The 144,179-nt window shown below is 38.0% G+C and overlaps 1 protein-coding gene and 1 pseudogene across 6 annotated transcripts; both read left to right on the top strand.

Annotated features, from left to right (window-relative positions):
- The first annotated feature begins 45,215 nt into the window (after positions 1-45,215).
- On the top strand, positions 45,216-135,955 carry HORMAD2 (HORMA domain containing 2). 6 transcript variants are annotated; one of them, XM_042961465.1, is made up of 12 exons: positions 45,216-45,680; positions 54,441-54,528; positions 60,264-60,405; positions 63,522-63,585; positions 64,297-64,333; positions 68,883-68,903; positions 69,622-69,648; positions 81,300-81,367; positions 84,980-85,131; positions 85,720-85,760; positions 85,902-85,973; positions 89,895-90,582. In XM_042961465.1, the coding sequence occupies exons 2-12, from the start codon at positions 54,478-54,480 to the stop codon at positions 90,093-90,095; spliced, it is 876 nt and encodes a 291-aa protein (XP_042817399.1). In that variant the 5' UTR covers positions 45,216-45,680; positions 54,441-54,477; the 3' UTR covers positions 90,096-90,582. The 6 variants fall into 6 exon arrangements, with proteins under 6 accessions (XP_042817399.1, XP_042817398.1, XP_042817397.1 ...); XM_042961463.1 differs by having other exon boundaries at positions 45,222-45,680; positions 84,983-85,131; positions 85,720-85,973; positions 89,895-90,580; XM_042961461.1 differs by having other exon boundaries at positions 45,227-45,680; positions 85,720-85,973; positions 89,895-90,578.
- On the top strand, positions 95,495-96,103 carry LOC107179659 (annotated as a pseudogene).
- Positions 135,956-144,179: the final 8,224 nt, after the last annotated feature.

Genomic DNA, 144,179 nt, shown 5'->3' with positions numbered 1-144,179 from the left:
GGTTGGAAGGAAATCACTATGTGCAGGAAGTTATGGTCTGTCTCACTGAGAGCGAAGTATCTACACAGAGTTCTGCAAAGGGGATTTGTCCAGTCTCCTCCATTTATACAATCATTGATTACTATCAGTATTGACTCACAGATCTTTACTTACACTTTGGGTTATATTCCTTTAGGGCTGACATAAGGTTTACTATTTCAAAAAAAATTTTTTTAACGTTTATTTATTATTGAGAGACAGAGAGACACAGAGCATGAGCAGGGAGAGATGGAAAAACACAGAATCTGAAGCAGGCTCCAGGCTCTGAGCTGTCAGCACAGAGCTGGACGTGGGGCTCGAAGTCACAAACTGTGAGATCATGACCTGAGCTGAAGTCGGACGCTTAATCGACTGAGCCACCCAGGCGCCCCTGACATAAAGTTTATTCACCTGCTTGGGTACTATTAGGCTTCTGCACTGATGGATCATAATATTTCTGCATGTGACAATCTCTACAGTCTCTTTGACATTCTATGGTGTAGTAATAAACTTTTCTAATCCTGATGGCAAATTTAATTCCCTCCTTTATTTATGTTGTTTCAATTGTTCCAGTTTTGGCCACTGGGAGCTTTTTCAGTTGTCTCCTGTGCCCTTTGACATATGCCATCTTTATTGTTTTTCTTTTTCTTTTCTTTCTTTTCTTTTTTTTTTTTTTTTTGGTCTGATGAGCACTTCCTTACTTTCTTCCTTACAAAAGGCTCATCTTGTGTATTTCCTACCTCAGTCTTAAAATCAGCCATTTCTCCAAGGTGCCCTGGTTTCTTTTATTAGAGAACAGAATTAGAAACCAAAATCTAGGGGCGCCTGGCTGGCTCAGTCAGGACAGCATGCAACTCTTGATCTTGTGGTCATGAGTTCAAGTCCCATGTTGGCCACAGAGCTTAAAAGAAAAAAAGTCGGGTATCTGGGTGGCTCAGTCGGTTAAGCATTCGACTCTTGATTTTGGCTCAGGTCATGATCTCACGTTTGGTGGGATGGAGCCCTATGTCAGGCTCTGTACTGACAGCATGGAGCCTGCTTGGGATTCGATTCTTTCTCTCTCTTTTCCTCTGTCCCTCCCCTACTCGTTGTTACTTGCTCTCAAAATAAATAAAACATTAAAAAAAAAAAGGAAACCAAGATCTGGGCATTAGATGTACTCAATGCTACTGGAGTGTCACTGCTGTTTGGTACTCTCAGCAGCAGAGCTAGGAAATACATATGTGTATACTAACCCATGTATATATGTCTATATATAAATATTTCTATATCCAACAATTTCTACTGTCTCTTAATATTCCCTTGGTGTAGTATGTCATAATCTGTTAGCAAATTTAGTTCCCTAAGTGATCATAGTTTTTTTCTGAGACAAAGTGTACATTATCATCCATCACGGTGAAAGCCTAGCAGTATCCAAACATGCAATTACCTCTTATGTCAGCCCTAAAGGTACAGTATGTGGTTTGACTTTGTGGAAGTAAAGGCTTCCCTATTTCATAAGACCCCTATATTTCTTCCCTTTTCTACCCTGAAAGAGAGCCACTTAGCACAAGTCATAGGAGTATGTGCTGGGGAAAAAAAAAGGGGGGGAGGGGGGTGGATGCCTAGGTGGCTCAGTCGGTAAAGTGTCTGACTCCTGATCTCAGCTCAGGTCTTGATCTCAGGGTCATGAGTTCAAGCCCCACGTTGGGCTCTGAGCTGAGTGTGAAGACTACTCTAAAAAAAAAAAAAAAAAAAAAAAAGATGGAGGAGGAGGAGGAACAAGAGGAGGAGGAGAAGAGGAAGAGGAAGAGGAAGAAGAAGAAATATGTGCTGGGAGCTATCAGAAACCTTAAGAGAAATGTTTCTTGGTCTGGTACATGCTCTACTTTGAAGAACTAAGGGCTTGGGACTGTGTCTACAGTCCACAGTGGAACCAGAAACCCAGGTTGGGGTGGGCTGGCAGTGGGGCAGACTTGGGCAGAGAAAGGGGAGGTCAACCTGGAAGAGAAAGGAGTATCCAGGAATCCTTTGAAGGTGACTCTAGAGAGAGACTAAAAAGTAATCAAATGAGGAAGTGAAGAAACAGTTTTACCTCTAGCTGGGATCCATGAATGCTGGAGACTGGCTCTAAGAAGGCGCTTTTCTCTCTGGAGATGAACAGTTTCTTCTAGATGTGACAGGGCAACATGTCAGGGTTACAATTCCATTCTGCAACGTCTTGGATAATGAACCTCTACTGGTGTCTGAAAGTAGGATTTTGACATAAAAAACAGTTTCTTCAGTTTTCAGAGTTTTTATCTGGGTTTCTTTCAGATACTTTTAGCATTTATGTCTATCCTCTAGAAAAGACAAAGCCCACTCACTAACTGCCAGTATAAAGATTTCAGTGGGGGTGATTGAAGGCAAACTGTACTGGTTTGGGAATAAAACGCTTCTTTCCACAACTATATGCTAACCTGGGAGTGCCTTTAACCACTTTGGTAATTTTATTCCTTTAATAACCTTTAATTTTTTTTTTTTTTTTTTGCTACAGAAACAATGTTTACCATCATTTTAAAATTCAGACAATACCAACAAACAAAATGAAGAAAATAAAAATCATTCATAATTCTAAGATCCAGAAATAATCACTATTTATATTTTTGAATAGTCTTTTTTTCTCCTATGGACATATACATAAATGTAATTCATAAAAATTGAATCATGTTTTATATAATGTTTAGTATAAAACCTGCTCTTTTACATCTAACACCATATTATGCACACCTATGCTCACTTGGACTTGCCATTCTCCAGTGTTCAGAAGCTGGATCTAAACATGGAAGATACACGGACTGAATCCTCACTTTTAATAGGCATTGCCAAATCATGCTCCAAGAGGTTGTGCTGTGTTACATTTCCACCAATAACGTTTACATATTCCCCCTAACTAATATCAGGTGATGATTTTAAATCTCTTCCATTTGGAGAGATGGAAAAAAGGTAATTTCACTGGTGTTTTAATCTAGATTTGTTATTACTTGCACCTTACAACTTTCTAAGACCATTATCCCTTCTTTGCTTAGTTTTACTTTCTTCCACATACTGAACTGACTGTCTCCAGGAAAATTTCTACTTACTTTTTTATCCTTCTTCCTTTGACAGATTTAAGTATTTTGCATCTATATTCATAAGGGATGTTGGTCTATAACTGTGTTTTTCTGTAAGTTCTCATCAGGTCTTTTTACACAGGTAATACTGGCCTCATCAAATGAACTCAGAAGTGTTACCTTCTTCTCCATTCTCTGATAAAATTTGTGTAAGATTGGTGTTACTTCTTCCTCAAAATTTTGCTAGGAATTATCAGTAATAACTCCTTTTTATTTCTGATATTCTGTAATGGATGTTTTCTTCCTTTTTTCCTTCCTTGGTCCATCAAGCTAGAGCTTAACAATCTGGCTGCTCTTTTTACAAAGAACAAGAACCAACTATTAGCTTTGGTGATTTTCTCTCTGGTTTGTTTTCTCTATATTAATTTGTTATTTTCTTCTTTCTGATTATCTTGGGTTTCTGTTTATCCTCTTTAATTTCTTAGGTGATAACAAACCTTTCTTCTTTTTTAACGTAAGTATTTATTTCCCAGCTTTAGTGAGATATACTTGACATACAACGTTGTGTAGGTTTAAGGTATACAACATGTTGACTTGATACACTTAACATATTGTGAAATGATTACCACTGCTCTCTTAGCAACTTTTAAGTTTATATATGGTATTAATTATAAGTATCATGCTGTATATTAGATCCCCAAACTTATTCATCTTATAACTGAAAGTCTAACTTTTGACCATATCTCCCCATTTCCCCCAAACCCTACTCCTTGGTAACCACCATTATACTCTTCTGTTTTTAGAAGTTTGGCTTAAAAAAATTTTTTTTAAATGTTTATTTATTTTTGAGAGAAAGAGAGAGACAGAGTGCAAACAGGGGAGGGGCAGAGAGGGAGACACAGAATCTGAAGCAGGCTCCAGGCTCTGAGCTGTCAGTACAGAGCCAGATGCAGGGCTTGAACTCATGAACCGCGAGATCATGACCTAAGCTGAAGTCGGCCACTTAACCAACTGAGCCACCCAGGTGTCCCTTAACTTTATTTTTTTAATGGCATCTTCATTAGTTACTAAGCTATTGTTTAAGCCCATCCTTCTACATTCTGCTCTGCAACACTGGAAATGAAATTCTGCAAAACCATAGGTCTCCTTACCCAGCTGTCTTCCTGACAAATCCCACCAACAGGGGAGCACTAGAGACAGACAAGAATACAGGAGAAGAGAGAAGAGAGTTGCTCCTTCCTGTTTTGCTTGCTGCTACCTACTGTCAGTGTTTGCTCTAGGATTGGTTCTTTACCATTAAGGCAATATTCTGTTCCAGTTTCCAGGCTCTTATAGCATTCCCAGAATGAGACTTATTACACCTTCTGGAGGTACCAGCCAGGAAGTACTCTGTGATAGACAGTATAATATCAAAGATATCCACGTCCTAATTGCTGGAACCTACTGAATATGGTATTTTACAGTGCAAACAGGAATTTGCAGATACAGTTAAGAATGCTGAAATGGGAGATTATTCTCCATAATCTAGGTGGGTGGCCCCAATGTAATCACAAATGTCCTTAAAAGTGGAAGCAGGAGGCAGAAAGGTCAATGTCAGAGTGGTGCAATGTGTGAAGGACATAGCTGGCCATTGCTGGCTTTGGAGATGAAGGAAAGAGTCAGAAACCAATATGGGAACCCTCCAGAAGCTGGCAAAAGCAAGGAAATGTTTTCCCAAGAGCCTCCAGAAGGAACACAGCCCTACTGGCACCTTGATTTTTTTGCTTAGTGAGATCTGTGTCAAACTTCTAACCTGTACAACTATAAAATAACCTGTTTTAAGCTACTAAATTTGTAGTTTGTTACAATAGAAATAGGAATAGAAAACTAATATATACCCCAACATCAGAGGCCTGGGTTCCAGCTCTTGTCAGGACCCTCTTCCAAGCTTCTAGGTATCCATTACTCCAAATTCTCCCCTTGTTTTCCCAGCCCTATGGGTGGAAACTGTTTCCTGTGGGTACTATTTACATGGTACCTCAGGGTTCCCCTCTGTCTTTTGAGTCTTCTATACCTCTTTAATGAACCCCTGGAATAAGTTCTTCCCACTAAAATAACTAGGGTGGTTGGTTCCCTTTTTCCTAATTCAGTATCTGACACAAAACTTTGCTACTTTTATTATAGTCACATCTCTTAGCATTTTCCCCCTTTATGGCTTTTTGGTTTTGTGATTTATATAAGAATTTCTCTATTCCAAGATCTTTTTTAATCAATTTTTTCTAGTTATATATAGCTTTACATTTCATACAGTTTTTTTTTTTAAAGTAGGCTCCACACCCAGTGCAGAGCCCAATGCAGCTTGAACACATGACCCTGAGAGGAAGACCTGAGCTGATATCAAGAGTTGCTTAACCGGGGCACCTGGGTGGCTCAGTCGGTTAAGCCTCCGACTTCGGCTCAGGTCACGATCTTGCGTCCGTGAGTTCGAGCCCCGCGTCGGGCTCTGGGCTGATGGCTCAGAGCCTGGAGCCTGCTTCCGATTCTGTGTCTCCCTCTCTCTCTGCCCCTCCCCCGTTCATGCTCTGTCTCTCTCTGTCTCAAAAATAAATAAACGTTAAAAAAAAAAATTTAAAAAAAAAAAAAAGAAAAAAAAAAAAGAAAAAGAGTTGCTTAACCTACTGAGCCACCCAGGCACCCCATATTTTATGCAGATTTATATTTTAAATTTAGTTTTTAATCCATCTGGAATTTATCTTTGCACTTAGTAGTAAATTATGATTTAATGTGATCATTTCCCCAAGTGACTACCTCATCTTCCAACATCATCTAGTCTACACTTTCCCCACAGATGTGAAAGCTGTCCTAGTCATACACTGAATTACCATATATGTGTGGCTCTGCTTTTGGATCTCTCTTCTATTCCATTGATTTGCTTGTTCTTGACCTATAATACACTATTTTAATTTTTATAGCTTTATACAACATCTTCATGTTTAAAAGGATAGGTCTTGTACCAAGCAGGATTTATACCTGGGATGCAGGGCTGTTCAATATCTGCAAAACAATTAACGTGATTCATCACATCAATAAAAGTAAGGACAAGAACCATATGATCCTCTCAATAGATGCAGAGAAAGCATTTGACAAAATACAGCATCCTTTCTTGATAAAAACCTTCAAGAAAGTAGGGATAGAAGGAGCATACCTCGAGATCATAAAAGCCATATATGAACAACCCAATGCTAATATCATCCTCAATGGGGAAAAACTGAGAGCTTTCCCCCTAAGGTCACGAACAAGACAGGAATGTCCGGGGTGCCTGGGTGGCTCATTCGGTTGAGTGTCTGACTTCGGCTCAGGTCCTGATCTCGCAGTGAGTTCGAGCCCTGTGTTGGGCCCTGTGCTAACAGCTCAGAGCCTGGAGCCTGCTTCAGATTCTGTGTCCCCCTCTCTCTCTGCCCCTCCCCCTCTCATGCTCTGTCTCTCTCTGTCAAAAATAAATAAACATTAAAAAAAAAAATTTTAAAAAAAGATACGGATATCCACTCTCACCACTGTTATTCAACATAGTATTAGAAGTCTCAGCCTCTGCAATCAGACAACACAAAGAAATAAAAGGCATCCAAATCGGCCAGGAGGTCAAACTTTCACTCTTCACAGATGACATGATACTCTATGTGGAAAATCCAAAAGATTCCACCAAAAAACTGCTAGAATTGACTCATGAATTCAGCAAAGTTGCAGGATATAAAATCAGTGCACAGAAATGAGTTGCATTCCTATACACCAACAATGAAGCGACAGAAAGAGAAATCAAAGAATTGATACCATTTACAGTTGCACAAAAAACCATAAAATACCTAGGAATAAATCTAACCAAAGAGGTAAAAAATCTATACACTGAAAACTACAGAAAGCTTATGAAAGAAACTGAAGAAGACACAAAAAAATGGAAAAAGATTCCATGCTCCTGGATAAGAAGAACAAATATTGTTAAAATGTCAATACTACCCAAAGCAATCTACATACTCAATGCAATACCTATCAAAGTAACACCAGCATTCTTCACAGAGCTATAAAAAATAATCCTAAAATTTGTATGGAACCAGAAAAGACCCCAAATAGCCAAAGCGATCTGGAAAAAGAAAACCAAAGCCGGAGGCATCACAATACTGGACTTCAAGCTGTATTACAAAGCTGTGATCATCAAGACAGTATGTTACCGGCACAAGAACAGACACTCAGATCAATGGAACAGAAGAGAGAACCCAGAAATGGACCCACAAACGTATGGCCAACTAATCTTTGACAAAGCAGGAAAGAATATCCAATGGAATAAAGACAGTCTCTTCAGCAAGTGGTGCTGGGAAAACTGGACAGCGACATGCACAAGAATGACCCTGGACCACTTTCTTACACCATACACAAAAATAAACTCAAAATGGATGAAAGACCTCAATGTATGACAGGAAGCCATCAAAATCCTTGAGGAGAAAGCAGGCAAAAACCTCTTTGATCTTGGCTACAGCAACTTCTTATTCAACACGTCTCTGGAGGCAAGGGAAACAAAAGCAAAAATGAACTACTGGGACCTCATCAAAATAAAAAGCTTCTACACAAGGAAGGAGACAATCAGCAAAACTAAAAGGCAACCGACGGAATGGGAGAAGATATTTGCAAACGACATATCAGATAAAGGGTTAGTATCCAAAATCTATAGAGAACTTATCAAACTCAACACCCAAAAAACAAATAACCCAGTGAAGAAATGGGCAAAAGACATGAATAGACACTTCTCCAAGGAAGACATCCAGATGGCCAACTAACACATGAAGAAATGCTCAACATCACTCATCATCAGGGAAATAAAAATCAAAACCACGATGAAATACCACTCTACACCTGTCAGAATGGCTAAGATGAACAACTCAGGCAACAACAGATGTTGGCAAGGATGCGGAGAAAGAGGATCTCTTTTGCATTGTTGGTGGGAATGCATGCTGGTGCAGCCACTCTGGAACAGTATGGAGGTTCCTCAAAAATCTAAAAATAGAACTACCCTCAACCCAGCAATTGCACTACTAGGCATTTATCCACGGGATACAGGTGTGCTGTTTTGAAGGGACACGTGCACTCCTATGTTTATAGCAGCACTATCAACAATAGCCAAAGTATGTAAAGAGCCCAAATGTCCATCGACAGATGAATGAATAAAGAAGATGTAGCATATATACAATGGAGTATTACTCATCAATCAAAAAGAATGAAATCTTACCATTTGCAACTACATGGATGGAACTGGAGGGTATTATGCTAAGTGAAATTTGTCAATCAGAGAAAGACAAAAATCATATGACTTCACTCATATGAGGACTTTTAAGAGACAAAACAGATGAACATAAGGGAAGGGAAACAAAAATAATATAAAAACGGGGAGGCGGACAAAACAGAAGAGACTTATAAATATGGAGAACAAACTGAGGGTTCCTGGAGGGGTTGTGGGAGTGGGGATGTGCTAAATGGGTAAGGGGCATTAAGGAATCTACTCCTGAAATTATTGTTGCACTATATGCTAACTAATTTGGATGTAAATTTTAAAAAATAAAATAAAAAAAAAAAGAATGTTAAAAATAAATAAATAAATAAAATAAATAAAAGGATAGGTCTTCCACACCTCCATTATCCTTCCTCAGAATTTCCTTCTTTTCATGTGTTGTTATTCTTCCAGATAAACTTTAGAACTTAATTGTCAACTCCCAATTTTATTTTAAAATAAAATGGACTTCTTATGAGAACTGCATTCAGTTTATAGTTTAAGGAAGAAGTAATAGCTTTACAAGATCAAGTTTACTATCCAGGGGCACCTGGCTGGCTCAGTCAGTAGAGCGTGAAACTCTTGATTTCAGAGGTTGTGAGTTTGAGCCCCATGTTGGGTGTAGAAATTACTTAAAAAATTTTAAGTGGTATATTTGGGGCACCTGACTGGCCCAGTTGGTGGGTAATGCAACCTCAAGGTTGTAAATTCGAGTGCCATGTTGTGTGTGAAGACTACTTAAAATCTTAACAAAAAAAAAAAAATAAGTAAAGTTTTACTGTCCAGGAATGTATTTCAGTAAGCATTAAAAAGTTGATTATTCTTTTAAAATGTGTTCCTATATATTTTAGTTTTTAGTGATACTGTGAATGAGATTTTCTTCCTGTTATATTTATAACTGGTTGTTGCTAATACATAGGAAAACTATATTTATCGTATTTCTAACTTCTTGCTAAATCTTACTAGTTTTTTTTTTTTAATGTTTCTATTATTTATTTTTGAGAGAGAGAGAGAGAGCAAGTGGGAAAGGGGCAGAGAGAGAAGGAGACACAGAATCTGAAGCAGGCTCCAGGCTCTGAGTTGTCAGCACAGAGTTCATCATGGGGCTCGAACTCACACACTACAAGATCATGACCTGAGCCGAAGTTGGACACTTAACTGACTGAACCACCTAGGTGCCCCTAAATCTTATTAGTTCTAAAGATTGTTTTTACTCAGTTTCCTTGGACTCCTATTTAGATAACTGTCACCTGCAAATATTATGGTCTTTTCTAATATTTAGACCTCATTTCCTTTTCTCATCCCCAGATCCTAGAATCTAAAACAATGTTAAAAGAACAGCACTAGCAAGCACCTTTATCTCATTATTGACTAATCTGATTAAAAGTCCCTTTATTGTTTTCTGTAAGATTTGCTAATGATTTATGAAAAATATTTTTTTATCAATTTGTGAAGTTTCTATTCTCAGGATGCTATATACATACATACTCACACACACATGTATACATATACACACTTACATTCATTTATTTATACATACATACATACATACATACATACCAAGAATGGCCGTTGAAGTGCCTCAGGAGAGGAGTATTCTGTAAAGGCACTGAGCTCCAGTATGGTTGTACCATTAATCACTGGCTTTGAGGATGACATGGCCTCTACTAGGCCTCAGTTTCCTCATCCACTATGCCAGGCACCATTGTCTCACAAAACAAAGTGGTGTTGATATTTATCATCACTGAAGGGCATTAGGTAGAGGAATTCAATAATTAGATTTGTGCTTCAGAAAAATCATTCAGACTGCAGTATGAAAAATGGTTGGCTCTTTCTTCTCATCCATTTTTGTCAAAAATCTTACCAATCTTTCAAGGCCTGTTTCAAATTTTCCTTCTTCCACGAGTCCCCTCTCCATCATTCCCAATCCTCGTAGTCAGAATTCTTTTCTGATTCACCCCATAAAGCCCAGAACTACTTAGTGGAAGTGCCAAAGGGCAGGCCACCTCAAGGTGGGCCACTTTGGCATGAAGGTTATTTCGAGTTAAAAAGCAAGCAAAACCCAGCAGATTCTGGAAAAACTCTTTATCTCTCCCCTCAACAGCCTAGAAAGAATTTAGATAGAGGACTTGCTCCAGGAAGAGCGTTATTACCATAGACAACTACATTATGATATGAACCAGGTATGGCAGACAGGAAGGAATGCAGCAAAGGCCTATTTGATCAAAGTCGTCTGTGTCCTATTGTTTCCCACTGGCCCAGAAAACATTTGTTTACCAAACATTTACTCTTTTTCATCTTCCTGTGAGTTACATTCCTTCATTTGAAGTCCCAGGCCCCTACCCCTTTATCTTTAGTTCAGAATGTCATATATACCTCATTTTGCCTAATTGTCTCTGGAATTTTATATCTGTGTGGATTCCCAGTACATGTGCAATTAAATTTGATTTTCTCCTGTTAATCTGTCTCATATCAATTTGATTTTTAGTCCAGCTATAAGGACCGGAAATTCTTCCTCTCTGACAACTGCAAACCCCTTGAAACTGGGAATTCTATTTTCATCCTCACATGCTTCACAGGGATAGGTTTATAGGAGGACTTAATAAATAAGTGTTCACACAATTATCCATGCACTACAAAACCATTTTATTTTTTTTTCAAAAAAAAATTTTTTTTTTTTAACGTTTATTTATTTTTGAGACAGAGAGAGAGCATGAACGGGGGAGGGTCAGAGAGAGGGAGACAGAATCTGAAACAGGCTCCAGGCTCTGAGCTGTCAGCACAGATCCTGACTCGGGGCTTGAACTCACGGACCGCGACATCATGACCTAAGCTGAAGTGGGCCGCTTAACCGACTGAGCCACCCAGGCGCCCCTACAAAACCATTTTAGTGGGACAAAGGAAGGAATAAGTGAGAGCCACTCAATACTTCTTTGGGATTCAAGCCTTCTTTTGATACGGAGTTTATCCTCAAACCTCAAGACATGTATAATTAAGCACTGCAGGAAGTATTTTCCACTAGCTGTGAAAGGTTCCAACCTGCCTGGAGTGCTGATGTCCAGGAAACAGGCCCTGGGGCCAGTCTGGTTTATTGTCACAGGGCTTTAATAGTATCTTGCAACTCTGAAGCCTGAGAGCTTCCTTTTCACCATGCACGATACATTGAAAGCTTCACTTTCAATGGACTATTGATATATGGGAATGAGTGATTGTGACCTGTTTAATTTTCTTTTGAAAGTTTTACCATTAAATTTACTTTTCCCAAGATCTATGCAATTCAGTATTATGGAAATAAAATATTTGAATTGAACACCTTTTGCAGCTTGAAGATCAGTTCTCTGTTCCATAATTTAAAATGACTTTTAGGAAAAAAGAGTCACATACACAAAGTATCTATTATCATCTAAGTTAAGACTGGAAATTTTCTGTAACTTTTATAGAGCCTGTAACCAAGTACAATGGGCCTAAATAATCCAGAGATTTCCCAAAAAAGAAATTTCCCAAAAATATTAAAAAAAAAAATTTTTTTTAACGTTTATTTATTATTGAGAGACAGAGAGACTCAGAGCATGAGCAAGAGAGGGGTAGAGAGAGCAGAGACACAGAAGGTAAAGCAGGCTCCAGGCTCTGAGCTGTCAGCACAGAGCCCGACGCGGGGCTCGAACTCACAAACTGTGAGATCATGACCTGAGCCAAAGTGGGTCGCCCAACCAACTGAGCCACCCAGGTGCCCCTCCCAAAAATATTTTAAAAATTATTTTGAAAACAGGTTGCTGCCTCTGGGAGTGTGGTAGGGACAAGACTGACTGAGTAGGGCCATGAAATAACTCTCGGGGGTGATAGTAATATTTTAATGATTCAATATAGGATATCTATGTGAATACAATTCACAAAATGGTGTCAAAATTCACCAAATGGTGCAGTTATGATTTGTCCACTTCACTGGACATGATTTTTTTTTAAATTAATGAACAGTAGTCCTTGTCTTCTATAGTGCTCATTCTCTTGACTTGACTAATTTTTTTAAAGACTTAATTTTTTTTAGAGTAATTTTAGGTTCACAGCAAAACTGAAAGAAAGGTACAGAGATTTCCTATATATCCCTTGTACCTACACATGCACAGCCTCCCCTATTATTAGTATCAGTCACCAGAATTCTACATTTGTTATCTACATTGACACATCATAAACACCCGAAGTCTGTGGTTTGCATTAGGGTTCACTATTGTTTTTTTACATTCTATGGGTTTGGATAAATGTACAACATGTATTCACCATTATAGTATCATGCAGAATATTTTCACTACTCTAAAACTCTTCTGTGTTCCACCTATTCACCATCCCACTTCCACCCCACCCCCATACTTGCCCCTCTGGCAAACTTTTGACTGTCTTCATGGTTTTTGCCTTTTCCAGCATGCCATAGAGCTGAACTCATACAGTGTGAAGCTTTTATGCGTTTAAGTTTCCTCCATGTCTTTTCATGGCTTGATAACTCATTTCCTTTTAGTGTTGAATAATATTCCATTGTCTGGATGTACTACAGTTCATTTACCCAGTCACCTACTAAAGGGCAAAGGGCATCTTGGTTGCTTCCAAGTTTTTGGCAATTATGAATAAAGCTGCTGTAAACATCTGTGTGCAGGTTTTTGTGTGAACATAAGTTTTCAAGTCTTTGGATAAACTGTATGTGAATTTTACTTTACAAAAAAAAAAAAAAACCCTAGGGCGCCTGGGTGGCTCAGTCAGTTGAGCATCCGACTTTGGCTCAGGTCATGATCTCACAGTCCGTGAGTTCGAGCCTCACCTCGGGCTCTGTGCGGTCAGTGCGGAGCCTGCTTCCGATCCTCTGTCTCCCTCTCTCCCTGCCCCTCCCCTGCTTGTACTCTTGCTCTCTCTCTCTCAAAAAGTAAATAAACATTAAAAAAAAATTAAAAAAAAATAAAAAATTAAAAAAAGCCCTATAAACAAATGTTAAGCTCTAGCTAAATATATGCATGAATTGTTGAGGGGTGAAGTGTATTTATGTCTGTAACTTACTTTGAAATGCATAAAATACAAGATGATTTGTGGAATGGATAGAGGGATTGATAAGTAGATACATATATGTAATAAAGCAACAATAGGAAAATACAAATTGTAAAATCTAGATAGTACATGAGTATATGCTATAAAATTCTTTCAACTTTCTTGTATGTTTGCAATTTTTCATAATAAAATATTAAAAAAAATTATTCTGAAGTATATGTCCCATTCTCTCACATAAGATACATTTCAGAAAGCCAGCCAGTATCTTTCTAACAGTCATATGGCTGCAGCTCTAAACTGTAACTAAAAACACACTAAGAAAGCAAGGGCATGCCAAGTCAAAGACCTTACAGCAGCACTGACTCTGGAAAGGACATGATGTGAACTGGTATGAGACAAGCTGAGGTTACCCAGTCACTGCCTAGGGTGCTTCCCATTTGGTTCCAGGGGTGACCTTTTAGTTCAAAGATAAAACAAAGTCTTATTCTAGAAGCAAATTATGATAATTAAGCTAAGAGGGTGGAGTGATCAAGGTCACCTTGAAATGGAGCTCAGCTCCTGCCATGCTCATGTGTCCTAGTGCTTTCATCTCCCTGCCTGCTGGACTATGGCCTCCATTGGAGAAGGGCAGGGTGAGAGGAAAAAGTTTCCATAGCTACTGAACCTAGAAGATGTAAGGGAGGTAGGGAACAGAACTGTGAAAAATGAGAAAGATACTAATAATAAATAGTAGCTAACGTGAAACCCATTCTAAACTTGGGTATTTCACTTCTCTTCTCACAACATGCTAAAGAGGCAGCATAGGTGTACAGGTCAGAGCAGTGGCTCCCAATATGTAGTGATGGGGCACTCTGGGGGCTCAGTCTCTTTTGGGGGATCATAAGGTCAAAACTGTTATCATAAGCTGTTATTTGTCTTTTTACTCATTTTCTCCAATATGTGTACAGAAGAGTTTCCAAAAGGCTGCATGACATGGTATTTTAACCAATTAGTTGCAGAACCAGTTTTGAGAATCTAGCTGTCTTCTTTAAACCAGACATTAAAGAAATTTGCAAACATGTAAAATGATGCCACTTCTATAATTTTTTAGAAAATAGTCATTTCTTATAAATTTCTTATAAATATATTAATATGTAATGACTTATTTAAAATGAGTTAGTAGTATTTAAAATTTCATTTCAATTTCGAATATGGTAAGATTTCATAGATATAACTCACATAACGGTTCTCTGGGGGTCCTCAGTAATTTTTTTTATTTAAAATTATTTTTTTACTAAGGCATAATTTACATACAGAAAGCACACAAACTAAACATGCAGCTTAATTTTCATATACATATATAAACCTCTACCCAGTTCAAGATATTGGCCATTTCCATCACCCTGGAAGGATTCCTTGTGCCTTATTTAATCACTACCTAAATCCACAGAGGTAACCATTATTCTGATTTCTATCATCATAGATTAAGGTTTTTTAAAAATGTTTATTTTATATTTTTGAGAGACAGTGGAGAGAGGAGCAGAGACAGAAGGGGACAAGGTTTGAAGTGGGCTCTGTGCTGACATCAGAGAGCCCTATGTGGTGCTCAAACCCACAAACTGTGAGATCATGACCTGAGCTGAAGTCAAACATTTAACTGACTGAGCCACCCAGGCACCCCAATCATCATAGATTAGTTTTGCTTGTTCCTAAACCTCATATGAATGGAATCATATAGTATGTATTCTTTTGTGACTGGCTTTTTTCTCTCAACACAGTGTTTTTGAGATTCATACATGTCATTCTGTGTACTTACAGACTTTTCATTTTTATTAATGCTGGTAGTATGCCAGCAATATTCCAGCAGTATTCAGTGGATATATGAACTACTTTTTCTTCAGCATATGCCAGGATGTAGAATTACTGGGTCCCACAGTAGGTGTATGTTTGGGTTTATTAGAAACTGCCAAATAATAATGTATGAGAGTTCCAGTTACTTCATATCCTCAGCAACATTTGGTAATTGCAGTTTAACATGTTTTTATCCATTCTGCTGAATGTGTTACTATGGTTTTAATTTGTATTTCTTTGATGTTATTCTGATTACCTTTAAATATGTTAATTGGCTACCTGAATGTCTTCTTTCATGAAATGCTTGTTCAAATCTTGATCATTTTAAAACTGAACATCTTTTGTTTATTGATTTGTAGTTCTTCATATATTCTGTGTATGAGTTCTTCAGTCTACAGCTTGCTTATTTACTTTCTTAATGATGTCTCTTTATGATCAGATGTTCTTAACTTTAAGTCCAATGTATCAATTTCCCTTTTTTAGTTTAGTTCATTTTGTAACCAGATTAAGAAATCTTTATCTACCCCAATCAGGAAAATATTCTCCTATGCTTTTATTTGGAAGTTGGATTGTTTGGGGGAGGTGGGGGGTGCTAGGCTGGCTCAGTCAGTAGAGCATGTGACTCCTGATCTCAGGTCATGAGTCCAAGCCCCATATTGGGCATGGAGCTTACTTAAAAAAATAAATAAAATAAAATTTGGAAGGTAAATTGTTTTACCTTTTGAATTTAATCTATGATATACTTATATAAGAAATTTTGTATATAGAAAGTCAGGCCTCATTTTTCCTCAAATATATCCAGTTGTTCCAACATCATTCCCCTATGTAATTACAGTGGCACTTCTGATGTAAATCAAGAAAGCATATATCTGTGGGTCTATTTATAGACTATTCTATTCCAGTGGTGTATCTGACCCTGCCTCTTCCAAAAGCACTCTGTATTCATTACTGTAGCTTTATAGTGAATCTTGAAACACACTGGTTAAATCCTCCAACTTTGAAAATCAGTGATTTTTTAGTTTAAAAATGTTTTTCTTGGGGTGCTTGTGTGGATAGTTGGTTAAGCATCTGATTCTTGACTTCAGCTCAGGTCATGATCTCACAGTCTGTGAGTCTGAGCCCCGAGTTGGGCTCTGTGTCAACAGTGTGGAGCCTGCTTGGGATTCTCTCTCTCTCCCCCTCTCTTAGCCCCTCCCATGTGCATGCATGCATGCTCTCTCTCTCTCTCTCTCTCTCTCTCTCAAAATAAACAAAACAAACTTAAAATTTTTTCTTTATCAAGATTTCTTGGGTATTCTAGGTCCTTTGTACGTCCAGATACATTTTGGCTCAGTCATTTTTCAGAATAAAGGGGTCCTGACACCAAAAAGGTTGAGAGCTACTAAAGTGTGGGCTCAAACATATAGAAGAAAACAAGAAAAAGATTTCTTATTCTGTGTTAGGCAAAGTCTTCTTAGGAGACAAAACCACAAACCATTAAAAAAAAATTGATAAACTATCTCTACAAACTAGAGAGCATTCATCAAAAGATGAAGATATGAAGATACGAAAATGAAAAGACAAGATACAGACTGGGAAATAATAACTGTAAAACATATTTAGGATAGAGGACTTGTATCCAGAACATATAAAGAACTCTTATAATTCCATAAAAAAATGAACAGCCCAATTAAAAATGGATAAAAGATTTGAACTACACCAAAGAAGATATTAAAATGACAAATAAGCATAAGATGTTCAACATTATCAGTTATTAGGGAAATATGAACTAAAATCACAGTGAGTTATTACTACACACCTAGTAAATGGCTGAAATTTTAAAAGCTGACAATGCTAAGTAGTGGTGAGAATAAATAACAACTGGAAATCGTATACTTTGGTGGAAATGCAAAACTGGCAAAGCCATTTGGAAAAACATTAGGCAATTTTCTATAAACATGCTCTTACCATGTGATACAGCAATCCTGTTTTTAAGTATTTACTCAAAAGAAACAAAGGGGCGCCTGGGTGGCTCAGTTGGTTAAGTGTCCGACTTTGGCTCAGGTCATGATCTCGCGGTCCATGAGTTCGAGCCCTGCGTGGGGCTCTGTGCTGACAGCTCAGAGCCTGGAGCCTGCTTCAGATTCTGTGTCTCCCTCTCACTGCCCCTCCCCCACTCATGCTCTGTCTCTCTGTCAAAAATAAATGAACATTAAAAAAAATTAAAAAAAAAAAGAAACAAAAACGTATGTCCACACAAACACCTGAATGCAAATGTTCAAGCAGCTTAATTCACATAATAGCCTCAAACTTGAAACAATCCAAATGTCCAACAACTGGTGAATGGAAAAACAAACTGTGGTGCCTCCATGCAATGGAATATTACTAGGTAATAAAAAGGAACAAACTACTGACACATGCAACAATATGGAATAATCACAAAAGCACTGTGATAGGTTAAAAAAAAAATCCTACACAAAAGAATACATACCATATAATTCCATTTACACGATATTTTGGAAAAGGCAAGATTATAGGAACAGAAAACAAATCAGCGGCTGCTAGGAACATGGGAGGGGGAGAGTGAGGAGACTTTCCTAAAAGGGAGCATGAGGAACTTTACAGGGTAATGGAAATGTTTTATATCTTGATGTGGTAAACGTCTGTCTAAACTCACAGAACTATATACTTATGGAGAGTGAATTTTATTGCATATAAATTACATTTCGACAAATCTTTTAAAAATAAATTAATTTCAAGAATTAAAATGAAACACACAAAAAGATTCCCTATATGGGTGCCTGGCTGGCTCAGTCAGTAGAGCAAGTGACTCTTGACCTTGGGGTCGTAAGTTTGAGCCCCATGTTGGGTGTGGAGATTACTTAAAAATAAAATCTTAGGGGCACCTGGGTGGCTCAGTTGGTTGAGTGTCCGACTTCGGCTCAGGTCATGATCTCACTGTCCGTGAGTTCGAGCCCCACATTGGGCTCTGTGCTGTCAGTTCAGAGCCTGGAGCCTGCTTCGGATTCTGTGTCTCCCTCTCTCTCTGCCCCTCCCCCACTCATGCTCTGTCTCTCTCTGTCAAAACTAAACATTAAAAATATTTTTTTAATAAATAAATAAATAAAATAAAATCTTAAAAAAAATTATTCTCTTTAAGTATAGCCTGATACAGAATGCAAAGAATAAGATATAGAACGACATATTGGGTGAAATAAATCGGAAGCAATAAGAAAGAAAATAATGTCTCCCATGTAAATGATTTCTATCACTTAGATTTAGAAGGCTGGAGAGGGCCAAGGTTGAAGCCCAAGGCACAATCTTATTTATCTATGAGCTTTTATACTTTCCTAGCACTTAGACATGTGGCCTTATTGCAGCAGTGGGTATAACAGATTGTCTAGTTCAATATGAATTTCCCCAAGACTACTCTCACTTTCAATAATGCACTGGAAGGACGCATTGAACTCAGAAAAACAGTGACACTCATAGTTATGGTTTATTACAGTGAAAGGATACAGATTAGAATCAACAAAAGGAAAAGGCACATAGGGCCAAGTTCAGGATAAACCAGGGGCAGGTCTCCAGTTGTACCCTGCCAGTCTCACACACAGCACTTAATTCTCCCAACAATGATGTGTGACAACACTTGCAAAGGGTTGCCACCCTGTGTGTGTGTGTGTGTGTGTGTGTGTGTGTGTGTGTGTGTGTGTGTCTTGAATTTTTATTTGTTAGTCACATAGGCATGTTTTGCCTAACCTTACCTAACAGTCTCCAGGCCACATAGGTCAAACTGATATAGTGTGACCCAGGGTCTTAGGTGTACAGAAACAAGTGTTCACCATAAGTCACACTGTTCGCAGATCTATCTGGTCAAACTGATACAATGTGGCTCAAGGTTTCAGGTGTATAAAAACACTCTTATCAGGCAAGACATTCCAAAGGCTGAGAGATTATGTACCAGCAGCTGGTCAAGGGTCAGTCCTTTCTTTGGAATGTGTAGGACTAGAGTAATACATGCCTGCTGAGTTTACACTCAAGGAATGGACTATACCAAGATTTTTTTTTCAATGTTCATTTCTTTCTGAGAGAGAGACAGAGTGTGAGCAGGGGAGGAGCAGAGATAGAGGGGGATGCAGAATCCAAAGCAGGCTGCAGGCTCAGAGCTGTCAGCACAGAGCCCGACGCGGGGCTTAAACTCCTGAGTTCCGAGATTATGACCTGAGCCGAAGTCGGACACTCAACCGACTGAGCCACCCAGGTGCCCCAATATACCAAGATTTTAAAATCAGAGTCCATGGATAGGACTTATGAGTATACATACAACTCTCCCAAAATTCATATTTTGTATTTTATGTATGTATGTATGTATGTATGTATGTACATAAGTACATATTTTTTCCCAGAAAGAAGTTTGTTTTTATCAAATTACCAAAGAACCCACAACTCAAAATATTTAAGAATCTGGAGTGATATCAGCAAGAAGGTGGAACAGGATGCTCCAGATCTTGTTCCCCAACAGAGACACGGACTTAAAAATAATGCATAGTCCAGAAAGCCTTTTTGAAAACTCCAGAAACTGGTTAAAAAGTCACAGTACCCCAAGTAAGCACAAAGCCAAGGACAGCTGAACTGAAATGGGTAAGAAAAAGTCATTACATTTCACCAGTAATAGCCCTTACTCCAAGCCAACATAGCTTGGTGTGATCAGGAGAAAATATTCAACTTGAAGCTTTTTCTCTGGGAGGGAAAGGGATGAGTGGAACATGTGTTCAACATTCTGGCTTTTGAGGGTTTGCCTGCAGGACTGGTTCCTTTCTTGCCAGACTCAGAATCCAGACAGGGCTCCGGCATACTTTGGATGCCTGGGGCCCACTGAGAACAAAGCAGAACTCAGTGACCTGTAGCACCAGAGAACCTGCAGTACCACAGAGAGACACCAGAGAGAGCAAGGAATTATAAACTGTTGAAAAAGAAACCAGGAAACCTCTCTAACTGGGAAATTACATGCACAAGCTCAGAGAAGATGCATCCCCAGAAAAGGATTGTAAAGCCCCTAGAATCTCTACTTGAGCTGATTGGTGAAGGTCCTCCCCTATATAAAACCAGTCCATAAGACTGGAAGAGGTAGTTATTTTTTTCAAATGCTCAAATTCTAGCAAAAAAATTTACAAGACATACAAAGAAACAGGGAAGTGTGGCCTAATCAGAGGAAAACAATGTCTCCAGAGCCAACCTTAAAGAATTAGAGATCCATTAATTACTTGATAATTCAAAATAAGAATCTTAAGGAGCTCAGTGGATTACAAGAGAACACAGATAACTAAATGAAATCAGAAAAATGATAAACAAAATGAGAACCAAGAAATACAAACTATGAAAAAAACCAAGCAAATTCTAGAGCAAAAGAGTAACTGAAATAAAAAGTTCACTAGAGGAGTTCAACAGCACACATGATCAAGCAGAAGAATCAGTGAATTTGAAATTACTGAGTTAGAGGAATAATTTTTTTTTTTCAATGAAAGAGGAAAAGAAAGTAAAAAAAGACCTAAGGGATTCATGGAACACCAACAAGCAGGGTAATGTATGCATTATGGGAGTCCCCAAAGAAGAAGAGAGAGAAAGGGGGAGAGAGTTTATTTAAAGAAATAATGTCTGGGTGGCTCAGTCGGTTGAGCAACCGGCTTCGGCTCAGGTCATGATCTCACGGTTTCTGAGTTCGAGCTCCACGTTGGGCTCTGTGCTGACAGCTCAGAGCCTGGAGCCTGCTTCAGATTCTGTGTCTCCCTCTCTCTGCCCCTCCCCCACTCATGCTCTGTCTCAGAAATAAACATTAAAAAAAAAATTTAAAAATTAAATAAATAAATAAAGCCTGGAAACTTCCTGAATCTGAGTAAGGAAATGTACATCCAAATTTATGAAGCTCAAAGGACTCCAACAAAGAACCCACAGAGGTCCACACAAAGAAATATGATAATGAAACAGTCCAAAGTCAAAGGCAAGGAGAAAATCTTGAATGCGGCAAGAGAAAATCACAAACAAGGACGCTCCCTTAGGAGTATCAGCAGATTTCTCAGGATAAGACTTGCAGGCCAGAAGGGTGTGGAAAGATATATTCACAGTATTGAAAGAAAACAACTGCCAACTTAGAATACTATATCTGACAAAACTCTCCTTCAAAAGTGTAGGAGAAATAGATATCTTCCCTGATAAATAAGAACAAAAATGTACAAAATGTAAAATACAAAGCTCTCTGGTAAAGATAAACATATAGGCAAATACAGAATCCTGTAATGCCGTAATGATGGCACATAACTCACTTTTAATTCTGGGACATAGTTTAAAAGATAAATGTATAAAATATAACTATAACTATAAAACTATGTTAATGAGTATAAAATAAAAAAAATGTAATTGATGACACGTGTCAAAAACAGAGTGGCGAGGGAGATGTAAAGGAATAGAACTTTTGTACATGACTGTAGTTAAGTTGCTATCAGTTTATAATTTTCTTAATGTTTATTTTTGAGAGAGAGAGAGACAGAGACAGGGCACGAGTGGGGGAGGGGTAGAGAGAGAGGGCCACACATAATCTGAAGCAGTCTCCAGGCTCTGAGCTGTCAGCACAGAGCCTGACACGGGGCTTGAACTCATGAGCCATGAGATCATGACCTGAGCCAAAGTCAGATGCTTAACCGTCTGAGCCACCCAGGTGCCTCAAGTTGTTATTTGTTTAAAACAAAGTGTTATAAGATGATTTTTAAAATCCCCAGGTCACCACAAAGAAAATACCTACAGAAGATACACAAAAAAATGAGAAAGGAATCAAAGCATATCACTGTAAAAAAATTAGTGAAACACAATGGAAGGCAGCAAGAGAAGAGGGACAAATAATTACAAGGCATATAGAAGACAATTAAATGACAATAAGTCCTTCCCTATTACTTCAAATTACTTCAAATATAAATGGAAGACAAAGTGTAACTGAATGGATAAATTAAAGACAAAACAAAACAAAAAATAAGATCCAACACAAGATTCACTTGAAATATAAGGACACATAGACTTAAAGTGAAAGCATGGAAAAATATATTTCATGTAAATGGTGACCAAGAGAGCAGGGGTGGCTATGCTTACATCAGACAAAAGAGATGATAAGTCAAAAACTCTCATGAGAGATAAAGAAGGACATTATATAATGATAAAGGAGCAATTCATCAGGAAAATATGACAACTATAAATATATATGCACCTAACACCAAGCAAATATACGGAGCAAACATTGATTAAATTGATGGGAAAAATAGACAGTAACAGAATAGTAGTAAATTTCAACATCCCACTTTCAATACTGGATGGAATGACCAGATAGGGTATCAACAGATCAACAAAGAAAGATGGACTTGAATGACACTATGGACTAACTGGGCCTAAGAGACATAAAGAAAACTTCATCCAAAAACAGCAGCTACACCTTCTTTTGAAGGGCATATGGAACATATTCCAGGATAGATCACAAATCAAGGCCACAAAATAAGTCTTAAGAAATGTAAGAAGATTGAAATCAGACCAAGTACCATTTTTTTAAATTTAAAGATTGTATTAAAAAAAATTTTTTTTTAAATGTTTATCTTTATTTTTGAGACAGAGAGAGACAGAGCATGAGCAGGGGAGAGGCAGAGAGAGAGGGGGACACAGAATCAGAAGCAGCTCCAGGCTCTGAGCTGTCAGCACAGAGCCCGATGCGGGGCTTGAGCTCGTCAACTGTGAGATCATGACCGGAGCCAAAGTTGGACGCTCAACCGACTGAGCTACCCAGGTGCCCCTAAAGATCTTATTTTTAAGTGATCTCTACACCCAACATGGAGCTCAAACTCATGACCCCAAAATCAAGAGTCGAATGCTCTTCTGAGACAGCCAGGCACCCTACCAAGTATCATTTCTAAGCACAATGGAATGAAACTAAAAATCAATAGCAGAAGGAAAACTGGAAAATTCACAAATATGTGGAAATTAAACAATACATTTGAATAACCGATGGGCCAAAGAAAAATCACAAGGGAAATCAGAAAATATCTTGAGACAAATGAAAACAATAAAGGGTTAAGAATTTGGCAAATGAGGGGCGCCTGGGTGGCTCAGTCGGTTAAGCATCTCACTTAGACTCAGGTCATGATCTGGTGGTTTGTGAATTCAAGCCGTGCACTAGGCTCTGTGCTGACAGCTCAGAGCCTGGAGCCTGCTTCGGATTCTGTGTCTCCCTCTCTCTCTGCCCCTCCCCTGCTCACACCCTATCTCTCTGTCTCTCTCTCTCAAAAAATAAAGAAATGTTAAAAAAAAAAAAATTTGGCAAATGATTCCAAGGATGATCAAAGTTAGTAGAAAGAATATGAGATTTATGATGTGTTTACCTAGGTTTCAATCTCCAACTTTACCCCTTACCAGCTGCGTGACCTTAAGATAAACATTTTAAGTTCTCAGCAATTCCATTTCCTAAACTGCTTAAAATGGGATATTCATGGGGTACATGGCTGGTTCAGTTGGTAGAGTGTGTGACTCTTGGTTTTTGAGTTGTGAGTTCGAGCCCGCATGTTGGGCGTAAAGATTAATTAAAATCTTAAAAAAGTAAATAAATAAAATGGAGTAATCATAATTTCTTCATAAAACTGTTGTAGGATCAAATAAAATATTAGGTAGGACCCTTTAAACTGGAAGCCTGGATGTCACTATTCTTTGCCCTCTGCTCTGCCTTCATTGGCACTCACTCTTACCCTATTTATTGCACTGCTCAGGTGCTCCACGTCATATGTTTCAGCTTGAAAACAGCTTTTCTGACCCACATGGCCTGTTTTCATATAGTTGTTAATGTACATATTATAAAAAGCAGAACTTAGAGCATTAAGCCTAGATTATAAAATGTGATTAATTCCTGGTTTCACATTCACTATGTATGCAGTCTGGTCAGGTACATGAACTTTTAGCTAAGTCTTTCCTAATTAGTGAAATGGCAGAATCAATTAATGCCTTGCCTGTCACTGTTGGTGGTTGTGCTGTCTGAGAACATATATGGGAAAGCATATTTAAAACATGATTATCATTATTATTAGCTCATCTGTCTGGCATGTGATAGAAAAGTTTGTAAAGACTATATAAGAAATACACCTAGTCCACAAGGAGTAACCTTAAGTAGATATCTTCAAAGAGGATACAAGTTGGTTTTTTCAATAAAGACCAGTGTCACTAAGAACTCCTAGCACACAGTGACAGTATTACTCAGAATGTTTCATAAGACAAAAAAAAAAAAAAAAAAAAAAGAATGTTTCATAAGACTAGGCTCTTAATACGATTTTACATTTCTCAACTGAGAAATCCTAATTTCTTACCCATTATTGTTCTAAAACTTTAGTTTCTCTCACACTCCTGGAACACACTTAACTCTCTCACTGTAAGCAAACAAACTTTAAAAAAAGGAAAGAAAATCTTCATTCTCTCTCTTACCTGCCTTCTATCACTGCACTATATCTATACATCCCTAGCACCTTCAATCCTGTCTCAGAGGATAAAGACCCTGTCTCTGTTCCCATGCCAGATATTCCTTTTTTAAAATTTCCTTTTAAGTTTTAAATTTATTTATTTATTTTAGAGAGAACAAGTGAGTGGGGGAGGGGAAAAGAGAAAAGAAGAGAGAGAATCCCAAGCAGGCTCTGCACTGTCAGCACACATCTGGATGCAGGGCTCAAACCTATGAACCATGAGATCATGACCTGAGCCGAAACCAAGAGTTAGACACTTCACCAACTGAGCCACCCAGGCACCGCCAGATATTTCCTCTTCATCTAGGGCTTTATGCCATAAGTCACTCCCTATATTATCTTATCTGTAGTCGCTCTTTTGCCACAAGATTCTTCCATTTTACAAACACGCCTGTGTCTTCTCAAACATAATTGTCCTTGCATTTTTTTTGGAAAAATTTTAGTTGGTTAGGGAAAAGATAATGATTAAACCATATTTAGAGGGGCACCTGGGTAGCTCAGTCAGTTAAGCATCTGACTTTGGTTCATGATCTCACAGCTCATGAGTTTGAACCCTGCATCAGGCTCCGTGCTGGCAGTGCAGAGCCTGTTTGGGATTCTCTATCTTGCCCTCTCTGCCCCTTTCCTGTGTGTTCTCTCTCTCTCTCTCTCTCTCTCTCTCTCTCTCTCTCTCTCTCTCTCAAAATAGGTAAACTTAAAAAAACAAACATATTTAGAAAGAAAACCAGTAGTGGGGTAGTTTAAATAAGAAAGAGGGTGAGCTAGAAATTAATTGTTCAGGTGCACCTGGGCAGCTCAGTCAGTAGAGCATGCAACTCTTTTTTTAAATGTCTATTTACTTTTGAGAAAGAGAAAGAGAAAGAGAGAGAGAGAGAGAGAGGCAGAGTGCGAGTGGGGGGAGGGGCAGAGACAGAAGGAGACACAGAATATGAAGCAGGCTCCAGACTCTGAGCTATCAGCACAGAGCCTGACACAGGGCTCAAACCCACGAACCGTGAGATCATGACCTGAGCCAAAATCAGACGCTCAACTGACTGAGGCACTCAGGTGCCCCTAGAGCATGCAACTCTTGATCTTGAGGTTGTGAGTTTGAGCCCTACATTGGGTGTAGAGATTATTTTTTTAAAAAAAGAAAGAAATGTTGTTGTTCAGTTTGGGTGTTTCTATAGTAATCAAGACAAGAAGTAGCTGGGACCTGAGCTAGAGTGGTGCCATGAGGATGAAAGGGGTGAATAATAAAAAAAAATTATGTAATTAGGGCTCAGTCAAGCAATCAAATTCAGCTCAGGTCATGATCTTGCGATTCATGAGTTTGAGCCCCATGTTGGGCTCTTTGCTGACAGCTCAGAGCCTGGAGCTTGCTTCAGATTCTGTGTCTCCCTCTCTCTCTGTTCCTCCTCTGCTGTCTCTCTCTTTCAAAAATAAATAAACATTTAAAAAATTATATAATTAAAACTGATCAACCTTGGCAAGTGAATGAATGTGAGACAGAGGGATGGAACAATAAAATAGAATAGTTTTCAAGCAGAGACTTCTATAGCCATACATAACAAAGAATACAGACTTTATAGAATTAGTTCAGGAAAGTCACGAAATAAATAGTGAGCTCTGGTGGGGAGGGCTGATTTTCAGAGTTGCCACATTATATTAAATTGTCCACTTTTCACCAAAAATTACAAGATATGCAAAGAAAGAAGAATTAACCGCCCCCCAACACACACACAAAGCAGTCAAGAAAAACTGTCCCTGAGCAAGCCCAGACATTGTACTAGACAAAGACTTTAAATCAGTTCATAAAAATGTCTAAGTAACTAAAGAAAACCATGGACTAAAGAACTAAAATGAAGTATGAGAATGATGTCTTACCAAATGGAGAATATTGATGAAGGAATAGAAATTTTATACACATACACAATGTGTCTCTCTCTCACTCACTCTCTCTCTCTCTCTCTCTCTCTCTCACACACACACACACACACACACACACACACACACACACACTTAGAATTCTGGAGTTAAAAAGTAAATAGCCATGGGGTGCCTAGATGGCTCAATCAGTTGAGTGTCCAACTTCAGCTCAGGTCATAATCTCATGGTTAGTGAGTTTGAGCCCCATATTGGACTCACTGCTGTCAGCAAAGAGCCTGCTTTGGATCCTCTGTCACCCTCTCTCTCTGCCCCTTCCCTGCTCATTTTCTCTCTCTCTCTCTCAAAAATAAATAAATATTAAAAAAAGTAAATAGCTGACATAAAAAATTCACTAGAAGGCTCAACAGCAGACTTGAGCTGCAAGAAGAATCAGTGAACATAAAAACAGATCACTTGAGGTTGTCTGGCCTGATCACCAAAAAAATAAATCAACAGACAGAACCTCAGAGGACTGTGGCACACTTTAAAAGTACCAATATATGCATAATGGGAGTCCCAAAGGGGAAGGAAAAAAGAAAAAAAATATTCAAAGAAATAATGGCTGAAAACATCTCAAATTTAATGAAAAACATTAATCTACACATCCCAGCAGCTCAACAAACTCCAAATTGGATAATATGAAAGCGATCTACACTTAGACACATCATAATCAAACTTCTGGTAGTCAAAGACAAAGAGAGAATCTTGAAAGCAATGAAAGGGAAACAAATCATCACATAGAAGGTATCCTGAATAAGGGAAATGAATGATTTTTCATCAGAAACCGTGTTGACCAAAAGGCCATGGGATGGCATATTCAAGGTGCTAGACCATCAAGCTAGACCATTCAAAGACCATCAAGCTAGAATTTATATCCAGAAAAACTATCCTTCAAAAACAAAGGAGAAATTAAGACATTTCTAGATCAACAGCTGGAGAGAGAATCACTCACTATCAAATCTGCTCTACAATAGGGGCACCTGGTGGCTCAGTCAGTTAAGCATCCGACTCTGATTTCAGCTCAGGTCTTGATCTCACAGTTGGTGAGTTTGAGCCCCATGAAGGGCTCTGTGCTCACAGCATGGAGCTTGCTTAGGATTCTCTCCCCCTCTCTCTGCCCCTCCCCTGCTTGCATGTGCGTGCTCTCTCTCAAAATAAATAAACTTAAAAAAAAAAAGAATAAAAAAAAAATCTGCTCTAAAATAGAAGGAATCCTTCAGGCTGAAATGAGAGGACACCAGACAGTACCTTAAATTCATATGGAGAAATAGAAACCACTTTGGTAAAGTAATACACAGACAATTATAAAGAGAACATAAATGTATTTTCTGTTTGTAAGTTGTTTCTCCTATCTGATTTAAAAGACAACTGCAGTAATTATAAAGCTGTGTTGCAGACTTACAACGTTTATGTATAACGTATATGTGTGATGATAACAGCATGAAAGGAGGGAGAGGAAAGGGAGCTACAAATAAGCAAAGCTTTTATAAACTATTGAAATGAACTTGCATTAATCTGAACTAGATTGCTATAAATTAAGATATTAATTGTAATCCCCAGGAAACCACTAAGGTAATAACTCAAAAAATTGTCAAAGAAATGACAATAGCCAAAACAATCTTGAAAAAGTTGGAAAACTCACACTATTGTGATCTCAAAAGTTACCACAAAGAGGTGTGCCTGGGTGGTTCAGTCGGTTAAGCATCCGACTTCAGCTCAGGTCATGATCTTACAGTTTATGAGTTCAAGCCCCATGTTGGGCTCTATGCTGACAGCTCAGAGCCTGGAGCCTGCTTCAGATTCTGTATTTCCCTCTCTCTCTGCCCTCCCGCCTCCCCAACTCTCTCTCTCTCAAAAATAAATAAACATTAAAAAAATATTTTTTAAGTTACTACAGTCAAAAATATTTTTTAAGTCCTATATACTGTTAAGACAGTATGGTTGTGGCATAAGAGCAGACATATGTATCAACGGAATAAAAGCTTAAGTACAGATATAAACCCTCACAGTTATGGTCAATTCTTGACAAAAATGAAAAGATAATTCAACAGAGAAATAATAGTCTTTTCAACAAATTATGCTTAGATAAGTGGATATTCACATACCAAAAAAATGAAGTTGGATCCCTACCTCACATTATATACGAAAATTAACTCAAAATGGGCCGAGGACTTAAATGTAAGTACACTTAAATGTAAGTATAAAATTCTTGGTAAAAAGCACTGGCATAAATGTTTGTAATCTTGGATTGGCAATGGTTTCTTATATATGATACCAAAAGCACAAGCAACAGAAAACAGATAAACTAAAACCTTTTGGGTATTGAAGGACACCATCAAGAAACTGAAGACAACTCATAGAAAAAAATATTTCAAAATCATGTATCTGAGGAGGCACTTATATCCAGAATATATAAAGAACATTTACAACTCTGCAATAAAAAGACAAATAGCCCAGTTTTAAAGTTGGCATAGGATTAGAATAGACTTTTTTCCAAATAAGAAATACAAATGGCCAAAAGGCACATGAAAAGATGCTCACCACAGTCATTAAGGAAATACAAATCAAAACCACAATGACATATCATTTCATACCCACTTGGATAGCTATTAAAAAAAAAAAAGTTGTGGGGGGGGGAATGGAAATGACAAGGCAAGGATGTGAAGAAATCAGAACCCTCATACATTGTTGATGGGAATGTAAAATAATGCAGCTGTTTTGTTAACAGTTTGGCAGTTCCTCAAAAAGTTAAAACCAGAGTTACCATATGATCCAGCAATTCCACTCCTAGGTGTACACCCAAGAGACATGAAAACATATACCCAATCAAAAACTTGTACTCTGGGGCACCTGGGTGGCTCAGTCAGTTAAGCGTCCAACTCTTGATTTTGGCTCAGGTCATGATCTCACAGTTTGTGAGTTTGAGCTCCACGTCAGGCTCTACGCTGACAGTGCAGAACCTGTTTGGGATTCCCTCTCTCTGCGCCTTCCCCATTCATGCTCTTTCTCTCTCTCTGAATAAATAAACTTAAAAAAGAAAAAATTTCTACACAAATGTTCATAGCAAGATTATTCTTATTTACTTATTTCAAATTGAAGTATAGTTGACATATAACATTATATTTAGTTTCAGGTATACAATATAGTGATTCAACATTTAGATACATTACAAAATGCTCACTATGGTAAGTGTAATACCATTTGTCACCAAAGTTATATTATTGACTATACTCCCTATGCTGTACTTCGCCATCACTATTACATATTTATTAATGGAAGTTTGTACCTCTTAATCCCATTTACCTATTTCGCTTTGCCCATTCCCCAACCCCCTCCCCTCTGGCAACCACCAATTTGTTCTCTGTATTTATGTGTCTGCTTCTGTTTTGCTTTATTGGCTCATTTTTGTTTTTTAGATTCTACATATAAATGCAATTACACAGTATTTGCCTTTCTCTGGTTTATTTCACTCAGCATAATACCCTCTAGATCCATACATGTTGTTGCAAATGGCAAGATTTTCCTCTTTTGATAGATGAGAGGGGAAGATGGTGGCAGAGCAGGAGGACCCTCGGCTTCCCGCATCCCCAAAATTAGATAACTATGAAATATCCAAAATACTCCAGAAATTTATCTGAAGACTGGCAGAACAAACTCCATAACTAAAGGCAGAGAAGAGGACACATCAAAGAAAGAAAGTACAGGGATGTGGCTGGGGAAAGAAATGGATTGTGGCCACTGCAGTGGAGAGGGAGCAGTGGTGAATGAGAAGAGACAGACTAGCACACAGGGAAGTGCTCAGGGAAAACAAATCCCTGTAGCAATTGGCTTGGAAGGCAAGAGGACTCAAATTTCATGAGGTCTTGCAATCAGCAGGGCTTAAAGCCTGGAGTAGTTGTTGTTGTTGTTGTTTTTTAATGTTTATTCATTTTTGAGCTGGGGAGGGACAGAGAGAGAGAGACACAGATTCTGAAGCAGGCGCCAGGCTCCGAGCTGTCAGCACACAGCCTGACACAGGGCTTGAACTCATGAACTGCGAGATGATGACTTGAGCTGAAATTAGACACTCAACCGGCTTAGCCACCCAGGTGCCCCCAAAGCCTGGAGTTTTAAAGGTCAGTGCACTTGACTCTGGGAGAGCTTGGAAGACACTGGCACTGCTCTTGGAGAAAAGCCAGGGCAAATAGCCCTTCAGTGATCTGAAAAGCACCTAGGGCACAGAGTAGGGAAGTTAGTTGCCCTCAGAGCATGTCCCAGACAGGCAGCATTCACAAAGAGACCCATCCAGGAACAAAGGAACTGGCTGGTGCCATTTCCCTTCCCCACCCCTCAGCATAAGCACAGGGCCACTTGCAGGAACCAGCACAGCATAGACATGTCCTGCCTAACTTGTTTAGATCAAACCCTTCATTCCCCATGCTCCAGAAGAACCACCATTCCCAGTCACACTTGCCTCAGTCCCAGTGCAGCAGGTTCCTTGTCCAAGAAGACCAGCCCAAACCCCTACCATCATGTCTCCCCACTGAGTTTTGGGAGGCCTTGGTTCCAGTGGCGGCAGTGACAGGTCTCATTTCACAAGCAGACCACAGCACATCTAGTAAAAAATGCACCACATTCAGGCCAGGGACCAAACACTACCTACAACAGGCAAAGAGAGCTTCTGCAGATGATGGACTGAAGGATAAAGCAGATAGAACACAACAGCAGAGTGCATGCAACACACATTGCAGACACTTCCAGAAATGCCAAGTGCTGGGGAACAGGGGGCACTACACTGCAGGATCTCTTCTTCATAAAGTCATTACTCTCAAGAACAGGAAATGTAACTGACTTTCCTAACACACAGAAACAGGCACAAAGACTTAGACAAAATGAGAAGACAGAAGAATTTGTTCCAAATGGAACAGGACAAGGCCATGCCTAGAGATCTAAGTGAAACAGATGAAAGTAACATGACTGACGGAAAATTTAAAGCAATGATCATAAGGATACTCACTGGACTGGAGAAAAGAATAAAGGCTATCAGTGAGATTATTAACACAGAGATAAGGAATAATATAGCAAAGATAAAGGGCTCAATAAACAAAATGAGAAACATGCTTAATTGAATGAACAACTGACTGGAATAAGCAGTGGAACAAATTAATGACCTAGAAGACACAGTAATGTAAAGTAATCAAGCTGAACAAAAGAGAGAAAAAAAATTATACAAAAACAAGAATAGACTTAGGAAACTCAGTGACTCCATCAAACATAGTAACATTCAAATGATAGGAGTCCCAGAAGAAGAATAAAGAGAACAGGGGGTAGGAAATTTGAGGAAATAATAACTGAAAACTTCCCTAATCTAGGGAAGGAAACAGATATCCAGATCCAAGGGGCACAGAGAACCACCAACAAAATCAACAAAAGAAGATCCACCCCAAGACATAATGTAATTAAAATGGCAAAATATAGTGATAAAACAAAAATGTTAAAAGAACAAGACCAAAGAAGACAGTTATGTACACAGGAAACCGCATAAAGTTATCAGCAGATTTTTCAACAGAAAGTTTCCAAGGCAGAAAGGAGTGGCAAGATATATTCAAAGTGCTGAATGGAAAAAACCTATCCAAAGAGGCTATCATTCAGAATAGAGAGATAAGAGAGATAACAAAAACTAAAGGAGTCCATGACCATTAAACCAGCCCTGTAAAAAATATTAAAGGGGACTCTTCAACGGGCACCTTGGTGGCTCAATCAGTTAAGAGTTCAACTCCTGATTTCAGCTCGGGTCACGATCCCAGGGTTGTGGAATTGAGCCCTGCATTGGGCTCTGCACTAAGCGTGAAGCCTGCTTAAGATTCTCTCTTTCTCCCTCTACCCCTGTTTCCCTCCCTCTCTCTCTCAAAAATAAAAATTTTTAAAAGTTTTAAAAAAGGGGGACTCTTTGAGCAGAAAGGTCAAAAGACAATATGAAGGTAGGAAACACAAAAGCAATAAAAATAAATATTTCTGCAAAAATATTGCAGAAAAATATTGCAGAAAATATTGGTTTTCTGCAAAAAAAAAAAAAAAAATCACTCAAGGAAACCATAAAATAAAAAGATGTAAGGGATGCCTGAGTGGCTTAGTCAGTCAAGCATCTGACTTCAGCTCAGGTCATGATCTCATGGTTCGTGAGTTAGAGCCCCGCATCAGGCTCTGTGCTGACAGGTCAGAGCCTGGAGCCTGCTTCAGATTCTGTGTCTCCCTCTCTCTGCCCCTCCCCTGCTTATGCTCTGTCTCTGTCTCTCTCTCTCAAAAATAAATAAACATTAAAAAAAATTGTTTTAATTTAAAAAAAAGATGTAAAATATGACACGATATATCTAAAGTGTGGAAAGGACAGGACTGAAGAATAGGTTCAAACTTAAAAGGACCATCAACTTAATATAAATTGCTATATGCAGAAGATATTATATACAAACCTAACAATAACTGCAAATCAAAAAACGTTAATAAATATGCAAAGAATGAAAGAGAAAAAAATCCAATTATAGTGATATAAAGAACACAGAAACAATGGCTTTGAATGACACACTGGAGCAGATTGATTAACAGCTAAATTCACAACATTCCATCCTAAAACAGCAAAATACACATTCTTTTCAAGTGCACACAAAACATTCTCCAGAAGAAATAACAAGTTAGGCCATAAAACAGGCCCCAACAAATTCAAAAAGATTGAAGTCATAACATTAATTTTTTCTGACCACAATACTATGAAAGTAGAAGTCAACCACAAGGAAAAATTTGGAAAGGCCACAAATACATGGAGGTTAAATAAGATGCTACAAACAAAGAATGGGTTACCCAGGAAATAAGAGAAGAAATAAAAAGTACATGGAAACAAATGAAAATGAAAACACAATGGTTCAAAACCTTTGTGATGCAATAAAACTGATCTAAGAGGGAAGTTTATAGCAATACAGGCTTAACTCAAGAAGCAAGAAAAATCCCAAACAAATAACCTAACCTTACACCTAAAAGAGCTAGAAGAAGAACAAACAAAACTTAAAAACAAAAGAAGGAAGGAAAAAATAAAGATTAGAGCAGAAAGAAATGATATAGGGAAAAAAAACAAAAAACAAAGCAAAACCCAATAGAACAGATCAAAGAAACCAAGAGCTGGGCCTCTGGGGGAAAAAAAAATCAAAACTGGTAAACGTTTAACCAGACTTATCAAGAAAAAAAGAGAAAGAATCCAAATAATAAAATCACAAATGAGAGACAAGAAATAACAACCAACACCACAGAAATTCAAACAAGTACAACAGAATATTATTTTTAAAAGTATATGCCAATAAACTGGACAACCTAAAAGAAATAAATTGCTAGAAATCTATAAGCTACCAAAACTGAAACAATAAGAAATAGAAAATTTGAACATACTGATTACCAGCAAAGAAATTGAGTCAGTAATCAAAAAGTTCCCAACCAACAGAAGTCCAGGACCAGATGGCTTCAAAGGTGAATTCTACCAAATATTTAAGGAAGAGTTAATACCTATTCTTCCTAAATTATTCCAAAAAATAGAAAATGAAGGAAAACTTCCAAATTTATTGTATGAGGCCAGCATTACCCTGATACCAAAATCAGATAAACACACCACAAAAAAAAGAGAACTACAGACCAGTATCTCTGACGAATACAGATGCAAAAATCCTCAACAAAATACTAGCAACCGAATCCAGCAATATATTAAAAAAATTATTCACCACAATCAAGTGGGATTTATTCTTGGGTTGCAAGGTGGTTCAATAATTGCAAATCAATGTGATATATCACATCAAAAAGAGAAAGGATAAGAACCATATGACCATTTTAAGAGATGCAGAAAAAGCATTTAACAAAGTACAAGATCCATTCATCATAAAAACCTTCAACGAAGTAGGTTTAGAGGGAATATACCTCAACATAATAATGACCATATATGAAAACCCCACAGCTAACATCATCTTCAATAGGGAAAAACAGAGAACCTTTCCCGTAAGGTGAGGAATAAGGCAAGGATGTCTACTCTCACCACCCTCATTCAACATAGTGTTGGAAGTACTATGCAATCAGACAACAACAACAAAAATAAAAGGCATCTAAATCAGTAACAGAGAAATAAAACTTTCACTATTTGTAGATGACAGGATATTCTACACAGAAAACCCTATGGGGCACCTGGTTGGCTCAGTCAGTTAAGTGTCCAACTCTTGATTTCAGCTCAGGTCATGATCTCACAATTTGTGAGATCAAGCCCTGCATCAGACTCTGAGCTGACAGTGCGGATCCTGCTTGGGATTCTGTCTCTTCCTCTCTCTCTGCCCCTCCCCCACTCATGCAAACCACTCTCTCTCTCAAAATAAATAAATAAACATTAAAAAAAAAAAGAAAAACCCTAAAGACTCCAACAAAAAACTACTAGAACTGATAAATGAATTCAGTTAAAACCACAGGATAAAAAATCAACGTACAGAAACTTATCGTATTTCTATTCACCAATAATGAAGCAGCAGAAAGAGAATTTAAGGAATCAATTTCATTTACAATTGCACCAAAAATAATAAGATGCCTAGGAATAAACCTAACCAAAGTGGTGAAAGATCTGTACTCTAAAAACGATAAAACACTGATGAAAGAGATTGAAACAACACAAAGAAATGGAAAGATATTCCATGCTCATGGATTGGAAGAACAAATAGTGTTAAAATGTCTATACTACCCAAAGCGATCTACACATTTAATGCAATCCCTATCAAAATACCAACACCATTTTTCACAGAACTAGAATAAACAATCTTCAAATTTGTATGGAATCACAAAAGACCCCAAATAGCCAAAACAATCTTTAAAAACAAAAGTAAAGCATCACAATTGTAGACTTCATGTTATATTACAAAGCTGTATAGTCAAAACAGTATGGTACTGGCATAGAAACAGACACACAAGTCAATGGAACAGAATAGAAAATCCAGAAATAAACCCACAATTATATGGTCAATTAATCTTCAACAAAGCAGGAAAGAATATCCAACGGGAAAAAGTCTCTTCAACAAATGGTGTTGGGAAAACTAGACAGCAACATGCAAATGAATAAAACTGGACCACTTTCTTACATTATCCACAAAAATAAATTTAAAATGGATTAAAGGCCTAAATGTGAGACCTGAAATCATAAAAATCCTAGAAAAGAGTAAAGGCAATAATTTCTGTGACATCAACTGTAGCAACTTTTTTTCTACATAGGTCCCCTGAAACAAGGGAAACAAAAGCAAAGAAGTATTCGAACTACATCAAAATAAAAAGTTTCGGGGCGCCTGGGTGGCTCAGTCGGTTGAGCGGCCGACTTCGGCTCAGGTCACGATCTCGCGGTCCGTGAGTTCGAGCCCCGCGTCGGGCTCTGTGCTGACAGCTCGGAGCCTGGAGCCTGTTTCGGATTCTGTGTCTTCCTCTCTCTGCCCCTCCCCCGTTCATGCTCTGTCTCTCTCTGTCTCAAAAATAAATAAACGTTAAAAAAAAAAAATTAAAAAAAAAAAAAAGCTTCTACACAAGAAACAATCAACAAAACCAAAAGACAACCTACAGTATGGGAGAATCTATTTGCAAATGACATATCCGATAAAGGGTTAGAATCCAAAATATATAAAGAACTTAATAAAACTCAATACCCCAAAACCAAATAATCCAAATAAAAAATGGGCAGAGGACATGAACAAACATTTAGCCAAAGAAGACATCCAGTTAGCCAACAGACATATGAAAAGATGTTATCATCACTTGCCATCAGGGAAATGCAAATCAAAACTACAATGAGATATCACCTCACACCTGTCAGAATGGCTAAAATCAACAACACAAGTTGGCAAGGATATGGAGAAAAGGGAACCGTTTTGCACTCTTGGTGGGAATGCAAACTAGTGCAGCCACTATGGAAAACAGTATGGATGTTTCTCAAAAAGTTAAAAATAGGGGCACCTGGCTGGCTCCATGCATAAAGCATGCAAGTCTTGCTCTCAGGGTTGTAAGCTCAAGCCCCATATTGGATATAGAGATTACTTAAAAATAAAATCTTAAAAAAAAAGTTAAAAATAGAACTACCCTATGATCCAGCAACCACATTACTATTTACCCAAAGAATACAAAAACACTAACTCAAAGGGATACATACATGCACTCCTGTGTTTACTGTAGCATTATTTACAATAGACAAACTAGGGAAGCAGCCCGTATCCATTGATAGATGAACAGATTAGGAAGATGTGGTGTATATGTGTATATACATATATACGCATGCGCACACCCAATGGAATATTATTCAGTCATAAAAAAGAATGACATCTTGCCATTTGCAAACAACATGGATGGAGCTAGAGAGTATAAAGCTAAGTGAAATAAGTCAGTTAGAGAAAGATGAATACCATGATTTCACTCATATGTGGAATTTAAGAAACAAAACAAACGAGCAAAAGGGGGGAAAAAGAGAGACAAGTCAAAAAACAGACTCTTAACTATAGAGAACAAACTGATAGTTACAGAAGGGAGGTGGGGGGGAGAGATGGGTGAAATAGGTGATGGGGATTAAGAAGTGCACTTGTCATGAGGAGCACCAGGTGATTAAAATAAAGACTTAAAAAAATTTGGGGGGGTGCCCACGGAGAGCACAGCAGGGGAGAGGCAGAGAGAAGGGGACAGAGGATCTAAAGCAGGCTCTGTGCTGACAGACAGACAGACAACAGTGAGCCTGATGTAGGGCTCCAACTCACAAATCACGAGATCATGACCTGAGCCAAAGTTGGACACTCAACCAACTGAGCCACCCAGGTGCCCCGATTAAAAAAAAAACTTAAAAAAATGTTTTTATTCTTTTTTCCACATGCTCACCAGCACTTGTTATTTGTCTTTTTGATACTAGCCATTCCAACCCATGTGAAGGTGATATCTTATTGTGGTTTTGATTTGCATTTCCCTGATGACTGGAGTTGTTGAGCATTTTTTCATGTGTCTCTTGGCCACCTGTATATTTTTTTTGGAAAATGTATATTCAGGAGGATTTTTTTTTAATTTTTACTTTAGGTAGGCTCCATGCCCAATGTGAGGCTCTAACTCATGACCCTGAACTCAAGAATCACATGTTCTAGAGGTGTCTGGGTGGCTCAGTCAGCTAAGCATCCGACTTTAGCTGAGGTCATGATCTTGTGATTTGTCAGTTTGAGCCCTGTGTCAGGCTCTGTGCTGACAGCTTGGAGCCTGGAGCCTGTTTCAGATTCTGTGTGTGTGTGTCTTTCTCTCTGCTCCTCCCCAACCTGCACTCTGTCTCTCTCAAAAATAAATAAACATTAAACACAACAAAACAGAGTCACACAGTCTACTGACAGAGCCAGCCAGGCACCCCAGGAGGATTATTCTTAATAGCCAAAAAGTGGAAACAAGCCAAATGTCCATCAACTGATGAACAGATAAACAAAATGTGGTATATCCACCAACGGAATATTGTTCAGCCATAAAAAGAAATGAAGTGTTGATATGATACATGCTACAACATGAATATCACACTTTAATTTTTATACTAAATGAAAGAAACCAGACACAAAAGACTATATATTGTATGATTCCATTTATGTGAAATATCCAGAACAGTCAAATCCATAGAGGCAAAAAGTAGATTAATGGTTTATAGGGGCTAGGGGAGAAAGAAATGAGGAGTCATTGCTGAGCATGGGGTTTCTTTTTGGGGTGATAAAAATGTTCTGGAATTAGTGGTGATTATACCACTCTATATAAATATGATAAAAAACACTGATTACACTTTAAAGTGGTGAATTTTATGTATATGTAAATAAAAGGTAAATTTCATTATTTTTTGTTTCTTTTTAATTTTTTTAATGTTTATTTATTTTTGAGAGAGAGACAGACAAAGTGTGAGCAGGGGAGGGGCAGAGAGAGAAGGGGCAGAGAGAGACCCACGAGCTGTGAGATCATGACCTGAGCCAAAGTCGGACACCTGACTGACTGAGCCACCCAGGTGCCCCCCCCTTTTTTTAAATTTACTTTTTGAGAAAGATATAAAGAGTGAGGAGAGGAGAAGCAGAGAGAGAAGGTGACAGAATCCCAAGTAGGCTCCATGCTATCAGCACAGAGCCCGATGTGGGGCTCAAATTCACGAACTGTGAGATCATGACGTGAGCTGAAACCAAAAGTCAGATGCTTAACCGACTGAGCCACCCAGGTGCCCCAATGAAAGGTACATTTTAAAGAGAGGATGGTTTTCTGTACATACGCTATACTTGAAAAAAAGGTAACAAAAAAAGATAATGATTTCAAATTAGGATAAATGGAAAAATAATACTAACAACAAAAACAGGAAATTTGCAATGCAACCTTTTCAAAGATCAACTCCATTAGGCATAATTTGAACACATCCAGTTCATCACTGGGATATTTGGGGTTCTTCAACATCTATGCATTCATTCAATGTGTGTTTATTATGTCTTATGTCTAGGCACTCTTCAAAAAATAAAGGGAGAGGAATGTCCACAGAGGATTGATAAGGTGATATTTTGAATTCTTCCAATGCCTCTTACTACAGTAAATCTTTCTGCTCTGTGCACTAATGTGACCAAGATTAACATAGCCCCAAACTCCTGGCATATTTGAAAATATGACTTTCACAGGAATCTGGCTTTCTGGGAGTTTTGTTAGGTGTGAGTCACAGTAAATCTCTAAATGAGGTCTTCTTGAAATTCTTTCTCCCTTCCATTTTTTTTAATTTTTTTTTTTTTACATTTATTTATTTTTGAGAGACAGAGTGAGACAAAGTGAGAATGGGGGAGAGGCAGAGAGAGAGGAAGACACAGGATCGGAAGCAGGCTCCAGGCTCTGAGCTGTCAGCACAGAGCCCGATGCGGGGCTCAAACCTACAGACCGTGAGATCATGACCTGGGTCGAAGTTGGACGCTCAACCAACTGAGCCACCCAGGCGCCCCCTCCCTTCCATTTTTAAAAGCTATGTACGGGGGCGCCTGGGTGGCTCAGTCGGTTAGGCGTCCGACTTCGGCTCAGGTCATGATCTCACAGTCCTTGAGTTCGAGCCCCGCATCGGGCTCTGTGCTGACAGCTCAGAGCCTGGAGCCTGCTTCGGATTCTGTGTCTCCCTCTCTCTCTGCCCCTCCCCTGTTCATGCTCTGTCTCTCTCTGTCTCAAAAATAAATAAACATTAAAAAAAAATTTAAAAAAGAAAAAAAAAAGCTATGTACGTACGTGATTTTCCTGTTAATGTCTTACTCACTTTCCACTTGTTAAATCTTTCTCTTGGCAGAAAGAAATTGCTTTTTGTTTGTTTGTTTGTTTTTTGAGAAGAGATAGAAAAGCCTGCATTGGGGGCACCTGGCTGGCTCAGTCAGTAGCACATGTGACTCCTGATCTGTGTGTCACGAGTTCAAACCCCATGCTGGATGTAGAGATTACTTAAAAAAAAAAAAAGAAAGAAAGAAAAAGAAAGAAAGAAAGAAAGAGAGAAAGAAAGAAAAAGAAAGGAAAATAAAGGGGCAATAATTTAAATAAAAAGAGAAATAAAGAACATCTTGCCTCAAATGTCTTATATTTGCATTCAATTTGTGCTAAGATTAAGATCATAAGTATTCTGAATCTTAAATTAATAACCTTCTCAACCAGAGGTCATTAATACACATTTATCACTGAGTTAGTATAAACTAAAGGAAGAAAAAAAGCCTCTCAAAGGGCTGAGGCTGCACTATGGTCTCACAGGAGTTCTAAACCTTTTTTGTGGTAACTGTCACGTTCCAAGCATCAAAATGTGTAGAAATAAAGGGTTTCAAAATATAGGCTGTCAGTACTGTGGTAAATTTTGAACATCACCTCATCTCAGATCTCTATGAAGATGTACCAAGTAGCAGTTACGAAAAACCAGTTTAAAATCTATTTCATTTGAAATCTTTCCTATTAAATGATAAACATTAGGAAGTATAACATCATTTTACATGTCACCAAAACTCCTTAGTCAGCAGAAAAGAGAAACAAGTAGCCAAATAGAACATTTCTATAATGTTTCAGAATTATTACCTGCCCTGACATCATTTCTTAGGGCATTCAAGCAGGCAGCAACATGTCCCTTATAGCCACTGTCATTTCCTATTCCAATTCATTAAACACTAAGTTTTCCTCAGAAACATACAACCCACATGAAGATTCTTCTGCCAGTCAGAAAAGATCAATTCAAAGGATGTAGAAATCAATATGCAACTCTGAATGGCCATGAAGGCCGTGATAAATTGTCACCTACACATGGAATTGTATTTTGTAAGTAGCCAGGGTATGGGCAGAAGCAGCAGAAGCTTATAATAAAACCTTATAGTTGGACTTATTTCATTTTGAAAGGCCTATTTCATACTGACTGGCTTCTCTTTGGCTGCCAAAGAATGGATCAAGTTCAAAAGTTAAAGCCACGTTGGTAATCCTTTCTATTTGTCTTTCTCTCTAAAAATTACCCTAAATAAGTTAGGCAATATAGCTAGCTTACACATAGAGGCTTGATTCAAAATTTTAGTTCTTGGGTGCCTGGGTGGCTCAGTCAGTTAAGCATCTGACTTCAGCTCAGGTCATGATCTCATGGTTCATGAGTTCGAGGACTGCGTCAGGCTCAGAGCCTGGAGTCTACTTCAGATTCTGTGTCTCCCTCTCCCTGCCCCTCCCCTGCTCTTGCTATCTCTCTCTCAAAAATAAAATAAAAACATTAAAAAAAAAAAAACACTTCAGTTCTCTAAATCATTTTGTTTCTCTTCTCAGTGACACTTAAAATTCTGGGACTCCAGAGTCACATTCATAAAAACATTTATAAACACCACTGACAATAATTAATTAATTAAAAATCTCATGGCTACTATATGCCCCAATGGAGACCAGAATAAAATAACAACATAATGTGGAAATAAGGGCTTGAAATAATGCAGCTGGCACTCTCCTCTTAACTATGAATGAGGCATTTGGGATTGTTAAGGTAACATCCAGCTTTCAGAAGCATGCTGCTACCAGGAATGGAAAAAAAGAATCTTACACCTCCTTTTCTTTCCTAGTTCTAAAGTGGTGGGCAAAATGTCTGCTTTTACCGGTTTGAAATTATCTAACCATTGCCAAAGAATGAGCAAAGGAAATTATATATACATGTTCTCCTCCTAAAATGTTACCTTCTTTGTGAAGCTGTCTTGATTCATTATTTAGAATGCATAGCTTCCTTTTCTACATTCCATCTTATAATTTATACTTCCATTAATATAGCATTAATATTTTCTATGTGAGTAATGTGTTTACAGGTATTCTTACTAAACTGTGAACTTCCACAGCTCAGAGACCAAATTATTATCTCTCTGGTCCCCACAATGCCAAGCGAAGTGCTTTACAAATGGCAGGTATAAAATAAATGCTTGATGAATGAATGCATATGGTGGTGTTAGCTTTATGAAGATTGTAAGTTATGATTTTAAGAGTTCTAATAAAAGTTGAAAGTAAAGAGGATAAAGAAACCACACTTTACTCTTAATTTCTCCCTCCACCCCAATTTCTTTTCTCTGTATTTGGTATCACGATTGTGTACACTGAAAAGGGAAATGCATCTAGAGATGTCCTCTTGAAAATATATTTTATATTCAATATGTCTATTTTTGACAACCTTCATGTAAACCATCTTTCGGAGAAGACTTCCAAGCTTAAACTGAACTTGATGGGGAAAGTTCCAATCTGTCAGACATTTATCTATTCCCTGTGACTAAAAGTGCTGTCAGATGCCTCAGGAAAAAAAATATCCAAAATCCTAACAGCTGAGAGGATGCCACAAGACTCTACTAACCAGGTGCTGCCTAGTTAAAATAATCAAGAAGGTAAAAGAAGGAACCCTGAATTTAACTGAGAAGGAAAAATGGTCTTTAGCTCTCAAAAAACAAAGGTCTAACCAGAGACTGATTAATGAGGAGTGACAACTGTTTCAGGAACACAGAGTAAAAGGAAACATACATGTCTAAAGAGTGATAGGCAAGGAAAGTCATCTCAAATAAGATTCCCCTTCCCCACCTTATTTTAATTTGTTTCACATGTTATTTTTCTACTGGATACAGGGTTTGGCCAAACTTTAACTGGTTATTTGGAAATTTATACACAACGATCAATTTCTCCCACAATGTACATTTTTCCTTCCAAAACAAACAAGGTACTTTGCTCTGACAGGGACAATTTCCAATCTCTAATCACTGAAAGGTACAAGAGAAGATGGGTAATCGTTTGAATATCATACACTTTTGAGCTCATTAGGCCATTATCCCCAGGGTAGATTTAATCAAAAGATGAAGGATACAAGCTCAAAAGCTTTTAGTTGACAAGAAGCAGGTCTTTGGCTTGGGATTTTCATGTTTGAGCTCTAAGTCATGTTCACAGAAAAGGAATAAGAAACTAGGTTGGCTGGAGATTAGAAAAGAGACCTGAAAGAAAGGTGTGAGAGTTGTGACTTGGTGTCTTAACAAGCTTGAGGACTTTGCACAAATTACTTAAGCTCTCATCCCTAAAGTACCTTCCTCCCTTCCCCTTCCCCTTCCCTTCCCTTCCTCTCTCTCTCTCTCTCTCTCTCTCTCTCTCTCTCTCTCTCTCTCTCTCACTTGTGATGGGGGGGCGGGGAGTGGAGAGGGAGAATCTCTGTGCTGAGCGTTGAGCCTGAGACAGAGTTCCATCCCACAATCCTGGGATCACAAAAAAGTTGAAATAAAAAGTCAAGGCTCAACCGACTGAGCCACCCAGGTGTCACTAAATTGATAATTTCTAAAGCCCCCAGTGTTCCTATCAATTTTTAATTGTCTAATATTGTTCCTTAAAGTCATAGATTGGTTCATTCAACTATATGAATACCTTCAGTGAACTTTATAAAGGACAGTTTCTGCCCTCAAGGAGTGGATAAGTCAGTGGGAAGAGTGAAGAATTTAGTCACAGCTTCTAGGCGTTCATTCTTCCATTCAAGTTCTAAACAAAGGTCACAAGGAGCCCAGCAGGGAATGAGAACGGAAAGGAGTAGGAGAAACTCCACAGACGTACTTAGGAGGAAGAGAGGGTCATATATTTCCATCCTCCAATGTTTATTGAGTGATCACTGTGTACCAGGCACTGGGATGGTCACTAGACATCCAGGAGTGACCCAGACGGATGAGAACTCTACTACGGCTTACTGTATTCTAGGTGGTAAAGAAAAACAGATTAACAAATAAATGAAATCCAGATTGTGATACGTTTGAGGAAGGAAAAGTAGTAATGAGAGGTAGTAACTGCATTTGCGAGCAGGGTGGAGAGAGAGAAACTTTCATTAGCACAGGGAAGAGGGGGAAGGCTCTTTGCATAGTTACCAAAGCTGAGACTTGAGGGCAGATGAGAAGGAGAACAGCTACCACGGAGGGACTAGTGGTCCCCCCAGATGGAAGCTGGTAAATACTGACGATGGAAAGGGCTGGAGCAGAGAGACCATCTGCCAGGCTGGAGCTTAAAGACAATTACTTCTGGAAAGTTTGGGATTAAATCAGTTGATCTCAACCAAGGGCGATTTTGCATTTGACCACATCTGGAGACATTTTGGGCTATCACAATTTGGCAGGGAGAGGATGAGAAAACCTGCACTTGGGGCACCTGTGTGGCTCAGTCGGTTGAAGCCCAGACTCTTGATTTTGCTTCAGGTCATGTTCTCACGGTCGTGGGGTCCAACCCTGGGTCCAGTTCTGCCCTGAACGGGAAGCCTGCTTGGGATTCTCTCACTCCCTCTCTCTCTCTCTCTCTCTGCCCCTCCCCTGCTCGCACAGGCTCTTTCTCTCAAAATAAATAAATAAACATTAAAAAAAAAAAAAAAACTACGCTAAAGAACAATTTTAGCCCAAATTATGGCTTAGTCATTATGTTATAAACTCATGTTTTTACCAACTGGTATCTTTTTTTCCTTCACTGCAGAAACAAAGTAAAACTAGGTTTCAAGTGACCCCATGCTTCCTTTACCCATTTTCTAATAAATCGCATTGCAGAGGTTCAAAGGACTTCACGAACCTTAGAAAAGCTCCACAAGGCACTGAGTATGTCCCTGAACGCGTGAGAAAGGATCTGAGGAGACCAACACCCGACTGCTTACGGGGATCACCTCGCTGAGGTTTCATTTGCGTAATTACAAATCAACGTTCGAAATAACGCAAAGTTGGGTCTATGCTAGGAAAGAAGTGAGATACCCTCAAGGATGAAAACGTCTGTCTCTAGACCTGTAGCTCCCGCTTCCAGGTTGACAGCCGTCCCCAAAAGCTCTAGATGCTTCTCCCTCATCCCACTCTGCAGTGGCCTCAGGCCTCTCTGTCCGCCTCATCGCCCCCCCCCCCTCCCCCGGCCTTCAGTCCCGGTCCCAGGCACGCAATAAAAAGCTGTCCTCCGGGCTTTAACCCAGCACCGCCCGCGTCGGCCTCCCCGCCGCCGCCTCACCTGGGCCGGCAGGCGTCTCCTCAGCAAGCCCCGCGGCGGGCTGTCCTCGACGTGCCGGCTGCGCAAGCCGAGTGGTCCTGAACGGAAGGGCCCGTCGGGGTTCGCGTGCGGCGCCGCGAGCCAGGCACGGGTTCCTCAGGCCCGGGAGCGCGTGGCCAGCCTTCGGAAGGGCGAGAAGGCGGCAGAAGAGACGCGGCGCCGGCGACCGGGGGGCATGTGGCGGGGAACCCAGAGCGAAGGAGGCCAGGCGCGGACGACGCCGGCGCCGAGGGGGCAGGGATCTCCAGGGGGCCGTTAGCAGCCTCTGGCAGCTTTTTGCATATTCATGAAGCCGAACAAGGCGGGCCGCCCGGGCTTGACTTGGAGAGGTTATGAATTATTCATGAGTAAGAGTCTCTCGCCCCACCCAGAAAGGCGTCGTTGACTATTCATGAGCCCGAAAGGGTTTGGGCTCGAAAAGGCCGTTGGGCATCCTTCTGAGAGATCTGAGAGAGACCTCGAGGAGCTGAGGTGAGGGCTGTGCAGAGGCAAGGTGCCCGGAGAAAGAGGGCGCTTGAGCATTGTTACTTCCGTGTTCTTAGGTTAATTTTTTTTTTTCCTTTCCTTTTACTTGAGGCTTTAAGTTTGATTTGAAAGTATTTCGCTGAGCCCCGAAGTACCCTGAGGAGAAGCGGGAAGGCGGGGGGGGGGGGGGGGGGGGGGGGGGGGGGGGTGAGGAAAAAAACAAAGAGAAGCTTCTAGATAACACCCTCCCCACCCACGCCCGCCGCCCTCAGGGCTCGATTTCGAAAATTTTCGCATATACCAGGAAAAAAAAAAAAAAAAAAGAGTGGCAATAATTGTAGTGTGAACACCAAAGTAGCTATTGAATTCAGATTTCGGTGGAAAAGGAGGATTGAGTCTTGGGGAGGAAGCTGCAAGGGTAATCAGCGGCCAGTCAGGATGGGGCGGGGTGGGGGAGTGCGTTGGGTGTGGAGCTTTGGGGGTGAATTTAGCTAGGTCAGGTTTTCTCCAGACATGGAGGTGTTCTGCCAGAATCAGTCCTTGCCAGAATCATCAGGAGATGACAGAGCTGGGGATGGGTCCGCACGGAATGACCTTGACTCCTTTTCCACCTTAACCGGGACGTGCCTTTAATCTCCGTGGACTTTAGTTCCCCAAACAGTACAGGGGAGAAAGTGTCTTGAAACGCGAGATTAGCCAATCACCGACGTGTGTTCGGATGTGCAGAGCATGGGAGGGGGTGTGCGGTACATCATGTACTCGCTGGTGAAAATGAAGATAAAGCTGGGTGCTTGCCCCTAAAGGAATTTTCTTTCTTTCTTTTTCTTAATATCTATTTTGAGAGAAAGCGAAAGAAAGCGAGTAGGGGAGGGGCAGAGAGAAAAGGGGAGCGAGAATCCCAAGCAGGCTCTGCGCAGTGAGCACAAAGCCCAACGGTTCTCATGACCTGGGCAGAAATGATGAGTCCCTCTCTTAATGAAGTGAACCACCCAGGCGCCTGCCCCTATAGGAATTTTTTATTTAATTAGGCTGAGAGTCTAATGTCTCCCCCATTAGAGCATCATCAATCTCTTGCCATGTGAACAGTATTATTTTACATCACTGTAATCCTAGATGATGACTGGCACATTGTGGTCACCCAGTAAATGTTGAATGAATGAATAATTGAAATAGCCTGAAGAAGATATTAAAAAACCAAAATAGCATGTACAAATACCCAGTTAATATAGTGGAAACCATTTGTTCTGAGTGAGCTGGGAGAAGAAATTACCAGAGCCAAATGGGATTTATTAAAATGGTGAATGATAATTTGTGGAAGCAAATTCTGTGAAACCTCTGAGTGACTGGGTGACCTTTGACAAACCAAGTTCTTAAAAAAAATTTTTTTTTAAATGTTTATTTATTTCTGAGAGAGGGAGAATGCAAGTATGTGAGCAAGGGAGGGCAGAGAGACAGAGAGGGAGATAGAACCCGAAGCAGGCTCTGCACTGTGGGGCTTGAACTCACCAACCATGAAAGAGATCAAGACCTGAGCTGCAGTTGGACACTCAACCGACTGAGCCACCCAGGTGCCTCAATAAACCAAGTTCTTTTGTTGAACTTCGTTTTCCTCTTCTCTATTGTCAAAATCCATGACCCATTTTGTTTTAATTTTTTTTTAACATTTTATTTATTTTTGAGACAGAGAGAGAGAGAGCATGAACAGGGGAGGGTCAGAGAAAGAGGGAGACACAGAATCCGAAACAGGCTCCAGGCTCTGAGCTGTCAGCACAGAGCCTGACGCGGGGCTCGAACTCATGGACCGCGAGATCATGACCTGAGCCGAAGTCGGACGCTCAACCGACTGAGCCACCCAGGCGCCCCTCCATGACCCATTTTGAATTAATATTTGTATACAGTGTGAAATTTAGGTTGAGGGTTTGTTTTGTTCTTTTTTTTGGGAGGGGGGGGGTTGTTCAGCCTATGCATGTCCTATTGTTCCAGTACTATTTGTTAAAAAGACTATCTTTCCTCCACTAAATTGACTTTCCTTTTCTTTAAAGTGAAGAGATTGGATTATCTGTAGAGGATGTGTCCTTTCCCTTCCAATTCTATGTTGCTGAGCCCATTTAGGTCAAAATGTACTTCCTTTCAGTAAAGCCATCCTTCCAATCAGGCAAGAAAGATCATCTAGTTGCATTTATTAGAATCCAGCTATTCGATATTACTCATTTGAGAGAAAGGGGATTTGTTGGGAAAAAATGGTTTTGGAAGATTGAGAAAGATGGGTGGGGAGTGTTAGGAAATCAACTATTATTGTCTTTGGGCAAACATAATAAAACTGGTTTTTGCTTCACTCACAATGGCCAAAGAAGGAAAAAAGTGGCTTAGGCTTTAATGCGCTGAACAGTAGCTGGTTAATCTTTATCTGAATCTTGGATTCACACATAAAAGGGTAAAACAGTAAGCAATTGTGTCACCATTTTAAATAGGGCAGTTGAGATGTAGGTCAAGAGGTAAGCCTAGCATGAGTCTTTATCTGAGAAAGCACAGAAATCTTTTCTCTTTCTCAAGATCATAATTCTTGTCACAGAGTAGACAAGCATAAAAATGAAAGATATTGATGCCCTGTGAAGTTTCAGATGTTTGTGGGTCAAATATGCAAGCAAATATATAAGTGAAAGACATTTGAAAGTTAGAGTTCTGTTCTTCAAATCCATAGTTATGAAATCTCTCCTAGGTTTTTAGATAATGAGTTAGAACAAGGTGATAAAAAAACAATCAGAGTTATTCTCTAAGAGTGCATTATGTGTAGTGTCATACCTCCTGGGGCTGTTAGCTTGTGAGCTTTCAAAATTAAGCAGAGTTTGTACTTGAATAGGAGACTTCCACAAAACACCTGCTCAAAGGGAAAACAACAGTAACAACAGAATAGTTAGAGGTTGAAAAGAGCCTCGCTATTAAAAAAAAAAAAAAATTAGATACATTTTGCCTTCCTAAAGCGAACTCATTCTAGAAAAACAGAAAAAAGACACAAAGACACTACTGTATTTAGAAATAAGCAAGCGAGCCCAACAACTAGGAAGGCACTGGTAGTGCATAATTTTATTTATTTACCTATATTTATTTATTTTGAGAGAGAGAGAGAGAGCATGCATGAAATGTGGGGGAGGGGCAGAGGGAAGAGAGAGAGAGAATCTTAAACAGACTCCGTGCCCAGAGCAGAGCTTGACGTGGGGCTCCATCTCATGACTATGAGATCACAGTCTGAGCTGAAATCAAGAGTTGAACACTTAATGGATTGAGCCACCTAGCTTCCTGGGTAGTGCATTATTTTAGGTGGGATGAAAGCAAAAAGGGATTTTATTTTGGGGAGTCATTGTAGAAAAACCCCTAAATTGTGAGTCAGAGTTTCTTGAGTTTTATTCTCAGTTCTACCACTAAATGTTTGATTGACCCTAAGTCAGTTGACTTCTCTGGACCTTGATTTCCTCATCTAGAAAATTAGATGTTTGGAGTAGATGACATTCAAAGTTCCTTCTACCTATTAATATTAATATTCTGTAATTCTTTTCTAGATGCTTAATTCTTCCTTGTTCTTGTATTATCTCTATTGATTCAGGAGATACTTATTGAGCATCTATTTTGTTTCAATACTGTAATCGTGCTGAGGATTCAAGAATGAAGTAAAGCAGGGGCGCCTGAGTGGCTCAGTCGGTTGAGTGTTCGACTTCAGCTCAGGTCACGATCTCGCAGTTTGTGAGTTCGAGCCCTGCGTGCTCTGTGCTGATGGCTCAGAGCCTGGAGCCTGCTTTGGATTCCGTGTCTCCCTGTCTTTCTGCCCCTCCCACGCTCATTCTCTGTCTCTCTCCGTCTTTCAACAATAAACATTAAAAAAAAAAAATTTTTTAAAGAATGAAGTAAAGCAGACACAAAAGGTCACATATTACATGGTTTCATTATATGAAATGTCCAGAATAGGCAAATCCATAGAGATGAAACATGGATTAGTGGTTGCAAGGTGTCGGGGAGGAGAGAGTGGGGAGTGATTGGTAATGGGGACAGAGTTTCTTTTTGGGGAACAAAAATCTTCTAGAATTAATAGTGACAGTTGCAAAACCCTGAATATACCAAGATCCACTAAATTGTACCTTTAAAAAACTTTGAAAAATAAATGAGCTAGACAGACACAACTTTACTCTCATGTTAGCTCACAGTAGGGTGGGATGGATACATAAATACAACCATGATACAGTATATATTACAATGGGCACATAACCCAACTTGCTCGTTGTAGTGAATCAGGAAATTTTCCTTGAGAACATTATACTAAACCATGTCCAGGAGATAAGTAAGAATTGAGAATGGAGGAGAATGTTTCAGGCAGAAGGAATATTGCAAAAGCCTGAAAGCTGTAGAGAATATGGTCCTTTAGGGTAATCCAAGTAGATAAGAATAGCTGATTCATAAAAGTGTAAGGGAAAATGGTTAAAGATGTGGCTAAGAAGGCATGAGCCAGATCTTGAAGCTATGGTAAGGAGTTTGGATTTTATCCTGAGCAAAGTGGGAAACCATTGAAGAATTTCAGTCTAAGAAGTTACATAATCAAGTTCACAATTTAGAAAGAAAACTTTGGCTACGGTACAAAAAACAGCCCGGAGAAGGGCAGGATCAATGACAGGCAGACTAGACTGGTGGTTGTAGCAGTCCAGACAAAAGATGAGGCTAATTTGATCTAAAGCAGAGATAACAGCATGTATAAAGTGAGTAATGGACATATTTGATAAATGTTAAGGAGACTGGATGTGGAAATGAGAGAGGGAACAGAGTTGAGTCATAGTTTTTAGGCTTGAACAGTTAGGTATTTGATGATGTCATTTACTGAGCTAGGGAACAGAAATAGGTTTTGGGGGGAAAGAACTGACATTTAGATGTGTTGGGAACATCAAAGTGGAACTGTCTCATAGACTGAGGTATAGATTTCTAACTCCTCAGAGAGACCTGGGCTCCTTATATCCAATCATGTGAATAGATACAGTAATTGAAACAATGGGAATGTGTTTGTTCATCCAGGGAGTGTGTTTAGAAGTAAGAAAAAAAAAAAAAAAAAAAAAAAAGAGCTCCTAGTACAGAACCCTGAACACAAATGCTAAAAAAATGGGCGGGGAAAAAAGTCTGAAGTAGACAATGAGAAGGAACAACTGGAAGGCCGGAAGAAAACTAGGAGTTCAAATACTAACATAAGATTTTAAAAAATAAACATGCTTTATTACTTATAATGAAATATTTGTCAGTGTTCTAAGTGCCCTCTATATACTGACTCATTTAGTCCTCCCACAACCCTGTGAAGCTGGTACTATTACTATCCTTGTTTTAAGATGGGGAAACTGAGGCACACAATCTGCCCAAGATGATATGGCAAGTTAATTGTAGACTGAAATTTGATCCTAGATAATGTGACTCCAGAAGAGTGCGAGTACTTAACCATTATGCTAGATATGCTCTCTGGATGTACACATCCCCATATTAAACATTGTAAGAGCCCTGAGAAGTTGGATTTATTGTCTCTGTTTTACAAAAAAGGAAACTGAGGCCCAGGGTGATTGCGTGATATGGCCAAGTTACAAAGCTACTAGATAGTTGAACAGAATTTGAACCTAGGTTTCTTAACTCCAAAGCTGCTTTCTACTACATTATACTGCTGTTTATTTCTCTCTTCACACACACATATATGTGTAAATAAAATTTAACTTTACTTATTTTAGAAATGTTAATTCCTCAGGTATTTACCAAATGCTAATAGTAACCAACTTTGAATCCTTTCTCAAAAACAAGTGCCCTGATTTGTCTCAGAGTTTTCAGTGATAGTATCAGTTTAATCCAGGTTTCTGTACATTCCTATATAGATATAATGTCCTAGCCATTATGTCCTAATTGAATGATGCTTTTTTCAGTGCTTGATTCTCTAGAAATGCCATCAGAATGTCTTATGATCATAGAAAATTTTTTTTAAGTTTATGTATTTAAGTAATCTCTACACCCAATGTAGGGCTCAAACTCACAATCCCCGGGATTATGCTCTACTGACTGAGTCGGCCAGGCACTCCCATAGAGAGATTTTTGTTTTTAAATCAATGAAGAAATATATTTAAAAATTCTTCTCATTATTATTTATTATTTTTTAATGTTTATTTATTTATTTATTTATTTATTTATTTATTTAGAGAGGCAAAAAAAGAATCCCAAGCAGGCTCAGCACTGTTAGCACAGAACCTAATGTGGGGTTCCATCCCATGAACTGTGAGATCATGACCTGAGCTGAAATCAAGAGTTGGAGGCTTAACCAATGGAGCCACCCAGGTGCCCCTATTCTTCTTATGTATTGTCTCTAAGACTAATAACTACCCCAGGAGGGGGTCATTTACATGGCTTAATGGACCAGAACTAGGGCTTAAACTTCTGTAGTTCCTTATTTTGCTCATTTTATTTCTTGAAGTTTTAAGGGAAACAATTGATGTGTTGAGTCAGATTTGAAGGTTATACACAGAAATGAAAGCTATATTTTGAAGTCAACAAAAGACACCTGGCAATGTTTAAGGACTAAAGGACTATTAGGTGGTTTTCAGTGTCCTACAGGATATTGTAAAAGAGTGTCCCCTAGTGCTGATCTGAAGAAGTAATTTGAGAGAAATTAAATATTACTTGTTTATAATCTCTATCACCATCTTGTGGCCGTGTCCTCAAATAATTCTGCCTTTTATTTGCAAAATCATCCAGAATCTTGCATTGTTCAAGATACAAAAGAAGGTCGGTCACAGGCTATCCTGGGTGATCCAGAATGGAATTACTTTAAATAGGTTATTTGGTCAGAACTCCATAACTTGAAAAGCAGCCCCGATACAAATTAAATTAAGATCGGTGGCACCTGGGTGGCTCAGTTGGTTGAGCGTCCGACTTTGGCTCAGGTCATGATCTCACAGCTCGTGAGTTCGAGCCCCACGTCGGGCTCTGTCCTGACAGCTCGGAGCCTAGAGCCTGCTTTGGATTCTGTGTCTCCCTCTCTCTCTGCCCCTAACCCACTCACATTCTGTCTCTGTCTCTCTCAAAAATAAACATTAAAAAAAATTTTTTTTTAAATAAATAAATATCTTTGAAAAGAAAAAGGGAATTTGCTTCTTTGTTTATGCCAGTGAAGCAATAGAAGTGCAAACCAGATGTATTTCTTTCTCTTTTTTTTTTATAACTTAAAGTCCCTCTGTTTTATTTATTTTTTTTTTAGTATACTCTACCCCCAATGTAGGGCTCAAACCCATGACTCCAAGATCAAGTCACATGTTCTACTGATTGAGCCAGCCAGGCACCTCAAAACTAGATGTATTTTCAACTTTCATTTTTTAAATTATATTAAAATATGCATAATATAAAATTCACCACCTCAACCATTCTCAAGTATACAATGCAGTGGCGACTAAGTGCATCATGGTGTTGTGCAAACAACACTGCTGTCCGTCCTAGAAAATTTTCATCAGCCTGAACAGGAACTGTATGCCCTTTAAACATCACATTCCTTCTATCCTTCAGCCTTTGTAACCTCTATTCTACTTTGTCTCTATGAAGTTGACTACTATGGGCACCTCTACCTTATGTAAGTGAAATCATGCAATATTTGTCCTTTTGTGTCTGGCTTATTTCACTTAGCATAATGTTTTCAAGGTTCATCCATGTTGTACCATGTATCAGAATTTCATTCCTTTTTAAGACTTGTATATACCATTGTATATACCACATTAAAAAAATCCATTCAACTATTGATGGACATTTGGGTTGTTTCCATCTTTTGGGTATTGTAAATAATACTGCTATGAACATTGGTATACAAGTATTTGACTCTCTGCTTTCGGTTCTTTTGGGTATACCTAGAAGTGGAATTGCTGAATAATATGGTAATTCTGTTTAACTTTTTGAGGAACTGCCAAAATGTTTTTTACAGTAGCTGTATGATTCCCACCAGCAATGCACAAGGGTTCCAAGTTTTCCACATCCTCACCAACACTTGCTATTTTCCATTTTTTTAGAAAAGCCATCCTAATGGGTGTGAAGTGTGAACTTTAACTTTTGAGTTACCTTTGAAAGCCAATTACACATGAAGTTAAATCAAGAAATCTTTTTAAGTTTATTGAGAGAGAGAGAGAGAATGTGCATGTGCGCGAATATATATATATAGCCACACACACACAGAACACAGTTGCCCTCTAAGGGAATAAAAAGGATGAGTAAAATATATTCTTGAGCGGTGACTGGGTGGCTCAGTCAGTCTGACTTTTGCTCAGGTCATGATCTCACAGCTAGGCTGGTGACTTCAAGCTCTGCATTGGGCTCTGTGCTGACAGCTGAAAGCCTGGAGCCTGCTTCGGATTCTGTTTCTCCCTCTCTCTCTCTCTCTCCCTCACTCATTCACTCTGTGTCTCTCTCTCTCAAAAATGAATAAAAATTAAAAATTTTTTTAAAATATATATTGTTGAATCTTTAGGTAATTTACAATGTATTTTTCTCCTTCAAATGTATTTGGGAACAAGCAGATCAACTTAAATTCTCACTGGGTGGTTGGAAATACTAGTCTAGAGATCGTAAGCCAAATTTATAGAAAACTGGTAGTGGAGATAAAAATGGTTATTAAATTAATTTTCCAAAGAATATAGTCAATGCTAATTATATAGTCCTTCTTTTGGAAAAGTCACAAAAAAGGTTATTTTGGCAAAGTCTCTAATTTTTTTTTCACCCCCACAGGTTTGACTTGTTAAAAGAATCTTGATACATTACTACAATGGCCACTGCTCAGCTCTCTCACTCTATCAAAATTCACAAAGCATCTAAGGTATTTACTAAGAACTAAACGAAAATCAATGACTATTTAGTGAGTTCAGAATCATGACTTTAATCTTTGGTGTTTTTTTAAATAGCAGTTTTATCAGTTAATTGGCACATAATATTCTGGCAGAGTATGTCTACATTTTAACTGCCTAATGGGCTGAGGATGTTCAAGAAATTAGAATAGATTCCTACAAAGTAACTGACTGGGTGCTTGTTTCATGCTCATATGTTTAGATTTTCTAGAGTAAAAGAAATCAGGAACAAAAAAGATGTTTAAAGAGAACAGTTCTCTGTTAGATCCTCATTTCCTGAAGCAATTAGGAAATTTTTGATATGCACCATGATGTAATTTTAAGGACTGAAGGAAAGAGCACTGAGAAGAACTTGGAGGCTGGGCCCCTGGGGGAGCATGCCAGAGTCAGGCATCCTTCCTGAGTTCACAAGGGCAGGTCTGTCTTGTCCCATGACATTCATTAATGAATCATTCATTTATTAATTAAGAGCTTGATATTATATAATACATATTATAAATAAATCTTTATCTCCCAGAAGTTTAGAATCTGGTAAAGGAAATAAGATTTAAAGGAGTCAAGCCAATATGGAAAGCAGTATATACATTATATATGTGAAAAAGAGTAAAACAATACAAATTATAGGAAGTTAGAGATTTTGTATAGACTGGAATAGTTTGTATATTACTCATGAAGGAAATGTGATGTAAGGTAGACTTTGAATAATAAAAAGGATTTGAGTAGAGGAGAGAGAAGAGAATTCTATCAGGAAAACCTACCAACATGCTTTGGCTCAAAATGAGAAATGAACATTTTAGAGAATAATGAAGAACGTATCCTTAGTGGAGTGGAGAGACATCATGTTGGTCAGAAAAAGGAAATAAAACCGAATGGGAACTTTGGGAACAAATTAATATGGATCTTAAAAGCCAAGCTAAGGAATTTATGCTTTATTCTTTACTTTTTTTTTTTAAGGTTTTTAAAAAATTTATTTAATCTCTACACCCAGTGTGGGGCTCAAACTCACAACCTCAAGATCAAGAGTTGCATGCTCCTCCTACTGAGCCAGCCAGGCGCCCCTGCTTTATTCTTCAGTCAGGAGAGTGAATAAAATTGGGGTACCTGGGTGGCTCAGTTGGTTAACATCCAACTCTTGATTTCAGCTCAGGTCATGATCTCACAGGTTCGTGGGATTGAGCCCTGTTTTGGGCTCTGGGCTGACAGCAGGGAGCCTGCTTGGGATTCTCTCTCTCCCTCTCTCCCACTCACACTTGCTCTCTCTCCCAAAATAAATAAATAAATATTTATTTAAAAAAGAGAGTGAATAAAATAATTGTTTTAGGAATATTAAGCTGCAGCAAACAAAGGCAAGGTTCCAGCTGAAGGAGAATTAGGGCAGAGAGAAAGTAGTCATCCTTCTGGCTTGAATTCAATATACTCACTGGATTCCTGATCTCATTTGGTTTCCTAAGTGTGCTTCCTTCCTGGGGGGAAATGCTGAGCTGGGTATATATATATGAATTACAGTCAGCTTGGGAGTTATTTTCTCTCTGTAAATTAACAAATTGATGTTTTAATATAAACAGATCTTTGTAGTTTGGACTGAATGAACTATTCCCAGTAAGTTTTAAGTGACTGTATGATTTTGTTACTTAATACTTAAAACAACAATAATAACAATTCTAGAAGCTAACATTTATTCAGCATTTACCATGTACTGGGCACTGTGCCAAGGGCTTTATATTATTGTTTCAATTAAACCTCACAATAAGGTGGAAACTGAAGCTCAGAGAAGTAAAGTAATTGTCTTAGGTCATGTAATTGGACAGCTGAGCTGTCAAACATCATGTATGTCATTAGCACACTGTCTTGTTAAAATAGCTTGACATAGTGTTTTTTATTGTCAAGTCAGTATTTTCATGTATTTGACATTTATGAAAACATCAATGATGACCCTTAAGGTATTAGATCAGTTGAGCTAAGAAAAATAAGAACAGTTGAGCTAAGAAAAATAATCCCTAGGATATAGAAAAATAACAGAACTTTAGAGGGCTTTTCTAACTATTGATCTTCATTACTGCAAGTGGCCTTTTAGATTCTATATTTAAAGTAAATGTCTTTATACTTTCAGGTTTTTAATTTTACAAATGGTTATTACTCAAGTGTTACCTTTAAGTTTTGGCAAGTTTTCAGTAAGGTGCCTTATATAGATGCCATGCCAACTATTACCCACTTACTCAAAAAGACCTTAATTTCTGAAGCTCTGTCAGTACAAAAAGCAGTTTTCTGTAAAATTTACATGCACACACATGCACACCACATACATACCTAATTCTCCTTCAGCTTTAAGTTTTCCTACTTCTGCTATAGCTTAATATTCCTAAAACAATTCTTTTACTCACTTTCCTGATCAAATCCACTGATTTCCCATTGATTATAAAATAAACCATAAATTCCTTAGCCTGGCTTTTAAGATCCATACTGATTTGTCCCCAAAGTTCCTATCATACATGCAAGAGTATTATAATTTTATATTATTTTATTATATATTTTTATTTATTTATTTTATTGTATACTTATTATGTTATTTTATTATATACATTTTAACAACTGAATATAATATAATTTGATAATTCATTGCCAGTGTGCCAAAGAAGAACGAAGTTTATATAGCAAAATCATGACTAGAATGTCTTTTGGATATAGCTATAGAAAAGCTTTTTGTGAGTTCTTCTTCAACAAAGGCCTATTTGCGGGTAGTACCTGCCTCTAAGTAACAGAATTATTCAAACTTCAACAGTTGAAACTGTGTAGTATAGTAAAAAGACCTCTGAATTTGATTAAGATCATCAGAGACTTAACCATCCTAACAGCATGGAAGTAGTTTCACTTACTTTGTATTTTATATCGATGAAGTCATACAGTAGCGCTCATTTGTATGTGGTCTCTTTTGCTCAGATTTGTCTGTGAGAGTTATCATATTGTTAAATATGTTATTAAATTGTTAAATATATTTGTAGATTGTTAAATATAGTTGTAGATCATTCATTCTCATTTCCGTATATTATTCCATTACAGGAATATATGACAATTTGTTCATCCATTCTTTTGTTGATGGGCATTTGGATAGTTTCCATTTTGGGTCTATTACAAATAATGCTATTATGAACATTCTTTTGGTGAGCATAGGTATGCGTATCTGTCAGGTGTATATCTATGAGTGAAATATAGGTCATAGAACATGTGTATCTTTAGCTTTAGTAGATACCACTGAGCAAATTTTCCAAAGAGGTTGTACCCATTTATGCTCCTATAACCAGTGTTTCAAAGTTTTGATTGATTTATATCCTTGTCAACATTTGGTATTTTCTGATTTTTAAAAACTTTAGCCATTTTGGTAGGTAGTGTAGTGTTATCTAATTGTGGTTTTAATGTGCATTTCCCTCATGAAGTTTGAGTGCTATTTGTTGGCCATTTGGATATCCTGTTTTATGAAGTGTCTTATCAAGTCTGTTGTCCATTTTTCTTTTTGGTTGTCTGTCTTTTCCTTAGTGAATTTTAGGAGTTCTTCCTATATCTTGGATATGGGTCCTTTGCAGATATATGTATTGAGAATATCTTCTCCCATGTTCTCTTTGAACAGAAGTTCTTAAGTTTAATATAGTCTAATTCATCAATATTTAGAAAATACTTTAAAAATAAAATGTATTGACAAATGCCAGCTGGAGTTCATGAGACATATTTTGTGGTTGGATTAAATAAGAGCAAAAAGCAGTCTCAGACTAATTAATTGTTACAAAAATGATCAAATTTTTATTTTTATACATGTACACAGTAAATACTGAATATGACAAACATGTTGAAATGATAACTCAAGATGCAAAACAAACAATCAGCAAATATTCTACATGAATTTAAGTTGGTAGAAAATTCTTATATGCTGAAGTAAAATTTATGCGTCTGTCACTCTCTTATGACATTCCTAATATGGCATACCATTTCTTAGGGCAGACTATCCAATCAGTTAAGAATAACTGTATGAATTTTTCAATATATCATACATACACACATATAATTTAGAAGGAAGCTATTGTTAGCACTCATACATTTTATAGAAGGCTATCTGATATCTTACAGAACTTTAGTATTCTAAGTTCTTACCTTAGTATCCTGCAGAACTCTATCAAAGTACAAAAACATGGAGATACATGGTAGTAGAATAGTAAACGAATAGTAGTTCCACATAGGTAGAGTAGGGCGCATAGGAGAGGATAGGGAGTAGGGGCAGAGAGGAGGGGGTGGCAAATGAGGCAAGAGAGCTAGGCAAAGATAAGACTGATAGTTCTTTTTTTTTTTAATTTTTTTAACATTTATTCATTTTTGAGAGACAGAGCATGAGTAGGGGAGGGGCAGAGAGATAGGGAGACACAGAATCCGAAGCAGGCTCTAGGCTCTGAACTGTCAGAAGAGCCCGATGTGGGGCTCGAACTCATGGACCGAACTCACGGACCGTGAGATCATGACCTGAGCCAAAGTCGGAAGCTTAACCGACTGAGCCACCCAGGCGCCCCAAGACTGATAGTTCTCAAATGCTCCACTAAGGTACTTGAACTCTATCCTATATGAACATTGGTCATGTCATAATAAGATTTATATTCTTTAAAGTTAATGATGGCAATGTGAAGGACAGAGTGAATGAAAGTAACTGTTGGCAGAGAGATCGGGGCTACAGCATGTAATAAACGGGAGAAGTAAATATGTCCTAAGTGAAGGCAGTGACAGTGAGAAGGGAAAGGAGAAAATATATTTGAGAACTCTTTTAGAGAGAATTATAGGGTTTAGTGCTTGGAAATGGGGTATGAACTATGAACAAGAAAGAGAAGCCAAAGATGACTCAACTTCTACCCTGGATGATTAGAGTGGAGGCTGATTAATTGGTCTGGGAATGAAACTTGGGATCAGGTTTCAGTGAAAGGTGATAGAGATAAATTGAGTTTGAGGGTTCTACAAAGTGGCCTAGGAGTAGATGTTCACGAAACAGAAACACAGAAGTAGGGCTTAAACAGAAATAAAGATTTGAAGTCTTCTCTGTATGGGCTATAGCTGAAGCAGTGAAACTAGATGAGATTACCCAAGAAGTGAGAACTATGCAAAGAGAAAGGACTGAAGAGAGAATTTAAACATTTAAAGGGCAGAAAAACTGGAAAAAATAAGAGATTGAGATAGATACAGAGGGATATGTGAAAAATCAAAAGAAAACTCTTATGGCAGCTGAAAGGGAAGAGGGAAGATGTGGGAAAAGTGTCAAACACTGCAGAGAAGTTACATAGTAAGAGGACAGAAGAGGTCGATGATAGGATGTACTTGATGACTTTGGAGAGAATGTAGGGGGTAAAAGATTGCATTGGGGATCTGAGGAGTGTGTGAAAAGGAAGGAGATTATGTAATCATAGTAAAGCTCCAGTTTCACCTCAAACCCATGGATCATTGTGAAGTAAATTATACTAGTCTTGAATTGCTTGGGTAACTGTCCCTGCCTTTCTTCTTTGCCTTACCTATAAAGATCAACTTTAATGCAGTTTTCAAAGCCCTGTTTCCTTTTGATTATCTGTAAAGGTATCAGATTTGAAGTCTTGAAAAATCTTTCCATCATATCTGTGGTAAAGGCATGATGGCTGAATATATTAAAGAATACTAATCTTTTTCATCTTTTTCTTTTTTTCCCCAGGAAACAGTTTTTCCATCCCAAATTACTAATGAGCATGAGTCATTGATAATGGTGAAGAAACTTTTTGCTACTTCTATCTCATGTATAACATATCTAAGGGGCCTGTTTCCAGAGAGCTCTTATGGAGAACGCCATTTGGATGGTAAAGTTTAACTCAGTGATTATCTTGGCTTTTGTAGCTTTTTTCTTTACTTGGTAAGAGTAAACCTTTCATTTTTCACAGAGTGTGCTAATTCCAAGTCATGAGCATGTTCTTCAAGATCAGTTTGCTTTTATTTATTTATTTATTTATTTATTTATTTATTTATTTATAAGTAGACTCTGAGCCCAGAGCAGAGCCCAACACAGGGTCTGAACTCACAACCCTGAGGCCAAGGACCTGAGCTGAGATCAACAGTCAGACACTCAACCGACTGAGCCACCCAGACACTCCTTCCTTTTTTTTTTTTAAAGATTTTATTTTTAAGTAATCTCTATACTCAACATGGGGCTTGAACTTACAACCCCAAGATCAAGAGTTGGTTGCATGCTCTTCCAACTGAGCCAGGCAAGCGCCCTTCATTTTCCATTTTAATTTAACTATGTTTAGTGGTTCTACTTACAGGAATCATTACTTCCTAGCTGGATACCAAATGACAGACTGAGAAGAAAATAAATCTGTATAGACAAGCCCAGTAATTCTAAACCATACCTATTAAAGCAGCAGCTGGATCAAAATCTATTTGGGCGCTGTAGATTTGCACTATTTTGTGCCTCAGTTGAGTTTGTTTTCTGAGGTTTACTTTGGCATTGAGGAAGTTTAATGCAGCCAGGTGAAAAACTCTTTATACTGTTGACACATATAAATATGCTGGAAGAAAAGCATATTCATGCCAAACCCATTTGTTGATTAACATGGAGAGACAATTATTATTCTAATAGTGCTTTTCTTTTCTCAATTGCCAGGTCTCTTACTTTCCTCTTTTTTATTTCTTGTGTCTTAAACTTATGATCTCATTTCCTTATATTACAAGCTGTTTCTGGCTCCTTTCCTTCTCTTGTATTGAAAGAAAAAAAATGTACCTAGGACTCTTCAATTTTTTAGAATCTTTTATTATTAGCTTTAAAAGCTGAATTGTGATAACAATTCAGAAAAATCTTGCTGATTTGTCACTAAAATGGGAACTATCATTTAGGAAAATAAATGTAAAGAGCTAGAAGTTTCCTTGTAAGATCATATTTTTCAAGATCTAACTTAAAGTTCCTCACATCTGTATTTAATGATATACCTTGGCCTCATTCCAATTTAATTTTCTTAACATTTGATTCTCTATACTAGCATCAATGAAAGGCATGTGGTGCTATAAATACAAAAACATGATATTTGCAGTCATGACAACTTCATTTGTGTCATGCCTTCTTTTGATCTATAGAAAATAAATCTGTAATTGTGAATATGTTTATATGTAGCACAGAGTTGCATTTCTCTTCATTTGGAACAGAATTGGGAAAAATTGGAAAAAGACATTTTTGGGGTAATTAATTAAGGGTTTATTGTGCGTCAGTCACTACCCTAGGCATAGTAAGGGGGTGAAATGTTAGAAAACAAAATTCAACCGAGTGCATTTGAAGATCTAATTGGTTTTATTCAATAATTCATGAATAGTGCAATATCCAATGTAGCAAATAGAAATAGTTCTAAGAAGCTGTACAAAATGGAAAACTATTATAGGCAGGGTGGGACAAGGAAGTCATTAGTAAAAGAAAAGTTTGTATCAGGCAGGGTCACCTTCTTTGGGCGGGTGGGGAAAAGGCAGGGGTCTATCCTGCAGATTACCTCACTAGGGTTGATCAGGAAATTCCAGATTGACTGGTTAAAGTTTACATTCCTGCAATTAAGTCTTGGTTTGCTCTTTGTGGGGGGCAAGTGTTTCCATTTCAGGCCCTTTCTCTCTCTGTCTCTGTCTCTGTTTCTCTCTCTGTCTCTCTCTCTTTCATTCAACATGGGTAACACTATTACTTATGGCTTTATTTTTTGTGATAATGTTAGTGGAGGTTATATGTTTCCCTCTCAATGTTTGTACTTAAAGTAGCATACATCATAAATATGTTCAGTTCTCCTATGTCACTCTCTTTTTGGTAATCTCTAAATATTATACCAATATGGAGTAATTTTCATGTATCTCAATAGAGATAGAGAAGACATCAATTTTAGAACAGGAAAACAACATGAAAAGGTGAAGTGACATGCAAAGTCATACCTGTATCAGTGATTGATTTTAGAGTGATCTAAACCAAAACTCTTAAAAAAATTTTTTTTGGGGGGTGGCGCCTGGGTGGCTCAGTCGGTTGAAAATCTGACTTCAGCTCAGGTCATGATCTCGCCGTTCATGAGTTTGAGCCCCACGTGGGGCTCTGTGTTGACAGCTCAGAGCCTGGAGCCTGCTTCGGATTCTGTGTCTCCCTCTCTCTCTGTCCATTCCCCACTCACGCTCTGTCTCTGTCTCTCAAAAATGAATAAACATTAAAATAAAAAAATGAAAAAAAATTTAATGTTTATTTATTTATTGTTAGAGAGAGAGAGAGAGAGAGAGAGAGAAAGCATAAGTGGGGGAGGGGCAGAGAGAGAGGGAGACAGAATCTGAAGCAGGTTCCAGGCTCTGAGCTGTCAGAGCCCAATGTGGGGCTGGAACTCATGAACAGCAAGATCATGACCTGAGCCAGTCAAAGTCAGACGCTTAACTGACTGAGCCACCTAGGCACCTCTAAGCTAAAATTCTTTTAATATGATTTTCCTGTTCTTCTCTGACTATAGTAAGGTGGTTGAATTTCAGATGGAAATTAATATTTGAGAATAATCCATGGGAAGAATTTTCGTCTGTATTTTCATTGAGAGGGAGAGAAATATGAGAGAAGTGACTTGAGAATTGAGGTACATGTTTTAAATTGGTTAATGGAAATGGTCTCAGTAATACCTTATGATTACTTGAAATTTAACAGAAGCAAAGAAGTAACACAAATTGATTTTGCAGCCAACTCAATTGTGCTGCATTGTAGAAGGGGAGACTGCTAGACTATAATCAAAATTGGAACTAAGCTAATCATCAACATAGAATTTATTTCTAAAGTAGATATTTAGAGATTCAAAATGTTTTTATAAGCTATAAAACTAAGTTATGCAAATAAAATAGTTAAAGGAAATATCCTTATTTAGCATGGACAGTTTTAGTACAGCAATCATTTAGTAGAGGAAAATAGACTGTGTTTCTATTTTTGTAGACCTCAGTTTAAAAATACTTCGAGAAGATAAAAAATGTCCGGGGTCACTGCATATTATCAAATGGTAAGTAATTGAAATTCGCAAAAGTAGAACAACATTATTTTTATCGTGGTTGAAATTACCCATAAGACTATTTGGGAAGATCATTTCCTTAAAACCATTTCTTTCTTCTTTCTCTTTTTCTCTTTCTCACTCTCCTTCCTTCCTTCCTTCCTTCCTTCCTTCCTTCCTCCCTCCCTCCCTCCCTTCCTTCCTTCCTTCCATTTCCTTCTCCTTCCTTCCTTCCTTTTTCTTCCTTCCATCTTTTTTTCTACAATTTCCTAGAAATTTATAACAATTATTTCATATAATTTTAAGATATTGATTTAGTTTATTTTTTGAAGAAAATGGACTTATACAAGGATAGAAAAATATTTGGCTCCTGAAACAAATATAACACTATATGTCAACTAAACTTCAATAACAAAAATTTTAAAAAGAGAGAAAAATAGCGGTCAAAATTTGATTACTCATCACATGCATATCAGTATCCTAAACATTATGGGAAGCAAAAAGAAAAATAAGATGTAGTTCCCTACCTTAAAATTGCTTACCTATTACTATAAAGTTCTATCAACATATTAAATGACACTGGGAGTTTTAAAAAAGTTTAAATGTAAGAGGTAAAATGATTACCAGTTTAACGTACCTCAAAGCAAAGAATATGCTGTACTGGATATTTTTTTGGCTTTTGCATCTGGTCCAAATTGACATCAAACATTTATTTCTTGACAGGATTCAAGGCTGTTTTGATGCTTTGGAAAAGAGATACGTAAGAATGTTTTTAAATTTACACCAAGATTAAAGAGTCATCTTTTATCCCTTAAAAAAAAATGTTTAGCCTTTATTTTGTTGTTGTGTAATAAGTGTACCATTGCCTACATTTACATTTCTGAAACAGTTTCTTTTTATTTTATGTCTTTGTTGTCTCGTTAATGTCTTGTTTTCATTAATTAGAAAGGAAACCCTCACTTTTCTCTTTTACATACTCATATCTTTTTGACCACAGAATTTCCTCTGAAGTCACTGGAAGAGATCCAGAGGATGTGGGACAGAGGAGACAAGAATCTGGCATTTAGCACATTGAATATGTTCAAAATAGTTGCGATTAAATTCACAGATATGAAAGGAAAAAATAGACTTGAATAATCAGTTTTTATTCTATGTTGGTTATTTTGTTAACTATGTTGGTGCATGTATATAATACATTCCCTCAAAATAGTTAGTATTGTAACTTGGAGTTTTAAAAAATGCAGCTGAATTTTAAGTGCATCATATCTTTCTTGCTGTCCAAGACAGCTATGAAGGGTGTAAAATTTAGAGGCCCTGGTCCTAGTCGAAGAGACAAGATGTATATAAATTAACCTTCTGCCTGTGTCCCCTCCTTTTCCCCATCTATATCTTCTTTTAACTTCCTCAATTCCTATTCCTTTAAGAAATTTTGAGGTGAATAAGCCTTACATAGGATTATTTAGTTGCACTCATACATTTCCTTTTTCACTGAACAGTTATTATTTATGATTTATTCAACACTGACCTGGGGGACTGAGGGATACAAAATTAAAACAGATATGGGATTGTGCACACAAAGATCTTCTAGACCATGGCAGAAAATACATGATATTCATATGCACGGCTGATGATCAGCCATGATACACTGGCCCAGCTGTGCCCGTTGTTAAAATATTGAAATATCAGGTGGTAAATAGCTGCTTCGCTGAGACCCAGAATGACCCCCACCATGGCGTCCCCCTCACCTCATCACTGTCTCTTTTGGGATCTCCCCAGACTGATTCATAATCTAGCAATTAAAAGGTTAACATCTGGCCCAGGGGGAGCTTCCAGGAACCCAGCTCCAAGGCTAAATTGGCATCCTTTCCGATTGGTCCATACCTGTGCCATATTGTGCTGTTAAATGTTTATTTTTTTTCATATTAGTTTGATATTTTTATGTAAAGATATCAGAAATATTTTGACTACACCTCTATCACAAGTATAAGTAACCATAATACTCATTAGAAATTGTTGCATGCTAAAGGAAAGATACTGATTGTTTACAATGGAAATATGGAAAAGGAGGGGTTATATCTAGTGAGGAGCATGAAGGAAATCTTCGGGAGAAAATGGCTTTTGAACTTTGAAGGCCTTTAGTATTTGGACAGGTTTAAATGGAGAATGCATACTGAATGGTGCTCATTCATTTTCCTTCAAATGAATTCCTTCCAACATTCTTCAGCATCCATCATTGACAGGCACTACAATATAGTTAAGAGCACAAGTTTTGGAATCAGTCTGAAGGAAATCCCATTTCTGCCACTTAACACCTTATAATCTTGGGCAAGTACCAGCATCTTGGTGCCTCAGTTTCTTTATATACAAAATGGGGATAATAACAGAACTTACTCCTTAAGGTTGAGAATTAAATGGACTAATCTAAAGCACCGGTTTTCAAATGTGAGCTTGCATTAGAATCACCTGGAAGACAGTTAAAACACACATTGCCAGGCTCTACTCCCCAAAATTTCTGATGTGAGAATTTGCATTTCAGATAAATTCCAGACGATATTGAGACTGCTGGTTTAGGGACCATACTTTGAAACCACTGATTTAAAATTTTAGTACAATGCCTGGCACATAATAAGCACTATGTAAGTGTTAACTCTTTTTCCTCCCTCCATCCCTCCCTCTCTACTTTCCTCCTTCCCTTCCCCTTCCCTTCATCTCTCCTTCCTTCTCTCCTCCCACCTTCTCTTATTCTTCTTTCCCTCCTTTCTTCTTTTCTTCATTCCTTCTCTTCCTCCCTTCCTTTCTTATCTATTTAGTCTGTGCCAGACATTGTACCTAAATCCTGGATGAGAGAAAAATGTGATTCCTCCACTCAAGGAGGTTACAGTCTAATGGAGTCACTTCTTAAATAAATAATTACAATGTTAGGTGTATTAAAATAGCAGTGTGATGTAAAAAGATTATCTACCTAGTTTGATGGATTTATTTTACTTAAATGACTACCTGTATGACTGAATCAATTAAATTTATTGTTTTGGGAGATTAAAAGACAACACCTTAGACGGATGGCCTAGATTCTTAATAGTATTTATATTTGCTTTTCAGTTGTTAGTATCTTAATTTCCTACTAGGAAATAGTTAATGTTGTTGGGTTTTTTTTGTTTTTTTTTTTTTTAGTTTTTATTTATGAGAGAGAGAGAGAGAGCACAAGCAGGTAAGGGGCAGAGAGAAGGAGAGACAGAATCGCAAGCAGCTTCTGTGCCATCAGCACAGAGCCCGATGTGGGGCTCAAACTCACAAACTGTGAGATCACAACTTGAGCCAAGATCAAGAGTTGAACATTTAACTGACTGAGCCACCCAGGTGCCCCAGGAAATAGTTAATGTTTTAAAATTAGCTTGAGTAGGGGTGCCTGGGTGGCTCAGTCGGTTGAGTGTCCGACTTCAGCTCAGGTCATAATCTTGCGGTTTGTGAGTTGGAGCCCCGCGCCGGGCTCTGTGCTAACAACTCAGAGCCTGGAACCTGCTTCAGATTCTGTGTCTCCTCCTGTCTCTGCGTCTCCCCTGCTCGTGCTCTGTCTCTCTTTGTCTCTGAATAATAAATAAAAATATTAAAAAAATTTTTTAAATAGTTTGAGTAAAGTCAAGTTTGAGTATCTAGAGATTTTGAAAGATGTTCTGTTGAAGATGATGATTATTTCTAGATGTGAAATTTTAGGTGATTTTACCCTGTTTTCTTTGCAGTTCCTATTGTGCTTAAATTCTTTAAAGTAAGCATGTATGTATTTTTAGATAGCTATAAAAAAGAGACTATGTTGTACATAGCCTCCTAATTTGTCTCCTTATTCCCATTTTCAATCCCCTACCATTCTAACCCAGTGTCCACACTACATTCTTCAGAAATGTGTCTGATCATGTCAATCTCTTGCTTGAAAATCTGCCATGGCTATGTATGTATGTATGTATGTTTTATTTATTGAAGTAATCTCTACACCCAAAGTGGGGCTCAAACTCACAACCCCAAAATGAAGAGTTGCATGCTCTTCTAATTGAGCCAGCCAGGCACCCCATTTCCATGACTTTTAAAATAACATTGAGAGTCCTTCACAGAGAACCTGTATAATCTGGTCTACACCTGCCTTTCCAAGTCATCACTCTCACCATTGCTAACCATAGTCAAGCCACACAAGGATTCTAGAACATGCCAAATGCCTTTTCTTTTTGTTGTAGTATTCTTTTTTGCCTGCAAAATTCTCTTCACTATCCATACCTTTTAGCTGGCTAACTCCAATGTATCTTTCAGGTCTCAGCCTAAATATTTACTTTCCCAGAGAAGTCTTTCCTGGCATACAACCCCCTACCCCAGCCTAGATTGTCCTTTTGTTTAATGTTCTCAAGCACCTCGTGATGCTTTGTCATAGCAATTAACACGATTGTAATGATGTACCTATCTGTTTGCTTTTTTGTTTAATGTTTTCTCTCCTGTTGGTCTGCATGTTCCTTGGGATCAGTAGCCATTTCTATTTTTGAATGAATGAATGAATATAAAGTTTCACTGTATAGTCTTAAAAATAAATTGTATGCAGTAACCAAAATAGCCACACAGTGTCACTAAAGTTTTATTCCTCAGGGTGAAATAGGTGAATAATTTGATATGAAATTATCAGTCCAGAAATTTTCTTTTAATTTTTTTCTTTTTTAAAAAATTTTAACTAGGTTCCATACCCAATGTGTGGCTTGAACTCACAACCCTGAGATTAAGAGTCTCATGCTCTACTGACTGAGCCAGCCAGGCGCCCCTGGTCTGGAAAATTTCTAATTTGTATTCTAGTTTTTAAATTTTTATCAGAGGCTAGATTGTATCTCTATCTATATATTGTATTACTCTTTCAAGCAGAGAGAATCTGTTTATAGTAATATATATGCAGGTAGGGCAAGGGGTTTTATAGACATACCAGACTTTAAAATTTTTTCTTTAGTAGATTAGTTTCAAAAGACAATTTTTTGGAGATACTTGTGGCATATTTAATGTTTAATAATAATGAATTATTTTGTGTATCTTTTGCTTCTTCAACTAAAATATAACTTTTAGAGAGTACAGATAGTATTTTTTTTGCATCCTTCCTCTCCCCAGCAGAACCCTATGTATGTAAATTTATACACATTTGAATAAATGAGTGAATTAGTATCCCTTTTTCAGATCTTCTACCCAAATCTTTGAACGTCTCTTAAATCATATTTTAATTAGCTTTTATTGAAAATAACAATAATATCTGTACAAGTATATACTAACAGTAGTTTTCTTTTCTCTTGAAGCTACACATGGCAGTACTTACAGTAAGTACACATTTAAAGACCAAGCCCATGTCTCTGTTGTCTTTTGGCAAGTAAAACATTAAAACAGTACTATCCCCACTTCTTCCTGAATTTATCTGTCCTATGACATTTTGGAATTAAAAAAAATAGAATCTGTCAGAAGTTTTTTTTTTTTTTTAATGTTTATTTATTTTGAGAGAGAGAGAGAGAGAAAGAGAGAGGAGGGAATGGGAGAGGGGCAGAGAGAGAGGGAGAGACAGAATCCCAACCAGTCTCTGCACTGTGATATGAGGCCCCAGCTTACGAGCCGAGCCGTGAGATCATGACCTGAGCTGATACCATGAGTAAGACGCTTAACCGACTGAGCCACCCAGGTGCCCCGAATCTATCAGAAGTTTTAATAAAAGATCACAAATTATGTATTTCTTAGGTATGTTATAATACATGGGGGGGTATATAGGATATACTGTCTGCTTCATATATTGGCCATCAGGATTTCGTTTTTAGAGTTACTTTAAAGACTTGGAGGTTTTTGTTTTTGCAGTTTTGTAGACTTTTTGGAGTTTTGTGCGCTTCTGGATATAACATGGTATGTATAGTTAAGAACAGAAAGAAAATGAGAAGATACTATTGGGAGTCTTAGATATTTGATTTACTTAAGCATTTTTAATTCAGTATTCAGTGAGGAATAATCTAGTAAGTTTCAGAAATTAAATGTTGTTTATTTTTCCTTAAACAGCTTTACACAAATCCCAAGGAACCTGAGGTAAGAACACACATTGAGATGTGATTATACTTTATATTTACATGTTTACCTGGGTTGAGGCTATTGATTATGTTATTAGCTTACTGTGTGAGCAGAGTAACTCATTATGAGCTCTTTCAGTGTGTTTTGTTATGAACTTCACCAATTATTTATTATGAGATTTTAAAAACTACTTAGGGGTATTAAAGAAAAAGCATAGAGGAAAGCCTATTCCCTAACATGTTAAAATTAAAAATCTCTGCCTGTATAAAATCACATTTTATTATTTATTTTAACTGATTCTGAATCCTTTCTGTTTGTGGCCTTCTGGAAAATATGGCAGAATTCTAAACTTTTCTCCTTTTTGCCAATTAAATTCTCTTCTTTTTGAAGAAATTTCATAGATTTTTACATCTTCTTTTATCTCTAAACGTCTTTCCTATCAAATCCTACTCATACTCAAGGCCAATTTATGTTCAAATCTCCCATAAAAGCCTCTTGGCCTATGCTGTTCACACTAATTTCTTCCTTCTCTAAATTTCTTTTCTAGCAAGACTTCACAATTTAACATTCTCAGTTGATTCATGTAGATTACTTTATCTCTCCAACCAGATTTTGAATTCTTTAGGACAAGTGTCTTATCTTGTATTCTGTGTCCCAAAGTGAATTTCATAGTCCTTGGCATGTAATAGTTCCTTGTGCTACCTTGAATGGCAGCTGTGGCAATGATACAGAAATGGAAGGTGAAGGCCTCTATTCTTTCTTTTCATTCTGTTCTCTTTACTTCCCTCCTAACTTTTTTTCCTTTTCCCGTTCCCTGTTCTTTGCTTTCAATTTTCTTTCTTAAGCCTATGAATTTAGCCTAACTGATGGCATTCAAGACTAAATTAAGCATTTTTAGTTTTTAATATCCTTTTTGGGGAAGATTATAAATAGCTGTTTTAGCAAGGTGGAAGAAAGCTGGTACATACAGGTGGGTAACAATTCCTCAATCCCCAAACTACTGCTTTTTATCTTTCTCTTATTTAGTTTCAAAATGCTTTTTTTTTTCTTGTAGGTTTGGAGGGAAGTTTCCCAAACTAAAACCTTCTGATAAATTGTTAATAAATTGGTCATTTTCTTAATGCAATTAATTATTTTGTTTTCTTATGTATACAAAATTCCTAGTCTGAAACCAGTGCTTTTGAGATAGTGAAATGCTGAATAAATTGGGCTTAACTGCAGAAAACTCTTATGGTGGAGGGTGTATGTGGGGGTGCTGTTAAATGAGCTTTGATACAAGTAAAATAATGAAGTTAGAAAACAAAAGCTTATAAAATGAGGTGCTGAACTATCATTTATAACCCAGAAAAGATATTTAATATTTTGAATGCTTGCAGATTGTTCCATATAGCACTGATCCCTAACTTCTGTGTGTTCATGGCACACTTTTGATTACTAGAAATTTTAGTGTCATGTTTGAGGGTATTAAAAGACTCAAAAGAAGGTGAAACCAGTCAGCAGTAAGTACAGTATAACTACGGAATAGCAATGTTCATAATGCCTAAAAGTATCCATGGGATTGCACTATTTTGTAGTTGCTGTTTAACGTCAAGCCACTGATACAACTACTTACCTCCTAATCTCATTTTTTTATATACTCACAAAACCACATTCCCGCATAAACACAGTCTTTCTTTGGCATTTATCTGATATTGTGCCATGTTTCTTGATTCATATCTATAGAAGTATATTCTTCCCTAAACAAAACTAAACAAACAATAGCAATATTAATATATACCTGAGGCAAAAGCATTTTACACATGGATTAAAATTTGTAGTGATTTTGTGAAGAGTCTCTCATGGAATAATAGTTGCGAACCTCTGTCTTAAATAAGTGTGCTTACTCAATCCAAGGGCCAATGGAGTTTTGTACAAAGTTGTGGTGTTCCTATACTTGCAGTTTTGTTCTGGTTGCTCCATTTCATGACAGAGATGAACTGACAGAGATAACTAAAATAGTGATGAGGTATAGTATAGCTTTCCTATAGACACATGCTACAAAATATGTGGAGAGTATTAATAAGATGTGTAAACCAAAATGTGAATATGTTAAGAAAAGGTTTACACGACTTAATGCATGATAAAACTGTAAAGAATGGCTAGGTTTCAGGGCACCTGGGTGGCTCAGTCAGTTAAGTGTCTGACTTTGGCTCAGGTCATGATCTCACAGTTTGTGGGTTCGAGCCTCGCATTGGGCATCTTTGCTGATGGCTCTGAGCCTGGAGCCTGCTTCAGGTTCTGTGTCTTCCTCTCTCTGCCCCTTCCCAATCATGCTCGGTGTCTCTCTGTCTCTCAAATATGAATAAACATTAAATTTTTTTTAAAAAAAAGAATGGCTAGGTATCTTACTGTTTCACCGTCTATTCCTATGTGCCTATTGAAGGTGGTCAGCATCCACTTTTAATAGATTGCTTCAAGAACTGAACTATATGCGGTTCCTGTTTCTATTTTGCTGTGCAGAAGCTTTTTATCTTCATAAGGTCCCAGTAGTTCATTTTTGCTTTTAATTCCCTTGCCTTTGGGGATGTGTCGAGTAAGAGATTGCTACGGCTGAGGTCAGAGAGGTCTTTTCCTGCTTTCTCCTCTAGGGTTTTGATGGTTTCCTGTCTCACATTCAGGTCCTTTATCCATTTTGAGTTTATTTTTGTGAATGGTGTGAGAAAGTGGTCTAGTTTCAACCTTCTGCATGTTGCTGTCCAGTTCTCCCAGCACCATTTGTTAAAGAGACTGTCTTTTTTCCATTGGATGTTCTTTCCTGCTTTGTCAAAGATGAGTTGGCCATACGTTTGTGGATCTAGTTCTGGGGTTTCTATTCTATTCCATTGGTCTCTGTGTCTGTTTTTGTGCCAATACCATGCTGTCTTGATGATGACAGCTTTGTAGTAGAGGCTAAAGTCTGGGATTGTGATGCCTCCTGCCTTGGTCTTCTTCTTCAAAATTACTTTGGCTATTCGGGGCCTTTTGTGGTTCCATATGAATTTTAGGATTGCTTGTTCTAGTTTCGAGAAGAATGCTGGTGCAATTTTGATTGGGATTGCATTGAATGTGTAGATAGCTTTGGGTAGTATTGACATTTTGACAATATTTATTCTTCCAATCCGTGGGCAGGGAATGTCTTTCCATTTCTTTATATCTTCTTCAATTTCCTTCATAAGCTTTCTATAGTTTTCAGCATACAGATCTTTTACGTCTTTGGTTAGATTTATTCCTAGGTATTTTATGCTTCTTGGGGCAATTGTGAATGGGATCAGTTTCTTTATTTGTCTTTCTGTTGCTTCATTGTTAGTGTATAAGAATGCAACTGATTTCTGTACGTTAATTTTGTATCCTGCAACTTTGCTGAATTCATGTATCAGTTCTAGCAGACTTTTGGTGGAGTCTATCGGATTTTCCATGTATAATATCATGTCATCTGCAAAAAGCGAAAGCTTGACTTCATCTTTGCCAATTTGGATGCCTTTGATTTCCTTTTGTTGTCTGATTGCTGATGCTAGAACTTCCAACACTATGTTAAACAACAGCGGTGAGAGTGGGCATCCCTGTCGTGTTCCTGATCTCAGGGAAAAAGCTCTCAGTTTTTCCCCATTGAGGATGATGTTAGCTGTGGGCTTTTCATAAATGGCTTTTATGATGTTTAAGTATGTTCCTTCTATCCTGACTTTCTCAAGGGTTTTTATTAAGAAAGGGTGCTGGATTTTGTCAAAGGCCTTTTCTGCATCAATTGACAGGATCATATGGTTTTTATCTTTTCTTTTATTAATGTGATGTATCAACGTTGATTGATTTGCGAATGTTGAACCAGCCCTGCATCCCAGGAATTAATCCCACTTGATCATGGTGAATAATTCTTTTTATATGCTGTTGAATTCGATTTGCTAGTATCTTAATGAGAATTTTTGCATCCATATTCATCAGGGATATTGGCCTGTAGTTCTCTTTTTTTACTGGGTCTCTGTCTGGTTTAGGAATCAAAGTAATACTGGCTTCATAGAATGAGTTTGGAAGTTTTCCTTCCCTTTCTATTTCTTGGAATAGCTTGAGAAGGATAGGTATTATCTCTGCTTTAAACATCTGGTAGAACTCCCCTGGGAAGCCATCTGGTCCTGGACTCTTATTTGTTGGGAGATTTTTGATAACCGATTCAATTTCTTCGCTGGTTATGGGTCTGTTCAAGCTTTCTATTTCCTCCTGATTGAGTTTTGGAAGCGTGTGGGTGTTTAGGAATTTGTCCATTTCTTCCAGGTTGTCCAATTTGTTGGCATATAATTTTTCATAGTATTCCCTGATAATTGTTTGTATCTCTGAGGGATTGGTTGTAATAATTCCATTTTCATTCATGATTTTATCTATTTGGGTCATCTCCCTTTTCTTTTTGAGAAGCCTGGCTAGAGGTTTGTCAATTTTGTTAATTTTTTCAAAGAACCAACTCTTGGTTTCGTTGATCTGCTCTACCGTTTTTTTAGATTCTATATTGTTTATTTCTGCTCTGATCTTTATTATTTCTCTTCTTCTGCTGGGTTTAGGCTGCCTTTGCTGTTCTGCTTCTATTTCCTTTAGGTGTGCTGTTAGATTTTGTATTTGGGATTTTTCTTGTTTCTTGAGATAGGCCTGGATTGCGATGTATTTTCCTCTCAGGACTGCCTTCGCTGCATCCCAAAGCGTTTGGATTGTTGTATTTTCATTTTCGTTTGTTTCAATATATTTTTTAATTTCTTCTCTAATTGCCTGGTTGACCCACTCATTCATTAGTAGGGTGTTCTTTAACCTCCATGCTTTTGGAGGTTTTCCAGACTTTTTCCTGTGGTTGATTTCAAGTTTCATAGCATTGTGGTCTGAAAGTGTGCATGGTATGATCTCAATTCTTTTATACTTATGAAGGGCTGTTTTGTGACCCAGTATGTGATCTGTCTTGGAGAATGTTCCATGTGCAGTGGAGAAGAAAGTATATTCTGTTGCTTTGGGATGCAGAGTTCTAAATATATCTGTCAAGTCCATCTGATCCAATGTATCATTCAGGGCCCTTGTTTCTTTATTGAGCGTGTGTGAAGATGATCTATCCATTTCTGTAAGTGGAGTGTTAAAGTCCCCTGCAATTACCACATTCTTATCAATAAGGTTGCTTATGTTTATGAGTAATTGTTTTATATATTTGGGGGCTCCGGTATTCGGCGCATAGACATTTATAATTGTTAGCTCTTCCTGGTGGATAGACCCTGTAATTATTATATAATGCCCTTCTTCATCTCTTGTTACAGCCTTTAATTTAAAGTCTAGTTTGTCTGATATAAGTATGGCTACTCCAGCTTTCTTTTGGCTTCCAGTAGCATGATAAATAGTTCTCCATCCCCTCACTCTCAATCTAAAGGTGTCCTCAGATCTAAAATGAGTCTCTTGTAGACAGCAAATAGATGGGTCTTGTTTTTTTATCCATTCTGATACCCTATGTCTTTTGGTTGGCGCATTTAATCCATTTACATTCAGTGTTATTATAGAAAGATACGGGTTTAGAGTCATTGTGATGTCTGTATGATTTATGCTTGTAGTGATGTCTCTGGTACTTTGTCTCACAGGATCCCCCTTAGGATCTCTTGTAGGGCTGGTTTAGTGGTGACAAATTCCTTCAGTTTTTGTTTGTTTGGGAAGACCTTTATCTCTCCTTCTATTCTAAATGACAGACTTGCTGGATAAAGGATTCTCGGCTGCATATTTTTCCTGTTCAGCACATTAAAGATCTCGTGCCAATCCTTTCCGGCCTGCCAAGTTTCAAAAGAGAGATCAGTCACGAGTCTTATAGGTCTCCCTTTATATGTGAGGGCACGTTTACCCCTTGCTGCTTTCAGAATTTTCTCTTTATCCTTGTATTTTGCCAGTTTCACTATGATATGTCGTGCAGAAGATCGATTCAAGTTACGTCTGAAGGGAGTTCTCGGTGCCTCTTGGATTTCAATGCCTTTTTCCTTCCCCAGTTCAGGGAAGTTCTCAGCTATTATTTCTTCAAGTACCCCTTCAGCACCTTTCCCTCTCTCTTCCTCCTCTGGGATACCAATTATGCGTATATTATTTCTTTTTAGTGTATCACTCAGTTCTCTAATTTTCCCCTCATACTCCTGGATTTTTTTATCTCTCTTTTTCTCAGCTTCCTCTTTTTCCATATCTTTATCTTCTAGTTCACCTATTCTCTCCTCTGCCTCTTTAATCCGAGCCGTCATCATTTCCATTTTGTTTTGCATTTCGTTTAAAGCGTTTTTCAGCTCCTCCTGACTGTTCCTTAGTCCCTTGATCTCTGTAGCAAGAGATTCTCTGCTGTCCTCTATACTGTTTTCAAGCCCAGCGATTAATTTTATGACTATTATTCTAAATTCACTTTCTGTTATATTATTTAAATCCTTTTTGATCAGTTCATTGGCTGTTGTTATTTCCTAGAGATTCTTCTGAGGGGAATTCTTCCGTTTGGTCATTTTGGATAGTCCCTGGAGTGGTGCGGGCCTGCAGGGCACTTCCCCTGTGCTGTGGTGTATAACTGGAGTTGGTGGGCGGAGCCGCAGTCAGCCCTGATGTCTGCCCCCAGCCCACTGCTGGGGCCACAGTCAGACTGGTGTGTGCCTTCTCTTCCCCTCTCCTAGGGGTGGGATTCACTGTGGGGTGGTGTGGCCCGTCTGGGCTACTTGCACACTGCCAGGCTTGTGGTGCTGGGGATCTGGCGTATTAGCTGGGGTGGGTAGGCAAGGTGCACGGGGGCAGGAGGGGCAGGCTTAGCTCGCTTCTCCTTAGGTGATCCACTTCAGGAGGGGCCCTGTGGCAGCGGTAGGGAGTCAGACCTGCTGCCGGAGGGGTGGCTCCGCAGAAGCACAGCATTGGGTATTTGCGCAGAGCAAGCAAGTTCCCTGGCAGGAACTGGTTCCCTTTGGGATTTTGGCTGGGGGATGGGCGAGGGAGATGGCGCTGGCGAGCGCCTTTGTTCCCCTCCAAATAGCTCTGTCGTCTCAGGGCTCAGCAACTCTCCCTCCCTTTGTCCTCCAGCCTTCCCGCTTTCCGAGCAGAGCTGTTAACTTATGACCTCCCAGATGCTAAGTGGCGCTTGCTGTCGGAACACACTCTGTCCGTCCCCTCCGCTTTTGCAAGCCAGACTCGGGGGCTCTGCTTGGCCGGCAGGCTGCCCCTCCACCCCAGCTCCCTCCCGCCAGTCCGTGCAGCGCGCACTGCCTCTCCGCCTTTCCTACCCTCTTCCGTGGGCCTCTCGTCTGCACTTGGCTCTGAAGAATCCGTCCTGCTAGTCTTCTGGCGGTTTTCTGGGTTATTTAGGCAGGTGTAGGTGGAATCTAAGTGATCAGCAGGACGCACTACGCCGCCATCTTCCTCTCTGGGTCCAGATTCCACAGTTCCTGTTTCTAGTCACATTTTGCTTTTAGAGACTTTGTTTAAAAAAAAAATCCTTGGGGCGCCTGGGTGGCTCAGTTGGTTAAGCATCTGACTTCAGCTCAGGTCATGATCTCACAGTTGGTGGGTTCGAGCCCCGCATTAGGCTCTGTGCTGACAGCTCAAAACCTGGAGCCTGCTTCGGATTCTGTGTCTCCCTCCCTCTCTCTCTACCTTTCCCCTGCTCGCACTCTGTCTCTCAAAAATAAATAAACATTAAAAAAAAAAAAAAAACCCTTGTAGAGGGGCACCTGGGTGGCTTAAGTCGGTTAAGCATTTGATTCTTGACTTTGGCTCAGGTCATGATCTCACATTTCTTGAGTTCGAATCCTGTGGCAGGCTGTGTGCTAACAGCATGGAGCCTGCTTCAGATTCTCTGTCTCCCTCTCTCTCTGCCTCTCCCCTGTTCTCCCTCTCTTTCAAAAATAAACAAACATTAAAAAACAAGAAAGAAACCTCAGTGTTAAAAAATTCCTTATAAGGATGAAATCCTATTGAATATGAACTCTATCCTGGCTGAATATTTATTTATTCAGCATTTTTTTGAAAGTAGGCTCCAGGCCCAACATGGGCTTGAACTCACAACCCTGAGATCAAGAGTTGGATGTCTTACCAACTGAGCCAGCCAGGTGCCCCAATTCAGCAAATATTAATTGGGTTCCCTTTATGTGCCTAACAGTGTTCAAAGTATAAAAACACAGGAGTTAATGGGATAAATAAGGTCTCTGTTCTCTGGAAGTTTGCATTCTTATGCAGGAGGAAAAACAATAAACAAACGAAAACTAGCAAAAGAGTTTCAAATAGTCATAATGCTATGAAGAAAATAAAAGAAAAGTAGTGTGCTGGAGAGTGCCAAGGCGGGGAATGGAAGAGGAAGGATTGGAGGGCAATCTATGGAAAGCCTTCAGAGCTAAGCATGAAGGGCCAGAGGAGTCAGCCTATGCAGGTCTGTGAGAGGCAATGGCACATAACTGGCAGAATAGCACAGGAGTTAACACTGTAGGTGTTGAAGTCAAATCCTTACTAGATTCATGTATAGTGAGGATAATAATAACTACCTCAGAGCATTGATTGCATAAGAATGAATAACTGTAGAGCATTTAGGGCAGTGCCCAAATATTATTATCATCAACTGGAGACAGCATGTTCCAGAGTATAGGTGTGCAAAGGCCCTAAGCCAGGAAGGCATCTTGTGTGTTCATGGACAGAAAGGGTGCCCTGAGCCTGGAACTTGGCAGGTGGGAGGGAAAGAAGCCGAAGATAAGGTCAGAAAGGTAGAGAGGGGACAGATGTGTAAGGTCTTGTGGGCTAAGGTAGTTTGGGATTTTATTCTAAGGGCAATAGGAAACTGTTGGGGGGTGTTTTAAGCAAAGGAGTGACATGGTCTCATTTGTGTTTTCAAAAGCTCTCTGGCTATAGAATAGAGAATGAATTACTGGTCGAATAGTTTACAAGTAAGCAGATCAGATGAAAAGAGAAGTGGTAAAAAGAAAGAAAGAGAAAGAAAGAAAGAAAGGAAAGAAAGAAAGAAAAGGGAAGAAAAGGGAAGAGAAGAGAAGAGATAGTGGTGGGTTGGACAGGGAGATAATAATGGGTGGACTTGGGATATGCTTTGGAGAAAGGCCTGACAGGTCTTGCCAGTGTATCGGAATGTGGAGGGAGGAGAAAGGTTATACATTGTTGTTGCTTTGGTATCTGTGAATAGATTCAGTATGATTAACAGAAACCATCACTGAGTGGTTTAAAGGCCCATCTTTATTAGGCAACACATTAATCTGAAAAGCAGGAAAATATTTTATGAAATGTTAAGAAGAGACTAATGCCTGCTGTAAATATATCTTTTGTCATAAATCAGTCATATGGAAGTTATAAGAGGTTAGCATTCTGTGTAAAAAATTACAAACATAACTCTTTTATTAATTGCTTCAGGGGCCAAATAATAAAGTGTTAATAAAATCATCAGCTGCTAAAGGATCTCCTCTTGTTATAATTAAAAAAATAGAAGAACTCAGAGTATCAGAAAGCTAGAGTCTTTGTGAAACATGGGCAGGCAGGAAGAATAGGCATTGTTTGCTTGACAGGGCAATTACACCCAGCATTAGCCAAGAGAGGATGTTGCGTATCTAGCCTGTCTGGAGGAAACGTGTTGCTGTAGGCACCTCTAGTGTCACACACCTCTCCTACTGTACTCATAAAACAGTCTTCTAAATTTTCTTTGATTTCCCAAGTAGACTGTCTTGCTAGAAAAATTTTTTTCTTTTAAATTAAGTCCACTGTGAATTAGTTGTTTTAGAGTTTAAGCAGCATGAGCCAATTTCCCCAGGACCTGATCACCTGTGATTAAATTGTTTGCTAAGGTTGAAGAACAGCAGAGTTGGAAGACTAAGTCTTAGAGTAGAGAAAAGTAACAGAAACATTGAGATGTTTTCTGATCAATCTAACATCCTCATTCCCACAGTGTCAAGGAACAAATACTTAAACAGATGAATGAAGGGCATTTTTTGTGTTCTAACTTAAACTTATATCCTTTACCTGTCTTTAGGACCTTCTCTAGATATGTGGACAAACTTTACAATGTATCCGGACCAAATGTTTGCTTCAACTACTAGACAATCGTTTTATTTTACATGGAGTATGTTTCTCATGAGGATGTGTCCCTTCTTATTTCTAGATTTGTTAACAGTGAGGGGAACAAATAGCATTGGTATCTAGTTTTTAGTGCAGAATCAAAAAGCAAGATCTGAAGTCATAGATCCTGGTTCCTTTTTTTTTTTAATATTTAAAAAATTTTTTTAAGTTTATTTATTTATTTTGAGAGAGACAGAGACAGTGTGAGTAGGGGAGGGGCAGAGAGAGAGAGAGCGAGGGAGAGAGAATCCCAAGCAGGCCCCACACTGTCAGCACAGAGCCCAATGCAGGGTCTGAACTCACGAAACCATGAGATCATGACTCAAGCCGAAACTGAGAGTTGGACACTTAACCAACTGAGCCACCTGGGCACCTGGATCCTGGTTCCTTTTTGAATTTTTCTAGTTTTCCTGTTGCCATTCTAGTCTTCCTGGAATTACTGTAGTAGCCTCTTAATTGCTCTCATGGTTTCTCTTCTTCCCTCTGCACTATTAAAATAACCAGAGTGATCTTTAAAAAAAATGTGAATCACTACCATGCTTAAAACACTTTAGTATACTTCTGGTTTACTTAGAATAAAATCCAAACCCCTTATCATGGCCAATAAGGTTCCACAATCCTCATCTCCTACACTCTCTCACCTGCTTATTCATCTCCAGCCACTTGGCTTCCTCTTTGACCCTGAAAGAGGCTTACTTCCCTACTTTAGAACTTTTCATTGCTATTGCCTCTGCCTAGGATACCCCACCCTCCCCCAGATCTGCACATGACCTCCTTTTGTCACTGAGGCTCAATTCAATCATCATCCCTTCAGGGAGGCCATCTTTGGCCCTTCTAAACCAAATTAGCACCTCTCCCTTCAATTCTCTGTAACAGCTTTTTCTTCATATTCTGCACAGCATTTATTACTATCTGAAATTATTTTATTTGTTTATTTACTTATTGACTGTCTTTCTCACTAGGCTTTGTATTCCAGGAAAACAGGGACCTTTTTTGTCACGTTCACCACTTTAACTCCAGTGCCTAACACAAAGTAGACATTCCATAAATATCTGTTACATGAATGAATGCATTCTCAACTGGTCTCTCTGTCATTTACCTGTGCTGGGTCAGATACTTGAATCTGTGTCTTAGTTTCTCCATCTTTGAAACACTAACAATAGAATTTGCCATCTTGGGGCACCCAAGTGGCTCAGTCGGTTAAGTGGCTGGCTCTTGATTATGGCTCAGGTCATGATCTCCCTGTTGGTGAGTTCAAGCCTTGCATTGGGCTTTACACTGACAGTGCGGAGCCTGCTTGGGATTCTCTCTCTCTCTGTCCCTCCCTTGCTCTCTCTCTCTCAAAATAATAAATCAACTTAACAAAATGAATTTGCCATCTAACTCATTTTTAGCATGGAGGAGAAAAATTAAGCTATATTTATATCTGGAAATATTACTCCTGAATGATATAATGCTGTGACACAAACAGGTATATGGTATTATAGTAGGTATACAATAAAAATATTCCCCACCTATCATCAGGTAAGGTTCTGGATTTCCTTTTTTTAAGTAATTTCTTTCTCTGTTTCATTTGATGTTTCTAGAAAGTGACTGAAATATACCAGTTCAAATTCAAATACACAAAAGAAGGAGCCACTATGGATTTTGACAGGTAGAATCTAATTAATTGTTTAATAAACATGAGAAATAGGATTGAGGTAAACATAAGCTTCTTGAAGCCATAGATAGGCCTTATATTTCCTTTGTAACTTCCCCACTGAGCCTACAAAAACCCTCTATTATAGAAAGAGACTGTAATAATCGTTTAAATTTCTGAAATCTGTGGATGAAATTGATAAGAGTAGAGTCTTCCTTTGCTTCTTTTCCTCTTCTCATAGGTGATGTTAGTGGGGTCTAAAGACAGTCAAGCTTGGTGGTTAACTAAAGACAGTCAAGCTTGGTGGTTAATAGTTCCAATTCCTAATGCAGAGAGACCTAGCTTGGGACACTCTATTATTGGTCTAACTTTGGACAGATTACTCAACCTCCCTAGATGTTAATATTCTCATCTGTACAGTGGAATGAATAATATTTACATCATATGGTTGCTGTGACTATTAAATTACGATGCATAGACAAAACTTTGCCCATGCCTGGCACATTTTAAAAAGCTGTAAATGGTACCTGATGGTAGTGGCAGTGATGGTGGTGGTCCTTGGAGGCAATGGTGGTTGGTGGGTGGCACAGCAGTCGAAATATTAATGAGGCTGTCTACATGGTGTTGATTGAAGAACTCTGTAAGATTCTATCTAGCCACTAATCTAAACTTTCTCAATCGCTGTGCCAAGGTATTGATCTTCTCTGCCCTCAAGATAGCTAGCCTGGGCCTGGAGTAGATGAAATCCCTGAACTATTTGCCTATAGACACAAATATTCTCATCTGCTTGTCCCAGTATATCATACAAATGTAATTTTCTGTGTGTGTCCCTGTATGGAAAAAAGATTGGAAAGCACTGCATTTTCCTATCAAGTCTAAAGTGCCAAATTAAAAAAAAAAATTTTTTAACGTTTATTTATCTTTGAGACAGAGAGAGACAGAGCATGAACAGGGGAGGGGCAGAGGGAGAGGGAGACACAGAATCCGAAACAGGCTCCAGGCTCTGAGCTGTCAGCCCAGAGCCCGACGCGGGGCTCGAACTCACAGACCGCGAGATCATGACCTGAGCCGAAGTCAGCCGCCCAACCGACCAAACCACCCAGGCGCCCCTAAAGTGCCAAATTTTAGATACACTAATGGGTTAAAGAGCAAAGACGTGGGTATTTGCTTCAGAGGGTCCCCAGTATAGATGGAGATATTTTATTGAAAAGCAACATTTATTCCTATCCCAGTAGCTTTTGGATTCAGAAAGATCTAATTTTGCTGATGAGATAGAATAGAAGTGGAGAGGATGGATGATAGTGAAAAGCCCTGGGTGGTAGAGGGCTCCAAGTCAGGGGAATGAGTGCCCATGAAAGGAATGACTCTGAAGAGAAACGTGGCCTAATTCTCAATTTTTTGTGCTATTAGCTCTGTCTTATCATTTACTGCAAGTTTGAGAATTTCTCTCTGAGATTCACTTCCTTAATTATTCCCTTATTTGTAAAACACAGCACTAGGATGTGAAGAGGAAGTAAGTTCTAGGAATGAGAATTAAAATATTAATCATCATAAACTAATATATATATATATATACATATATATACATATATATACATATATACATATATATATATAGCATTTGAAAGATTATACACTTTTCATACATATTCTCCCACATTAAACAGTTGCCTTTTACTCTCTAAAATTCAAATGTACTACTGGCAACCAGATTAATCTCTTTTATGAAGGCATATATGCCAAGAGGTGAGCAGTAACACAAATGGCCAAATCTTTCAGCTACTAAGGAGGAGAGAAGGTAATGCATATTACTAGTTTCCTAGAAACTAAAGGTAAACATTTATTTAAATGATTGATCATACAAAATTACCTTATCACCTCTTCCATGGTAAAAATAGCTTCCCTTTTAAAAGAGTGCAAGAGAGTCTTGAGTATGATTTTACATGATATGATTTTATGAATATGATATATACTGAAAGATCCCATAAGCTACATGCTACATGCCCCTTCACTCAGGCTACCTATTTCAAATTGGTTAAATCTTAGTAGACAATATATTCAAAATCAAAAGAGGACCAAATGTATTCACTTAATAATGTCTGTTTTATGAATTTACATTTCCTCCAGTACTCAATTAATTAAGATTATTTTTCACTATTGAATGCTTACTATGTGAAAGGCATTGTGCAAATATATTGCAGTGATAGTTCTTCCTAGAAACTACTCAAATATGAGACCTATTTGAAAAGAGAATTTTGGAGAGAAATTAAAAATATTTAGGGTTAGAAGGTAATTTGGTTCAACTTATTCATTCATTCATCCCACAAATATTTATTGAGTATTTACTGTAGCTGGCACAAGACAGTACTGTGGGCATGAGAAGATACAGCCATGCATAATCTAAGGGGGAGCATACAAACAGTTATAAACAGGAGTAATGTATGGGAATTATCAAGAAAAAACTTCCTTAAAGAGGTGACACATGAGCTAGCTATCAAAGGATGAATTTAGGAGAGTCAGAAAAAGAAGTGGGAAAAGTACAATATGAGCAAAGTGAGCAGCATGTGCAAAGGCATGTAGGTGAAAAGAAACTGAGTAGTAAATGCGGATGAGGTTGGAGGTGAGGGTGTGGCTGGTCATGAAAGGCATTGCACACATACCATTCTTGAATTTGATTGAAAGGTGATAGGTGTAATAGAAGAATTTTAAGCAAGAGTGATATGAGCAGATTTTCCTATAGGTGTGTTGTTGCAGCAGTGATATAGAGAATGTTATTGCAGTGTGGACAAGAAGAAAAGCTAGAAGAATAGATCGCCATTGTTGCAATCCATGTAGGGGAGGGGATGTCTCTGACAGATAACCAGACAGTAGAAAGGCCCAGAGCTGATGACTGATTTTCTACTTGGAGATGTGTAGAGATGTGTAAAAGCTTATCTCACAAGTGAGCTAACAGACCTAGAGTGTCTAAATGACTTGACCCAGGTCATTCAGCTAGTTAGCAGCAGACCCAATCAAGTCTTCTAATTCTTTTTTTTTTTTAAATATAATTTATTGTCAAATTGGCTAACATACAGTGTGTACAGTGTGCTCTTGGTTTTGGGAGTAGATTCTTGTGATTCATTGCTTACATACAACACCCAGTGCTCATCCCAACAAGTGCCCTCCTCAATGCCTATCACCCAGAGGTTTGTTCTCTGTATTTGAGAGTCACTTATAGTTTGCCTCCCTCCCTCTCTGTTTGTTAACTATTTTTTCCCCTTCCCTTCCCCCATGGTCTTCTGCTCAAATTCCACATATGAGTGAAAACATATATCTGTCTTTCTCTGTCAAGTCTCCTAATTCTAAATCCACTGTTCTCACTGTTATGTGGTTATTTGTAACTCAAATTTTTAAGAAATCAGGTCATATTTAAAATGCCTTAGGAACTTGCTACCTAAGAAATCCATTGTATATACATTGCAAAAAGTACAATCACTGCTCTAATTTACATTCCACAGATATTCTCAAGTGTCCTGATGTTTACTTTGTATTTACTTGATTATATGGTAAAGAGTTTTGTTCTTTTTGAAATAGATTTTCAATATTGTATATGACTGAAAAGTATGCTGTTTTTCTATTTGGCTATAGTAGTAGTACAAGCTTCGAAAGTGGGACAAACAGTGAAGATGTTAAGAAAGCCAGTGTTCTACTGATCCGCAAATTGTACATACTAATGCAGAACCTTGGACCCCTTCCTAATGATGTTATACTTACTATGAAACTCCACTACTATAATGCAGGTAGGTGGAGACCACTAGTCAAATTCCTTCTATTTATTTATGTATTTATTTATGAATTTGTTTATCTATCTATCTATTTATAGAAAGCATGAGCTGGGGAGGGGCAGAGAGAGAGAATCCCACGCAGGTTCCCACGCTGTCAGCGCAGAGCCTGATGCAGGGCTTGAGCCTACAAAAATGATGAGATCATGACCTGAGCCAAAGTCAGACGCTTACTGGGACTGAGTCACCCAGGCGCCCCTAGTCAAATTCCTTCTTAAGCGTTGAAGTAATATTTTATATAGAGAGATTTTTTTTTCTTTTTCTTTTTTTTTCTAATTTATTTTTTAATATTTGAAATTTACTGTCAAATTGGTTTCCATACAACACCCAGTGCTCATCCCAAAAGGTGCCCTCCTCAATACCCATCACCCACCCTGCCCTCCCTCCCACCCCCCATCAACCCTCAGTTTGTTCTCAGTTTTTAACAGTTATAGAGAGATTTTGTAAGCATCTGAGAGATCTGTTGGTATACATGAAAGATTAATCTAACTTCTTGATTAAATTTAAACACAGTTTTCTTGGTTTTCTGCCCTTTTCATTTTGCAGTGACTCCTCATGATTACCAACCCCCTGGTTTTAAAGAAGGGGTAAATTCACACTTCCTGCTGTTTGAGGGGGAGCCTGTAAACCTGCAAGTGGGATTGGTCTCCACTGGCTTTCATAGTATGAAAGTAAAAGTCACAACTGAGGCCACCAGAGTGTCTGATTTGGAGAACAATCTCTTTCAGGAGAACAGCACAACTGAGATTGCCCATCAGGGTCTAGACTTTGATGAGGAAGAAGAAGAATGCAGCAATCATGTAAGACAAAGCTTTAGTGAGACTCTGTTGCTTCAGTTAAACATAGCTAACATTTTCCAGTTCCTACACAGGTTATATCACAGTAACAGTCCAATGGAGTATGCCAGGTATAAAACCTAAAACAAAACTAGCTTCTGACCTCAGGGAGTCTTTATTGTAAAAATGTACTGTCTTCAAGAAGGGAATATACTTTGTTAGATGAAATTGTCCATTATGAGGAGAAGAAAAAGACTTTCCAATATATGAATTTTATAAAAGGTACCCATGAATTTCTTTCTTCCATTTATAGGTAACATTTTTAGGATTTAAAAAATATTCTAGGTATTTATTCATACTCACTGGAAGTATAAATAAGTTCTTGATTACTGGGATAATTGAGTGGTCAGAGGTGGTGGAAAAGAAGTTACAGATAATCTCAAGTCAGAGTGAAAACAAAATGATAGTCAACTGTTGGTTATGTGGACAGAGACAAGCTTTGGGCTAGGTCCCTGGGAAAGTCAGGGAGCTTGTTTGGAGCCACTGGAGCCAAATAGATAGGACTCAGCCCTTTACCTTCCTACTTTCTCCAGTAGAGACTAGAGTTGAGTACTTGCGAGGGCCCCACTGTGTCCTAGGTAAATCCACACCCTGTCATCTAGATAACAAAGTTTAATGTGTGTCAACATTGTATTAAAAGGATTCTGAGCTAGACATAAAGGGTTTTTAGAATACTTAGTGGGAAGTGATGCTATAAAATCTTTTCAGGAACTATTTTCAGATTAGGATGCTAATTTGTTTGCCTGAGATAGTTTGAGTCTTCCTTAAAGGGATAACTATAGTAAAATAACTTTTGAATGTTCTTTCTGATTCTTTAAATCTGGTGTATTTCATATATTGAAAGAGGTCTTATTTCAATTAATATAAATAATATAACCAAACAAGATTTTTTTTCCATCTTTAGTATTTTCACAATGTCATACATGCTAATGGCTTTAGAGTCTGATGCAACTTTCTTCTGAATCTGTTCAAGGAAGATATAGCTAACATAGGCTAGTTTTAAAAAAATAAAGGTTTTTTTTTAATGTTTATTTACTTCAAGAGAGAGAGAGAGAGCAAGTGAGCGGGGGAGGAGCAGAGAGAGAGAGAGAGGGAGAGAGAAAGAATCCCAAGCAAGCTCTGTGCTGTTAGAGCAGAGCCTGATGTGGGGCTCGATCTCACAAACTGTGAGATCATGACCTGAGCCAAAATCAAGAGTTGATCACCTAACTGACTGAGCCACCCAGGTGCCCCCAAAAAACCAAGGTTAAGAAAATAATGAACACGATTCAACTGGATTTTTATCTTTCAAAATTAAGAATTTCTTTCTCTTTTACCCATGGAAATGAAACCAGACAACTTGAGAATGAATAATTCAATTGATAGATTAAATAATACATGTGATAACATTTGTCAAGCGTATGTTTAGTAGGAACTATTTATACAAAGATCAGAATTTTGTGGTAAACTCAGTCAATTCAAGTTCCTTCCTCAGCCAGCCAATTATATGAAAGGATTTAAGTAAGTCTAGAGAAGAGCTTACTGACGGTTTGTCACTCAGAATTCTGTTTGCTTTTATTTTATTTTATTTTATTTTATTTTATTTTATTTTATTTTACTTTTACTCTTAAAAAATTTTTTTAGGGGTGCCTGGGTGGTTCCGTCAGTTTTGTTTGTGGGTTGTGGGTTTGTGGGTTTGAGCCCCGTGTTGGGCTCTGTGCTGATGGCTCAGAGCCTGGAGCCTGCTTCGGATTCTGTGTCTCCCAGTCTCTCGGCCCCTCCCCTGCTCATGCTCTGTCTCTCTCTGTCTCTCAATAATAAATGTTAAAAAAAATTTTTTTAATAAAAAAATCAATTTTTAATGTTTTTTTTTTGTTTTTTTTTTTTGTTTTTTTTTTTTTGAGAGGGAGAGAGAGAGAGCAAGCAGGGGAGGGGCAGAGAGAGTGGGAGACAAAAATCTGATGCAGGCTCCAGGCTCCAAGCTGTCAGCACAGAGCCTGATGCAGGGCTCAAACGCATGAACCATGAGATTGTGACCTGAGCTGAAGTCGAACACTTAACCGACTGAGCCACCCAGGCACCCCTTATTTTTAATTTTTGAGAGAGAGAGTGCAGGACAGGGGCAGAGGGAAGACAGAATCTTAAGCAGGCTCCACGCCTAGTGTGGAGGGCTTGATCTCACAACCCTGAGAGATTATGACCTGAGCTGAAATTAAGAGTTGGATGCTTAACTGACTGAACCACACAGGTGGCCCCCCCTTTAACATTCTTAAATCCAAGTGTAACTTACATATGGAAAAACACATCATAATGATATTGCTCAGTAAGTATTCACAAACTGCACATCAGGACTGGGATGAGGGTGAAGCAAGCATGGTGAGAGTAAGCACGTTCTTAAATTTTGCTCCTTAGGTAACCTGTTTGTCTCACCTTTGTCCCAGCCTACTGAATAAACGTGTGAAATCAAAACCCAACGAAGAAACAAAATACTTTGAAGTCTTACTTTGTAGTCATTCAATAAGAATATCTCTATCCTGACTTCTATTAGCATAGATTAGTTTCTCTTGTTTTTAATTTTATAGATGTAGAATCAGAGTATGGGCCATTTGTTCTCTCAACATTATGTTGTGATATTTATCCATATTCTTGCATGTTCTCACTATTCATTCATCTAATGTTGATGGGCATTTAGATAATTTTCTGGTTTTGACTATTATGGATAGTACTGCTCTAAACATTCCGAACATGTTTCTCAATGAAATATGTACATATTTCCGGTGAGAATAGAACGGCTAGGAGCAGATTTGCTGCGTCAAGAATATGTGTGCATTTATTTTTATTTTATTTTATTTTTAAATGTTTATTTATTTTTAAGAGAGAGAGAGAAAGTGTGTGCACATGAGTGGGGGTGGGGCAGAGAGAGGGAGACAGAGGATCCAAATCAGGCTCTATGATGAGAGCAGAGCCGATGCTGGGCTCAAACTCACAAACGGTGAGATCATGACCTGAGCTGAAGTTGGACGCTTAACCAACTGAGCCACCCAGGTGCCCCTGCATTTAGTTTTAATAGATACTACAAAACAATTTCCAAGGTGATTGTGCTAATTTATATTCCCATCAGCAATGTATGAGAGTTGTGGTTGCTCCACATCCTCACCAACCCTTGGCATTTTCTGTCTTAATTTTAGCTGTTCTGATGGGTGTGTAGTGGGATGCCACTGTGGTTTTAGTTTATAGTTCCCTGATGACTAATGAAGGTGAGCATCTTTTCATATGTTTATTGACCACGTTGGATATCCTCTTTGGTGAAGTGTCTTTCCAAGTTGTCATTTTTATTTATTGGGCTCTATTGGATCGATCATCTTTCATTTTTACTGATTTGTAGTTCTGCATATATATTCCATGTGTAAGTCCTTTATCAGATACATGTATTGTCAGTATCTTTGACTTTATGAGTTGCCTTTTTAGTGTCTTAAGAGTGTGCTGTGGCAAATAGTTTTTAAAAAAACTACTGTGTGCAGTTTTTTTAAAAAAATTTTTTGTCTATTCAGAAGTTTAGAGATGTTCTCTATGTTCTTCTCTAAAAAGGGGACATAATTACAGAAACAGAAGAGATTTTTCAATTATAAAAGCCCCCCATGAATAACTTTATACCAAAAAATATAAATATAAAATATAACGTAAATATAAATACCTTTCTCTCTCCCACCTTCAAATATTTGTATATTTTGGTATGACGTTATTTGTTCTCTGTTTCATTCATGTTGTCTGGTTTGGTTTTGTCTCCCTAACTTCAAATTGATCTTTCCATCAATATATAGACATATGTATCCTACAAGTGCCTCAAATTCAACATCTCCAAATAGAATTTCAACTTCTGATCAAATATGCTCTTTCTTTCCTCAGGTTCCTTACCTTGGTGTTGTAACCATCATTTTATCAAACAGCCTGACCAGGAATGTGTTCAACTTCTGTGTTCTCACTTCTCACATCCCTTTGGTTACCATTTCCATCTATTTTGCCTTTGAAATATTTCTCAAGTTTGGCTCTATTGCCATTGTGCTGATTCAGGCTGTCATCCTTGCTTTCTTTGTGACTGACAGCTAAGTCTCCTTACCGAGTCTCCCTGATGTCGGCATTGCCTCTCTAATCTGTCTTTAGAGTACCAGAGAATGAGGGTAGTAAAACTATAATAATCATTTTCAAATATTTCAAGTTCATTTATTTTGTGTAACTTCAAAGGGCAGAAGGAGAGACAGGAAATGAAAATCACAGGGGTGAGAGGAGGTTGATTTTGAATCATTAGAAGGAAGAACTTTCTTTTTAAAATTTGAAAGCATTATTATAATGACATTAAGGTAATTTAAAAAGCAATGCAAATCTTCTAACTGCTACCATCTTATCAATAATGTTCTTTTTGTATGTTCCATCACCTCCAGTCTTTTTCCACAGATACCCATATTTGTATATGGTTTTAATCGTGGTTTATATATACAATTTGTTTTACTTTTATACTTAACTTTATAAATATGTCCCACCTTAATCTTCATATTTCTAATTTTAATGAACTTTTGTTTTATATAGGTACTTACTCTACCATTTCCCTACTTTTAAACATTTAAGTTAGTTCTTGATATTGCTATTATAAATAGTGTTATAATAAATACTTTTGTATGTATGACAGACTTTTCCTTGTTTTTTAAGGATATGGTATCAGGTGTGAAATTTACAGAGTCTGAAATTTCCACAGCTCTTTAATGAGTATTACCAAATCATTTTCTAGAAGCTTGCCAGCTTCTCTATCTCCTCAGGATAGATTTTCTAATAATGACAATTGTTTAATAAACCTGACTGTCTTGAGAAAGGTGAACTCTTGTCACCAGCTGTGTTCATACACACACACAGACACACACACACACACACACACACACACACACACACTGTGTTCAAAATAGAGTATAGATGATGGTCTCCAGGGTGTTGCAAGAGAAAAATCATGATTTAGGGGAAAAGTTAAACTTATTTGACCTCTGAGATCCCTTTCATGCTAAGATTCTCTGGGATGTTTTTTGAATTCCTATCAAGAGCAATACCTTGCTGAGCATTGTAAAGAAGACAAAAGCATACAAAATATATTTTCTACATTTGGTAACTCTGGCTGAAGAGACAATACCTACATAATATAATGGCAAATAATAATGGAGAGTATATGAATGATAGAAATAATTTTAACTAACAATAGAGCATTGTTCTCAGGGCTTTACATGTATTGTCACTTTTAATCTTCCCAGTTATTTTATGAAGTAGAGTCTATTATTACCCTGCAATGAGGAAACAGACTTAGAGAAGTTAGCACAAGACTGCATACACAGTGAATAAGTAGCAGGGCCACAATTCAGATCAAGGCAATTTGACTCCAAAGCCTGTGCTGTTATGATACAGAAATAAAGATAAATTGGCACTGTGTGGGAAGGTTTCATTGAATTGGTGATTTTATGGATGAATTATATTTTAACTGGCAGATTTTAAGGCAGAGGACGTTCCAAACAAGTTGAAAAGTACGTATAGTAGAGAACTTCTGTCTCCATGACTTGTAATTCCAATACTGAACTTTCCATACCTTTCCCTGTATTCTATGTCTTTGCTACAATCTCTACTTTTGGTAACCTCTAACTCAAAGATTTTTTTTTTTTTTTTTTTACGTTTCTTTATTTTTGAGAGGCAGAGAGAGACAGAGCACGAATGGGAGAGGGGCAGAGATAGAGGGAGACGCAGAATCTGAAGCAGGCTCCAGGCTCCGAGTTGTCAGCTCAGAGCCAGATGAGGGGCTCGAACCCATGAACTGTGAGATCATGACCTGAGCCAAAGTCAGACGCTCAACTGACAGAGCCACCCAGGCACCCCTCTAACTCAAAGATTTTTAAGAACTTTCTTAAATCATAAAATTTTCTTTTAAAATAGAAAATCTACAAAATTTTGATCAAATAGCTTATACTGCTTTTTCACCAGTCATCTATAGTAAAGAGGCAATTTAACATATGATCTTGTTGTGAGACTACTATAAGATGGAAAAAAATTTCTTTCACACAATTTTCTTTTTCATCTTATTCCTTATCTCAGTCACAGAAAAAGAAATATGAAGAATTTTCATCAGTAGTTGAAATTATTCAATATTTGAATAGTACAAATATTCATTTTCTGGTATGATCGATCCTTAAGATCCAAGGAACAATGTAAAAGTGAGATTGTAATTTGGCAGTAAATTCAGAAATGATAAAAGCACACAGGTTTGAAATTTTAAAAAATTTTAAGTTATAAGAACTCTTTTTTTTTAAATTTTTAAATGTTTATTTATTTTTAAGATAGCATGCACACACACAACAAGCAGGGAAAGGGCAGAGAGAGGAAGACAGGATCCAAAGTGGCCTCCACGCTGACAGCAGAGAACCCAATGTGAGGCTCAAACCCATAGAGCCAGGAGATCATGACCTGAGCTGAAGTTGGACGCTTAACTGACCAAGCCACCCAGGTGCCTCAAGTTATTTTTTAAAATTTTTTTTTTAACGTTTATTTATTTTTGAGACAGAGAGAGACAGAGCATGAACGGGGGAGGGGCAGAGAGAGAGGGAGACACAGAATCGGAAGCAGGCTCCAGACTCTGAGCCATCAGCCCAGAGCCCGATGCGGGGCTCGAACTCACAGACCGCGAGATCGTGACCTGAGCCGAAGTCGGCCGCTTAACCGACTGAGCCACCCAGGCGCCCCCAGGTGCCTCAAGTTATAAGAACTCTTAAAACCTAACTCCACTTGGAAAATAGAACACAGAGCCCAAGTAGGAGACCAAGGAATCCTAGAACAAAACAGGGTTACATAGAACTGTCTGGAAAACCCCATCCTAAATACGTCCTTATCATTTTATCTACCTCTGCAACACCTTCAGGATAGGTCTTCTTTCCTAATAGCGATGGTTTGGGGCTTAATATCTAGCTAGTAAGGGCACACAAACACAATGGCACTTCCTAGTATACTGGGAAGTTGGGCCTGTTTTCTCTGTTGTAGTTAATTGGACAGATAACAATAGATCTATATACTAGACAGAAAACCCTGGACAGGCTTCTTTAAAGAACTCGCTATTTTGTGACAATCAACACATGTTCTGGAATTGGATATGGAATCTTATTTAAATTTTATGCTGTTTAAATGCTGAGGGAAAAGTACTTCTTTCTAATAGAGTACTAAAATACCTTCTAATAATTAACTCAGGCTCCTTAAAGGATTCTAGTAATTACTGACATGTACAGACAGCTATAAAAAAAATGGAGGGCTGGGGTGCCTGGGTGGCTCAGTCTGTTAAGCCTCCAACTTTGGCTCAGGTCATGATCCCATGGTTTGTGAGTTCGAGCCCCGCGTTGGGCTCTGTGCTGACAGCTCGGAGCCTGGAAACTGCTTCATATTCTCTGTCTCCCTCTGCTCTCTCTGCCCCTCCCCTGCTTGTGCTCTCTCTCTCTCAAAAATAAATAAATATTTTTAAAAGTGGAGGGCTAATGTTGCCTACATCTACTTTAAAGACTGATGGTCCTAGTTTATTAAACCATTATAGCTGTTTTAGAATTCATATTTGTATCAATTTTTTAGATAGGGGCCCATATGCTATAATTTTCTAATTTTCCAAGCTCTTTATGAGTCTTTGTACCTCCATGTTAGAAAGAATTGTTAGATATTCTGTACACATTTTTCTCTAGGCCTTTCCTTTGTACCTAGTAATCTTGATCCAGCATGGTATATTTTTCTCATCTGTGACACATTAATTTAACTGATGGATAAATAATTCATACAAATGATGTTTTTTGAATTTGAGCTAAAGACAGAATTTTTAAGAATATAACAGCCACAAGTATTTCTTAAAAACCAATTCAATAGTTTATCATTTTATTTAGTTACAATGAACATTTTTGGATGCATTTTATTCCTGCATGAAGCCCATTTTTTACCCTTTTACACTAACACATTTGATTAGTGAAAATGATTTGTTTTTGAGAAATTAGAATGTAAGTTACATTAGCATCAAAGTAAATGGTACCATTTAAGTGTGGACTAGAAAGATATTTTCTGAATTCCTTAGAATTTCTTTGTATTCCAGCTAGTGAATTGAAATGAGAGCCTTTTCATTCAGAATATATTTTTTCCTACTAAACTCTAAACTGAAGTTTTGCATTTTTGAGGTATAGTCTGGTGGTTTTCATAGCATCACATCTCATGAACATATATGCTTTATTTGATACAATGTAGTGTTGGCAAGGATATCTTAGATTCTTGGAAATGGAGTTGATTATTGAAAACGTTGGAGAAGGCACATTATCTACAGAAAATATTCAGACTTAAAAACCACACATCATTCTCTATCATGGAGCTATAGTCCTTTCCACAAAGTTTCTTTTTGTCAAATAGGAACATTTTTTCAATTAATTTTTGTTTTACGTTATAGAATGTAAACGTTATCCTCTATTAACCATGCAAGGAGGAATGAAAGTTGGTTGAATTTCCCACAGCCCTATAAGTCATTTCTTTTTTTTATATGAATCATTCTATAACCTATCAGAGAATTATTTCTAATGGGAAGAGCCACACTAATTATCTGTTATGTTTCACTTACATAAAGAAATAAGTATATTGATATTTATTATCGCAGAAGAAAAGTTGAGTATAGTGAGTAACCTTAGGTAGGAGCAATTTGAATGTACTATTATTAAATCCTAGCAGTAAAATAAATAAGTTTTGTTTAAAAAAAAAAAGGCGGTGGTGGGGGAGTGGGGCTCCTGGGTGGCTCTGTCAGTTAAGAGTCCAATTCTTGATTTTGGCTCAAGTCATGATCTCACCATTCGTGGCATCAAGTCCCATGTTGGGCTCCATGCTGGAGCCTGCTTGGGATTCTCTCTCTCTCTCTCTCTCTCTCTGCCCCTCTCCCCTCAAAGTAAGTAAGTAAACTTTATTTTAAAAAAGGGAGTAAGACTTAGAAATGTTCTGTTTAAAAAAAGATACTTGTGAGGGGCGCCTGGGTGGCTCAATTTGTTGAGCATCCAACTTCGGCTCAGCTCATAGTTCATGAGTTCAAGCCCTGCATTGGGCTTGCTGCTGTTAGTGTGGAGCTTGCTTTGGATCCTCTGTCCCCCTCTCTGCCCCTCCCCCGCTCATATTTTCTCTGTCTCAAAAATAAATAAACACTAAAAAAAAGATTCTTGTGGGGTGCCTGGGTGGCTCAGTTGGTTAAGCATCCAACTCTTGATTTCGGCTTAGATCATGATCTTGGCAGTTCATGAGTTCTAGCCCAGTGTCAGGCTCTGTGCTGACAGTGCGGAGCCTGCCTGGGATTCTCTCTCTCCTCTGCCCCTTTCCTGCTTTCTCTCTCTCAAAATACATAAACAAACCTAAAAAAAAAAGATACTTCTAATAGTCTGAAATAATACATGTTATCGTACTAAAATCATTAAACTAAAACAAATATTAGGTTCTATTTAAATTAGGATTTTTTTTTTCTCTTCTTGTAAGTGGCCTGAGGTGATCTCTGAAAATGGTTTGCTATTCACTTGACCCAGAAAACTCTAAAAATCATGCAAATCAGGAGGCTCAAATCTTCATGTTCACCTTAAGAACACACGTGAAATTGCCCAGGCCATCAAGGATATGCATATCTGAAAATCACCCAAGTATCTGAAAGATATCACTTTGCAGAAGCAATGTGTGCCATTCAGTCACTATAATGGTGGAGTTGGTAGGTGTACCCAGGCCAAACAGTGGGATTGGACACAGAGTCAGTGGCCCAAAAAGAGTGGTGAATTTTTACTGTAGACAGTAATGCTGAACTTAAAGGTTTAGATGTAGATTCTCTGGTCATTGAGTATATCCAGGATATCCAGGTGAACAAAGCCCCCAAGATATGGCATAGAACTTACAGGGCTCATAGTCAAGTTAACCCATACATGAGCTCTCCCTGCCACACTCAGATGATCCTTACTGAAAAAGAGCAGATTTTTCCTAAACCTGAAGAAGAGGTTGCATAGAAGAAAAAGATATCCCAGAAGAAACTCAAGAAACAAAAATTTATGGTCCAAGAGTAAACTGCATAACATAAATGCAAATAAAAGTAAAAAAAAAATTAGGGTTTTTTTCAAAGTGAAGACTTTGTTGAGATTAGTTAATTGTACATTGGAAAAAAATAATAATGTTACTTAATTATCTAGAACTATATTCAGTTGGCCAATTTTTCTAATACTTTTTATATGTGCTTCTAGTTTTCCATTTGAAGCCAAATTGTCTATTGGTAAACAGAAAAGATTATGGTTTATAACAAATCCAGGCATCATAGGGAGAATAATTCTTTTAGCATTTATATTAGGATCTCAAAACTGAGATCAAAGACTTCAGAAGACTGGTGCTTCAGATAGTGGTAAAGAACTAGAAACAGAAGTTATATGTATATACTTTATGGAGCCACGACCTCAAATTAGCTTCTTCCTGCATGATGGACCTCAAATTAGCTTCCTCCCTTGATAACCAAAGTTAGAACAAGAAGAAACTTTATACCTAATGACACATTTTTGATATTTAAACAAGTCTACATGAAGCTCATTGTGAAGAAAGTTGAAAGTAATATTCTAAAGTATTCTAGTTGTAAGCTATCAACATTTATTCAGTCAGCAGATTTATATGAAGCCTATCATGTGTGAGTCATCATACAAAGGTAGTGTGCACAAAGATAAACCAAATCCCTGATTCAAAACTGTTTAGGAAAATAAACAAAAAAATAGCTGTGTTTTTTAAAATACATTTTTAGAGAGAGAGCAAGCAAGGGAGAGGAGCAGAGGGAGAGAGAGAATCTTTTTTTAAAAAATATTTATTTTTAAGAGAGAGGCAGAGAGAGACAGAGAATCTGAAGCAGGCTCGGAGCTGTCAGCCCAGAGCCCAACTTGGGCCCCAAACCCACGAACCGTGAGCTCATGACCTGAGCTGAAGTCGGACACTTAACTGACTGAGCCACCTAGGCACCCTGAGAGAGAGGGAGAGAGAGTGAGAAAAGAAATATTAAGCAGGCTTCATGCTCAGTGTGGAGCCTAACTTGGGGCTCAATCCCATGCCCCTAGGATCATGACCTGAGCCGAAATTGAGAGTCAGATGCTCAACCACTGAGCAACCCAGGTGCTCCCAAATAGCTGTTATATAAATAATATCACCATTCAGTAAGTGCCCACAAAGAGCTATATATACATGGTTTCAATTAATCCCAACAACAACTTTGCATAACATTTTACGGCTGAAGAAATGAAAGTTCATAGACATTAAGTAGCATGTCTAAGTTTGCCAGATTACAAACCATCAGAATCAGTATTTGAATCTAGGTGTCTCTGGCTTCAAAGCTCATACTCAATCCATTAAATCTTATATTCATTCATATGGGAGAGAATGTGAAAAATCCCACAGGACAGCAAAAATCCAATAGAATGATCAAATTCCACTTTTAGTCATGAAGAAATAATGTTAACAGACTTGCTGTCTTGCTGTGAACAGCTAGGGAACTAGGAAAAATATGTGAAGCAACTATTTTCAGATTTTAAACAACAGAAAATACAGAACTGTGATCCCTGAGAGAAGAAAAGCAGGATGAGCCTTAAAATTGGCCTGTCAGGAGGTACTCTGGGGACCACCACCACAGAGAGGGGGAAAACAAGCAGAACATGACCATCTTGCTGAGTTGAAGAAACAGAGATTAGAGTTTGAGAAAGCTGAAGTAGTTGGGGACAGAATATCAGAAGGAAGGGACCTATACAGAGAAAAAGCTCCAGAAGTTGGCATAGGGATCCCCTGAGTCTTTGGTTGAATATTCAGCATCTCAAGTTTGGTTAGAAATTCTATAAGGTTGGACAAAGAAATCTGTTGGGGAGTTTTCTCCCCATTCGTAAGCTAGACAATTCCTAGAGTTGTCACAGCGCTGGGAAATATTCACAAAATTACCGGTTACATGGACAGACCTTGTTGAAAACCCAGAATATTCAGTAGGGACTCCAGATAGGTTACACCTTAGCAGTAGAACTAAACCAACCCTTTAGTGAAGTCCTCCAAATTCAATCTTATTAACAGCTTAAAAACAAGCCTTGAAAGGATCTGGCTTACTTGCCTGCCAAAATAAAATTCAACACTTTTTAGGGGAAAACAACCAAGTCCAAACACTCAACTATGTACAATTCTTATTGTCCAGAATCCAGTAAAACTTTATTGACATATAAAGCAGAATGAAATTTTTTAAAGTAGTATCTATGCCCAACGTGGGGCTCGAACTCACAATGCCAAGATCAGGAGTCACATGCTCTACTGACTGAGTCAGCCAGGTGCCCCCGGCAACCAGTGAATATCAATCATAACCAGTGAATATCAATCAGTAGATGGGGCACCTGGGTGGCTCAGTTGGTTAAGCGTCCGACTCTTGATTTCGGCTCAGGTCATGATCTCACAAATCGTGAGATTGAGCCCCGCACTGGGCTTTGCAGTGACAGCATGAAGCCTGCTTGGGATTCTCCCTCACTCTCTGTCGCTGCCGGTCCCCCATGCACACTTTCTCTCTCTCCGACCCACCCCCACTTGTCATGCACTCTCTCTCTCTCTCAAAATAAATAAATAAACATTTAAAAAAATCAGTCAGTAGAAGCAGACCCAGAAATGTCAGCAATGATAAATTTAGTAAAGACTTTAAAACAGCTATTATACCAAGTGCAGTGATAACCTATGTTTGCACAAAAACATGTATACAGATGTTTACAGTGGCTTTATTTGTAATCTTCGAAAACTGGACAATTCAAATGTTTCTTAATGGGGTAATGGATAAACTTAAAAGGAAACAAGCTGCGAATACATGCAACAACGTGGATCAATTGCAAATGCATTATGCTGAGTGAAAGAAGCCAGAATCAAGACTACATATTGTATGATTCTGTTTACACATTTTTCTCTTTTTAAAAAATATTTATTTATTTTGAGAGAGAGAGAAAGAGAGAGAATGTTTATAAGTGGGGAAGGGGCAAAGAAAGAGGGAGAGAGAGAATCCCAAGCAGTCTTTGCACTGACAGAGTGCATGCAACTCAGGACTCACTCTCACAACCATGAGATATGACCTGAGCCAAAATCAGAAGTCAGATGCTTAACTGACTGAGACAACCAGGGACCCCTACAACATTTTTCTTTCTTTAACAACTTTATTGACATATAATTCATATACTATGCAATTTGCCCATTTAAAGTGTATGATTGAATGGTCTTTAGTATTTACACAAAATTTTGCAACCATTGCCACAATCTTAGAACATTTTCATCACCTTAAAAAGAAACCCCAAACCCTTTAGTTATCACCTCCATATTTCCCCATTTCTCCTTCCCCTCAAGTCTTGAGCAACCAGTAATATATTTTCTGACTTTATAGATTTGCCTATTCTGGATATTTCATATAAATGGATTTGTACAATGTGTAGTATTTTGTGACTGGCTTCTTTCACTTAGCATTATGTCTTCCAGTTTCATCTATGTTGTAGATGTATGTATAAGTACAATAAAACCTTGGTTTGTGAGCATAATTTGTTCCAGAAACATGCTTAGAATCCAAAGCACTTGTATATCAAAGCAAATTTACCCATAAGAAATAATGGAAACTCAGATGATTCATTTCACAACCCAAAAATATTCATGTAAAAATGATTACAATACTATACTATAATACAAAATAATAAATAAAATACAAAATATAAAGAAAAACAAATTAACCTGCACTTACCTTTGAAAACCTTCGTGGTTAGTGTGAGGGAGACAAGAAGAGAAGAGAGTTATTGTGTAAGGCGACTTTTACTATCACTAATGGAATCACTGCTGTCTATTGGCTCAATGGAATCTTTTTCTTTTAGTGCAACTTTATTAAGGAACCTATCCAATGATATTTACTTTTGCCTCCTTTTGAAGATTTTGTGGAAATGTGACATTGCATTGATGATCATCCACAATCCCGTAGCAAGAGAGAGAAGGACCATTGATTCAACTGTGATCATGTGATGTCGGCATCATGTACTGCTCATATTGCAAGACATCACTCATTTTTCAAGTTAAAGTGTATTATAAATGTTTGTTTGTCTTGCGGAACACTCACAGAACAAGTTACTTGCAATCCAAGGTTTTACTGTACTTCATTCCTTTTTTGTGGCTGAATACTATTCCATTGTAGGGATATACCACATATTGTTTATCCATTCATTATTGATGGACATTGGGTTGTTTATACCTTTTGACTGTTATGAATAATGCCACTATAAACATTAATGTACAAGTTCTTTTTGAACACCTATTTTCAATTCTCTTGGGTATGTACCTAAGAGTGCCATTCCTGGGTCATATGGTAACTCTATGTTTAATTATTTGAACTCCAAAACTGTCTTGTAAAGTGTCTGCATCATTTTACAATCCCACCAGCAGTGTATAAGAGTTCCAATTTTCCCTTTTTTCACCAACCCTTATCATCTTACTTTTTGATTCTAGCCATTCTAACGGGTGTGAAGTAAGGGTATATTATTGTGGTTTTGATTTGCATTTTCTAAAGTTTATTCATTTATTTTGAGAGAGAGAAAGAGCCAGTGAGGGAGGCACAGAGAGAGAGGGAGCCAGTGTAGAACCTGATGTGGGGCTCAAACTCATGAACTGTGAGATCATGACCTGAACCAAAATCAAGAGTCAGATGCTCAACCAGCTGAACCACCCAGGTGCCCTTGATTTGCATTTTTTAGTGACAGATGTCAAGCATATTTTCATGTGCTTATTGCTCATTTATATATCTTCCATGGAGAAATGCTTATTCAGATTTTTTGCTCACTTTAAAGTTAGATTGCTTATCTTTTTATTGTTGAGGTGTAAGAATTATTTATTTTTTTCTGGGTCTAATTTCTTATCAGATATGTGACCTGCAAATATTTTCTCCCATTCTATGGGTTGTCTTTTCATTTTCTTGATGATGTCCTTTGAAACACAAATAGGGTTTAATTTTGATCTAGTCCAAATTATCCATTTTTATTTTGTTGCTTATGCTCATGCTTCTTGTGTGTGTGTATGTGTGTGTGTGTGTGTGTGTGAGAGAGAGAGAGAGAGAGAAACAGAGACAGAGACAGACAGAGACAGACAGAGAGAGAGAGACAGAGAGATCTAAGAATTCTTTAACAAATCCTAAGTCATGACGATTTACATCTGTATATTTACTTCTTAGAGTTTATGGTTTTAGTTTTTACATTTAGATCTTTGATTCATTTCAACTTAATTTTTTATATATGGTATGAAGTATGGATCTGACCTTCTTTTGTATGTGGATATCTGGTTGTCCCAACACCATTTATGTTCATATGTATAAGAGATATTAATCTGTAGTTTTCTTCTTTTTAAAAATATTTTTTTAATGTTTATTTATTTTTGAGACAGGGAGAGACAGAGCATGAGCAGAGGAGGGGTAGAGAGAGAGGGAGACACAGAATCCAAAGCAGGTTCCAGGCTCTGAGCTGTCAGCACAGATCCCAATGCAGGGCTCGAACTCACAAACTGTGAGGTCATGACCTGAGCATAAGTCGGATGCTTAACCGACTGAGCCACCCAGGTGCCCTAGTTTTCTTCTTTTTTTAAAAAAATTTAATGTTTATTTATTTTTATTAAAAAAAAATTTTTTTTAACGTTTATTTATTTTTGAGACAGAGAGAGACAGAGCATGAATGGGGGAGGGTCAGAGAGAGGGAGACACAGAATCCGAAACAGGCTCCAGGCTCTGAGCTGTCAGCACAGAGCCCGACGTGGGGCTCGAACCCACGGACCGTGAGATCATGACCTGAGCCGAAGTCGGCCGCTCAACCGACTGAGCCACCCAGGCGCCCCAATGTTTATTTATTTTTAAGAGAGAGACAGAGTGTGAGTGGGGGAGGGGCAGAGAGAGAGGGTGACACAGAATCTGAAGCAGGCTCCAGGCTCTGAGCTGTCAGCACAGAGCCCACTGCAGGGGCTTGAACCCCCGGGGGGTGAACCATGTGCACCTGGGAAGAATGTATATTCTGCTAATGGGTGTAGTGTTCTATAGGTGTCTGTTAGGTCTACTTGGTTTATACTATTGTTCAGATCTTTTATTTCCTTGTTAACCTTCGGCCTAGTTTTCCTCTTCATTACTGAAATTGGGGCATTGAAGTCTCCGACTGTTATCGTTGAATTGCCTGCTTCTCTCTTCATTTCTATCAGTTTCTGCTTCATGTAATTTTGTGTTATATTATTAGACATATATATGTTTATAATTATTTTATATTCTTGATGGATTGGCCCTTTTATCATTATAAAATGTCTCTCATTATCTCTAGTAACAAGTTTAATACATTCACATTAATCTTATTGATAGAGTTGGATTTATGCCTGCCATTTTACTTTTTCTTTTCCACGATTCATTCTTTTTGTTCCTCTATTCCTCCTTTATTGCTTTCTTTTGCATTGAGTGAATATTTTTAATGAGGCATTTAAATTTCTTTAGTTGTTTTTTTTTTTTTTTTACTATATATGTATATTTTATTGGTTGCTTTGGGGCTTATCATATAAATCTTAACTTATCAAAATAAATTTCAGGTTTTTGCTAGTTTAATTCCAGGGAAATGTAGCAATGTTACTCCTATATGGCTCTATTGTCTACCTTCCCCCTTTATATGGTATTATTGTTATACATCTATTAGTGTTACAAATCCAACAATACATTGTTATAATTATTACTTTATCATCTGTAGTCATTTCCTTAGCCCAATGCAGCTTTGCTCCCATTCATCTTCTTTGTGTTGATATTGGTAAATATATTATATTTCTTTATGTTATAGGTTGAAGAATACATTACCTACATATTTTATACAATGCTTTTTACTTTATTTTTAAGCTTTATTTTGAGAGAGAAAGAGTACACACAGGTGGGGGACGGGCAGAGAGAGGGGGAGAGAGAGAGTCCTCAGCAGGCTCTGCACTGACAGTATGGAGCCTAATGTGGGGCTCCAACTCATGAACCGCTAGATCATGACCTAAGCTGAAATTGGACACTCAACCAATTGAGTCACCCAGACATCCCTGTATAATTGCTTTTTAAATATGCCTTTGTAATGCCTTTTATTTATTATTTTTTACACTGCCGTTTATTTATTTATTTGTTTGTTTTTTAAGATTTTATTCTTTTAAGTAATCTTTACATCCAACATGGGGCTCAAACCCTACAACCTCAAGATCAGGAGCTGCATGGTCCACTGATTGAGCTAGCCAGATGCCCCTACACTGCCTTTTATAATTGCATAATTACCAATACCATTTCATTGTCCTTTGTTTTATTATGGCAATTTAAATTACCATCTGGAGTCACTTGGAGTTGCTTTTAATCTGAAGCATATTCTTTAGTATTTCTTGTAAGATGGGTCTGCTGGCAACAAATTCTCTCAGTTTTTGCTAATCTGGGGATGTTTTTATTTAATGTATATATAAATCTACACATATATGGATTTGCTTGATATAGGATATATAAGATATAGAATATAGGACAGTTTTTCTTTGAGCACTTCGATGATGTTATCCTATTGCCTAACTGGCTTCCATTGTTTCTGCTGAGAAGTCAGCTGTTAGCCTTATTGGGTTCCCTTGTAAGTGATGAGTTGTTTTCTTTTGTTGCTTTTATGATTTTTTTTTTTTTTTAAGTAGACTTCAGGCCCAGTGTGGAGCCCAGTGTGGGGCTTGAACTCATGGCTCAGGTCATGATCTCACGGTTTGTGCACTGTGGTGCAGAGCCTGCTTGGGATTCCCTCTTTCCCTCTCTCTCTCTCTCTATTCCTCCCCCACTTTCACTTTCTTTCTCTCTCAAAAATAAATAAATAAAACTTTAAAAAAAGTAAGATGTCTGAACACTTCAATTAAAAGGCAGATGTTGTCAAATGAATTGACATATGCTATTTAGAAGAAACACACTTTCAATATGGAGAGTCAGATAAGTTAAAAGTAAAATGATGGAAAAAGATATACCACACAAAGACTACTTGTAATAAAGCTGGAATGACAATAATAATATCAGACAAGGAAGATTTTAGGATAAGGAATATTATCAGAGCTAGAGATATCACAAAATAATGAGTCAATCTTAAAGGTATATACAGTTAATAACAGAGTTTCAAAATACATGAATCAAAACCTGACAGAACTAAAGGAGAAATCAGCAAATCAATAATTATGGTTGATGATTTCAGTACTCTTCTCTCAATAATGGAGCAATCGATTTGACCTCATTAATCTTACAAAATCTTACAAAATCCAATAACTATAGAATATATATTGCTTACAAGTGTTTGTAAAACCAAGTTGGACCACATTCTGGGTCATAAAATAGGTGTCATTAAATTTGAAAGGATTATAATAAGTATTTCTCTGACCATGGAGTTCTATTAAAAATTAATAACAACACAATACTGGGAAAATATACAAAAATTTGGAAAATATTGAAAGTATCAATAAACTTGGTAAACTTCTAACTAGACTAAGAAATAGAGAGAGAAGATACAAATTACCAACATCAGGCATGAAGGATGAGATATTGCTATCAATTCCACAGACATTAAAAGCAAAATAAAGGAATGTTGTGAAAACTGTATTCTGATAAATTTGATAACTTATATAATATAAACACATTCATTGAAAGACACAAATTACCAAACTGACACATGTAGAAATAGATAAACTTAATAAACCTGTATTTCTTAAAGAAATTGAATTCATAACTAAAACCCTTCATATAAAGTAAACTCCAGACTAGAGGGTTTCATTGGTGAACTCTATCAAACAAATAAGGAAACAATAATGCTAATCTTAAACAAACTCTATAAGAACATAAAGGAGAAGTCTTCAAACTCATCTTATAAGGTTAGCATTACCCTAATACTAAAACCAGACAAAGACATTACAAGAATAGAAAACTACAGACTAACAAATATCCCTCATGACTGTAGATGCAAATGTCCTTAGTAAAATATTAGCAAATCGAATCTAGCAATATGTGGAAAAGATAATGTATCATGACTAAATGGTTTTTATCCCAGCAATGCAAGGTTTGCTTAAGATTTAAGAACCAAGGTAACTAAAAAAAAAAAAAAAAAAAAGAGTCAGTATAACTCACCATATTAACAGAATAGAGGAGAAAGCCACATGATCACCTCTGTAGATGCAAAAAAAGTATTTCACAGGGGTGCCTGGGTGGCTCAGTCGGTTGAGTGTCCGACTTCAGCTCAGGTCATGATCTAGTACTTCGTGAGTTTGAGCCCCGCCTCAGGCTCTGTGCTGACAGCTCAGAGCCTGGAGCTTGCTTTGTATTCTCTGTCTTCCTCTCTCTCTACCCCTTCCCTGCTTGTGCTCTCTCTCTCTCTCAAAAATAAATAAACATTAAAAAAATTAATAAAAAAGTATTTCACAAAATTAAACATTCATTTGTAATTTTTATTTTATTTTATTTTAATTTTTTAATGTTTACTTTTGCCCCTCATGTGTAATTTTTTAAAAAGAAACTTTTAGAAGCACCTGGGTGGCTCAGTCAGTTGAGCATCCGACTTTGGCTCAGGTCATGATCTCACGGTTTGTGAGTTAGAGCCCTGCTTTGGGCTCTGCGTTGACAGCTCAGAGCCTGGAGCCTGCTTCAGATTCTGTCTCTGTCTCTGTCTCTGTCTCTCTCTCTCTCTCTGCCCCTCCCCCATTCATGCTCTCTCTCTCAAAAATAGATAAACATTAAAAAAAATTTTTTTTAATGAAACTAATAGAAAACAAGGAATAGAAAGGAACATCCTCAACCTTTTAAAAGATATTTACAAAGAACCTAAAAGTAACATCATACTTAATGGTGAAAGACTAAACACTTTGCACCTAAGGTAGAGAATAAAACAAGATATCAACTCTTACCATTTCTATTGTACATTATACTAGAGGTCCTAGTCAGTGAATTAAGGTAAGCATAAGAAATAAAAGGCATACACATCGGAAAGGAAGAAATAAAACTGAATTTCTTTGAAAATGACATGATTACATACATAGAAAATTTCAGGAAATATGTAAGAAAGATACTACCAGGATTGCAGGGGCACCTGGGTGGTTCAGTTGGTCGAACATCGGACTCTTGATCTCAGGTTCAAGAAGAGTTCAAGCCCTACACTTGGTGTGGAGCCTACTTAAAAAGAAAGACTAGTGTCTTTCAGGATTAATAACATGAATTTAACAAGGTCACAGGATATAGGCTCAATACATAGAAATCTATTTTATTTCTCTATTCTATCAATGATAAATTAGAAGTGAAATTTACAATGCCATTTACAGTAGTATAAAAATTCAAAATACTTAGAGCTGAAATAATAAGACATATGCCAAGACCTGTACAATAAAAACCATAAAACACTGCTGAGAAAAATTAAAGAAATTTACCATGTTCATGGATTGGAAACTTGATTAAGATGTCACTTTTACCTCAACTGATCCATACATTCAATGAAGTCCCAGTCAAAATTCCACAGGTCACTTTTGTAGAAATTGACCTGAGTCTAAAATTAGCTGAGTCTAAAATTTAAATGGGAATGCAAAGGACCTAGAAAAGCCATAAAACTTATGAAGAAGAACAAAGTTGGAGAACTTACTCTATCAGATATCAAGACTGTAAAAATACACTAAACAAAGTAGGGTGGCATTGTGGTGAAGATAAACATATAAATCAATGGACTAGAATGCAGAGTTCAGAAATATACCCACACATATGTAATCAGGTGATATTTTTACAAAGGTACTTTATCAAAACTTCTCTTCCAAAGACATTGTTAACAAAATGATAAAGCAAGCCAATACTGGGAGAAAATATTCTGAATACATACATCTGACAAAGAACTTGTATTCAGAATATATAATTTTTATATATACAGATTCATTACTTGTGTTCGTCACTCAAACACAAATGTGGCTCATTTAAATATGGTAACTTGGGTACTCCTTCAGTTTTGGGAAATTTTCTTCAATTATTTCCTTGATGAAAATTATGTTGTCTTCTCAAATTCCTCTGTTTCTTTCTAGATCTCCTAATAGATAGTGGACCTTCTACACAGGCACTCTATTTTTTAAAAAATCTTTTCTCTCCAATTTTTTGTATCTTTTGCTTTTGTTGTACTCGTACTCTTTTGTCCTACTCTTCTTTTGAGTTTTCATTTATATTGCTGTTCATTTCTAAGAGCCTTTTGTTATTGTTTTCTGAATGTTCTTTTTTATACTATACTGTTTTTGTTCGTGCTCAAAGAATTGTCTCTTGTCTCAGAAGATACTAATTATTTCTAAGTAGATTTCCTCTCAGTGTATGTCCGTTTCCTCTGTTTGTTTGCCATTTCCACCTCTACCTCCGTGCATCTCTTCTACCTCTCTCTCCTCAGAAGTCTGAAAATGGCTGTTAGTTCTGGGTTGTCTGCTCATATTTAAGAGTGGAGAGACTAGAAAGCCCTGAGCTTATAGATGGTTATGATTGTGGCCTTCACTGTAGAATGAACTTCAGGCCTTTGGGAGAATTCTTAATGTCTGTATTTTAAAATTTTTCCTCTAGGGGCGCCTGGGTGGCTCAGTCGGTTAAGCGTCCGACTTCAGCTCAGGTAACGATCTCACCATCCGTGAGTTCAAGCCCCGCGTCGGGCTCTGGGCTGATGGCTCAGAGCCTGGAGCCTGCTTCCGATTCTGTGTCTCCCTCTCTCTCTGCCCCTCCCCCATTCATGCTCTGTCTCTCTCTGTCTCAAAAATAAATAAACGTTAAAAAAAAATTTTTTTTAATAAAAAAAATAAAATTTTTCCTCTTGGTCAGAGGAATCTGTGCTCAGAATCTGTGTTCATCCCCAGTGTTTTAGCAGCCAAATAGAGATGGAAGCCTAAGGGTCTCTGCACTTAGTATGTATAATTTTACTTAATTCCCCTTAATTCCCCCATAATTAATACCTTTCCTGGAGGGTGCTTTGTATATCCCACTATCCAAAGACTATCACCCTCTCTAGAGAATAAACTTACGATATTATACCTTGGTGAGCAAGGGGCAACTGTTTGGTTTGCAAAATTGAGGAAGGGATCTGAGGATTTCAACTTCATAAATGTCTTTAAGTTGATCTTATTTTAGCTCTTCTACTCATCCTCTTTATCTCCTCTTCCAAAAGTACACGATGCTGGAAATCCCTTAGACTGATGTTCATTTGGTCTTTTTGCTTCACGTCGCTGCTGGTTTAAGTTTCCAGCTATGTTAGTTATCTTTCATGTATCTGCTTTCCAGCTCCCAAAATTTCAATGCTTTTGTCTTCCTTTTTTATTCTTTCTGTAATTTGGGGTTTCTGATCTTTAAATATATCTCTTTACCAGCATTCTGGTGGGATTTGGAGAGGAAACTAAATAAATGTATGTGTCAATCTACCATCTCTACCCAGAAGTCAGTGAACATGTTTCTAAAAAAATAAGTATGTCAAGGATTTGTTTAAAGGAGATGCAGTGCATTTAAACATGAAAAACATGGAATGTTTTTCCATTTGTGTCTTCTTCAATTTCTTTCATAAGTTTTCTATAGTGTTCAGCATACAGATCTTTTACCTCTTTGGTTAGGTTTATTCCTAGGTATTTTATGGTTCTTGGTGTAATTGTAAATGGGATCGATTTTTTTATTTCTCTTTCTGTTGCTTCATTGTTGGTGTATAGAAATGCAACTGATTTCTGCGCATTGATTTTGTATCCTGCGACTTTGCTGAATTCATGTATCAGTTCTAGCAGCTTTTTGGTAGAATCTTCCATGTAGAGTAGACTCATGTCATCTGAGAAAAGTGAAAGTTTGACTTCTTCTTTGCCAATTTGGATGCCTTTTATTTCATTTTGTTGTCTGATTGCTGAAGCTAAGACTTCAAACACTATGTTAAAAACAGTGATGAGAGTGGACATCCCTGTCATGTTCCTGATCTCAGGGACGAAGCTCTCAGTTTTTCCCCTTGAGGATGATTTTAGCTGTGGGCTTTACATATATTGCTTTTATGATGTTAAGGTGTGTTCCTTCTATCCTGACTTTCTTGAGGATTTTTATTAAGAAAGGATGCTGTATTTTGTCAAATGCTTTTTCTGCATCTATTGATAGGATCATATGGTGAAATAAGTCAATCAGAGAAAGATATCATATGTTTACACTCGTATGTGGAACTTGAGAAACTTAACAGGAGACCATGGGGGAAGAGAAGGAGGAAAAATAGTTTCAAACACAGAGGGAGGCAAACCATAAGAGCTCTTAAATACAAAGAACAAACTGAGGGTTGATGGTGGGGGTGGGGGAGAGGGGAAAATGGGTGATGGGCACTGAGGAGGGCACTTGTTGGGATGAGCGCTGGGTGTTATATGTAAGTGATGAACCAAGGGAATCTACCCCTGAAACCAAGAGCACACGGTATACACTGTATATTAGCTAACTTGACAATAAGTTATATTAAAAAAATAAATAAATGTTAGATAGAATTCACCTATGGGGAAAAAATAAACATGAAAAACACCTCATAATACCAAAAAACTACTACAAAATTATATTTTAAAGATTTAAGTCTAAGTAGTCTCAGGAAGAGAATATAAACTCATAATTTTCCACTTGGAAATAAATACATCAGCTGGGTAGGCTGCTGGGTATAATAATGGCATCTGAAAATATTTGCATGTTTTAAAACTTCTCACTCATACTCTATCTTCAGAATATTGTAGTCTCAATTTAGGAAAAAAAGTATTGGTAGAGGATAGTTTGAAAGTCCAAAAGATACTTCCTGTTAGTTTACAAGAACACAACAGAGAAATCAAATTCCTCCACTTGGTTTTGGATGCTTTGTGTCATAATCCCTGACTTTGTTCAAAAGCAAGATTTTAAACTTCTCAGTTAGGAGGGGAGGAAAATTTAAGTGAAGTTGGTGTAACCATTAAGTAGAAAAAAGCCTTTACATGATCCTAATTATCCCCCTAGTTAAAAGGCTTTTTCCTTCCTCTCCTTACCAAATTTTTCACAAGATGCTTTCCATTTACTGCACCCTCCTTACCTGTTCTTTGGCTCAGAAAGCTGGTCACTTCACTCATCTTCACTTTCCTAACTACTCTCTTCAGAATAAATAATGACTTTTTAATTAATAGCTCTCACAGTCTTTACTCCTTTTTTTCATTCTTCTTGATCTATTTTACCATATTACCTATATATTCTTCTTACTCTTCTTATTTCTGTGATATTATACCATTCTCATTCTTTGCATCTGTCTGACCTGTCATCCATTTCTCTGTCACTTTTGTTCCTCCCCCCACCTCTAATTGCAAGCAAACTCCAACATCTCCAGTGTCTTTGACCATATACTTTTCAAGCTCTACATACTTTCCTTTGGAGGATTTATCCCATCTCTGGCTTCAAGCAACACATGCATGCTATTAACTCCCAAATGTCTTATCTAGGGTCCTCTTGCCCCAGAACTTTAACTTTCTATTGGGAATTTCCACTTTGATGTCCCACCATTGTGTCAAATCCAGTGTGCTAGTCTTTTTTTTTTTAATGTTTATTTTTATTTTTGAGGGGGGGGGGGCAGGACAGAGGATCCAAAGTGGACTCTGCACTAACAGCAGCAAGCCGGATGTGGGGCTCAAACCCATGAACCACAAGATCATGACCTGAGCCAAAGTGAGACGCTCAATGCTCAACCCTAAACTGACTGAGCAACCCAGGTGCCCCCAGTATGCTTGTCTTTTTATTCACCACTGCCCTCCTGTTTTCACATCTAGAATGAATTTTCCTACCCAGTTTCCCTGCCTCTCTGCATCAACTCTATTCTTTCAATGTCTTAAGTTCAGAATTTTGAAATCATTTTCCTTATTTAGTCAGGTATCAAAATTCCCCCAAGCCTTCCCTTTCTGGTCTGATTTTACTGCCAAAACTTGAGTCTCTTGCATTTGAATTGCTGCCACAGCCTCCTGCACTTTCCTGCATACCACTGACGGTCTAATCTTCTTTATAACTTTCATCATATCACTTCCCTAATTAAAATACCTCCTGACTTCTGTTTCCTACTATCAAGTTAACACACCTCTACCTGGCTTTCAGATTGCTCATGATCTGGCTCCACTTTACATAATGTTTCCCACTGTTACCCAATATGTTCCCCTTCCTTGAGTTGGATCAGTTTTCTCACTGTCATAAACAAACCAAGTTCATTTCTTTTTTTTTTTTTAATTTTTTTAATGTTTATTTTTGACAGAGAGAGAGACACACAGACAGAACGTGAGCAGGGGAGGGGCAGAGAGAGAGAGAGAGAGAGAGAGAGAGAGGGAGACACAGAATCAAAGCAGGCTCCAGGCTCCGAGCTGTCAGCACAGAGCCCAATGCAGGGCTTGAGCCCACTAACTGCGAGATCATGACCTGAGCCGAAGTCGGATGCTTAACCAGCTGAGCTACCCAGGCACCCCAAACCAAGTTCATTTCTGCCTCCAAATCTTAACAAATATACTTTTCTCCTACCTGGAATGCCTTTCTTCTTTCCATTGACCAAATCCTATCTATCTTGCAAGAGAACTGTCCATGTTTGCTCTGTCCACTTCTCTGCCTTCTGTTCTCTTTAATCAGGCATTTAATGCACTTTAATCAGGCATTCTTCCCCACTATTCCACTGTCCAATACACAATTCATATTATTTTCCCATCATTAGTCCATCTTCAGTATTTCCAATCTTAGTAAATGAAACCATCATTTACCCAGTTGCTCTAATAAGACCTTAGCAGCCATCCTTGGCTCATCTCCTGTATAACCCACATCTAGTCCATCAGCAAGTTCAGTGAGCTCTCTTTTCAATATATATTTCAAATCTGACCAGTTCTCACTATCTCAAGTCTACCACTCTAGCTCAAGTAAATAGTACCTTGCAGTGCTCTCTCTGCTTTCATTTTTGCCTTTGCACTGTTTGACACAAGACATCTAGAATCTTCTTATATTTTTAAAAAATATTCATTTATTTTGTGTGTGTGTATGTGTGTGTGTGTGTGTGTGTGTGTGTGTGTGTGTGAGAGAGAGAGAGAGAGAGAGAGAGAGAGAGAGAGAGAGAGAAAACGCTCTCACAAGCAGGGGAGGGGCAGAAAGAGAGGGAGAAAGAGAATCCCAAGTAGGCTCTGCTTTGTCAGCACAGAGCCTGATGCAGGGCTCAAACCCATCAACTGTGAGATCATGACCTGAGCTGAAATAAAAAGTTGGACGCTTAACCAACTGAGTCACCCAGGTGCACCCAGAATCTTCTTTTAAAGATATATATCTGTTTATGTCACCTCAATTTCGATGGTCTTCTAGGTCATACCTATCTGCTCTAGCCCAAGGCTCCCAATTTTAGCTCCTGTCAGTTTCCCTTCACTCCTTCATCCCACTTCTCTGGCTTTCTTTCTGTTTCAAGAACAAGCCAAATTTATTGACACCTCATTTGCATGTGGACACATTTCAAAATAATCACTAGATAAGTTTGAACAGAATAAATGTGAGTTTCCACAATATTTGTCTCTGTATAATTTATATAAATAATTCTGTTTACATGTGTAAAACATATATCAACAGGAAAAAACAAGAAAATATACAATTTTTTCTCTAAAATAATCTTTTTTGGGGTGCCTGAGTGGTATAGTCGGTTAACTTTGGCTCAAGTCGTGATCTCCCAGTTTGTGAGTTTGAGCCCCGCATCGGGCTCACTGCTGTCAGCATAGAGCCTGCTTTGGATCCTCTGCCCCCTACTCTCACGACCCCTCCCCTGCGTGCGCTCTGTCTCTCTCAAAAATAAGTAAACATTTAAAAAAATAAATAAAATAAATAATCTTTTTGTATAAATTTATGTTTATTTTGAAACAATCTCTTACAGAAAAGCTGCAAGTACAACACAAATGATTTTCTGAACCAGTTGCTTTATCACTCCTGAAATACTGCATGCAATTCCTAGAAACATGGACATTCTCCTACATAATCACAATACAACCATGAAAATCAGGAAATTAATTCTGATACATTACTATTACCCAACCCTCAAACTCCATTCAAGTTTTGCCAATTGTCCTAATAATGTCCATGATAGCAAAAGGATCCAGGTTACATCACATGTTGTATGTAATTGTTAAATTGCTTTAACTTCCTTTAGCTTGGAACTGTTCCTCAATCTTTCCTTGATTTTCATGACCTTGACATGCTTTTGTGTATGTGTTTTTTTATAAGTTTATTTATTTTGAGAGAGAGAGAGTGTACGCACGTGAGTGTGGGGGAGGAGCAGAGAGAGAGAGAGAGAGAGAGAGAGAGAGAATCCCAAGCAGACTCCTCACTGTCAGTGTAGAGCCTGTTTTGGGGTTAGAACTCACAAACCATGAGATTATGACCTGAGCTGAAATCAAGAGTAAGATGCTTAACTGACTGAGCCACCCAGGTGCCCCATAATTGTTTTGTGTTTATTAAAGTATAGTTGACACACAATGTTACACTAGTTTCAGGTGTACAACATAGTGATTCAACAAGTCTATACATTGTGCTACTTGATAAGTTCTTATAGAATGGGCCAGTTATTTTGTAGAATGTCCAGTGTGGGTTTGTCTGAGGTTTCCTCGTGATTAGATTCAGGGTCTTTGCATCTTTTTCAAAAATACCAGTGAAATGGTGCTGAGTACATATTGCTTCTTGTCAAATGTCATATGATTTTGATCTGTCCATTACTGATAGATGTTTATTTTGGTCACTTACTAAAATGGTTTCTACCAGCCTTCTCTACCGTAGAGTTATTCTCCTCCTTTTGCAATTTAAAGTAGTTTTATAGGGAAGTTCTTTGAAATTGTGTAAATTATCCTGTTTCTCATCAGACTTCTCATTCATTAGTTATATCAGTATAGACTCATGGGTGCCTATTTTTATCCATTACTATTATTATTTATTTTGATGCTCTCATTGTCTCAGATTTTGCCAGTGGGAGCCCCTTCAAGCTTGCTTCTGTGTTCTTCTTTAATGTTTATTTATATATTTTTTTAAGAGGGAGAGAGAGAGAGAGAGAGTGTGTGTGTGTGTGTGTGTGTGTGCGCGTGTGCAAGGGGGAAGGGCAGAGAGAGAGGGGGACAGAGAATCCAGAGCAGGCTCTGTGCTGACAACAGAGAACCCCATGCAGGGCTCAAACCCACAAACTGTGAGATCATGACCTGAACCAAAGTTGGTCGCTTAACTGACTGGGCCATCCAGGCACCCCTGGCTTCTGTGTTCTTTGACATGTCCCCTCGATTCTTTGAGTACTTCCTTAACATTCTGATACATCATGCTGTTTCAGGCTCATCTTGTACCTTCCTTGTTCCAGTCCTGGAATCAGCTATTTCTCCAAGGACATGTGTTTGTTTCTTTGTTTTTTTAAAATTTTTGTTTGTTTATTTATTTAGAAAGAGCACGTGTATGTAAGTATAGAGAGAGGAAGAAAGAGAATCCCAAGCAGGCTTTGCACTGTCAGCACAGAGCCCAATGCAGGGCTCGATCTCCTGAATCATGAGATCATGACCTGAGCCAAAATCAAGAGTCAGATGCTTAACCGACTGAGCCATCCAGGTACCCCAGGACACCTGTCTTTTTTATTAGTTTATTTTAGGAGCCAAGACATGGGCTCCCTCAGTGGACAGAGCTGGAAATTATGTGTATGAACCTGTGCATGCACACACACATACATCTATATTTATGTCTCTATATGGAAATCCACGAGTTCACACCTATACTGCCAATTCCAATCCAATACTATAGAAATCATTCTAGTTTTCTCACTTTCCATATTTGTAATTTTTCTCCACTAGTGAGAAACCTGGCTCCCATTATGCTTAACATACTTAATTAGTCCCCTCCAATGTAACCAAACTCCCATCCTCGTTACCTTCCCCACACACATATAGATACCCACCTTACCGCTGTAGGGCTCTGACCCTCCTGCCCTGGGCCTTTGCCCCTTACCCTGTTCAGGGTGCTTATCTTGATCTGCTACACCTAACACTGGTGTTTGGTGTTAAGACAGTACTGTTCATCAAGGGATGGGAAGAAGAAGAACTAAAGTCAATATTTTATTTAGAAAATGCATTCTAGTTAGCATAAATTTGACTACAAGTTGAGAAGGCTATAGCATTTTTGTTCTCTTTCCCCTAACAAAGCATATGTTATCAATATTAATCAGTTTGTAAGACCATAGAAATCAGTGGACAAGAAGCCAAATTCATTTTTTAAATTTTAATTAAAAAAATGTTTATTTATTGTGAGAGAGAGTGAGGGAGGGGCAGAGAGAGGAGAGAAAGAACCCCAAGCAGGGTTCAATCCCATGAACCCTGAGTTCACGACCCAAGCCAAAACCAGGAGTAGGATGCTCAACTGACTGATCCACACAGGCACTGTGCCAAATTCATTTCTTAAAGAACATCCAACCTAGATCAATGTAAAACAAAACATCCACCAAAAAAAAAAAAAAAAATTCCCTCACATTGTTTTCATCTTTTGTTCAGATGTTTTGGTATATGGACACAGCCTCAGAATCGCTATTAACCACTAATGATTATAATAAGTTCATGAACCTCACATTTTGAAGATGGTGGTTTCTGATGCCTAAAGCCCTTGAATAAAAATTAATTTTATCTTTTAAAACTGAGAAATGCAAATATTTCATCACAATAAGATTTCTGTCATTCAGTTATACCACAAGACTTTGCAAGGCAATGTCTACATTGAACTGATTGTCCTTTGAAACTTCAGAACTGAAACTTCTGCAAGATTGCCCTTGATAACCATTTCAGAGACGAAGCCGTGATGAGGAGTCAGGATATTGCCATCAAAGAGGCTACAACCCCTGGAGACTACAATGTTCCCAGGACAAAAATACCCAAATTTGCCTACAAATCCTTTACAGATATAAACTAACCATTCCCCAAAGTAGCTTTCTCATTCCTACTCTTATTCCAAATTTTCGTTGTCTGAGAAAGGCGAATTTAGCCTTTCTTCTAAATCAAGATATGATATGACTAAACTTTTGTTTAATTCTAAGTCAAAACATTCCCAAACTCCCACTGCATTCCTGAGAAGCCCTAAATGCTGTTGAAGTGCTCTCATGGCCATGTCTCATTCCTTTAGAGAGCCCAGCACTCTATCTGTAGCTTCCCGGAGGCCATGGAAAGGAAACACAGGCTCCGTGACTGCTTTGACCAGGTGGGTCAGATTAGCTTTACAGTTCACTTACGAGGAAGCTAACAAAGCTCCTCTGTGAGTGTTTAAGCACACCTTACAAAACTGCTGATGACCTCATGAGCCAAAGAAAGCAGGTCTCACATTGTGGACTAAGCCTAAATATTAATACTACTTTATATTTATGTAGTGTCTTTTTTCCAAGGAGCTCCAACCTCTTTACAGACATTATGTCATTAATCCTCAAAGCATCACTGTTTGGTACATGGCAAATATTATCCCCCTCCTTTTTCTTTTTCTTTTTTTTTTTTTTACTGTGATGGAAACTTGCAAGTCAGTGATGGAACCCAGCCCCCTAGTTCTGAGTCTTTGCACTATACCATGAAAAAAACCAGATGAATAATTTTTCAAGCTTATTCATTGCTTCTTGGGTGGGATTTGAAAAGATGTCTGTTTATATGCATTTCAATTTTCAGTGTCTCTAGGTTCTGTGTTCCTCTTTTCCTTTTTCATTTTAAGTTAAGCACTTTCAAGCGTATGTAGTTCATCTTCCACTGTTGGATTTACAGGAATACCAGAAATTTGTGTTGAAATTTGAAATGAAAGACTTTGTTATTGAATATGTAATCTGGCTTATCTGTCAGAGATACTTTATACATTTCATACCCCAAGATTAGTTAGATTTTTAAAAAATCCCTTGACCAGCTCAGGGTACATTTCTTTATAGCAACCACATATTCACCAAAATCAACTAGATACATCCAGTTTGTAATGAGTGATTAACATATACCAGATAGGGGTGCCAAACATTTTTAAATACATGATCTTATTTTACATACGTAATATTCCATGAGAACCTGTTAGATTAAGTCTTGTGTATGTGGAAACACTCTCTTAGTGTAGGGCAAGAAAAAAAAGGCACTAATAGAAATATGGCCTTAGCTGCTTTATCCCCCAGAAAAGAGCTCAATTAATTCTAATTCCCTTAGTGGAAATCCCCAGAATAAATATTTCCACAAAAAGGGAACATGTGGCTAAATTCTAAAAACCACTAGGCATTAGCTCAATACTCACAAACTAAAACACACACACACACACACACACACACACACACACACACCTTAAAAAATCAGTTCCTGCATACTCAACAATTAATTGCAAAACACAAGGAGAACAAAACACAGTCATATCTAATGACAATAAATATTTCTTGATTTCACGTAGACACTTCCTAATCAGGAATATTAGAATCAGGAATTAGGAACAATAGTGGCATAACTTTAAGCACTCACAAAAATCAGTTTCATATCTCATTTTTTAATTCTTTTATATGACCCAACAATCATGTTGTTTTCCAAATTGGTGGTTGTCTATACATCACTGAATTAGACAATAGCTGTGAAGAGAGAGATACTGGGGGAAAATCAGAAAAATTCTTCTAAAATAAAGAGAAACTTTCAATTTTTACTCATTAAATTCGAAATGCCTCAGAGTAAAAGTGCACCAGATGCCCTGCAACAATAATACTATTCCACTCGAAATAATATTCTAAATAAATGTTGTTTAATTTGAAACTGAGCAGCCCTAACCCCTCATGGAAAATCTTTATAGGTTGGAAAATATGTATAGTATGTCATACTTTAGGTATATAATTTAGCCAAATTCTGTAGCATAGCTACACTGCAGTTTATACTCAACAACCTTGGGTTTTTAAGAAAATATATTCATAATATTCTAAATGTTTGTTTTTTCTTGTCATAGGAATGTTAGCTAAAGGGAATACCTTGTAACTCAAGTAAAAGTTTAGTGATGGTTTAGAAAGTTTAGAAAGTGGTAGTCAAAAAACTGATGTTTGCCCTAGCAGGTTGCCATGCATAGTTGTATTGATTGTGCACTGTGTAATTCCAAGGACACCTAAAACATAGACAACAGTGTAAACAGCAACCCCTGGAGGTGAGCAATTTTTGGCATCCTTGATTAGTAAAGCTTTTGAAAATGCTCATGTTTTTTCCTCTGATTCACAACTGAAGACCAGTTTGTGAGCTTCAGTGGGACTTTTGTTATTATTCCTTAACATTTTTGTTCGTGTGCCAAGTTCTTCCTCTCCATATTGGTTCCGAAAGACTTCCCTACTGACTGAGCTGCAGCACACTGGTCTGGCATTCTCCCAGTTCTAGGTTTTCATGAGTCAGGGAAAACGTGTGCAGTTTGGGAAGCTTGTCAGACATGCTCAACCAGCCCTGGGCTAATTTATGAAGTCGTTCCCCCTATTCTTCTTTTCCCTCTACATTCCTACAGTATGCTGCTTATACCTTTATTTAGCCCTTACTTCATCCTACCTGTGTTAGAAGTTGGTTAGAGTTCATCGTGTACACATCTGTGTTCCCCACTACCTTGAAACACTACTGTCCATTCCTGTCATGCCTTCCAATTGCTCCCATCACCACAGCAGCACTTAGCACAGCACCTTGAATTTCTGCTTTCCTTATTCTCCTCTTTTACCCCTCCACTCTTTGATCCTCTTTCGTTTCCTTTAGTCAGGAGGAAAACTTGTGGTGTCTAGATGGGGAAGATAATTGGAGGCCATAAGAAGAAAGCCCACCTTCATGTGATAGTAGACCAGGAGTGACCTTGTAGATACGTCTATTACTTGGTCACAACTCTCCACTTCCTCATGTACTCTTACTGTCGCCAGGACTTGGTCCAGTTTTAGTAAAACAAATGGAAGATAATGACATTGGGAATTTTACAACAGTTGAGTGATTTCAAAATGAAAACAGAACAGTTTCTGGAAGGGTATATAAGAAACTGTTAACAATGGTTGCCGTCTAGGAGGAATTGAGTGGTTCAGGAGTAGTAGGGAGAGTCTCACTATATACCCTTATTTTTACCTTTCAAACTTTCTACTATGTGACTGTATTAGTTATCGAAATAGAGAAACAAAACAAAATACGTGGAAGCAGGAAATTAAATAACTATATGTTAACTAAACTAATGCCATTGAAAATTCTGAAAGGATTCAACTATATTAAAAAAAATAAAAGTAGATCAGAAAGAGAGGTATGATTCTTTTTATTTTGTGTAAGAAACTGAAAATGTTTCACCATTTGCTGGAAAAGTAAAATAAAAATTAAGTTTAGGGGGCACCTGGCAGGCTCAGTCGGTAGAGCATGCAACCCTTGATCTCAGGGCCATGAGTTTGAGCCCTACAGTGGGGGCAGAGATTACTTAAAAATTAAAAAAAAAAAAAAATTAAGGTTAGGTGTCTGCCCCTCATATAAAACTTATCCTCCCTGTCAACATCCAGCTACTTCTCTTTTGAGGTATTCTTTTTTCTTTTTCTCTTCAAGTGAACTCAGGGCCAATTTAAAGTGGATATCTGACTTCTGAGTGAATGTTATCTTTGCCATTCTGCCTCCACCTTGTATGAAAGAGCTTTTGTGGGTAGGGGATAGAGTCCCTAAGTGCTGTCAACTTTATTCTTTCCTTCCTGCCAATGAGATTAGGCAGTTATAAACTGAGATTTGGATATCACACCTATAGAGACCTTCCATTTCAGACAGTCTTCATACCAGAGTGGTCTTTTTCTGTACATTTGATGGGACCTATCTCTACAGTCATTTCTGTACTTTCAACACCTGCTAAAGCACTTTATAAACACTCAGATTCAAGCAAATGACCTACATAGCAAATCTATAAGAAGCAAGGTATCACATTTCCAATTCTGTATCTATTATCTCTTCATCTCTTTTTTGAAGAATCAGCAAACCCATGTCAAATTTAGTACATCTAGTAACACCATCATGTCATTGCCTGTAGGTTTCCTCCTACATGCCACAAACCAAGAAACAACTTCTTCATTTTTATAATTACTTCAAGTATGTGCTTGAGTGTGTTTATATGTGTTGTGTTTTTTTAAAAGCAAACTCTACCCCCAAAGTGGGGCTCAAATTTGTGACCCCAAGTTCAAGAGTCCCATGCCCTGCTGACTGAGCCATCCAGACATCCCTGTTTATGTGTTTTAAACGTCTACCTTTAGCTACCACAGAATTAATAGCTAATTACTCAGACATTTGGAAGTAAGAAAGTAACTGATATTCTTCTATTGAAAAGTATCTAATAAAATTTTAGAATATTTTGTAATTTATAAAGGTAAACCAAATAAACTTGAAGATTTTTTATGTTCTTTTTTAAATTTAATACACTATTAATATATCCAAAATATTATGATTATACCATGTAATATAAAAATTATGAAGGTTATGCTTATATTCTTTATTTTGTTTGTAGTCTATTTTACGTTCCTTTATTACCTTTCTAGTTTACAAACAAAAATAGTTTCATAATGAAACTTTCATCATATTGAAATAAAGGAAAGCAAAAGAGGAAATAATAAGCATGTTGATTATAAACATATCAAGTAATTAAAAAGACATATTTTAACAAAATTAATAAGGAAATTAATATGGAACTTCTTATTTTTAATATAACTTTATATAAGTCACACATGAATACATTCTCATAGATAATTCAAAAACTACTCATAAAGATATTCCATGCCTTTGACTTTGTACTTAAAGTACACACATGCACACACACACACACACATACACACACACACACAGACATAAGATGTGCTGTCCAATATGGTAGCTATTAGCTACATGATTTGAATTGAGATGTGCTGTAAGTGTAAAGTATATACTGGATTGTGATGACAGTATAAAATGAAAAGAATGTAAAATATCCCAATAATTTTTCATTGATTACATATTGAAATGATAGTATTTTCAATATGTTGGATTAAGTAAAAACAATTCAAATTTAATTTCATCGGGGTGCCTGTATGGCTCAGTTGGTTAAACGTCCAACTTCAGCTCAGGTCATGATCTCATAGTGAGTCCGAGCCCTGCTGCTAACAGCTCAGAGCCTGGAACCTGCTCTAATTCTTGTCTCCCTCTCTCTCTGCCTCTCTTTCTCTCTCTCTGCCTCTCTCTCAAAAAAAATAAATAAATAAACATTAAATAATAATAAAATAAAATTTAATTTCATCTGTTTCTTTTTACTTTTTGTTTTTTTGTTTTCTTTTTACTTTTTAAAATATATCTACTAGAAAATTTAAAGTTATGTATGTGGCTTGTAATAGTTTCTTACATTCTTTTTATTTTTTTTAAGTTTATTTTTTTATAATAATCTCTATACCCAACATGGGGCTCGAACTCAAAACCCTCAGATCAAGAGTTGCATGCTCCTCTTACTGAGCCAGCCAGGTGCCCCCATTCTTTTTCTATTGGACATCACTTTATAAATGTATAGAAATATATGTGTATATATAGTGTATGTACATATACACACATATAAATGTGTATATATTTGCTTTGTGGACATTTAAAAAGCATAAATGGGATAATACTGTCTTTTTCTAAAACTTGATTTTTTTCACTTCTTAGAGATTTTTCCTCTTCAGTACATTTAGATTAACCACATTCTTTTTTTTTAACTACTGCGTAGTATTCCTTCGTTGTAAAATGATCTGGTTTATTTTAATTTTCTGCCATTACTGGAACATTTACATTGTTTTTACTTTTCCTTAGGAACATTGTTTCAGGGAATGTCTCTCTGTATGGGCATATTGGAAATGTTTCTCTAGAGTAGTTTCCTAGGGTTCAGAGGATATGTCATCTGAAGTTTTCATAGATCTTTCAGATTGTCATCTTTTTTAAAAAATTCTTTTCAATGTTTATTTATTTTGAGAGACAGAGACAGAGACAGAGAGAGAGTGCATGTGGGCGGGGGAGGGACACAGAGAGGGAGACACAGAAACCGAAGCAGGCTCCAGTCTCTGAGCTGTTGGTACAGAGTGCAACATGGAGCTTGAACTCATGGACTGTGAGATCATGACCTGAGCTGATGTCGGATGCTTAACCGACTGAGCCATCCAGGTGCCCCTGTCATCTTTAATTTAAATCATCTTGAATTTAAGAGAAGTGCCACTTTTAAAAATTGTGGAAAAATATATATAACATAAAATTTATTTATCATTTTAACTATTTTATTTTATTTTATTTTATTTTATTTTATTTTATTTTATTTTATTTTATTTTACTTTAGAGAGTGTGCACATGAATGGGAGAGAGGGGCAGAGGGAGAAAGAGAGAGAATCTTAAGCAGACTCCATGCTCAGCATGGAGCCCGATGTGGGGCTTGATCCCACAGCCCTGGAATCATGACCTGAGCTGAAATCAAGAGTCAGATGCTCAACCAACTGAGCAACCCAGGCTCCCCTTAACTATTTTTAATGTACAGTTGTGTGGCATTAAGTTCTTTCCCATTGTTGTGCAACCATCACCACCGTCAATCTCCAGAACTGTTTTATCTTCCCCAACTGAAGCTCTATACCTATTAAATAATAACTCTCTATATCTCTCCTTAGCCCTTGGTGACCACATTCTACTTTCTGCCTCTTTAAATTTGACTAGGTACCTCATATAAGTGAAATCATACAATAGTTATCCTTTTGTGACTGGCATATTTATTCACTTAACATCATGTCCTCAAGGTTCATCCTCATTGTCGCATGTGTCAGAATTTTCTTCGATTTTATGACATTAATATTCCATTGCATGTGTATATTACATTTTGTTTTTGTATTCATCCATTGATGGACATTTGGGTTGCTTCTACATTTTGGCTGTTGTGAATTATGCTCCTATTGACATGGGTATACAAATATCTGTTCAAGTTCCTGCTTTCAGTTCTTTTGGGTATACACCTAAAAGTGAAATTGCTGGATCATATATTAATTCTATCTTAAATTTTATGAGAAACTGCCATACTATTTTCCATAGCAGCTATACCATTCTACATTCCCCCCACCAATGCACAAGAGTTCCAATTTCTCCATGTCATCCCTAAAAACTTTACTTTCTGTTTGGTTTTTCAAAAAATAATAGCCATCCTAATGGGTATGAAGTAATATCTCATTGTGGTTTTGATTTGCATTTCTCTAATAATTAGTGATGTTGAAAATCTTTTCATTTGCTTATTGGCTATTTGCATATCTTCTTTGGAGAAATGCTGATTCAAGTCCTTCACCTGGTTTTTAATCAGGTTGTTTGTTGTTGAATTACAGAAGTTCTTTATATATTCCGTACATTAATCTCTTATCAGATATAATGATTTACAAATACGTTCTCTTATTCCACAGGTTGTCTAGTCACTCTCTTGGTAGTATTCTTTGAGGCACAATTTAAATTTGATAAAGCCAATTTATCTATTTTTTCTTCTTTAAATTTTTTTTTTAAAGTTTATTTATTTTTGAGAGAGAGACAGCGTGAGTTGGGGAGGAGCAGAGAGAGAGAGGGAGACACACAATCCAAAGCAGGCTCCAGGCTGTAAGCTGTCAGCTCAGAGCCCAATGCGGGGCTTGAACTCAAGGAACTGTGAGGTCATGACCTGAGCTGAAGTCAGACGCTTAACCAACTGAGCCACTCAGGCGCTGCTGTTTTTTCTTCTGTTGTCTCTGTTTTGGTGTCTAAAAAATATCTTAAGAGAATTTTGCCAAATATAATGATATGAGCTTCCCTCTATGTTTTCTTCTGTGAGTTTTGTGGTTTTAACTTTTATGTTTAGATCTTCAATCCTCTTTTTTTAGCTTTTCTTTTTTTAAAAAAATTATTTATTATTTTTTGAGTAAACTGTACCTCCACTGTGGAATTTGAACTCACAAACTCGAGACCAAGAGTCACATACTTTACTGATTGAGCCAGCCAGGTGCCCCTCTTCACTCCATTTTGAGTAATTTTTGTATGTGGTGTAAGGATCCAGCTGCATTCTTCTGCATGCAGATATTCAGTTTTCTCAACACCGTTTGTTGAAAGACTTTATTTTCCCCATTGAATGCTCTTGACGCCCTTGTTGAAAATCATTTGGTCATATAGGTGAAGATTGATTTCTAGGCTCTCCATTCTATTTCTTGGCTGATATGTCTGTCTTTATGCCAGTACATGTTTTGATTGCTGCAGTTTTGTAATAAGTTTTGAAATCTGAAGTATGAGGCCTCCAACTTTGTTTTTCTTTTTCAAGATTGTTTTGGCATTTTGGGAGCCTTTGAAATTCCATATGAATTTATGAGTGGATTTTCTATTTCCACACACACACACACAAATGTCATTAGGATTTTCACAGAGATTGTACAGAATCTGTAGATGTCTTTGGGTAGTATTGACATCTTAACAGTATTAAATCTTCCAATTTAGAAACATGGGATGTCTTTCCATGGTTTTGTCATTTTGTATCTTGATTGAGAAGGCCTTTCCAGTGCTAAAGTTATAAGCAAATTTTTCTATATTTTCTTCTAATAAGTTTATGGTTTTGCTTTTTCATCAGGCTTCTTAAACTAGCTGGAATTTTTTTTTTTCTGATATGAGAACATTTTCCCATTGTGTTGGCATTACTTGAATTGTCTTTCCTTTCCTGCTAATTTGAATGCCACTTTTATCATAAATTAAAGCCCCATACATACATAGGTTTGTTTTTAGACTTCTTATTCAATATCACTGATCCATATGTCTACTTCTAAGTTGTTACCATTATGTCTTAATTACTCTTTGTATTATGTTTTGCTATCTGGAAGGGCAACTCCTTTCCTCCCATAGTTCTTTTTTTAAAGATTTTTCTGTACATTTTCTCTTCTAGGTGACTATTAGAATCAGTTTACTAAGTTCCAACAGACATACTATTGGAATTTTGATTGGGATTACACTAACTTGATAAAATAATCTTGGGAAAATTGCCATTTTTACATTTTGAAGAAATGTCTTTGCATTTTGAAGAAAAATTATTTTTAGTTTCTGTATTTCCATTATCACCATGGTCCCTAGGAAACTTTCTATTTACTTGGATTATATCCAGATTGCCACTGTAAAGAGGTTTGTCTTACAGAACTTTTTGTGAAAGTTGATGAAAATGTTCTTTATCTGTGACGTCTAATATGTGAACTTGAAGTGTGGCTAATACAACTGAGGAAGTGAATTTTAAATTTTATTTAATATTGATTGATTTAAACTTAATTTAAATGGTTACATTTGACTAATGGCTACTGTAACAGTGCGGCTTTAGGATGTATGAATAACTGTGTAATTGAACAGTTATTCTCTAACAGTAGAGGTAGGTAGCAAATCCCCAAATTATGTTTTTGTAATTGTGTTTTTCTGACAGCATAAATGTTTGTAAACAATTTGTCCTTTATGTGGGTCTGGGTTTAATTTCTTTGGGAATTCTTTTGCATTAATATTACGGTTTTATACTCTCTGCAGTGCAATGCCTTACTCAATGTCTTTCACACAGTAGGTATCAATAATTCTTTTGCTACCTACCTCTACCATTAGAGATTAACAGTTAGAGATTAATCTTGAAGGAATTATTCAAAATTTAACAGAAAATAAGTCATAGAAGATTTCCATTTTCTGAAATTCAGGAAATAGTGAAGAGGGAAAAGAATGAGGTATGTTTGGAGAATGTAACTGTATTAGTTTTAGAAGGCTGTAACAAATTACCACAAATTTGGTGGCTTAAAACATTAGAAATCTATTCTTTCACTAGAGGCCAGAAGTCCAAAATCAGTGTCATTGGGCTGACATCAAAGTGTAGGCAGATCCAAATTCCCTCTGGAGACTCTAGGGGAAATTCTGTTCTTTGCCTCTTCTAGCTTCTGGTGGCTGCTGGCATTCGTTGGCTTATGGCCACATCACTCCAGTCTCTGCTTAGGTGGTCATGTTGTCTTCTTTGTCTGTGTTCAAATTTCCCTCTGCTTCTCTCTTATAAGGATACATGTGATTAGGGGGCCTGGGTGGCTCAGTCGGTTGAGTGTCCAGCTTTTGCTCAGGTCATGATTTTGTGGCTTGTGAGTTCGAGCCCCACGTCAGGCTCTGTGCTGACAGCTCAGAGCCTAGAGCCTGCTTTGGATTCTGTGGCTCCCTCTCTCTCTGTCCCTCCCCCGCTCACACCCTGTCTCGCTCTTCTTCAAAAATAAGTACACATTAAAAAAATAAAAGCATAAAAAGGATACATGTGATTATATGCAGGGTCTACCCAGGTAATCCAGGATAACCTCTCCATCTCAAAATCATTAATCATACCTGCAAAGATCCCTGCCCCCCCACATTTTGCCATATAAGGTAACATTCATGGGTTCTAGGGATTAGGACATGGAATATCTTTTGGCAGCTCATTTTTCAGCCAACTACAACAATCCAGTTTGGCTGGAGTAGAGGATGCCTGTGGCAGTAGAAATGCTAACAGCTGTCAGTCACTGAATGACTTGTGCATATGCCTTGCTATATCAGATGCTCTATCTGTGCTATTCCATTTACTCATTACAAGAATTCTGTGTAGGCATTAGATGAGAGAAGAATGTAAGGTGACTATGTTTTCCACCTTTGATGACTGGGAAATGGTGATTAATAGAAATTGAAAAGTCATGAGGAAAAATTGGTTACAAAGGAAAAATAGTGAACTCAGCTTTGGCTGTGTTTAGTTTGAGGTCCTCTTAGGTTATGACCCAAAATAGAAGGATTTGAACCCTACATAGAAATCTCCTGCAATTTCCAACTTTCATTTTCCCCTTTGGGATGAAAACATAAATTATAAGGAGCACTAAATTTGAAATCAGGAGACCTGGGTTCAAGACTTCCACTTACTGTGTGAACTGAACAAGTCATTTTGCTTCTCTGAGCTCAGTTTCCACATCTGTAAAAGAAGAATAAAAACCCCTCCCTGCACTCATACAGTTATCATAAGGAATAAATGAGATCATATTTGTGATGCTTTTAGCACAATATATGGTCTATGGTAAGCATTCAAATGTTTGTAAAAAAAGCAAAAATTTAATATGTTAAACTTACATATTTTAATTTTAAGGTGATATAGCTTAAAACCATCCAGAACCTAAGCAACAATTAACATTAGTTTTAAATGTCTATCATTGGCTGCCTTTCTCATTGTTCAGACTTTCACCACTTAAGTGTCTTAAGCACCACCCAAAATCAATTCCTTCTCTTTGTAAGTGGATAACCTAAATTCACTTTGTAAAAATAATTATGGCCATCAAATATGGATAATTCAACTTCCTTCCCCTATATTAAAAAATGTACACATATCTATATCTACTTTTACTTCCTTCCTTCCAGACCTCAAGTAATATCCCATCTTTTTGTTTGTTTGTTTTAAGTAGGCTCCATGCCCAGCATGTAGCCCAATGTGGGGCTTGAACTCATGACCCTGAGATCAAGACCCTGAGATCAAGATCTGAGCTGAGATCAAATGTCTGATGCTTAACCAACTGAGCTACCCAGACAACCCAAGTAATATCCCATCTTTTGTCCATAGTGAATACATCTTTCTGTATGTGCTCTTGATGCAGTTTCCTCCATCCTGAGCTCCAGATCACATCATCAATGGCCTGGTGAACATCTTCATTTGGATGTCTCACTTCCAATTTCAGAATCTTGAAAACAGAGTCAATTATTTCTCCATCCATCCTCCCCACCATGCTCCCACCACTTACCCCCTGAGCTTCCTCTATTTCTTATCTTGGTCAATGCCATTACCAGAAACTTACGTAATTTTTGTCATTTTTTACTCCTTTATTTGCCTTCCCTGTGTTTGTTTCAGTGAATGATTAAGTCATATTAAGGTTTGGGTTCAGGCATTTGTTCTCTCTCCTCAGCCCTCTGCCTTATTAGTCCTCTCCTCTCTAACTTCCTTGTTGCTCTTGTTTTTGCCCAGGTCGGTTCTCTTCTGAAGTAGCCTCATTGCTCCTTGTCTTATTCCTCTCCAGTCTACCATTCACACTACTGCCACAGGAATCTTTCTAAAACAAATCTGCTTTTAGAAACTTTTGATGGCAGTCCATTACAGTACAAAGTCCAAACTTCAGAGAAGGATGTTGTCTGACCCAGCCCACCACACTATCCCCTTTATATTAGTTGCACTGAACTATCCCAGTTCTCCAAAATATTCTGCTTTATATACCTGGACTTGGGCTCCTTTTGTCTAGAAGAGTCTCCCTGCAAACTCAATTTCTAATGCCATTTGCCTGGTGAATTTCTCTTCATCTTGCACTATTTAGTGCAAGCTCTGCATCCTTTTTGAAGCCTTGCCAAGCTTCCTCAGGAAGAGCTAATAAGATCTTTTTGGAACATCTGCTGTACCCTATACATGACTATCATTTCATCTGTAGCCAGTTTGTTTCCCCCTACCAGACCTACACACATGTACTATGTCTTGAGCAGCTTTGTACTGTTAGTGCTTAGCACATTATATCTGGCACAGAGAAGGTACCCCAAAATGTTTATTGAATAACTGAATTAATCCTAGAGCTCTTAAAGCCATATGATGCTTTAGAAAATATGGAGAAAGGGAGAACTGATATAATAACTTTTGGATATTAATGGAAATATGTGGTTATGACTCTACGGATAATACATATTTACCTCCTAAATAAAGACATCTGTGGCCCAGAACCCTGGTCATATATTTCAGGAAATCAAGAAAGTAAATGAATTCACAAATTCTAGTAAAACATGAGACACTTCCCAACATATAAGAGAGCTCACAGCTCTGCTGGAGTTGGAGGTATATGTTCTCTTTAAGCATTCAGTTTCTTACTGCTCATTCATCAATGTTAACTTGACCTACATTTGAGCTAATAGCATTTATTTTATACTTGTTGTTGATTTACCTTTAATTGTGAAAAAAAAAAAGGATAAATGTTAAGAGAGAGGAACCAAAACTAACATCACTGCTATAACTTACTTATAGAGGCACACACCATCTCTGAACCATAAAATTTCTTGATCTGGGAACTTCCAAATCCAAAGATTCCATGCTTAACACTTGATTATAAATCTATACTGGTAAGGACTGGTTTTCTAAAGAGAAAACATTTTGTGAGATCTGACCTGACAAATAATTTTGAAGTAAGCAAAATTCACTGCACTCTCATCTCACCCCAGGCACATAAAGTACTCATGATATTTCCTGGTTTCCTGGGGCTGCCCCCTCCCCCCTTGGCTCCCCACGCAGATCCAGCTCCTAATGCAAAGTAAGTACTGTACCCTGAACTGCTCTTTCTATATTGAAACTTATGTCTGCTTTCCAAGGCCTGTGAGGCCCTGCTTTCAGCAGGCTGCCACTTGGAGACCATTTGATGAGTTAATTTACACTAACATCATATTGAGTAATAATCCCAGGAGTATTTATATTTTTAACAGGAGTGTATTGGATACATAGCATTTAACCCTAAGAGCCAATAAAGGGACATTTCTCACTTTCCCATATACCTTCCATGTGTTTTCATGATTCAATGTCTTTAAATGTACTGAACCTTCTGCCTAGAATGACTTTCTTACCTCACCTCCTCACTGTCTCCAGTCTGGTGAACTCCTACTCATTATTTAAGACTCCACTCAATGTCCCTCTTTTGCTAAGAAGACTTTTCTAAATTTCCCAGGGTGAGTTGGTTACTCCCTCTTGACTTTTATAAAATTTTGTGTATTTGCCGTCTCAATTTTTTTTTTACTTTTTATATACTCTTCAACTGACTTCAAGGTGACTTCTGTCCCCACAAATCCGATGCACCTAGTAATTTCCATGTGGCTAAATTAATTATATATATTTCTGTCTTCATCTTTCTTGACCTCCCAGCAACTGACACTACTTACCACCACCATTGTCTCTTTTATTTTCTCCAGTCTTTCTTAGAACTCTCTTCCCTTGGCTTTCTTTACATGACAGCCTGCTAGTCTTCTTTTATCTCTCTCTTTCTCAATCTCCTTTCTTGGCTTATCTTCCACCTAATCTCTAAATGTTGGAGTTCCTTAAGGCTATGTCCTGGCCCCTTTCCCTTCTCACGCTCAGATCTCTCAATAAACAAACTCTTCCACACCCATGTCATTAATTAGCCTCCATGTGCTGATGACTCTCAAGTTTTCATCCTTATCCTAGACCTCTCTCCTGAGCTCCAGACTTCCATATACCACTGCCTATTCAATGTGTCGACTTGGGGGTTTCACATGTTCTCCAAACTCAGCAAGTTCAAAACTGCCATTGTTCTCTACCTGAAAAAACAGTACCTTCATCCATAAAGTTAGTTAAACCAGAAACTGGGAGTCACTATTGACCTACCTACCTGTTCCTTACTGTCATATCCACTTGGGCATCCTTCTGACTCTATCTTCTAAATATTTCTCTCACTGTTGACTTCTCTTCATCTGGACTGTCACCCAAGTTATCCCCTTACTACTACCACAGTATGATTCATCACCCTGCATCCACTTGATGCCTCAAGTACCTTTCTACACTGCAGGCAGAGTACACTTTGAAGAGTCATTCACTTATTTATTCATCGAGAGATATATATTGAGCCCCTACTATGTACAAGTTGTGACCAAGACAGACAGGCATGTCCCTGATCTCCTGGAACTCTATTGAGAGCATATGATTAGGGGACCTAACTTAATTGGAATTAAGGTAGGGAATGTTTCTTTGAGGAAATAATTTTTCATCTGAGATCTAAAGAATGAATATGAACTAACTAGACAAAGAAGTAGAGGGGAAAGAACATTTTAGGCAGGAAGAACATCATATGCAAAGGTCTAGAATCAGGAAGAAGTACGCTTTGAGAAAACTGAGGGCAGAGAGTGAGAGGTCAAGTGGGGAGGTGAGGTTGGTACTGCTGGGCAGAGCCAGGTCCTGGGGGGTAGTGATTATAACTGAGAGATATTCGGGGGTGCCCCCTCAAATGGCCTGCCACAGTGGATGAGTGTGTGAGTTGCAGGTGTGAGCATTCTGAGGAGAGAGGGGATAGCTTTCATCAGGGTCTTATAGCCAGCCTGTGACCCCTCTCCCTCCCTAGAAATGTAAAGAATCACTGGCGGTGTGTGGAAAAAAGCCAAGATATTAACTTTGGTCTATTTCCTAAAAACAGTGAGATGTCCTTGGAAAATAGGAAGCCAAAAAGTAACACAGCTAGATTGTAAAATCCATAGGGCAGGGATTTTTATCTCTTTTGTTCACTGATGTGTCCCAAGCACCTAGAACAGTACCATGCACAGAGCTGGAACTCAATAAATAATTGCTGAATTAATTAATGGATGTCTATTGTGGCTACTGAATGGATTTTTATTATATTGTATTGCATTATATTATAATCGTGCACTTAATGCCTCTTTCTTATAAGACCTGATCCTTGAAAACGTCTGTGTCTTCATCTTTTTATTGCTAGAGATTTTGTCCTAGTGCCCAGCATAGGGCTTGTCTTACATTCATCTTAAAAATGCATTCATTCTTTCAGCCAGTAATTTAAGAGCACCTACCAGATATCAGGAACTGGTAATACAAAGATAACTAAGATACTGTCACTAACCTCAAGGAGTTTATCCTCTGGATGAGCATACTGATACATAGGCCTGATAATACTATGTAGTAAATGCCACAAAAGGGGTAAGAACAGAATGCAACCATAGAGATATCTCAGAAGGCCAGTAGGCAGAAGAAACTCCAGGGATGACCCTGGGCCTGATGATGAAGGGAGAAGCAGGGCATGGGAGTGGGCATTAAAGGCAAAATCCAGAGCGAAGTGAGTAGGGCCCTTTTGGGGAACTGCAAGTAGCTCTCAGTAAGTCTGGACAAGATGAAGCTGCGGAGGTAGGCAAGGGCCACACAGAGTCTGGACTTTATCCTGAGGACAATGAGAAGTCATTAGTGGATGGATGAGAGCGACTGACATGGTCAGATTTCATATAAGACAAATTAGGCTCCAGAGTGGAGAATGGATTGGAGAAGCAGTAGTAGTGGGAGTTCAAGACTTAGTACTTGGGAAAGATGATGTTGGCCTGGGCTAAAGTAGAGGCACTGGCAGTAGAGAAAAATGGATGGATTTGAGAGCTGTTAAGGAGGTAGGATCAATAGGAATTAGCGGTTAGTTAGATGGTAGTGTGAGAATGATGGAGTATTCATGGATGAGTCTTGGGTTTTCAATGGGACACCCCTAGGGGAATCACAGAGAGTGGGAACAAAGATTTGGAGTTGGCTTTGAGAGGCAGATGATGAATTCCAATTTGGACACATTGCATTTGAGTTTTCTTTGGAACATCCATGTGGAGACTATTAGTAGGCAGTTGATTACACACACGGATCTGGAGTTCAAAAGGAAGATCTAGGCTGAATATATAAATGTGGAGGTCTTTGCTTATAATTGGTGACTGATTCCCAGGAGACATATGCAGAATGTGAAGAATAAGGAGAAAAGATGGCCAAATACAGAACTCTGGGAGAACATTCAAGTAACAAACATTTGTTTTTCAGTAAATGAATAAAGGAATAAATGATAAATTGAATCATTTAGAAGAAAGGACCCTTTCCAGTGCTGTTCAAATACTGTCACCAAGTCAGCTAGCTATCCTATCTGTGCTTAAGGCAAAACCTGTTCTCTGGCTTCTCAAATGGAGAACATGTTACCAAGCCAAAAATGGAAAGTAGGGAAATATCCTATAGCACAAAGCATATCTTCAGGGCTTTTTTCAGACATATATGTAGATACTCTACTCCTGAGGCCCTATTGGTAAGTGTATCATAGTAGCCTCTTGTTAGTCTGTATAAAAGAAACACTTTAAAAGCTAACTGTTTAGGGGCGCCTGGGTGGCTCAGTCGGTTAAGCGTCCGACTTCGACTCAGGTCACGATCTCGTGGTCTGTGAGTTCGAGCCCTGGGCTCTGGGCTGATGGCTTGGAGCCTGGAGCCTGCTTCCGATTCTGTGTCTCCCTCTCTCTCTGCCCCTCCCCCGTTCATGCTCTGTCTCTCTCTGTCTCAAAAATAAATAAACGTTAAAAAAATTTTTAAAGCTAACTGTTTAAATATAATATGATGTGCATTAGACATCATTTGATGATCATCCATTGTTGCTCAGATCACCCAGATAATCTGTCTGGGCTGCCTGATCACTGGCTCTTTGCTTGCCTGGTTGGCTTTGGCATCATATATGCAAACTCAGCCAGTTGAAATACACTCAGAAAAATGTATGAATAAATTGTTGGTTTATATACAGTTCATATAGATTATTCATCTATGTTAGAAAGTGTCCCCTGACCGATCACATACTTGCTTTTGAATGCACTAGTTTTCCATAAACCCATTGAGAGTTCCCAGGCCTCACTGGTTGCCTTGAAATTGTATACATTATTAAAGATGTTTTGATTAACTCACTGCAATAAACATACAGTTCTGAAACTTGTAATAAAACTGGTTTACTTTTGAGTAAAGAAGAAAAAGAAAACAATACTATTAAACCATCAGGCCAACTTGTCATTTGAGGATTTGTATATCCATCTTCCTTTCTTCTCAGTATACCCAGACTTGATAGAAGTGAGGAAATTTTCATTGGAATGGAAAGCATACCCAAGCAACATTTCTAGAAAAGCTGAATTCTACTGAGTGCTTTTTTTTTTTTTTTTTTTTTTTTACAGCCACACTGTAACAAATTCATCTCCTGGATAAAGAAATTGGTTGTTGTGCTTTATGTTGCTATTTCTTTCCCTTTAGTGCAGACCATTTCATGCTTTTACATATCTAAACAAACCAGTTATTTGATGAGCTGCTCATTTTATTTTTTCAGAATTTTACAATCGATGTCTTAGTTTAAGCCAAAGAGAATTTGTGGTTTCTGAGATCAGAAATTCAAATGCTTTCTAAAACTAAAGAAAAACAGTGATTAAAGTAGCCATTTGTAGACCCAATCTTTGGTTCTAAATGGTACCTAAGTGCTTTCTTGACACTCCTACTATTTTATAGTAGTAACATATCAATAATAACAAAAACTTACATCTATAACAGAAAACAGGATGGTGTTAGAAACCTCTATTAGATATTCTGACAAATCTTGCTTAAAAATATGTTTTATTCCATTTTCCTACCAAAGAAAGAAGAGAGGATATTGAAAAACCTTTCCTCCCATCTAGTGGCTGGAAAATATAAAAACTCTGTGTTTCTTGGAATTACAGGCATTAGGGATTGTTTGCAAGATTATAACACATCCAGTTGTTCTCTCAGTTAAGCAAAAATAAGCTTTAAAATCTTTACTAAATCCGAGCCCAATGGGAAAATATATGTCCATGATGATTCACTAATTAACTTCCCTCTAATCAATAATATACACTTCTCTTCCAGCAGAAAGAAGGGTCATGTCCTCCCCAATTGATTAATCTGAACATATGATAGGAAAGATAAGGCTGTATGTTGCTGCTAACTGAAATTGGGACTTCAATTATATTTGCTTCTAAAGTAATCAGTGCCCTAGATCTCTCCTGACCCTTAATTGCTCCTTGTTGGCCCCACACCTTGACAACTCTTCCCTTAAGAGTTGGATGTGCTGAATTCACTGAAGGGAGCCAAGAAACTGTCCCTGAAACTGGCTGCCTCCAGGGGACCTCAGCTCCTGAAACTTGGAATACCAGACTCTGATACTGGCAGCAGGGCCTCTGTGCAGGGCCAAACCAGTCCACAGGAAAGCAGGTTTGGATCCGTTATGCAGCTAGAGGGATTAATGCTTGGTCTACCTGTCTTGTATATGCCTTGTGCAGACGTCAAAATCTCTGCTGAATTGTGCCTCTCTGGTGATTCTCACAGATTCAAAGAATGAATTTTGTGTACAGTCAGCAAAGTTCTCAGAGCTCCAGGAAGAAGAGGAAGGTCAGCGAACCAGTGAAAGTCTTCATCCCTGACAGAAAATGAAAGTTAGATACCTTCACTGCATTTATTCTAAAATAATTTTATTTTACAACAAACATGCATGAAGTGTCTTAATAGGAAAGTAAGTTCCTGTCACCAAAATCTTTTACTAAATTTGTTGCTCAACTTTTTTAATCAATTTACTAAGTGATAACTTACTGAGTAGAGCATGGGTTCACTTTGCCACAAGAAAACAAAGTTACTGGGGCTGCCTTGGGATAGCATTACTTTAAGGCTGAGTTAGAGACAAGACAGCCTTTATATTTGTAAAAGAACCACAGCAGCTATTTTGAAAAGACATAAGCTGTTGTTCTCAAAGGAAGGAGGGTTTTCTTTGCATAACTAAACTCCCCAGGTATTTAGACTACTGTGAAATGTTGTAACTTGTTGTAACCTGTGTACTGGAACCCTCTATAGCTTTATTAGAATTCCCACAGACTTGCATGGATGTATGTGGTGGTGCTTATGCAGGTGTGATTTTTATGTTAACTTCAATCACGAGATTGATCAGCCAAGTGTTGGACCAAAGTGTACTCTCCCTGTAAAGTTCCTCAAATCTGGCCCGATGCCCTGCTCTGTTGGCCAACCTGAGACAGGCAATAGGTTGCAATGCAGAAGACTGGCTCCCTTCTTAAGGCCCACGTTGAATGCTTCCCAACAAATACTTCAGTTTATCAGTCTATAACCTGCAGACTGTTCATTCCCTCATTCTGAGGGAATTTTGACAGACTTAATGATTAGTATTAGATGAATAATAAGTGACTGAAAGTGTTTTTATTATTTAGTAACATGCAATTTAATAACTTAATTTAAATGGATAGGACTTCAATAAGCTAAATGTTGAATATGTGTGCTTTCCAGTTAAATAAAACCAAAATGCACAGTATTTTTTTTACTTCTCTGTTTTTCTTAGTTTGATGTTTCTTCAAATGTAGTAAGGACATCTGCACCTGGAGCGCTTGTTAAAATACGGAATTACCAGGCCTGTTTCATTTCTACTAAATCAAAATCTTGGAGGGTGGGGCCCTGCAGAGAACTCCCAGGATTCTATTGCACACGTAAGAACCCTGGACCTCTGACCCAGACTAAGAGGAGAATCTCTGGGGCCAGACATGTACTTTAGCCAGCAGAAGGCTGCGGGTTATCATAACAGAGAGGAAAATCTGAGAAAGCCTGTCTGTCCAGCACTACCCTTTGCCAGACTCTCATCCAAGGCCTGCCAGGGAGGAGCATTTTCCCCTCTCCCAGCATGATAAGTATACTCACTAGGCTTACTCTGCCACTGCAGGGAGGAGGGAAAGGTATTGGGTTTATTATATCCTTCGTAGGATTGTAGCCTGAGTCACCACAATTTCTTTTAAGAGAATCATATAAAGAGATTAGCTGTCTAGTAGAGGGATTAAGTTTATTTTGTGTCCCTCCAGAGGGTAGATATAAGACCAAATTGGTGAAAACTATGGGAGGTCAATCTTGCTCAGTTTAAGGAGGAACTTTTAACTTTACAGGTTGCCAAAATTTTGAAATGGGCTGCCTTCTGAGGTAGTGAGCATACCTCCATTGTAAGTGAACGCAAGGGAGCTTTACAAAGACCCTAGGAGTCCTTGACTCAAAACAAATTAGTTATATGGAGTATTTAGTCAATCTGGATTTCAGGAGAAACCATTTTGTCTAAAAGGGGAATTTGGCTCTCGATCTGTATTTACGATTTTCATTATTTGGCCTAAGATCAAAGTCTAGAATCTGAATCTGTCTAGAAAATTTCTATAGTGATTTTATTGTCTCTGTTAACAACCCTCCTTCCCCAAAGGAATGGTCTTTTATTGAGGCCACTAGGTGGAATGTGTATGCCCAATGTGTGTGTGTATATGTGCATGTGCACATGTGTGTTTGGCAGCAGAGAGAAGCTTCCGGGCCTATGCCCTTGGCTGAGCACAGGCACACAGGGAAGGAGATCTATTATAAGAGGATCTGAGGTATGACTGGCTGGCTCAGTCGGAAGAGCATGCAACTCTTGATCTCAGCGTTGTGAGTACGAGCCTCATGCTGGGTATAGAGGTTACTTAAAAATAAAATCTTAAAAAAAAAAAAAGGATCCTAGAACCATGAAAATGTGAACTAGCTGATTATACACACCAGACTTCATATGTGCAACCAGCTGTCAAGATTGGAGGGTTTCAATTCTATTTACTGAATGATTTATTGGTAGGGGGAAAAAAATCTTCTTTTCTCTAGTCTATTCATTTCTGGCCTTAATAGTAATGGAATGGGTGAACAAGTTCATCAAGGAGCTAGAACTTCAGTGAAAAGAATGAAAACTTAGACCCCAAGCTGGAGAGTCTGAGGTGTACACTCTAGCCATTCCCTCCCCCTGCCTGTGTTTGGTTCATCAGTGCACTTACAAAGACTAGATGACGACAGCTTGGAAACTGGGACATTGTTAAATTAAAAATGATGCAGGGGAAATTTGACATCGGCCGTTTGGGGTTTTTCTGTCTTTACAGAAAATTGGTTTAGCTGGAAAGTGATGGGGTTAGACCCATGATTGCCACTAGCCTTTGAAGCCAAGCACCGAAACCACACCTTCATTTCCCCTCTTGCAGGTCCCTCTGGTGTCTGGTTCTTTCATTCTCCAGCTCACTTCTGCCAGGAAGAGGCTGGAAATGTTCATCAGTGTCAAAGTTGCATTCACACAAGTTCAAAGTTGTGTATGGTTTTAAAATGACACTATTAGAGCCAATTTCAATGTATCTTAGCATTTGTTAATTTGTGGTTGCAAATCCAATAGTATTGGATCTTTGGAGATTTCCACAGATTCTTAAAGTCCAAATAATTCTCAGTTATAATCATCATCATTCAGAAGGAATATCCAGATGATAAAATGAGGTTTAACAAACTGCTTGTAAGAGTTAAGGCAAGGTTCTCCACACTGAATGAACCTAGATTCTATACAAATGAGAAAATGCCTTTGTTTATCCCAAATGTATCCTCTTTAGAAAGAATTGGTTTGTATTTTTTTAAAGGCAATATTTTAACTGTGATTGTATGTTGTGTAATGAGGCCCTGGCTGAGACTTGCTATGCAGTTTTCAGTTTCTGCAGAGGATGAGGGCACCCTTTAGGGCCTTAATTAACGGACTCTTTGGTTATGCAATGGTAAAGCCAAGATCCTATCCAGAAACAGAGAGGCTTGAGATACTAATCTGTTCGTGTAACTTCCCCTTGGGTGCACTACAATTTTGCAAATAAGGTTTTACCTTGTGGAAGTGTCACAGTTGTTGAGTCTGACTTTTGTAGGAGGTGGTGGGCTCACAAAGTCTATTGGCTGACTGTGTGGGAGGTGGTGGGTAAACCTATAGTGATTTTAGGTTGATCCCTGCAACCTGGCTGGAAACTGCATGTGAGACTTGCTCCATAGGGCATCCTCGGGGAAAGCCTCATTAAACATTTCAGTCTGGTCTTAATTGTGTCATGAGGTTCAGCAGTACAGGGGTTTCATCATGACAGAAGTGGAGAGGCAGGCTCACTGAGATAGTCAAAAACATCCAAGACAGACCGATGGAGCATGGAACACTCCTCGAGGACTCAAATACTTAGGACAGAAACCTGGTGTAAGAGTGGACTTTTGGGGGTCATTATTTGGATATTGCGGAACTCCTTAAGACTGTGGAAGTCTCAGGCATCTGAGTTCCATTTGGATAATTACTAATCAGCTTTGGGGTAAGCTGGCAAAGTTAGGTTTTCATCATCCTTTCATCAAAGTAGTTAAGGAAAAGTTTAGGCTGCTGACTTCAAAACTGGACTGCCTTTTTCTAAACAAGTTATTTCCCCTTCCAGCCCTCATATTACTCAATCTGTAACATGTGGATAATAATGGCACCTACCTGGTGACCCTGTTGTGAGGATTAAAGCAAGGTGATGAAAGCTAACTGCCCTAAGCATGCATAAAGCCAGTGCTCAACAGGTGTTCATCAGTTTTGCTGTTTTTTAACTCTTGGCATGTCTCCTTCCTTAGTCTTGGGAGCCCACGATCACTGTGATGCTTTTTGCCCACCTGGAGATCCTGTATCAACACCCACTCCAAACCCGTGCTAGCAGTCGAACCATGCTCCCAGTTGCCTCTCTTCTCAACACCCTCCCTGCTCCTTTCCCCAGATGGAGACTCCTTTTCTCTCAAGACAGTTCAGTGGCAGGGAGGCATCAGATTAGGTTTAATATGCTACTGTCCCACATTTGCATTTTCAAACAGAAGCTTGTTAATAAGAAAAATGAATCTCACCTAGGGAATGTGATCTGAGAACAGATTGAATAAACAGGGAAGAATAAAATCTAAGGAGAACTTTGTAGCTGTCTTCAAATATATATGCGGATGTCATGACATGCAGGGAACCACAGACAAAATCTGTATTGTTCCAAAGAGCAGACCACAGACCCAGTGGGAAGCAGTTGCAGGGAGGCAGATTTGGGCCCAGTATATTGAAGAATTTCTACCCCATGCTCTAGCAAAATGCCTGGTACAAAAGGCAATCAACATTTTACAGTTTTTATTAACAACTAGAGCTGTCAGCTGGTGACTGCTTCTGGACGTAATGAGTTCCTCATCATGAGAGGTGTTCAAGCTAAGTTGTCCAGGATGTTGTTGTTCCTTTGGATAAAAATTGAATCCAATGCATACTGAGGCCTCTGCTAGCTGTAAAATTCTATGACACTTTTATTAATGATAGAATTTCAACAGATATTTTGGGGCAAAGGGAGATTTTATAAATCCATTTCCCAAAAAGCAGCAAAGAGGTTAAAACTAGGGGGTTCTGGAGTTAGGCATCACCTGGGTTCAAACCCTGGTCATCCTACTTACTAGTTGTGTGACTCTGGTCAGGTCATTTGTTCTCTCTGTACTTCAATTTACTCATCTGTGAAATGGGGGCAATAATAGTGTCTTCCTTACAAAGTTATTATGAGACCTAAGTGAGTTAATACAGGTTAAGTACTCAGAAGAATGTTTGGCACACAGAAAATTAATGCTCAGTACATGTTAGTTATGAGGTATTATCTGATATCCTTGCTACTCTATACCTTTTTGTGTCTTTTCAGTATATGGAAGGAGATCCTTTGTAGCATAATTGACCCTGACCTTGTTTTTTCCCAAATCATATGCCAGCCATGACCACTGTAATTAACCAGTGCACATTCTATCTCCTATAAGCAAGCTTTAAAACTAACCAAGCAGACAGGGCTTGTGACGCACTGTTTATGAAGGATCCTGCTGATGAAACACAATCATGGCTATGGACACGTTAACTCTGCTATATGCCTGGTAAGTGGTAGGTGCCCAGTAAATATTTGTTGAATGAATAGATGAACTTGGCAGGGTTCTTATTATTTCCTACATTTTATTTATTTATTTCTGATTAGGTAATACATCCACATGATGTAAAATTCAAAAGGAACAAAAGACTATATAATGAAAAACATCTCTTCCACCCTGTCCCCAGCCACCCAGTTCCCTTCCTCTTAGGGTAACTAATGTAACCACTTTCTCGTATATCCTTCCAGACCTATTTTAGGCACAAATAAGTAAACATACTAGCATATGCACATTCATTTCTTTCCCTCTTTATTAAACAAATGGCAATATACACTGTTCTAGGCCTGTTTACTGAAGGGGTCCCAGAGGGAGTGAGCATGGGCACATTAAGGAGGAATTAGAGAAGAGCTCAGAGACAGAAAATCAACCAGGAGACTTTTGCATTAACCCAGAAGCAAAGTGATTAGGGCCTGGACTAGTACATTAAGGAGGGTTTGTCAGGGAAAGAAGTATTTGAGTGGGTTTTTTTTTTTTTTAAACCTTACCCCAGGGTAACCACCACCACAATCAAGATCTAGAGCATTTTTTGTCCCTTCTAGACATTCTCTCATGTCCCTTTGTAGCCAGTGCCCCTCCCAGGGCCCACACACCCACTCCTCTGCTTTGTCAGAGTTTTTCAGCTTCTGTGTTTCAGGCCTACATGGCAGGCGGTGTGGTGAGACCTCCACTCAGCAGAGCTAATCACCATATTAGTCAACATCAGTGGCGCTAACACTGGGCCAGGCACTCTACTTAAGCACCTACATGTGCCCATCCATTTAATCCTCCCCAAATCAAATGTGGTAGGTGCTGCTGTTATCTCCATTTCAGAGGAGATATCTAAGATACAGAGAAGTTAAACCACTTGCCCCAGGTCGCACAGCTAGCAGAAGCAGGATTTTGAACCCAAAGTCATCTTGCTTCCAGAGACCATATGTGAAAATAATCAAGAAAATACTCAAACTCCAACAGAAGGACTTCATTACTATTTAACAAGATCAAAGGAGGGAAAAAAATCCTTAGTAGGTTAATATAAAATGGATTTGTCAGGGCACCTGGGTGGCTCAGCCCATTAAGTGTCAGACTTCAGCTCAGGTCATGATCTTGGGGTTCGTGAGTTGGAATCTCGCATCAGGCTCTGTGCTGACACCTCAGAGCCTACAGCCTGCTTCAGTTTCTGTGTCTCCCTCTCTCTCTGCTCCTCCCCTGCTTGCATTCTCTCTCTCTCAAAAATAAGTTATTATTATTATGTATAATTAATAAACATTAAAAAATAATAACATAAAAAATAATAAAATAAAACGGATTTGTCTAGCAGCCTTCAAGTATGCTTTAAATAGCTAGTAGCCTTTCTTGATAGGCATAGTCTGTCAGTGAGCAGAGTTTCATTCCCCTGCCTTCAGTGTGCACACCAGCCATGCTGCTTTCTTCTAAGAAATTATAACCTTTAGAACTACCTCTTTATGTTAAAGAACTGGTGTGGTCAGGGCATTACTGAGAATGACAACTATCTCTGCCTATCTGTGGGTCCCAGAATATGCATGTCATTCTGAAACCACAAGGAATTGTGGTGAAGTCCCCTGGCCACATCTCTCAACAAAGATTTATCTGTTTCACTGTTGCCTCCAAAGAGCTTTTCTTCTGGACTAAGATGTTAATTCCTAGTGATGTCTACTAATGGGCCTTCCCTAAGGAGGAGCCTATTAAAGGAATTAATTATACTGCAGGTTCAGAAACTTGCCAGCATAATGAAATGGCTCCCCAGCTGTAATAGTGTGAGAAAGAAGCCACTGAACTAAATCGTAATGCAGACAGGTTCCTATAAAGTGAGAGGCAAGTTTGCTAAGATAACTATAGACCCTAGGAGAAACAGGATAGTGGAAATCTTAATAATGAAGCCAATTTCCACTCACTGATTGGGTTTTATTAAATATAGATCATATTTTTCCAAACATTTCCAAATGTTTATTACCACTTCGATCTCTTATTTGAGACCTATGTTTACCACTTATTAACATTGCCAATTAACCTTACAATGCAACGTTAATGTGTTTATTTTAATAAGAAAATACTTATCAGGGTGCTGGTTGGCTCAATCAGTTGAGCGTCGGACTTTGGCTCAGGGCATGATCTCACGGTTCGTGAGTTCGAGCCCCCGTTGGGCTCTGCGCTGACAGGTCAGAGTCTGGAGCCTGCTTTGGATTCTGTGTCTTCCTCTCTTTCTCTGCCCCTCCCCCACTTGCTTTCTGTGTCTCTCTCTCAAAAATAAATATAAAAAATAAGAAGAAGAAGAAGAAGAAAATAATTATCTCCAGTCAACACAGAATAAAAGAGAATGGGCTTAGGATGCAGTCAGTGTGATTTGAATCTGAGAGAAGGTGGTAGAATTATCTTTTCTGGAAGTCTAGGTTGGTTTCAGTGCAGTATGCCTAAAGTTTGGGGAGTAGCTCAGATGACTTTCTGGTCTTTTATTCCTCTGTGTGGTCCATCTTGCACTGTCCAAATCTCCAGAAATAACAACTGCAGAAGAAAAAGATAGTGGCAGATTAATCATAGTGCTAGGAATTGTGCTTGTTACTGGTAAACCACCAATTCATTGGTTTCTAGGTCGATTGGGGTGGGGGTGGTGGTGCAGGGTAGGATAATGTGGGGAATTTACTAGAGATTTGTTAGTCAAATTCTGAATTTTAGTCTTTATCTTGGTTCTCCCTTTATTTCTGGACAAGAAATTTATCTTCCCATTTCTTCTGTTTCATTAGCTGCAAAACATGGATGGTGACCCACCTAGGGTTTTTAACAACCATGAGGCAGAACCAGTGGGTGGGGACAGTCTACTCTAAATCTGGTGTGGTGCCTGGAATCCCTCTGCTTGGACTCTGGGTTAGTTGGGAGGATGGATAGAGAGTTCCCTTGGAGGGCAAGCCCGTTCATCAATGGTTCTAGACAGAGCCTAAATCCCAGGAGCCAAGGGAGACCAGAACAGTTCTCTGGCCCCTCCTCCCGACATGGAGATTATTGTGGAGCAAAAGCGAGATTCATCTGAACCTAGTCTATGGTTAACTGAAACATGGGCTTTTGTCAGAATGAACTCAGCTTAAGGATGGGGCAAGTTTTTTTTGTTTTTAATTAATGAAACTCATTTATGATTACAGAATGCATAGAACAGCCGTTTGCATGCTATGAACTCTTTAAGATGGTATGGTGATGACACACTGTATAAACTAACTTTGAAAAGTTAGAGGTTGCAAGATGATAAGACACCTTTCACTACCTTGCTATTGCTTGGGTTTTAAGTGTTTCTTAGAATGGACAAGCTACATAAAATCTAACCTAGTTCTAGCTAAAGGGCTAACAGTTCTGATGGAAACTGTTAAACCAATTCTGTAACCAAAATGATAAACAGCTTAAAACTGCCAGGTATCAGTATTATTGTAATATTCCCTTTATCAAAAACCTATAACTGAAATTTATAGGTAAGAATTTACAGTAAGCAGCAGGTACTTGGAAACTTGTCAGTTAAGGTTTCCCATTATAGAAGAACTTCTGCTGTAAGCCTTTTTAAGCCTCTAAAGTCAGAAAATTAAAAAAAAAAAAAAACTTTCACAATTAGTTTCTAAGGAAATTATATAAATGTCATGATACTAAGAGAAAAGCTTTAGATTGTCATTTCCAATAGGACATAGCCTCCTAAAGAAAAAAAAAACACCTTTTTTTCTGGTGTTGGGAGGGAAATATATAAATAACAATCAAAATCTATATTCTTGATATGT

The sequence above is a fragment of the Panthera tigris genome, chromosome D3 (genome assembly GCF_018350195.1).
Source record: "Panthera tigris isolate Pti1 chromosome D3, P.tigris_Pti1_mat1.1, whole genome shotgun sequence".
NCBI classification, from domain to species: domain Eukaryota; kingdom Metazoa; phylum Chordata; class Mammalia; order Carnivora; family Felidae; genus Panthera; species Panthera tigris.
This window is presented reverse-complemented; position numbering and strand designations above follow the sequence as displayed.

What these genes read in the sequence shown, in the direction of transcription:
- HORMAD2 (XM_042961462.1), top strand. Translation starts at nt 54,478, where the DNA reads ATGGCCACTGCTCAGCTCTCTCACTCTATCAAAATTCACAAAGCATCT. An exon ending in AAATTCACAAAGCATCTAAG is followed by an intron (nt 54,529 to 60,263) that starts GTATTTACTAAG and finishes TTTTTTCCCCAG; the next exon opens with GAAACAGTTTTTCCATCCCA. An exon ending in TCACTGCATATTATCAAATG is followed by an intron (nt 63,586 to 64,296) that starts GTAAGTAATTGA and finishes ATTTCTTGACAG; the next exon opens with GATTCAAGGCTGTTTTGATG.